At 44.5% G+C, this 123,469-nt stretch overlaps 6 protein-coding genes across 7 annotated transcripts; 2 read left to right on the top strand and 4 right to left on the bottom strand.

Annotated features, from left to right (window-relative positions):
* Positions 1-5,158: 5,158 nt before the first annotated feature.
* On the bottom strand, positions 5,159-9,617 carry LOC104039986 (kelch-like protein 23). Its single transcript, XM_009509361.2, has 3 exons — positions 7,105-9,617; positions 5,983-6,394; positions 5,159-5,767 (listed from the first exon to the last, which is right to left on the bottom strand). Exons 1-3 carry the CDS (start codon positions 8,024-8,026, stop codon positions 5,455-5,457), a joined length of 1,647 nt encoding a protein of 548 aa, XP_009507656.2. The 5' UTR covers positions 8,027-9,617; the 3' UTR covers positions 5,159-5,454.
* Positions 9,618-9,757: 140 nt separating this feature from the next.
* LOC104040553 (U6 snRNA-associated Sm-like protein LSm7) lies at positions 9,758-14,057 on the bottom strand. Its single transcript, XM_064469740.1, has 4 exons — positions 13,952-14,057; positions 13,573-13,663; positions 12,010-12,081; positions 9,758-10,829 (listed from the first exon to the last, which is right to left on the bottom strand). The coding sequence occupies exons 1-4, from the start codon at positions 13,994-13,996 to the stop codon at positions 10,687-10,689; spliced, it is 351 nt and encodes a 116-aa protein (XP_064325810.1). The 5' UTR covers positions 13,997-14,057; the 3' UTR covers positions 9,758-10,686.
* Positions 14,058-14,071: 14 nt separating this feature from the next.
* Positions 14,072-40,964, top strand: SPPL2B (signal peptide peptidase like 2B). Of its 2 annotated transcripts, none has more exons than XM_064469738.1 (15): positions 14,072-14,210; positions 24,044-24,163; positions 26,479-26,661; positions 27,345-27,434; positions 27,777-27,916; positions 28,596-28,738; positions 29,585-29,681; positions 29,838-29,954; positions 31,379-31,460; positions 32,246-32,320; positions 32,457-32,519; positions 33,753-33,852; positions 34,797-34,874; positions 37,221-37,381; positions 38,299-40,964. In XM_064469738.1, the coding sequence occupies exons 1-15, from the start codon at positions 14,154-14,156 to the stop codon at positions 38,584-38,586; spliced, it is 1,794 nt and encodes a 597-aa protein (XP_064325808.1). In that variant the 5' UTR covers positions 14,072-14,153; the 3' UTR covers positions 38,587-40,964. The 2 variants fall into 2 exon arrangements, with proteins under 2 accessions (XP_064325808.1, XP_064325809.1); XM_064469739.1 differs by having other exon boundaries at positions 37,221-37,449; positions 38,299-38,434.
* An 11,078-nt stretch (positions 40,965-52,042) lies between these two features.
* Positions 52,043-75,636, top strand: TMPRSS9 (transmembrane serine protease 9). Its single transcript, XM_064469601.1, has 20 exons — positions 52,043-52,215; positions 60,710-60,861; positions 61,753-61,880; positions 62,331-62,398; positions 62,805-62,980; positions 64,135-64,176; positions 64,518-64,631; positions 65,180-65,351; positions 65,643-65,917; positions 66,094-66,230; positions 67,613-67,925; positions 68,758-68,929; positions 70,418-70,689; positions 71,413-71,549; positions 72,120-72,480; positions 72,582-72,698; positions 73,331-73,502; positions 73,828-74,093; positions 74,565-74,701; positions 75,194-75,636. Exons 2-20 carry the CDS (start codon positions 60,738-60,740, stop codon positions 75,353-75,355), a joined length of 3,345 nt encoding a protein of 1,114 aa, XP_064325671.1. The 5' UTR covers positions 52,043-52,215; positions 60,710-60,737; the 3' UTR covers positions 75,356-75,636.
* A 2,010-nt stretch (positions 75,637-77,646) lies between these two features.
* On the bottom strand, positions 77,647-78,330 carry LOC104043865 (mitochondrial import inner membrane translocase subunit Tim13). The gene is made up of 3 exons (XM_064469233.1): positions 78,115-78,330; positions 77,959-78,027; positions 77,647-77,880 (listed from the first exon to the last, which is right to left on the bottom strand). The coding sequence occupies exons 1-3, from the start codon at positions 78,250-78,252 to the stop codon at positions 77,782-77,784; spliced, it is 306 nt and encodes a 101-aa protein (XP_064325303.1). The 5' UTR covers positions 78,253-78,330; the 3' UTR covers positions 77,647-77,781.
* Positions 78,331-79,496: 1,166 nt separating this feature from the next.
* LOC135316433 (lamin-B2) lies at positions 79,497-118,492 on the bottom strand. Its single transcript, XM_064469817.1, has 12 exons — positions 118,206-118,492; positions 106,748-106,884; positions 95,503-95,659; positions 94,851-94,976; positions 92,218-92,388; positions 90,179-90,304; positions 89,743-89,963; positions 88,888-89,176; positions 88,269-88,376; positions 87,302-87,421; positions 85,796-85,897; positions 79,497-84,559 (listed from the first exon to the last, which is right to left on the bottom strand). The coding sequence occupies exons 1-12, from the start codon at positions 118,404-118,406 to the stop codon at positions 84,518-84,520; spliced, it is 1,800 nt and encodes a 599-aa protein (XP_064325887.1). The 5' UTR covers positions 118,407-118,492; the 3' UTR covers positions 79,497-84,517.
* Positions 118,493-123,469: the final 4,977 nt, after the last annotated feature.

Consider the following 123,469-nt stretch of genomic DNA (forward strand, 5'->3'; position numbering starts at 1 on the left):
GGTCCATCAGCAGCAAGAAGCCGATGTCTAGGAAGGAAAGAGCAGAGCAAATACACAGCATATCCAACATTTCTCAGCTTCCAGTACATCTTAGATTTCATGTCCTTGCCAAACTGCACAGGAGGACACATACTAGCGTTTGTTATTTCCCTCCTGCACTGAGCTGCTCTGTTCTGTCTGCTGTCCATTTCCACACCAGTGCTTTCCTCCTCTCTGTCCCCATCACTGATGATACAGAGTTTCCATGACCTCTGCAAAAAATAATGCCCTCCCCAGCTGCTCAGCCGTACCTTCAATCCTCCACTAACTTCAACTAACAACAAAAAAAAAGTCATTTATAATCTTTTTATTTAAGGGCCACTGGCCACGTCTCCTTATGGTTTTTTTGCCCATTGCACTTCTCCAGACTTATTTTAGGAGAAATGCTGCCAGTTCTTGCTTCTTCTGGGAAGCACTGCAGGTTTCCAATAACCAACCTCTCTGCATAGACTATCGCATTGTTGGTGATTTAAATACAGACTTTCTGCAGGTCCTCTGGGACCTGCTTTGCGAGAGCTGGGCAGAGCATGATGCCTGATGGTGCAGTCCTGGCACAGCTCAGCTCTGCCCTGGGGACACGTGAGCAAAGTAGCTGCCCAGAAAGACATTTGACCGTTTTAAGTGTGAACGCATCTGGTCTGCTTTAGTCTCCCTCTCTCTTTCCCACAGCACATACTGTTACTTTGTGACGAAATATCGTTGTTCCTCATAATCTGCCTGATACACACTTTCCTGGTGATTCTGCAGTTGTTACACATTTTCTGGTCCCATCTAATCATCCAGATGAACTTCGGTGTCATCCTCTGTGGTGCGGTATGAAAAAATCCTTGTCTCCTCTGTGCCACCACTACTCATGAGAGACCCTGAGATCTGGGGTGATTCCTGGGTGCCTGCAGGGCAGGGGTGGGAGAGATGGGACTGTCCTACAAACAGCCCAACAGCTTCTTAAGTTGCATGTTGGGAGTCGTGCGGATACCTTTTCTCACAGAGCTCAGAGCAGCAGCTCACCTGTAGTTCACAGCTGTGTCCTAGTGACACGGGAGCCATCCACAGTCCTTTCTCATCGCTGCCTAACAGTTCCTCGGTATGTGGTTTGGGAGAATGTGAGCCTGTTGGTACCTCCAAAGTGGAGTAAGGAAGGAGCAGTCAGGTGAGCCTGGTAGATAGCACCCTGTGTATTTGCAGTTCGAAGATTTGGGTGCATTCCACAGGCTTCTGCTGCATGCCAGAGTTTGTACAGGTATCATTGGAAGAAACCTTGCTGTCAGAGACGCCAGTTCTGAAGCCTGCCCTGCTAACGTAAGCAGATGGCATCTTGGTAGCCCCTGAGTAGGTTTGTGAAGGCTTTGAGGATCTGTGGCCAGAAAACAACCCATCAGTGTGGGTGTTATGCCTTCAGCTTACCTTGAACTGCCCCTTTGTTGAAGCTGAATTATGAGAAAAAAAAATTTCTGGAGGAAATGATGGAGTATACTCCCATCAGGTTTGTAGATGACTGCAAAATGAGACTAGTCAATACACTCACTGGACAAATATGTGTTGACTTTCGGAGCTTCACAAGTAATAAACTGCACAGGAAAGTATGCAGAATAACTCTATGCAGAATAAATATAAGTTATTTTCAGAAGGTCATATTACAAGAACATTATTAGGGTGACAAAAAAAGAAAAGCATTCAAAAGTTTGGTGAAATGATAACAAAGTCAACCTCTGGCAGTTTAAATCAACCTCCTAACGCAGGGACAATTGCAACACCAGCTTTAAGGACATGATCATGTTAACACACCGGTGTTCTGAACAAAGACAGGCCTAGTCCCCTCTAATACATACCATGATACAGGCTTTGCAGCTCATTTAAATTGACTTTCTTTCCTACAGAAAAGACAAGACGCCCGAAGCAACACCAAGGAAGGTGACAAGAGCAAAGCAGAGGATCTGGCAATGAACAAAGAGTAACGCCATTCTCACTACAAAACCCCAGAACCTGACGAGACCCTTAGAAGCAGGCAGGTTGGATAGGACCTGGGGGAGAGGCCAGGCAGGCTCACAGATGGCTTCACAGCAGTCTGCCTGAGGCATCATCCGATGGCTAGAGAGAAGTGAATTTCATCATAGCATTTCCTGGCAGTTAAGTCACTTTAGATGTTTTCTTCAATTCTCCTGTTGGGACCATTCTCTTACTACCACTCTGTGACCACTTATGCAGGAAAAAAGTCTACCAGCCATAGTCTCACTGTAAACCGGAGAACAGGGGTTCAACGAGCTGCTGAAGTTATGACACCCAACTGTGGTTATCTCAAAACCTTCCCAAAGGTTCATGAGATAATAAATTACAACTGCTGAAGATTTAACTGACTTGCAATTTCAGAAGATACTAGGAGTCATTGCCAGCCACCTCATGAAAGGACTTGCAGATGAAAGACACTAGCTTAAGTGAGAAATAAGTTTCTAGTTGTATGGTATAAAATGGTCAGGCTTTGGGGAAGGATAAACCATTTCTGCAAATAAGGCCTCGCCAACTGCTACAAGCTGTGTTTGCTGTATGACTTATACAAACAAGCTCATGTGTCTAAAAGATTTTGCTAACTGAATATCTACTCAGGGAGATGGCCCCTAAATCTGAAAGCAACTGAAACTCTTCCAAATGCACTTTTCTGCCAGAAATTACAATTTAGTCTAAATGGAAACTTTCCATAGGGGTGTATTCATTCTGTTGAGGTTTCATTTTCAAAATTGGAAAATAAGAGTGTTAAAATACTAACATTTTAATGGAGTAGTTTAAGGGTTGGATGGCTTTTCACTTTGTAATATATTGTATATGATGTCACTTTCAGAATTTATAGTAGAACATAAAATTTAAAGTGAATATAAAAATTAATTACATCTAAACCAAAGAGTCTGTTTTACCTAGATTTTGCATGATGCAGAAGTTTTTTTGAATATCAGATCTTATGGCAGTAGGAAAATCTTCTTAGAAACCTGCTGGAGGTCTGACATCACTGCTAACTCAAAGGCTCAGAAAATGCAGAGGACAGCTAAATCTACATGTGTACATATATGTCCATTAACAATACACAGAAACCTGTGAACACTGTCTTTAAAACATGTTTTCTACTCAGGCTTTAAGTACACTTCCAAAGGGTCTGACATGTTACACAAATGCTAGCAGAAACTCTTTCTGAGAAATGCAGAGGTGGAAAGTGAAGGACGGTGTAACTAAAACGCACTGCTGTGAAGAACCATGCTCCATCTCCCACATCTGACCCATGCAAGGCAAAATACAGTCAGGGAAGTTGAGCGAGAGAAAGGCAGAAGGAACCGAGCCAGCATTCCCTTGAAGGGTTTTGACATTCAGATCTGCAGGAAGCAGTGCTGAAAGGCAGCCAGCACCTATCGCTCCAGGACACTGGTCTTGACAAGGATGCCATCTAGCCCAACCAGCTGTACTTTGCGGGGAGTGCAAGACCCTTCGTTAGGGTACCTGGTGTAAAGCTTTGCCCAGAAATTACTTCACCCAGTCCATCAAGAATGATGCTTTCTTTTAAAGACCCAAATGATACACAAGAATCTCATCTTTTAAAGGATTTATACAGCCTCCAGGGCACAAGAGTACAACTCACCATTGGACTCAAAAGAATAGGCCTGGCCTTTCATTGCTGCCAGCCTCATCATGGGGGAAGCACCAACTCTGCTCTCAGATCATGGAGCTGGCAATGCCGCAGGCTGCCTGGAAGCTGATAGGTAGACTGGAGCCAAGGAATGAAACCCAGCCTGGATTGAGAGGGCTGCACATTTGCTGGCCTGAATAGAGTAGCTCCTGCCATCCTGACAAGGTTCTCACAGAGGTTTTAACGAACACCTCTCAGTTTTTAATGCCTCTCCCATTCTCCAGAGATAGAATCATAGAATCATTAAGGTTGGAAAAGAACTCTTGAATCATCAAGTTCAACTGTACACCCAACACTACCATGTCTCCTAAACCATGCCCTGAAGTGCCATGTCTACACGTCTTTTAAATACCTCCAGGGATGGCAACTCTACCATCTCTCTGGGCAGCCTGTGCCAGTGCCCGACCAGTCTTGCAGTGAAAAATTTTTTCTTAATATCCAATCTAAACCTCCCCCAACACAGCTTGAGGCCATTTCTTCTCATCCTATCACTAGTAACTTGGGAGAAGAGACCAAATGATGATGATGATGATAATCATTCAGCTCAGGTACTCTCTTAAGTACATTTTCCTTGCTATGTTGCTGCATCACATCAAAGAACAGACTCTGCTAACGCAGATGGCAGTAACGCTTGTAGAGCAACCTCCCAGGTCAGTGCTGTTGCACTCTCCCCTCCTCGTTCAGTCAAGCAGACTCACGCAGCAGCCATTCTCTCAGCTGCTCCACCCCTGGGACGCCTGAGCGCCCTTGAAGATCTATTTCCTACTGCTGCACTAAGGCCATAGTCCTGCCCATCAAGACCTCTTCCTGCCCAGGGAGGTAGTTGAGTCTCCATTCCTGGAGGTATTTACAAGAAGGGTAGACATGGCGCTTGAGGATATGGTTTAGTGGTGGACTTAGCAGTGATAGGTTAGCAGTTGGACTCAATGATCTTAAGGGTCTTCTCCAACCTTAACGATTCTGATTCTATATGCAGTCTTTAATTAAGGCCATGTGCAGGTCCCTGCTCTTTGCACCCTCATTTCAGTGCTCTGGGATGGGGATTTTTATTCTGGGTCTGTATAGCAACAAAGCCAAAGGGGATTAAGGAAACTGAAGCAAGTTAAGTGCCCCAGTTTGCAAATGGTTATCATCACAAACCTCAATGCATATGTCCAGAATAGCCTTCCTCCTTTGGTGGTGCCCTCCAGCCTGTAATAAAGGTAATTTTAGCCATAAATACATAACCCGGGAAACTTGCTTATTTCAAGCTAAAATGATACTGGGTATGGCTTGACTGCAGTGGTGGTCTGGGGTTTTCTTTGCTCTGTCCTACAGCCCTAAGAGCTTGCACCTCCTGCTGAAGATTCTCTTGACAGACATTTGTTATTTTACTCCTACAATATTTTCTAACATTGATGCAACGACTTTCCAGTCTCTCCTAGCTGTTCAAAGGACAGAGAGCCTCAGAGGTTAAAGATCAGAGCATCCCTTTATTCAGCATCAACCCTGAGGAGTTTATGTACCATCACAACGCTGTTTCCAATAATGACCTGCAACCTTTGCATAGACACAGAAGTTTCACTGGCTTTTGCTTCTAGTTCATTTGCCAGGTAGAAAAAAAAAACCAAAACAAACCAGAAGTTACCAAGGAACAGATCTATTTTCAAAATTAAAAAATTTCACAGACCAAAATTGATGCAATCTAACTCCCATTAGCTGTAAAGTGCATGACTTTTTCTTTTTGGTTATACTGGATCTAGCATTGCTTACGCCCATGTATCAAATCTTCGCACAGAGACACAGCCATGAATAGGAAGGGGGCAAGGGAGTTTGTTATCTATGACCTGGCACATATCAATGTAGGGATCAAAGAGAACTACAACAGGAAGGGCACTGTTCCCCTTCCTCTGTCCAAGGAGATAAATTCGTCCATTCACAGTGCTGCATCCCATGAAGAACTTCTGGGTCAAGCATTCCTCATCCACCTGGGTCCATTCATCTGTCTCCACATCAAATCGAAAAGCTCCCCCTCCTATGGTGTACAGAGCACCATTCAGTGATGTGATGCAGAGGTCATACCTGGGAGGGAAGAAAGCCTTGATCAGAATCAAGAGAAAGATCTAGCCCCTGAAATATTCAGCACAACTTTGGTCTTGATACCAAGAGTTTAAACAAAGAGTCAGAAGTGTTGGTGGGACAGGACTTCTGGATTTCTCCAGTCCAGCCTCTTCTGGGAGCAGGACCAACACTAGAACCATTCTTCTCTTGCCAGGTCCCAGAAGATTATTTCTTACCTTGGAAGCGGGGAGAATGAGATGACATCCCAGCTGTCTGTCTCCGTGTTCAGCCTTTGCACTCCATCATATACATGTCCATTTTCATCCAGGCCACAGACCACATAGATCCTAGTTCCCACACTGACTGCATCTCCTCTCTCCACAGGTTGAGCCATAGGACTCATGCTTTCCCACTCTGACTCCATCAAAGCCATGCGCTCCACTGCTGGGATTATCCCCTCATCTGTGCTCCCTCCAAGTACGTACAGGTAGAGCCCTGCTCCTACTGCACAATGGCTGTTGCGGGACTTCTTCATGGCAGGCCCTTCCAGCCAGCTATTGTCCAAGCAATTGTAGATAAGCACCCAATCCACACTATACCACACAAACTCATCCCGGAAATATCCTCCCGTCACAAAAAGGAAGCTCCCTAGAAAGACAGCAGAGAAAAGTATCAGTAATAAAAATGCTGAAAATTGTCCCTGAGAACTACGGTTCTCAGGTACCGATGAGGTGCAAGATGAGCAGAGAATATTACTGCTCTTTGTATCCATTTGCAATATCTGACTCCTCATCTGCACAGATCTGGGCCTACAGGGTGCAGTAAGTCCTTCCAAGCCTGCTCCCACTCTTGAACAGCATCATTGGGTGGAAAGAACCTTTGGGGATCTCATGTCCGAACTCCCACTTGAAATGGGACTATCACCAACACTTAATAAGGGAAGCCAGGGCATGGAGCTGTCTTGAAAGTCTCCCAGTATGAAGATTTCACAACATCCATGGGTAAGTTTAACTTAACAGCAACTATAAATCAGAAGTCACCATCTGTTACCATGAAAGAGAGGTCAAAAAAAATACGCTGCTTCAAGAGAAGTCATTAGACTCACTCCAGATAAAGCTGATGCACAGAGTTCAATCGTTTCTGCTATATGAAAAGAAGTATTCAGCCTTGCCTAACATCCTCACAGGACTGAGGAAAACAAAACATTCTTTGATCAAATATGAACACAAATATGAATGAATTTTTAGCAACACTGAACAATACAGTTTTACAGCAGAAGCAGCTGAACTCCCTGCATTTGGGTCTTCAAGCCTCAACTTCTGTTTGCATTTGCTCAGTCCCACTTCTCTGTAAGTTACCTACTGCTGCCACTGCGTATTGGGTGAGGTTCCTGCGCTGCAGTGGAGAACAAGCCTGCCAGGTCCCTGTTTTAGGTTGAAAGAGAAATAATTCTTGCTGTTCTTTGTCGTGCTTTCCTCCCAGGACATACAGGGTGTCATAGCTCCGACCTGTGCAAGGACACAGTTCTGTATTTTGCCAGCTGGGTGGAGGACAGCTGTCTAACTTCTTTATTAATCTGGAAAAAGTATCTGTCTCTCCAGGGCGCTTGCTGCGTTTCACCAAGATATCAAGGAAGGACAAACTCAGAAACGTGACCCTGACTTCGCCCACCAAATCCAGGAAGTCGTCTTCCCTCGTTGCTGGGTCCTCCATTATCCACCTCATAATACTGTCAAAAACCACATCTTCTCGCAAAACGAAGAGGTCATCGCTTTTTAGGAGTTGCATCAGCACTTCTTTGGGTAGTGCCTTAAATTCTTCCTGGCACATCACATCCCCCCAGTGAGTGAGAGCCACATTCATAGCAGACACATACAGCTCTATAAAGGCAAACTGCTGCGAGTAGGTCATCAGGCCCAGGCAGTTGGAAACATGCAGCTCTCTCTCCAGAAATTTCTCACACAACAGTTTCACCCTATCAAACTGAAAAAAGTCAGCTGTTTCCAGCAAGCTGGTCACATTTTCTTGACCTATAAGCACCTGGGCTGTGCGAGTGAACTCAAGTAGCGCCTGAAAAGGTGCTGCATCAATCCCTCTGATCACTATGTGGTGTTCAGAGCTCTCTCTTGCCCCCCCAAAAAACATGGCTTCAAAATAACGACTGTGTACTGAAAGTACCCTACGGCTGACCTGAAAGAGTCTCTCTCCAACCTCAAGAACTGTGTCTGCAACCATTTCTGTGTGAGGTCCCAGCTCCTCTGGTTCTTGTGCAGGCTCCATGCTTGCTGACTGCCAGGCAGTTAAAATTAACTCAGCCCTTGTGCAGCCTTTACTAATGAGGTCTCTGGAAACACTATCCCCCTAGCTAGGATAAACACAAGATAAGTCAATCTTGTCCTAAAAATAGAATATGTTTTCTACTCTCCTTCTTTGCTCTTCAGTCTTTCCTGTTGCTTTCAGAACAGCAATAGCAGGAGAGCTGTATAAAAAAAAAAAAAAAAGGCAGATTTAATTGGCATCTACCTTAGCCAGGTAAGACCACAGCAAATCAGGGGAGCTGTTAGCCAGGCAAAGAGCCTGGACTACAAGGAGGAAAGAGGAGAAACAAGCAAATCCTTCCTAAGCACTGATTAAATATCAAGAAGTTGTAGAAGAACGTTCAACCCATTACGATACTTTTCACTTCTACAAATCAAAAACATAGGAAAGCCTGAGACTTCCTGGGAAAACCCACCAATTTCCCCAAAGCCACATCCTTCATCAGCACAAGTTTAATGTGAAATTCCAGATTTCTTGCAGTATTTAGTGTATATTTAACTTTATGCTTTAATAAGAGATGGGAGGAAGAAATGAGGCCCCATTCAAACCCGGACAGCTGTCACATATTCAGTGATCCTCAATCTCAATGCACAAAATAAATTCAGTCATAGTACAAGCAACAGCTCACTGATTCCACACAGTGAATTTTTCCAAAGTGCTTAGACCAAGCTGTTAAGTGGAGAGACTTGCATAGTGACCTTGAACTAGTGCCCCTTATCCCAAAGGGTCCGTCCCAGCAAGACTCAGTCCCATTTCTCAGGGTTCAGCAAGCAAATAGTGCTATCTGGACCAAGAACACCTTTCTGTCTCCTGGAGGTTCCCTCCTGCATTTCTGGAAGAGCTTTTGCAAAACTGCTGTCACAAATGGTGCTATGAAGAGTCATGTTTAGGAATGAATTCAGCAGAAAAGCATATACGCATTTAAAATTCAGCTACCATTTTCAAATTCTTATTTTCAGGTGCTTGACTCCCAAATATAACCCAGAAGTCTGCGGTGCAGAAAAGGACAGCCATGTATCTTGCAATGAAGATTGAGAAACCTATTAACTTAGCAGGAAATGCTGGAAACATGACCCTCTCCAGGGTTTATGCTCTTGACACATGACTTCAGACAGATGTCTCTCTACCCTCTGCATGTAGAGCCTGAAATCCACTCAAGAGAGCTTCAACAGGTCTGTTTCTGATGCTACACTCAGAAAACAAGAGGGTGCAGTGCATTATTGGAATCAACAACCAGCAATCTCCCACCTAAGGGACAGTTCAAAACTTTACTCAGGCTGATGGCAAGCAAATTCTGCTCCAAATCCTCTAAATAAGGTGTCTTTTGAATTGTGCAATTGCACGAAGAACAAGTTTTGTAGTGTTGCAAAAAAATTATGTTGGATGGTGCGTGACTCTACAGACAGCTCTGTGCAGCACTCACAGAATGAACCCCCAGGTTAAAATCCAGAAGCACACAATTTACACACAGCTTCTGATCTGGTCCCTCCTGATTTTGCCATGCTTCCACACCTCCTGAATACATTTCATTTAGAAGCAAATAAATCCCAGTTCAGTGCATCTGACTTTTCCAGGAGGCTGTGAAACTAGGGACCAGTTGTCTTGCGTGGCATATTGCCTGCATAAACTTGAGTTCTCTGTGGAGAACTCAATGTCAGCTGTAGAGCACTTTTTCAGACTAAAAACCAGACATTTAGGAACACATTAGTTTGTATTTATTCACCCAAAACTCCTCAAATCTTGCTGTTTCTGCAGTATAAAAGAAATAAAGATGTTTACTTACAAATAAAGTTATTACAAGCAGAACACAAGTGGATAACTACAATATAAAAATACGCAGTATTTCCGGACACTGCCTAAAACTGAACATTAGGGCTTAAATATTCTTCCCCTAAAATTCCAAGTGTTGAATAGGTATTTCTGTAAGGTTCACATCTCTCAGCCAAGAATCATCCTAGAAGTCAGTCCAGTCCTTCTGTAGAAGTGTGGGAGCCTTCTGATACAAAGACCACAGCCCACAAGATCTGGAATGAGGGCTAGAAACGATCTTAGCTACACAGCTTGTACAGGTGATGACAAGGTACAATACAAAGAAGGTAGTTTTTCTGCATGCGCTGGTGCAAGCAGGCAAAGAGAGACTGAACTCAACAGCAGGAAGACTACAACACAATGCTTCCCAGCTGAATACGACATCTAAGAGGAAGAAAAACATGTTTCTAATATCTTTAGGCTTTAGAGTAAATACATTTTTCATGTATTTAAAAAAATGTAAATAATATAACCAATATTCAGGGCATTCTTTACTAATTTTATGTGGTCCTTTCAAAACTCAGAAGATCAAGAGGATCCAGACAATTCCATTACAGTATCTCCTGTCATCTCTAAACAATGTAGTTACACATTTATTTGAGGCGGAGGGGAAATCAGAACTTACTTCTTACACACCATGCCCCATTCTCTCATCATTTATGGAAAGCCACAAAAGTAAAAGTTGACTGTTCTTTCACAGTAACAAATAGACATTTAAACTCCTCCCCCAAAACAGGAAGCTTCTCACACAATGATAGTTTTCTCCAATGATTTGCACCCTTGAAGTCTTCAGACACAATCCAAAGAAAGCACTAGCCATCTTGCTGCTGAATGAATGGGTTTGGAATAGCTTCCATTCCATCCTGTGGACAAATAAGAACCACAGAAGTCCCTCTGCAGACCACAAGTCCCAGCTGACGCGTGTCTTCTGTTAATTTGTATTGATCATCTGGATCTGAAAGCAGAGATCCACATTTACAATGGCAACATAAGGAAAAGAAACCAATTTCCATCAACCTCAAAAGGCACAGACATAGGGTTATTTTTCCAGGCATCTCTACATTCTTTTACTGAACACATGGACTGTAAAAGTGAATCAGAAGCAATATCTGACTTAGTCAAAACATTACTGATTTACTAATTTTCAAAGTAGCACATGCCACAGTGAGCAATAAAGAACTCCGCTTTGTATGCAAAGCAGAGCACGTATCTTTTAAAGAATTCAAAGGCCCTTTCATTCATCTAACCAAAAGCATATATACAAGTGATTTTAAAAAGTTCCTGATCCCATTTCAAATGCCACTACAGACAAACATTTTGGGATCAATACAAATCAGAAAAAGACCCTGACTTCAGAATGCACTAAGCACAGAATGCACTGGTCCATTCCCAGACCAAGCCAAACAAGGCTGTGGATGGGGACAGACAATAAAAACACTTAACAGCCAATTCCACCCTTCTCGAGAAAGATGTCAATATATTCAATAACAGTGCGCTACACTCGCTTTTTAAAACTCCCTTGTAAGAGCAAAATTAGAGCTTCAGGTGCTTCCTTGTAAGCAGGCAAGAGAACAGTCTTCAAAAACACTGTCCTATCATACAATAAATTTTGTTTCAGAGAGGAGAAATGGAAATAGGAATATTTATCCTTGGATGGGGAAAAGAAACGAATAATAAGAAAAAACCCTACAACTCTATTAGCTCTAAGAAGCTACAGAAGGCTTTAGTTCCACAGAAATGCAAAGATTGCATTTACAGTAGAGTTTAAGACAGCAAGTTACTACTTCTTGCTGAGATGCTTTTCCTGCTTTGAGCAAACTGCAACTCTCCAGCAGTACAAACAAAGGCAAAGACAACTGCCTTAACCTGAAGGGAGACACACTATTCAAGCTTCAGAGAAAAACAGCACCAAATGAGTTACAGAGGAGTTCCAGGAAGGTTGAATGTTCTACCAGCAGGGAATGTGCTTGATCTAGCTTCTGTTACCGCTCTCTTTACAACTTAGTTAATCACGAACATGTCTCAGTTCAGATATCGACCTGGACTTTCTGGCTATTCACTCACAGAGCTGTGAGATTCTGCTAAGAAAATTATTCAGGGTCGAGGGGAGCTTACACAGATAGCATATTGCTTACCTCGCATATATTCAATGGTACCATCAAGCACAAGGTTCAGAAGAGGGTCAAATCCTTTCAAGACACCACTTGCTATTGAAGATAACACATAAAACAATGATTAGAGACCAAAACAAGGTATACAGCAATACAAGACTGCATCGAGGACACAGTCAGTTGTCCAGCTCTGTTCCCTCCGTCCAGCAAGGCTATCAAGCAAATGAGACCAGAGGTATTACACAGTGCCCTCTTCATCGAAGTGCAAATGCACAAGAACCCAGTTTGTGTTGTGCCAACTGAAATGTACAGGTTTTCAACCAGTTCCTCAAAATGCTCTTCAAGACACTAACATTTTTGTTTTCAGCCAATTTCAGGGGCATTTTAACAATATTTCAGCATAACAAATCAGTACAAGTCACACCACCACCAAAAAAAACCCCAAACTCCAAAATCCCCACAACCCCAAAACCAAGTAAATACCATTAGTGAAGGGGTATGGCAAAACAATGAGGCAAGACTGTAATATTTTGAAGTGTTTTCCTTCAGAAAACCCATGTTCCAGGTGTCGTCCTGGAACAAAATCTCTTTAGCATAAGCACTGCCTTCACAGGAATGCACCGCAGACAGACAAACACTTTGTCATAAACCACAATGCGATTCCATGAGACAGGTAGCAAAAGAGACAGCAAGACTACACAGAATGATGTCCCAGTTTGAAAAATACTTGTTTGATTACCAGTGTTACTATAATTGCTAACAGCCCAAATCATAGAAGAGACTCTTACAATCTAGATGTTATAGGAAGATCATAAAGGAACTCGGCATGAACTTTTTTGAGAAGAGACTCTAGACCAATAGATTCAATGGAAATATCAACTGCCCCAAAACTACTAAAACCAACAAAACAAAAACCCGCAAAAAAAACCACCCAGATTTATCAGTAAAGAGTCCAAGTAACTTCCAAAAGCTAGTAAGCATCAGCCCCAGCGGAATTTTTAAAAGCAAACGGAGTTTGCTTCAGCAAAAGCTGCCGTGGGCCTCCCGCACAGCAAGCTGTTAGCTCTCAGACAAACAGGCGGCCTGCAGGTGGCACCATCAGCTGCATGGGGACGGAGAGCCGTAGATAACGACAAGGCAGCAAGGGGGGAAAACAAGGACACAAGAGCCTCGAAAGTGATTAAAAGACAGGGGGAAATATATTGAAACAATCTGTGAGCTCCAGGCACATTTAGCACGTTAAGGGACGGCAGGTGTATTGACCGTAACACCCATAAACGTTTCTCTGCTGCTTCAAGTGCACGCTTACAATGGGGGAAAAAAAGCCAAAAGAAACAACACAGGTGAAGACAACTAATGAAAGAAGATAAAAGAAAGGTGCTTGGGTGAAACAAAGATGAAGTTGCGGCCAGGGAATTAACGGAGAAGTTAAAGATGTAAGCTTCACACCGGTAACAGCAAAGAGTAACAAATAAAAGCAGCCGCTGCTCGTCGTCCTTCCCTGACGGAAAGCAACGGGACCGCACAGGAGACGAACGCCGCGAGGAAAAGCGCCAGAGGGCAACGCCTGCCCCGGCCCGGGCTCACCTTCCCGCCCTCCCTGGAACTTCACTCGGATTGTTTTGTCGATGTACTTGGAGAGGTCCAAAATACTCTCCTTCTTCTTCTTCTCCCTATCCTAAAGGAGAGGAGCAAAGGCCGCTTGAGTTAAAGCGAACCCTCCCTCACCCCGCCCTTCCCCCCGACTGCAGGCACACGCCAGAACGCTTCTTTCTATAACGCGGTCGGTAACCGGGCTGCGGAAACCGCCCCGAGGCAGAGCTTGGCGGGACGGGGCACGGCACCCGCCGCCATAAAGCCCCCCGGGGCCGGGCGGGGCCGGGCCCGCCGCGATCGGTGGGAGCTGGCGCGGGCCCCGATCGCTCCCTCACGCGGGGCCGGGGCCCGCCGACAGCCTGCTCCTCACCGCCATCTTGCCCGCGCCGCCGCCACCTCCACCAACGCTCGCCATTTCATTCGCCACTACCAGAAGTGACGTTGTGCCTTGAGGAAACCCATAAGCGGTTCTTGAGCGCTGAAGGCGGGACTTCCGGGGCGGGCTGCCTGGGTTACCCGGTACGGAAGGGCCCGGTCGGAAACAAAGCGGGCGGCGGCGCGGTGGGGCAGGGATGGCGGCGCAGCGGGCTCGGCTCCGCGTCTGGCTGCTTCTCCACCTGCTACAGCAGGTGAGCGGCCGCGCCGGCCCTGGGAGCTCCTTGGGCCCCGCGCCCCGTGAGGGGAGCCCTGTGGGGATGGGGGGCAGCAGCCGGGCAGGGAGCGGCCACGGGCAAGCTGGGCGCCGGGCCGGTGCTGACCCTCGGGCCCTGGAGGGGCCTGCGGTGCTGGTATGGCCTTCGCGTGGTCGGGCGATGGTTCTCGGCCTGAGAGTCGCCTTTCCTGGCTAGTGATGGCTGAGGGAGAGTCTGGGCTTCCCGGCAGCAGAGGGGCGGGGGGGGGGGGGGGGGGGAGCCTTGTGCCCCTGGCCCCCAGGGGCGGGAGGGAGGGAGGGAGTGGAGGGGTGTCCTGCGCCCCCCCCCCCCCCCCCCGGGGCGGGAGAAGAGAGGTGTCCCGTGCCCTCCCTTCCGGGGAGGGAGGGAGGGAAGGTGGGTCCCGGGGCGGGAGGAGGGAGACGGGGCGGGCGGAGGGTCCCGCGGCCCCCCGGAGCGGGAGGGGGCCGCCCGCAAGGTGCCGGTGACCAGGTTGCGGCCCGATTTTGCTGGAGGGAAGAAGACAGCACCATTGGTACCCCAGGCTGCGCCCTCCACGATTTAGCAGTGTTTATAGATACGTATATTTGGGGTGGGTTTTTTTGTTCTTCCTTCCGTGGTTAACAGCATATTGATCATAGTTCTGAAAACATGGGGTCCCTGTTGGGCCAGCAGACTTCTCCAGGTGGCCCTTGGGGAAGGGCGCGCGGGCCAGCGGTTGGGCTTGGGGCTGGGATGCTCGCAGCAGGGGCGGCTCTCAGGTTTGCGGCCATCCTGACTGACAAACTCACGCTGAGAAAGCAGCCAGCAGAAGAGAAAGGGGATTTCTGCTAAACCTGACACCATAGCCTGTGTCGAGTCTTGCATTCTCATTACCTACAATCCTAATAAGTTTTGTGTGATAAACTTTTAAGGATGTGACAAACCGAGTGTGTAATCCTGGAACAGGAGAGAACGGATTTTTAGCTATTTCATTGCATGGTATGTAGCCTTTGCGTTTGAAGTTTAGGTGTTTTGTGTTCTGAAAATGTTCAAGTGTCATTTAAAGTTACTGTTAGGTCATTTGGCGGGTAGTATGTCTTATTTTTGGTGTAACATCTCAACATAAATCTCATTTTTCCCCCTCTTCCATACCTGCCTCCTTGCCAGTGATCTTTAGTTGCAGAATGGACTGGTTGCCCGTTAACTTCTTTTTATTTATTTATTTATGCATCATCCCTTTTATTATTTTCCTCCATCATCATTTCCTGCATCATCCCTTCCTCATTCGCCACGTGCCCTTGTACATTTTGTCATCTCTATTAATGTGTCAACTGGACTGGTAGCATAGGCCCCACAAATTAGTAAGATATTAGTAAGAATGGGTCAGGGATTGGCATGGAGTCAGTTTGATCCATCAGTTTGGAAAAGGTGAGCACATCACGGGGTGGAAGGACAGCAGGTGAGATAGTCCACTGGTAGATGCTTGGAGATCTTGGCTTCAGCTCCATTCATTGCAGCATACTTCCTTTCTATAAGCATGTCATTTAGTATGTTTGTGCAGTGCAATAGTGTTAACATGCTTGAGCAAGCTTTGAAGAGTCAGGCCAGAGTGCCAAAACAGTCCTGCCGCAGCAGCAAAAAGCTGATTTACTGTATGCTGCTAATACTTTTCTGTTAGCCAAGCTGGCTCATTTAAAATTTGTTTGAATACCTTGTATTTTGCAATCTTGTACTTGCACTTGTCGTTATGGTTGTAGGGAGTACACCATCCTCAGCTTGAGGCAGAAAGTAGCCTGGTGCTACCATGATACTACCAGTGTCTGATGGATGGCGTTGTTCTGGGGGGCAAAGCTGGCAACTCTCAAAATAAGCTGTTGTGTGCATTTGCTGTGCACCAGCTGTACTCATGACCAATGGCTTACTCTTGTCTTAGTGCTGTTGGGCATGTTTGGAATGGATCTTTGTCCCCACCTTGAGATAGGATAATAGGATTTTTTTATCCCTGGGGCAGGTAGTGTCCATATTTGCTTCTAAACTCTGATTTACACAGGGAGAAGGAACAGCTTGGCTAGGGAAGCATGGCACGCTCAAATCCGGGTCCTCATCTGGGAGCACCTGGAGAGGAGTGTGATCTTAGTGATCCAACTACAATCTGCACTTAGGACTTGCTTTGATACCCAAGTCCTCACTCTTCGTTTAACTTCCCTCTCACTCTAACCATTCCTTCATGGTGTCGCTCCCTCTCTGTTGTCCTGTAACAACAGCAAATATACATGAACCTTTGACTAATGGAGAATACAGTAATACAGTCTGCAGTGAGCGTGTTGGATCTGGCTGGTATTCACTGTACTAGCTTTCAGCAGAATATTGAATTGAGGTGATGGTTTCTGTATTTAAAATCAGAGCAGTCTCGGATGTAGGTCCAAAGAGTTGAAAAGACTGTCTGAAATTCTGGATTAAGATGGTGATTGAAAATTTAGTCTCATGGAATTGTTTCATTGTGAATATGAAACTGTCTCCACTGTACAGTGCTTGTTGAAGAAGTTTTCTTTGTGTGCATATATGCTCTCTGCTGTTGATGGTCTCCGAATGGATCAGTGAAGTTCATGGGAAAGAATGCACCCCAGCTCTTGGGAGCCCTGGTGTGCGTCTTGCGTGATGTGTACTGTTAGAGTAGGCATAGCTTGTTCATTCCTCCTTCGGGGAGTGCAGCTCCTAGTGTCTGTTAAATCTCACTGAGATTCAGGTGACCAAATCAGCTGATAGAGCTTATGAAAGTGGAGAAAGTCTATGGGACGTCCCGGTAAGTCTGGGGACAGAGGCAGGGAGTAACAAACAAGAATAGCTGCTAGGTTGGCTCAGTTGCTCACACTGCAGTTTGCTGATATCTGGGTGAGCTGTATTCCTCCTCTCCCTTCTTCCGTTACTTAACTTGCAAGCCCCAGTACTTGTCACCAACATGACAAAAAAAAAAAAAGCTGAACCAAAAAAAAAAAAACGGGAGTATTCTGCTCTTCTAATGCATTAAATAAACCGTGGAAGGATCTGATGAGGTTCAGAGCAAACAAGCGTGCTCTTTAATGCCACAAACAATTAGATTGGCACATCCATTAAGTTGTTAAGTTGTGCCCTCAAACTTTGCACTTCTGTTGTGTGAAAACCTTTTCTTGTTTGCGGCTTTATATAAAACTCTCTGTGTTAATCATACAACAATCTTCATAAAGCTATGATTCTAGCAAATTTCCAGCTTTGCAGAGGTCTTGCTTGTGACATGTTGTTGAGTATGGGTGCCTGGTTGATAGCAATGTTTAAATACAGATACTCTCTCCTTTTTCATATAGGGAAAATAGATAATTCCCTGCTTAACTGGGAGAAGTTGCTATTTGAGGCTAGGAAGCCCATTCCTATTGAAGCTTGTTGTAGTGCTTTCTAAATCATATGTACTGCAAGAAGTATCATAAAACACCTTATTGTCACAACAGGTCATGCTTTTTCCGTCAGTGTTTAAAAAAGGCTGGGCTTGATATCCAAACACTTGGAAAAGAGCCCTTGGGCGTTGTAAGAACAGTGTATAGGATCTGCACAGGAGATTACATTTTCTCATGGGTTAATCTAGGATATGGAGTCATCCCTAGGAACTAAGAACCAGCACAAATGTTGCCACCATCCCAGTGCATCAGCTGCACTGCTTTGAACTTAATTTTGATGTCTGATACCTAGTGACATAAATAAAAACAAAACTGGAAGCATCAAAGCCTTATAGTACTGAAACAAGAAACTCTGATGCCTGTGGCTCTGCTTAGGTGGGAGGATAAGAACAAACTTGTAGTGGCTGTTAGCATCAAAGCATAGTTCTGAAGTCTGTTAAGTGGTAATTGCTTTGTAAAAATGTCTGTTAATCCACATTCTTCATGGACTCCAGTCTCCATGGACTTTCTAAACCTCTGTACACCTTCTTCTGCTTTTAGCCCTGCTCATGTTCCCTTTAATTCCTCTCATCCATGACTTTTACTTGGCTTTTGGCACACAAAGCCACATAGCTTCTGAAATGTTTTGAGGATTTCATATTAGGAACTTTTTACTCCCTCAATATTTCTTTAAAGAACATCAATTAAGTTGTTCAGAAAGCATAATTGTGTATTACTGCCTCCAGTGTGCCGTTTGGGGACTATTACTGAGTTCCAGTAATGGTTATCTAAATGGAAATGTAGCCACACACCCTATACTTATTCTCTTGTTTTAAAGATACATAGTTTATATCTTATAAATGTAAAACTTTTAACTGTACAGGTTCATTGTTTCTCAGATGCATAAAGCTGTTCAGTTACAGGTAGCTAGCTCCTGCAAAACTGCCTGAGGCTTTTGGAGGCAGTTGTACATATAATATTCAAAACTGAGCTACTCAATGGGTTTTTTAAGCCTGGTCAGATTGTGTAACAATAATCAGGAAACACTTTTGTTCTGGTCTTGTGTCTGTGTCTGTGTTTGGGTGTCTGTGGTTTGTTACTCTTGAAAGTAAAATTCAAGATAATAATAATGGATTATTTTTCAATACTTCTTCCTTTTGTTGAAAGGGTTTTTTGTGCTGTGGTTAGATAGCTCAGATACGAGTTAAAGGGTCCACCATGGCAAATAGTTGGAGGGGGTTTTTTGCTAAACACATATTTTCCTCTCTGCATATGCACAATAATGTCTGCCTTCCTCCACAAATAGCTGTATCATGTAAATTTGCACTTTGCTCAAGTGGACTTAATCTGGTCTGAAATAAACAGTGTAACCTGCCACGCCTGGCACACTTCAGGAAGACTGTAATAGTTTTTAGATTGCTTAAGGAACAGCAATGTTATAAAAAAAGGAAAAAAAGTTGCCACATGAATTACTGAAGACCAGTTATACACAAAAGAGCTAAATATAAAAACCTCCACCTCCTGTGTATTTTTAGGGTGGTGTTTCTTTACTGCTTTGCTGACATCTTGCAGTAGAATGGCATCACTTATCCTTGAGGGAGTGTGGAGATCGGTTATTTTTAAAGGATGATTCTTTGAAGTGTTCCAAAAAAGATCTTTCTACCCTGAGTGTCTCCTAGGCATGCAGGGTAACTTATGTGTAGTGGAGTTTGAAGTAAAGAGGGAGAAATGAGAATGTTGGATTTTTTTTAATGGATTTTTGAACAAACGTGTCAAGATGCATCTTTGCTGCTGCCTCCAGTCATCTTTAGCATCTTGTCTGTCAGTTGCTACCTGGAGAAACAAACATGGAAAACGTATTTGTAAGAGTGTAACTGTATAATTGTCAAATCACTATTCTGTTCAGCTTATGAATGTTAAACTAGATGTTGACAGATTTGCTTGTCACAACTTTCTGCCTAATTCAGTAGCAGCAATGGTTAGAGAGATTACGTTGTGTTTCTCCCCCAGAACAAGGTTTCATCAGTTCTGGTAGGCACAAAGTAACTTACTTGGGGAAAACAACATCTGAGCAATAGCACAACTAACCACGTCTTCAGTCAGTGACTTCAGTTTGAGTGCTGGGTGGGAGAAAGAAACAAGGAAGAATGAGAAGGGCGGAGTTGGGTCTGTGGGTAGAGGACAGTAGCACATGAAGGGGGATGATAGAAAGATAAGATGGTTAGATGCGGGGGTTGGTTTGTTTTGGGGTGGTTTTGGAGTTGGTTTTTTTTCTGAACCGCTGCTGGTGGTGGAGGTGAACTGATGGTCTCTGCTCATCCTGTGTCCTGGGGTCACTAATGCATGGGCAGCATTCCACCAGAAACAAAATGTGTGACTAGTTAAGGTGAAAGCCAGGTGAGTTATTGTGTTTGTTTCTGATTTTTTAAACAAATGTCAAAGTCCTAAGTGCTAGTAAGGATTAAAATGCGAATAAAATGGAGAAACTTCCCCTTAAAATAGGAAGCAAATGTTCTTGGAACACAGGAATGGCCATAGGAGGAATCTAGTTATATTAACGTTTGGTATTCCTAAGCGCTGGATTCCCAAATCACTGGGCTAAAATAGTATTTTGAGAATGCTACTTTAATATGTGGTCAATTTTTTTTCTATCTAAAAGCTCATATGAAGTTAAGTAGAGATGTAACTTTCATTTGCTCTCAGCATCATACTTCTACAGTCTATTACCAGACAGCACTACTTAAACAGTGAAATTGCTCTGTAAGAGGACTGTGAGGCTCTGAAGCAGTAATGAAAGATCAGAAAGACTCTTCAAAAAGATACATTGGTCTGGATATGTATAATTGAATTTAGAAACAAAAACCACCCTCAAAAGTTAGTTTTTGTCCTGTTTTTCTGAGCATTTCTTTTGTATCTGAACATGTTTATCTCAAGCCTTTAAAGCTTCCTGCAGCAATGGTGCAATGGTCAGATCTTAATCTGAAATTGAATTATCATAGAATGTCCTGAGTGTGAAGGGACCAACAAAGGTCATTGAGTCCAACTCCTGTCCTTGCAGAGGTCAACCGAATTACATGGTGGTGTTCAAACCCGACCAGATGGGTCACAGAATGCGCATGAGCAGGCTTGGTACCAAGGAGCTGATGTTCAGTATTATGCATGAAGGAAAGACTTCTTAAACTTACACTTTTGCAATTAGTGGAGATGGTGCCTGACCAACACCCAAGACAGTGCTTCCAACCCCATTGTTGCTGCCCTGAAGAGCATAGACGTGTCCCATAGAACTTCATGGTTCACGTTAAAACTAAATTGTGCACGCCTTCTCGTTCCAGCAAGGAAAAAGCCCTGTTGTTAGAGTGAAGCAACATGAGGTACCTATTTGCCACTTAGAAATGGGAAGAAGAAGGAAGGAGGGTTTGCATCAGAGCGCTTAGACTGCAAGAACATTTACAGGAGACCGCGTGATATACTTTGTGTTTCTTCAACGATTTCTGAGGGAGGGGTGAATTATGGTTATTTTCATTTGGTAAATATGAAGTCACCCCTAATTAAAGTTAAATAAAACCACTGCTAGTGGTAGGGAAGCTGCACGTACTTTCACGGTTGCTTTGTCTTCCTGATTTCTGGTTGCCTGGATAAATACTTGCTAGGATTTGGCATATAAGCAGACAACTCCACAAAAACATTTATTTTTGCAGGTTCTATATACGGTCTTGTAAGCATTTTTGGTCTGGCTTTTTGGATGGAAGATGAGGAATATATCCGGAATTCACAAATTTTGTCGCTATAGGCAGGGAAGGAAAGGAGGGCAGGAAATATTTAAAAGAACAGAGCTCATCGTGAAGAATAAGATGACTGGCAAATAACTCTTTAATAAGGAAGTATTTGCTATAGCGGGGGGGGGGGGGGGGGATTAAATTTAAGTCATTCTTGTCATGGCCAGTCACCCTCTGTAGCCCCTAGGTCTTTGCATTTTGCTGGAAATGACTTGGTACAATCTGACATAATCAAAATAATGAGGAAATTACTATGTTCACTATATTATTCTGCAGGAATGGAAAGCTGAAAATATTTGTGTTAAAAGAAGCACTTTTTGTGTTTAGAATGCTTAGCTGAATAAACAGACTATGTAGAGTGTATCACAATTGAGAAGATGCTCTAAACTGGTGTATTTGCTGCATGTTACTATGTTTACACTTATCTGCAGCCCTTGTTCTCTTTCTCCAAATTCCTATAGGATCTGGGTTCTGTTATTCCAGTTTCCTGGAGTTCTTCAGGAGAACTGTGACGTTTCCATGATTAAGCCAACAAGGGTTATTCTGGCTACCATGGGCTGCTCCCAGTGCGGAGGCAGCTGCAGTAAAGGCTGATGTAACTCCAACCTGAAGTCAGGCTGCGTATCAGCTGGAAATAACTTAAAATCATAGAATGTCCTGAGCTGGAAGGGGCCCTCAGGGACCATCAAGTCCAACTCCTGTCCCTGCACAGGACACCCCAAATTCACACCGTGTCTCTGAGGGCCTTGGCCAAGTGTTTCTGGAACACTGCCAGGCTGGTGCCGTGATGCCTCCCTGGGGAGCCTGTGCCAGGGCTCCACCACCCTCGGGGGGAAGGACCTTTCCCTAATGCCCAGCCTAACCCTCCCCTGGCACATCTCCCTGCCATTCCCTCGGGTCCTGGCGTTGGTCACCAGAGAGCAGAGACCAGCGCCTGCCCCTCCTCCTCCCCTTGTGAGGAAGCTGTAGACCGCAATAAGGTCTTAGACCACAAGCATGCGTTGGTTAGGTAAAGACTTGGGCTTCGCGCAGAGTCATGGTGGTTTTTGGCAGGTTGGGGTATAGGGGTCGGATGGGGTGGTTTTGTTAGGTTTATAACCTTTTGAAGCTTTGAGGAATTAGTTTTAAGAGAGCTATGAGTGAAGAATGGTAGGCCAGGATTTTATGTTTGAAACCCAGTTTGTGGCTAAATGTGCATGAGGGACGCACACAGGTTTGAGTGTAGTGTTTCTAGTTCTTCAGCTCAGGACTGCAGCCTGGGCCATACTTGGGTGTAGGGTTCAGGTGGTCCTTCCACTGCAGTGCAGCTCTGTTCTGGAGGCTGATCATCAACCTAAAGGTGGACAAGGCTCATGAGTCATTATTCAAGTTAAGAGATTTTACCCATAAACAGCTGGAGCGAAGCTGTCGTTCTGCCTCTGTGACCTTGTTGTAGGTCAACCCTGGTAGGCAGCTAAGTACCTCACAGCTGCTCGCTCACTTGCCCTCCCACCCCCAGTGAGATGTGGAAGAAGAAAGGAAGAGTAAAAGCCAGAAAACTTGTGGGTTGGGATAAAAATTCTTTAATAAGCAAAGGAGAAGTAGAAGAAGAAAGAAAACAAGTGATTCAAAGGCCATCGCTCTTTGCATCCCACAGGTAGACCAATGCCCAGCCAGATCCTGAGCAAAAGATGACTAACCTCCTTAAAAACCCTCTCTTTTCATTTTTCATTGCTGAGTATGGCATTATATGGCCTGGAGTAACTCTTTGTTTAGTCATCTGCCTGGTTGTGTCCCCTCCCAACCTCTTGTGCAACCCCAAATCTAGTCACTGGGGGGGACAGTGAGAAACAGAATGCCTTGACACTGTGCAAATGCTGTTCAGGAACAGCTAAAACATTAGTTCGTTATCAGCATTGTTTTGGTCACAAATGTAAAACACAGCACCATACTAGCCACTATGAAGAAAATTAACTTCATCCCTGCCAGATCCAGCATCTTCACTACTTGTAGCAAATATTAGTGGAGTTCTGACAGCAGTGACTGCTGGTCACTGAAGCAGTGAGAAGCGTATGCAGTATGTAGCCTTGAGTATGCCACCTTGGACATAAAGAGAGAGCTGATGATGCTGTGGGGGTCTTGTCAGACCTACAGCAAAGGTGTCCACATTGGAGCAATGTGAACCTGAAATTGATTGTTACTTCAGGCTGTAGTTTCAGGAGTGGGTAGGGCCCAGGCCTCTTAATCTAGGTTTCTTTTCTGTTCTGCAGTAGTCCAGCTTCTTTGTATTGCTCTGGTTGTATGCGCCATTCTGGCTGTGGTGTTTGGGGTTGGTTGTGGTGGGGTTGGTTTTTTTGGAGGTTTTTGGTTAGTGTTTTGTCTTTTTTTTTTAAAACACATTCGGTACATTCAGTGAGGTTTCGTTTGATTTTTTTGACCAGTTGCCGTGTAGGAGGGAATCTGCCTAATGTATCTGAGTATTTGTTTGCAGTATAATGGAAATAAGAACAAATTCTGCTGTACTCCCTGCACAGGTACTAAAACTTTGTAGAATCTTTTGTTTTTCTTTAAAACACAAAGCAGGATAGTCAAAAGCAAGTTATGCCCATCATTGTGCTATTTCATGTGACCCAAAATTCTTGTAGTGAAATTTTTATTATGTTTCCAGGTGTATTGCGAGTATGGGATGGTACATGTACTTTCAGAGAAGGGGAGCAGCAAAGGAAAAGACTACTGTATCCTCTTCAACTCTCAGTGGGCCCATTTGCCACACGATCTGGGTAAAGCTGTAAGTACCTAGCCAAGCCATGAAAACAGAATGTATTAAAAAATGCCTTTGTTACAGGGAAGCTTCTTATTTCTAACCTGGATTAGTAGAATTTGGAGCAACTGCTTTGTTTGCTCTACTTTAAAAAAATTTTTTTTACCTGTTAACATCACCCTAGGCAGTGCTATGGTGGCAGCATTATTCTCCACACTGTGTGCAGAGGTAACAACTATTTCTAGTTCCAAAAAAAAATCTTCCTTTTGCACAATATGATCAATTAAATTAAAATGGCCCTTACCTGTGGTTGGAAAGGAGTTTTTGTATATCAGTGTGATACAAAAAATACCGCATAGCCTTGCTAGTATACTGGACCGTGACCTTTAGTGCTTTCTCAGTGGTTCATAATTCTGTCAAATGTAAGAATAAGTAGTCACAAATTGTGTCAAGCTTCTGCTGCATTATCCAAAGCTGATCCAGAGCTGACAATTGAGTCAATTCTTCACTCTCTTCCATAAGAAAAAATTACTGTCACTGGATGATGAAATCAGCAAATGCACTTTGAATGAGCTACTAATTGGGGAAGATGTAGAATAGTTGACTGATACTCAGTTCATCTTATTTATTGAATTCCTTATTCTGCACAGCACTCAACTGGTAGATTTATTAATGTTCCTTATCAATGCATAATCAACTCTTAATTACCTGTGGTGGGTTTATTGCAACTGCAGATTACTGCCTAGATACATAGATGCTGCAGCTTCCTTTGCCTTGTGTAGACCCAGCTCATAGACTCTTGCACTTGACCTGGCTCTGTGTAACGAAGTCAGTGGAAGTATGCACTGTATTGCTTTGCTTCAACAGCAGAAGTGGGAATGCAGAAGTGCATGAAGCTGGTTTGAGAGCCTTAGGGTGGTCTCATTCTGCTGGATCTAGGCAGACCTCCCATGGAGTCTCTAGCATTCTAGACTCTAGGATTTGAGAGCTGGGGATGGTACTGTAGACATCTTGTTTCAACCAGTCTCATGAAAAGTCACTGGAGACATATTTCAGTAGCTCTGCAGGAGCTAATGCAGTCCAGAGTAGCTTGCACTGAACTGAAACTGAAGCACTCAACAGGTTCTGACCTGCCTTCCACAGAGCACTTGGGTTGCCTGTGCTATATCCCTTGCCTATCCCTGTTTCCTTCCTCAGCTCTCCCTCTGCCTTTCCCTTCCTTCACATTCTGCCTCCTTCTCCTTCCCTCCAGTACTCCAGCAGTACAGTTTATTAACTGAGGCGATACAGTGCACCATGAGCTCACTCTGCATTTGTCTTGTCCTCTGGTAGAGCTGATACGCATTCCCAAAGCCTGGACAACCAGGAAGCATGTGTAGAGACATTTTACTGTCTCTAAAGTAGGAGCCAGGTTGGAGGCAGCAGTTTTCTGAATAAGCTCGGAGCTACTAACAGCTTGACCCTTACCTTTCCCTATTTGGTATTTGGTATTGTATCATGTGCCTGTGGATTTAAACTTTACCATGACACTTCTGACACCTAACAGCTCAACTCCTAGCAAGAGCAGGCCTGTGACAGGCTTCTGTTAGTACGGCTCACACCAAGAATCAGTTATTTCATAGATAATTGCTTTTTTCAGGTGACTTGCAAATACAACTGGGTTCTTTTTCAGGTTTTGCAAGGAACAATTTGTGCCAGTGTTATTTCCAAAATCTTTAAGTGTGTTTGGGCTGTTTCTGTATAAAGACACCAGAGTAGATGTCTTTGCGTCTGACAAGGGCCAAAAGTAAGGAATTGGGGCAGGCCTGCAATATATCTGAATCACAAGCAGTGAGAGAAGCAGTTCAGAAATCCGTATCCAGGTGCTTAGGATCCAAAATCCCAGCTGACTGTATTTGATTGGTTTCAAAATGGAAGTTTATTTTTGTTGCCTGTTTTTGTACTTCACCCCAGCCTGGTTTGTGTTTCTAGCTGTTCATGCCCTACATCATCTCACCCTGCCGCTCTGTGCCACGCTAGCAATTATAACAATTTGCTGTAATCCTGTGTCCTGGATGCATGCATCAGAACAGCAACAGCACTGAAGAAAACAAGTGCAAGTGCTGGTCATAACCCAACTTTAATTATCAGCAGAATCCTCTACAGTAAGGTGAAGCAAGGCAGGACCCTATGTAATAGAGAGGGCAGCACTGTTTCAGCTTTCAGGTTTCTCTGAGAATACTCTATCACTCCATTACTTTAAAGTTCTAAATTACCCTTTAGAAAGTCTGTGGTTTCTGCTGTTGGCTTCTTTTGCAATATTATTTTACATATATGTATTTAATTAACTTATTTATTTTCAGTCACTCTTACAACTGCAGGATCAGACAGCATCTGTTTTGTGTTCCCCTTCTGATGTACCCGATGGGGGATTTAATAATCAAATCCCCATGGTGATGCGAGGGAATTGCACCTTCTATGAGAAAGTGAGGCTTGCTCAGATAAATGGAGCTCGTGGGCTGCTCATTGTTAGCAGAGAGAGATTGGTAAGGCTCTTTCTATCTTTTTGTATTGCTGAGACTCCTGATGTTAGATATTGTCTTGTTTTCAGTGCTCAATGTTGGTATTTGATGCTCCTCTTTAAAATAAATAATATATGCATAAACACACGTATCTGTATGTACATTGCATAGCTATGTGTGGAAATGATACAGCTGTCGGAAGGATTAATGAAACAAGAGCAGGTAGTCATTTAAGTAGGAAGAGTGCTGCATAGATCCCATGTAACGTTCAAGTCAAGGGCTCAGAGTTACCCTTATGAGATACTGGAATCAAAGAAAGAGTTTGGTTCCTTGATTCATACTACTACCTTCAATGAGATCTAGAGCACAGTGAATCTGGTGCTTTAGATTCGGCTGCAGCATCACCAGTGGGTGTTTTGTAAAATTAGTAGTTTTGAATACTGTAGTCAATACCAGAGGCACACATCGGTCATAAAACCATGGCCCTGATGTGCAAAAGATACGGCTTGAAGTTTAGTTGCTACATTTTTCTGTTAGTCTTTAATGACCTATGTTTTACTGGAAACAGAGTTTTTGCTGTCATTACGTTCCTTTCTAGAATATTTTCCAAATTAACAGAAACAGAACTTGCAACTTTAACCTTTTTGAAGTAGTAGAAGTATTTGCAGAAATTAATATATTCTTACCTGGTCTGAACTGTCTTTCAGGTTCCTCCTGGGGGTAACAGAAGTCAATATGAAGAAATTGATATTCCTGTGGCTCTGCTCAGTTATGCTGATATGTTGGATATTGGCAAGGTAGACTTGATACTAAATGCTCTGTTTCATGTTATCTCATTTAAATGAGTCATTGCTCAACAGTATTTGAAGTCCATCTTAGGAGTTTTGAATCTGTAGAGAGTTGTACTCATGAAGATTGCATTATTATGTTTTGAAAAAAAAAAAGCCATTCTCTTGGGTGGTTATTTCTCCTCTTGAGAATAAAATCAAAATTGAGCCTGGTGTGGGCAATAAATATCACTAATAGTAGAGCCAACAGATTGCTCCTAAATATTTATAATAAAGCTTCATTCTGGGGTTGCTTAGTGAAAGCTAAATAACTCTTTGGAAGTCCTTCATAACTTGTACTTACCTCCCCAGAGTTTTGGCAGCTCAGTGAAGGGGGCGATGTATGCACCAAATGAGCCTGTGCTAGACTATAACATGGTGATTATATTTGTCATGGCTGTGGGGACCGTTGCAATTGGAGGCTACTGGGCAGGAAGCAGAGATGTGAAAAAGTGAGTAACTGGAATGTAGTACATCAGTTTTGTGGTATTTTTCACAGAAAAAAAAATACATGTTATTTCTTTAAAGATCACCTGGTAGCTCTGCTAATGAGCTTTGGTGACTGTCTATATAACCAGAATGGGAAAATGCTGTTGTGACATTTGAAGGACCCTGAGTCTTGTGTCAGCTTTGTCACTGTATGAAATTATTAGAGTATTAGAGCATGTAAGAGTATTTTAGTATTCTGCCTTGTCAAAAAGCCCAACTTTGAAAAGCTCAGAAGGAAAATTGGGTAGTAATAGGCTTCCTGTTTGGGCTTTTGGAAAAATTCACCATAAAAATCTTTTGTAAAAAAATTTCTAACACTTAATTTATATACACACCTGACTTCAGGATCTCTGAAGTCAGCAAATTATTCTGGGGTAGTTTTCAGGATTCTGAGTTGTTAGTGAATGAAAAATAGTACTCTTGGTAAATTAATGCAGCAATTACTGTTCTATGCATTGTGTTATATCTGATGTTCATACATCTATATAAAATGTGGAGTTCCACTGACTTGAGGGGAAGTCAACAAGGCATTGGTGTCTTGTCATGTTTTCCAACCTCTTGTAATTTCTGCTGAAGATTCAGTGCCCTTTTATATTTTGTCAGAGAAGGAATGGACTGATGATAGCCATGTTACTCTTTCAGGCGGTACATGAAGCACAAACGTGATGACGGGGCAGAGAAACATGATGATGAAACAGTTGATGTGACTCCAATAATGATCTGTGTATTTGTAGTCATGTGCTGCTCGATGCTGGTCCTCCTTTATTTCTTCTATGACCACTTAGGTACTCTTGAAGTTGTATTTGTATCTATATGTCTTCAATATGACAAGGCTGCCATCATTTAAAGATCATTTTTACGGTGAAAATAATTATGAAAAGCTGTCTTACATGTTTCTTCATCCCAATATGATTTAAAACCCTCTAAGAAAATCCACTGAGTAGATTTCTATACCTGCTTTTAGTGAGGTTGCATTAGGTGATCACAGAGCTTCTTTCAAATGTTAAAGCTTATTAAGTAGACACAGGCTCTACCTTTTATTTTTGTCAAAGGTATTCTTAAACCTATACTTGTCTTTCTATTGATGCTCAATTTGAAGTTGAGTTATGGGATCCAGGATCAATTTTTTAATCTTTATAAAGATAAGTTTCTACTGATGATTATCAAAGTGATTGACAAAAGAACGTGTGAGCCTAATGCACTGGAACTTCCATCCTCCTATTTCTGAGGAGTTATGAAAGATGTATCCCATCTGTATTAATTCATTTTGCTACTGAGGGATTTTAAGAGTTCCCTCATAACCCTCACATATACTCATACTGAGAAGATAAACACTTCACCATAAATTGCCTTTTAGGCTTATGATTTAATGACTATTAGCACAGAGCTTTTGATTTGTTGAAGTAGCTATTGCATAAAGTACATCTGAGTAAAATGAGCTAGAATTAGATGTCTAAAGAGCTTAAATCTAATGAACAATCATTTGAAGTCTCTGAATTTAACTTTCGCTGGTGAAGTGTAAGCCTTATTTCTCATTCAGGCTTTTTGATTCTGTTCTGTATTCAGTTGGGATATGAACAAAAGCATCTCTTACCTTACCCTACTTGGACTTACTACTTTTTCTTTCTCAGTCTACGTTATCATAGGAATATTCTGCCTGGCTGCCTCAATTGGTCTTTACAGTTGTCTGTCTCCCTTTGTAAGAAGATTCCCTTTGGGAAAGTGTAGGTATGTGGCAACTTCTAAATTTTTAATAGGCAAAATTAATTTTTCATAATGTTGGGTAGGTGTGGGATTTACAAGGTGGTTTCGTACCTCAAAATGTTTATAAAGGAGGAGGGTAACTGCATAGACAACTGTAGTTTTGGTGTGTTTCATTTTCAGAATCCCAGACAACAACTTGCCTTATTTTCACAAGCGTCCACAGGTCCGGATGTTGCTATTGGCGGTATTTTGTATCTCTGTCAGCGTAGTCTGGGGAGTCTTCAGAAATGAAGATCAGTAAGTGTATATTTTTGTTTCTGTGCTAGAAATCGTAATATGCTTTATGGTATAAGTAACTGACATCTGTAGAAGCCTAAACTTATCCAGAATTTAGGAGTGACAGAAAAGAAACTACAGGCTTGGGGGGAAATTCTTAGTTGTTCCTTATGCACTTCATCTTTGTCTTGTTGGTTTAAGTTAAAGAAAACTGTCTCTTATTAAGGTTGAATTTCTCCGAGTCCCAGTCCATATTCTGAACTCTTTGGCTTTTCAGAAGTGGTATGGAAAGTTGGACACAAGTTGTCTAACATTTCTTCAGGTGATGGTCTGCCTGTGCATTTACTCAGAGAGAATAAGACCTGTGAACCTTGTCAGATGTTTAGTTTCTTTCAGCTGTCTGGTATTGCTGTGGTACCTAATTATAGCACGTTCTTCTTATCACTTTTGTTGGATTTTTTTTTTTACCCTTTACCTCACTCCCAGATGCTCCCATTTCTCCATATATACATGATGTGTTCATCTTCTTGGTCCCGCTGTCAGGGATTCTGTGTTAGAACTGAAACACTGGCTTGTGTTTCTGCTGATGGTACCAAAGATGTCTTGCTTGTGCCTTGAATGCCTGTTACGGCCTTTGGGGGGTCCATTTTCTATGTTAAGGCTGTGGATCGTTCACTGGCAGAATTCATAAACGCAGGAAGGACCAACTCTGAAACACCTTTTAGAGAAGTAAGTGTCAGACTGAGGAGTACAGAAGTACCATGGAGCTATTCCAACCTCAGATATTTAAGACTAGGAAATGCATTTTTCTGCCACAAAGCTGGAGTGGGCCTTGAGTGTCCCCCTGCACAAAGCTTCATCAGCAAGTGCTCAGGAATTGATCATAGCAGCATAATCTCTCATCTGCATCTAGACCTTAGCGATTGTAGGGAAACCTTAAGTGTTCTGTATCTCAAATCCTACTTCTGTTTGATCCTAGAAATTGAGAGTAGAGCAAAGAGCCTGGTACTTCTATACCTAACTTGCAGAACACAATCAAAAACAACCCCAGCTCTAGACTTCCCCCAGCACACACAAACACAGGCCAAAGGACCCCAGCACTTCCCATATTGGTACCCACTGACCTTGTTCAGCCAGTTTTCAATCTACTTCACTGTCTGCTCATGCAGCCTGTACATCAGTTTCTCTATGAGGCTCTTATGGGAGATTCTCAGTGGAGAGCCTTACTGAAGTCTAGGTAGACAATATCCCCACTGCTCTTCCCTCATCTACTAAACCAGTCATTTCATTGTAGAAGATTCCTATTTGTGAATCCGTGCTGACAATACTGATTTCAAGCAAGTACTTCTAATAAAGTTTTCTGTCCCAAGCAGGTCCTTAGTGAGGACAAGGCTTGGTCTGACTTTCCTACTGTTTCCTGCAAAAATGTTACTCTCTTTCTTTAGGTGGGCCTGGGTTCTGCAAGATGCTTTAGGAATTGCTTTCTGTCTTTACATGTTGAAAACAATTCGCCTGCCCACATTTAAGGTATGAAAGTTAAACAGATGTAAAAAAAGGATGTATGCCTGCATATAGTTGAACAGAGGAGCCGCTTAATGGAGTACTTCGGCTTGGAAATGCACTTCCATTCATATGTAGCTTGGAAAAGAGTGATGTCATGAGTATGATGTAGACCAGTAAGTGATATGTGGTTGTTACGCATGGTTTTTGGTAACTTAAAGTTCCGTAGACTGTTGAATACTAGTAAATCACACACTGCACACTCACCTGTGGAGGTTTGGTTTTTTGATGGTTTGTTTTTTATTTTCAAATTTGACACAAAATTGATGCATCATTTTGATGTTTTTTCACATCTTCCAGGAGTTATTCTGTACCCTAAGATAAAACTCAGTATTAGTCATTTAGTTTCTCCTTAGGCAGCTCTTCAAGCTCTGTTTCAAGTTACCTTCACCTATAAATTTGTTTCCCTGTACAGATTGCCCAAAGTAATGTCAGTACTGTTTCAAGGTATGCCTAGCATCCTCCAGAGAAAGTGCAGACCTTCTTAATATTTCCTAACAAATTGAAACAGCGCCATATCCAGATTTTACAGGATAAAGAACTTTAGGGACTAACATGTAATTTTGTGTATAAGAATTACTTTCTTTTATATGGTGCATGTGAGACCCAATTCCTCCATCTAAAATATTTAGGAATTGAGAAAAATACATGGGTGGCTTGGTTTAGTCCTTGAGTAGTCTTAAGTTGCTAATTATTGATTCTTTGCTGTTTACTAATGCATAGTATGTCAAGTATCTTGTCTCTTCTTTCAGGGTTGCACCTTGCTCCTCCTGGTTCTTTTTGTGTATGATGTATTCTTCGTATTTATTACGCCTTTTCTAACAAAGGTAAGTAGAGTACTTCTCTAGTGCCTGCTGCTCACAGAGCAAAGTGTAATGACCTGTTTCTCTGCATGTTCCTAAATGATCCCAGACCTGTTGAGTGAAGTGCTGATTTACGTTTTTCCCCTTTTTTTCTCCTTAGACTGGGGAGAGTATAATGGTGGAGGTGGCTGCAGGCCCATCTGATTCTGCCACTCATGAAAAGGTACTCTATATAGTCTGAAAATATGGTGCTAACTTCCAGCTATTACAAGTTCAACTTCTCTAAAATTTGAACACCACAAAGCTGAAACGGAGATGCCAGCCTGAAAAGAATTTGATGTGGAAATAAGCACTCCTGAGCTCTCGGGAGATCTACACCAAACACAGAGGGCAAAGCAGGCTTAGTGGTTCATCACAATAATTTTGGTCTTACTTTATCTTGCTTTAAAAGGGTTTCAGTATAGGGAAGCTGGCTAGCTCAGCTTCACAAAAAAACTTGTGATCACATTTGTAAATATAACTTACTGCTAATGAAGCACATCCATTTTTACCTAGAGATAAAGCTTACACCATCAGTCTGTCTCTTCCTCCTCCTCCCTGTTTTGATAATTTATTTATGAAAAGCTGAGGCTGTAGGCAAAGGAGAGAAATAAAAATTGGGGACAGAAGGGAAGCAGGAGTTCAGTGGTTCAGTACTGTTTGACAGTGGCCAGCTGTGTGCGCAGAGCTGTACAGCATGGTGCGTCTGACTCGGGGAGGAAAGTATGCGAGATGTAGGAGATAGGGAGATACAGCATTGCAAAAGAAAAAAGAAATTAATCTGTAGGAAAAACTGGTTTTGTTAATTTAAGGATGTTGGGTCTCTTTTCAGCAATGAATGTAATACTGTCACATGGGAAAATATAGTAAGGAAAACAGCTGTAAGAAAATAAAGTTTCTTTAATGCACTGTATTAAAGAGAATTATATGTTTGCGATGTACCTTGCTGTATTCTGCCTCAATACTGCAAATTATGTAATGAATAGGAACATTTTAGGGGAAAAAAAAGTCTTGAAAGTGGTTTGCAAAATCACTTTTTAAAATTATTCAAGCCTTTACTCTTCTTTGACACTTTTATTGCAACCAGTAGAATGAAATATAAATGGTTACTTCTTATGCATGTGGCAGCTTACATGAATTTTTTTATGCTCCTGCAGTAAGAGCAGAGTTGATGGGCTACTGCATGTAAGGACTTTGAAATATAGAGTGTTTTGAGATGTCTGTCATGTGGAGTTGTCTTGGTCGTTTGCCTTTAGAAAGTATTTCATCACTCCTATCTTAAATACATTTGTTAGTTGTCAGTACTATTAACAAAAGATTTTCAACTGAAGGATCTCTACTATAAAAGAGGATAAGTTTGCTATGGCATCAGTATGAAAACAGTTTTTCATAAGGCATATGTGTTTCTCGTTCCAAGCTCCCAATGGTCCTGAAGGTTCCGCGACTGAACTCCTCACCATTGGCTCTGTGTGACAGGCCTTTTTCTCTCCTAGGATTTGGAGACATTTTAGTTCCAGGTACTTCTTGTTTAGCATGTTAAGAATTTTACTTGTTGCACTGTCATATTAGTTTATTCCTCTTGTACTTCCACTTCAAGTGGGAGGTTTGATTTGACTTCTAGAAACCCAATAAATTTCTAAGTATATCTTCTATGTTCTCTTTTCCTGCACTATTTGCTTTTTGCATAAGAAATTAAGTGCACATTAATATTATGGTTCAGTTTCACATGCAGTGATGTCAAGAAATGTGAAGAAGTCTCAAGAGGTGATTTAGCAACTGTTTTATAGTATAAAACGTCTTTAATAGTGTGGTGATAGAGGAAATTATTTGTCCATTTGCACATGATTTGAGTGCACCACGTACCTGACCACTCAAAACTTAATGATTTTGGTAGTCACACACCATTCAGTGCTTCTACCACACACCTTCTCTCAAATTTTACTTTGGATAATGTGTAGAAGTTCACTGCAGGCAAAAACAAGTATGTATCTTCTGGCTTTCAGGTTTCTTCTGAGAAATCATTTGTTTATTTTCTTATATTTGGGGAAATATGAACTGTCATCCCCGTCTGTGTCCTCTCCCCCCAGCCTATAATAGGTACTGTCACTAACCATAAATTTCTACTGTCTTTACTAGGAGCTGGAAGGAGTGCATTTGTTGTGAACACTGTATTTTTAGAACTGTATATTAGGGATGGGATGATGTTTTGTATCCAGGATGTGTGTATTTATAGATATTAATTCTATTAGAGTGCTTCTGTTGGTCTGGGCTTGGGTTATAACTCTTTGTAAGCTGGGCAGCCTCCTAAATGAGGGGTCATAGTACTTAAACACCAGGGTGCCCAAGTAAGTGTTGAGGGAGGTGGGGGAATCTTAAAAATTTCTGGATAATTTGATGGTTTTGCATATCTCAATGCATGAATGGCTTGAAGGCATGTTGTAATTTTTCTTTCCGTTCCTAGGCTTACTGGTAGCCTATTGCCACAGATTTGATATTCAGGTGCAGTCATCCAGAGTCTATTTTGTAGCCTGCACAATAGGTATGTATCACAGTGACACTTAAGCACAATACCTGCAGGAGTTGCTCCCTTTAAAAGCATACCATTGATGTCATATTACATAGTTTGGGTTTTTCATTCTTCCTTTTATTGTTAAACAGAAATATTTTAGCCAAGTACTTTGGAGGCTAGACCTTCCAGCACCAAGTTACCTGAAGTCATTTTCCTGAGCTGTTTTATCTGCTGTATATAAGGGGGCTTCTTGTTACCATGCTTTGTCTCACTATAACCCTTACATCTACTCTGTCTTTATACATGCTTAGCTACTCATTCTAGTTTCTTGATTCATGAATCTTTGAGTTTATCGCATTTGAGAATTCAGATTCAGGGGTATCTTCCTTTGCCATTGTTCTTAATATTTTGTGTTGTAAAAATCCATGATCTGTGATGCAACAAATCATACTATGGTGGCTGTAACACTTCAAAATTAGTTTTCTTCTTCAGTTTGTAGAATTCAGAGTTACATGCTGTGGACTTAAAGACGACTGATGAATAGGATCTTACAGATTTCTGTTGGCTTTATTACAAAGTATTTATGCTAGCAAGGACTCAGGATCCTTACAGTTAATGTAATGAAAAATTTTCATGAAAAACTACTTTAGAAATAATTTTGAAAAAATAGCTAGGTTCTTGGACACTTAAAGCAGGGTTAGAGAGATGCTTTTGTTTCAATGTCCCAAATCTTAAATAATTTCCTCTCATATATATGTAAATGAAACTCTTGTCTTACCTGGTACTTTCAAAGCACGTTTACAGAAATTGCTAAGAAAATGTTGTATCAATGAAGAGACAGCAGCGTAGCATTGCAGCAGTGAAAACTAACCACATCAGGGCTGAGTTAGCAAGATTGAGCCAGCAATGAGAGAAGTGATTATTCCCCTCAATTTGGCTGTTCAGACTGAGTCTGGAGTACTGTGTCTAGCTTGGGGATCCCTGGTACAAGAGAGACATTGACAGGCTGGAGTAAATCCAGTGAAGCCATGTAGGTGGCTGGAGCACATGATTTTAAAAGAAGAGGAGGCGAAGAGGAGCTTCTGTTGCTGTCCACAGCCACCTAATGTGAGGATGCAGAGAAGATACAGACAGACTTTCCTTACAGGTGGGCAGGGATAAGATATGAAGCAGTGGCCTTAAGTCACAAGAAGAAATATTTTGACTAGATATAAGGAACTCTCACTAATAACATAATGTGTCCTGCAAAAAAAAAAAGTTTGAAGAACTGTAAAAATGTAATGAGTATTCTAATTATAGAATTATTTAGGTTGGAAAAGACCCTTATGATCAAGTCCATCTGTAAACCTAGTGCTGCCAAGTCCACCACTAAACCATACCCCTAAGCCCCACATCTTTTAAATACTTCCAGGGATGGTGACTCACGCACTGCCCTGGGCAGCCTGTGCCAGTGCTTGACAACCCTTTTGGTGAAGACATTTCCCTCACACCCAACCTAAACCTCCCCTGGAACAGCCTGAGGCCGTTCCCTCTCATCCTGTCACTGGTGACCTGGGACCAGAGACCGACCCCCCCCTCACTCCAGCCCCTCTCGGGCAGCTGCAGAGAGCGAGAAGGGCTCCCCTCAGCCCCCCCTTCTCCAGGCTAAACCCCCCCAGCCCCCTCAGCCGCCCCCCAGCACACTTGTGCTCCAGACCCTGCCCCAGCCCCGCTGCCCTTCTCTGGACACGCTCCAGCCCCTCAGTGTCTTTCTCCTTCTAGTTCCTGAATAAAAATCATTTGGATTTAGCTTCTTTGTTCTGAAAATTTAATTGAAAATAATTACAATATGAGGTCCTAGCTGCTTCTATTCTACTTAATCTTTGCAGAATATATGCAGAAATGAAATAGGAAGTAATAACAAATGATAATATACAGCTGGCTTTTTTTAGTGGTGTTGCAGGATAGTAAGAAACAGCCAAAGCCGAGTCAAACAAAAAGCATGTGTTATAATGGTCAAAATAATTGTCTGTATCTGTTGAATTCATAAATACAATATGAGGCACAATATTTTATTTGTTTATTTTGCCTTTCTTGAACTGCTTAAGGTAACGATTTAATTGCACAGTACGGACTAGGCCTATCACAGTACTTTCACAACATGTTATTATCAATAGAAAGACTGTAGTATCTCTGTTAAGTAAAGCACTCTTCCGAGTTTACATTGTGTATATAAAGCTTGTGTCTAAAGAGGCCTTTAAAAAATTCTGGAGATGTTGTTTTGCATATTACTTGAAAAAAGTTCCTGTTAGAATGCTCATCTAGCTAATTATTTCGTTGTTCCTGAGCAGAGCTATTTCTGAATAACTGGTTTTTGCTGCTTTTGTTTCCTTCCAGCGTATGGCATAGGCCTTCTTGTGACCTTTGTGGCCTTGGCACTGATGCAGATGGGCCAGCCCGCTCTCCTCTACTTGGTGCCCTGCACTCTTCTCACAAGCTTTGCTGTGGCTCTTTGGCGAAAGGAGCTTGCAATGTTCTGGACGGGCAGCGGCTTTGCGGTGAATACCAGTTTGATATGAGTGTCTTCAAGAAATACTAATATTATAAAAACCTAACTAGAATTAAAGTTGAGTAAAATATTGCAGTATTATCAAACAAAACCAAAGATTTTTGTTTTGCTTAAGTGTTTGCTTTTTTACATACTTTTTGCCTCAGTAAGGTTTTCTTTTTTTAATATTTATGGCCACTTAAACTGACTAGTGAAAAGTAAAGTAGACCTTGTCTATCTGTCTTGATTCTGCCATAATTTTACTGGTTTGGTCTCTGTTGGAAGTATCATATTATTATTAATGGAATGTTTTATAATGTCTAGTTCACTATAGTAAGTTATAACTTTGTTTCATTGTGGTACAAGTGAAATGAATTTGATTCCAAAAGGAATAATTTCTATCATGATGCATGATTATAGTTTTCGAGTAATTACTTGCAGGGCAAATCTCTCAAGATAGAGGTTCCCTCCAGTGAGTTTTGCTTTGTTATCCTACTAGTTGTGATAACCATCACAACTTTCCTCCAGAAAATTGGATCTAGTTGTTGGAAAAATATTTGAGATCATTTGAATTGTGATGGAAAAGTTGCCAGTTGTTGTACACTGATGGTAAAGGTGGGCAAACCCAGAGAATGATGAAATGCCAAGGTGCTGCTTGCCTGTTCCTGCGTAATCAGCAGAGCGCATCTGAAACCAGCAAGGAGTGACCAGGCAGAAAGCAATTAAACACATTTCTGGAAGAAAAATCCCCTTGTGTACTATAAAATGCAAAGACAGGATAACAGTGTATGGCATGTGTCTACTACTGGAGAGTGATAATGGAGATGATGGACCTTTAATCTTCATCTTGTATGACCATCACTCCTGGTAACTGGACACAGCAATTCCTGCTTTCCATCATTCTGACCTGTGATCTTCTATTTACAGAAAGACCTACCTCAGCCTCCCTTGGTGATAGCTCCTGTCAACTGCCCTGAGCTTCCCAAAGATAGCAATGTACCAGCCTCTCAACAAGACCCAGAGCAAATGACAAGTCCTACCCTCCACGTGAAGGAGCTGCATGGCCCCACCTCAGCTGCCAAGGAGCTAGCTGATACCGACACAAAGACGGACCAGTCAGAAGTTTCTCTTGCGCAGAGTGAGGAGCCAGCTGGTCAGAATAAGGACAACCTTGAAAGCAAATGCCTAAATGCAGAGCAAAAACAGCTGGAATAAACGATGTGATAAGAACTCCTTATTTTCCCTCACAAACATATCCATATAAAACCAGTGTGTATTTAGGACTGGTTTAGTAGCGTTTGCGTTCACTGAGGAACCTCACTGGGAGTCTGATCATCAAATCCAACAACGAATGTTCTGGCTCCAGCTTCGGTACAGCTACACACTTCAAACATCTTTCTGAAATATGGTGCTCTACAAGGGTTCTGATGTACGGATTTCAATGATCATTTTATTAGTGAATGCCTCTGACCATTCCATTTTCATTATACCGGGGTAGTATTAAGAGTCTTTATTTACACAGTACTCTGTGCTTGTGTGGCTGTTTTGCTGCTTTAGCATAGTGTAGGTTAACATGGAGGAAAAGCATTGAACCAGTCTGCTACAATGCTTAGTTGAGAGAAACATGATAGTTTTTTAGCACTTTCTCTGTTGTTACCTTTTACTTCACTTTTCCCTGCTTGTCAAAGCCATTGATGCAAGGGAGTGCTTTAGTATAAACTGACATTCAGGAAACACAGGGAATGGTTAAATTACCAGCCTCTGAAAGGATTTATACTACCACGGTGCATTAAATGCATCTCTTAACTTTTTTTTGTCTTTGTTTTTACTTCCAGGTACCTGGGTTGGATACTAGTCTAGTTTAAAAGGCAGGATGAAAGGAGCTGCAGGAAGTTTTCTAAGCACTCGTATGAACTCTAGGGGCTGTCTCTGAAAATAAACAGTGTTTGTCACGGAACACTGTCTGGAAGCAAAAGCATATTAAGAATGTTTAATGTTTTAGAATAAAATACAAGCCAAATAGGTAAGGAAATAGGTAGTAGCATTATTCTGAGCTTGATAGACAGTATTTTCATTGGGAAAATGTGAAAGGAAAGGAGTAAAAGTTCATATGTTTGGGGTTTTGAGCTTCTGCTTGTTATTTGCTTAAGGAATATAATCACGATTTCTAATTCTAAAGAAAATAATCTGGTGTTTTCATTCCCAAGGGAGTGCATATGGTGCTATAGTCAGATGTGATTTAAAGCTACTTGCTGCTCAGTAACTAATCAACTGCCTCAGTCATGTTTTGTCTTTGTCCCAAGAGTACCCAAAGTTTGGCCTGTCGGGTTCTGGAATGAGGCTGTGATCTAGCGTATTTTCCACCCCTTGCTACATGACATTGTGAAGGACTAAATTTGTGAATTTAAAACTTCTTGGGGTGCATCTGGTCTTACTCTATGTCCTTGAAATTGTGTGTTTTCCCTGTATTACATGACTGAATCTTTTCTGCGTCAACTTTAGTACACATAGAGGGATGATGTGATTTGCATATTACTTATTCCATCTAAGAACATTTGGCTTTATCAAAGGTGTCTGTTCAACACTTAAATTGCAATCCCAGGAAGTCTCAAAGGCTTCACATTGCGACTGAAATAGGAAATGGAAGTGTTCTAGGATCCTAGAATATGATTCCAGATTACCTGGAAGAAATGCTCTTCAGGGTGTTTGAGAGCCCAAAACTTAACTTACAAAAGTATCATCATAGTGACACAATCGGACATAGTGACATAGTGGCACAATGCTTTTAAATTAAGTCTCCAGCTGGCATGCTGAGTTGGATTCTGAAGGGCTCTCTTTTATTGTCTGTTAAATTTCAGCCATTGTCTTTCTGGCAATGTCTTCCAAAAATTTGCCCTGCACTTTTTGTATGACAACTTCTGTTCTTACCTGTTTCACACTGGGTGGCTGGTCTTCCTCCAGAATGTGAAAGGCTTTCTGTAAAACCACACTATGGATTCAGAGTTTTACCAGCTTCTGCTTAAAGCCTCAAGACCTGTCTGATAAATTGATTTAATGGTGAGTTTCTTGAAAGGCTTCCTGAATCCAAAGGCCTGCATTTAATTTACAAATCACCCGAATGGAAGACAGTAGTGCTAGAGAGATCTCTTTTTCAGTTTCCTCTGTAATGGACTGTGTTACTTTTGCCAGCAGTAATCCAAACCAATTATTGCTAATAAAAGGCAACAGACATTTTACAGAAAACTTTAGCCAGCTGGATTATGCCTTAATTTAAGCCATTGTATAAGTATGTATATTAAATTAAGAAAACAATCTTGTGTTTAAATAACAAACTTGACAAATAGGAAGAAAACAGGTTTCGAGACTGACTCAAAGTTCTGTGGTTTTTTGCCTTGATTGTCTTTCAGTCATAATGTTATTTGGAATAGCTTTTTATATACTTAAAAGCCAGTACCTTTCTGATGATGAAGCATTAAGTTTTATCACCTACTTGAAAGTGTATTTTTAACATTTGTTCTCATATGTTGTGGGTTAGGAAACAGTTCATTTCTCAAAATGTTTATAACTCAATTAAAATGGAAGAATTCATAACACTTGTAGGCATTTAACAGTTGCTTTGTTCACATTGCATTCTGGAGAGGTCTGCCTGGAGCATGTGCCTCGCCTTATGTTTCTGGGGGTTTTCCATCTGGTTTTAAGTGTGGGGGTTTTTGGTTTTGTTTTTATATTTTCTAAACTACAGAGATCAATGCAGGAGGAAAAAACCAATAACTACTCAATGCAATATCTCCAGTTAAAGTATGTAAACTGGCAATGATACGTACTTTGACTATTCCAGTACTGTACAAATGGGATGACCCTGGTGCACCAGTTTGGCGGCGACTGTTCAGACCCTGATCCTGGGCAGTTCAATCACTTCCATCAAAAATCAAGACTGTGCTTTTTTGTTTTTTAAAAAACCTCCCTGACCCAGCTTAGTGTAAAACTTAATGTTGTATAGGAAAACCTGAAGATATATTTAGTATGTCTGACTCAGATTTTATCTGGTGATTGCAGACATACATTCCACACCAAACTTGGGTTAAAATGCTCGAAGTAATGAAAGTAATGTTAAAAGTAATGCTGAGGTTTCTTGTTTACATCTTTCACATACTAAGCCTTTAGCTAACTATCTAAAAATTCAACAATATGGATTCTAGTTCTGAAAACTGGTTCAGGGGAAGCACTTGTTTTAGTAAAAAAAAAAAAGAATTCCCCAACAACCAACCCCATTAAAAAACCCATTGAAAATAATAATTAAAGAAAAAAAACCAACCCAAATAAGTGCTTGGTTCACAGTAGTGAGGATCAGATTTCTTCCTGGGTCTGGAATTACTAAATCTCCGTGTGTTGGACCAAGTGTTTGTTTTTGACAGTGTCCTCTGAAAGGGTTGCACAAACGCAGCTGAAGGTAGAATGCAGCCTGAGAGACTTTCCAAAGGGTGACGGGTGAGGGAGAAGTATCCCAAACTCTTTTAATTTGGAGGATTTTTTTTTCTTGTCACAAATGAAGAACATTTAAATATATAAAAAAGAAATGGAAAAAAATACATTCTGTTTTTACCAGTGGCAGTAAAAGAGCACATCCACATATGTAAGAATTATGCTTGTGGAAATATTTAATGTTTTCCCTGAACTTGGACCAATGCCAGAAGACACAAAATCTGCAGCCCAGCATAGAAAATATGCAAACATTAGGTTTGTAACATTTCTAATGGAAAGCTTCATTTAGAAAACTGTTGGTTTCAATTTTTTTTTTTCCTCCTTTTATATTAACCCTACCAAATTTCTTGAACTTTTGACACAATGTCTCGATCTCAGATAATCAGGCAAGCTTTTCCTTCAGATGCTGCTTTTCTTACAGTAGCCTTCAGTATGTCTTGTTAACAATGCCTTGCAAGGCTTGATTGCATTTTTCAGGCATGCACCTGTGTTTCAGATCTGGTTTTTGTGTCCCCGATACGTTGCTCAGACTGAGAACACAGTGTGACTGTAATGGTAGTGCCTGTAGGCTTCCAAGCGTACTGGGAAACAGCACTCACTGTGGAGCCAGAAAAAAACTAGCTAGTAAATAGTACTGAAATAATATAATTTTGAGCTTTAAGTATGTGGCTGCATTGATTAATGAACTCATATGCCACTGGGGAGATGCTGTGTATTTACCTGCAGCTCTTACTTTGTTCTCTGGTATCTGATGGGCAACAGAATGCTTAGAGAATTTAAAGGTAGCTTCCTGCTTAACCACAACACATCCTCCTATAGGTTCTTGCTCTGAAAGCTCTTTCAAAACACAGTACTTGGGTCCACATACACACTCGGTGTCTCTTGGATATCTCGCCCTGCAGTTTGTTGAACTTTTTCTGGCTAGACAATTTAAAAAAAAAAAAACTACATTGGGTGTTTAGTAATAGCGTTGCCTTGAGGTGAATGCTTACGTGCAGCTATTTTAGCACAGGATCCTGCAGTTTTGTTCTTGTCTGTCTTCTTTTTAGCCCCATGGTTGGGTAGTGCATATATTTCTGGTTTCTTACACTACACTGGCTGTTTAGGATATAAAGCCCTGTAATATTTCTTTTTAATGACAGCTTTTTGATTATCAATTAACAAAACAGTTTCGTATATGCTTTCATCATTTGGCATGTTATTTGTAGTACGTTAACGGGTAAATAAGCTGGCTAAGCAGCAATGTGCAGCTAGTGTTTGAAATCTAGACATACCAGCAGATCCAAATATTTGTCCAAAGCCTTTTTCCATGACAAAAATAATCTCTGATATTTTTTTAAAAAAATCTGTAAGGGCTGCATCTTCAGGAAAAGGAGGACATTAGTATTAGTCCAGAAGAGAACAGGAACTATGATCAGAGGTCCAGAAAACGTCAGTAACAAGGAAAGATTAATCTTCAGGTATTTTATGTAGAGTGTGGTTTCCCAGCTGGCTGGCAGGACATGAAGCACAGAGTCACAGGAACAAGCTCTTTGGCTTTTCGGGTTAGGCTCTGTGCCAGTGCTTCTACGCAGGATGGAAAGGGAAATGATGAGAAAAAAGTGACGGTGGCTCAGAAAGCATGAGCAGAGAGTGGAAAATAATGGCAGTGGAAGAGTTTACTCCAGGTGGGTCCAAAACTACTATTCCAAAGAAAAGACCTAAAGACCTGTACAATGAACATCTGAAAGTCTGAAATGTGACTGCAGATTGGAAAAACAAATTTTTTTCTTTTTCAAGTAGGGATGGCATTAGAGTTAATAGACTTAAATTACAGTGAAGGAATTTTGGGGCTGGTGGTAGAAAAACCTCTAAGAATGGGAAGCACATGTAAACCTCTGTGGGGTAGGGCTATTGCAAATGCAAGCTATTGCTGAGCTCATCGTGTTCTGACAGTAAAGAATTGAACCACATAGGCAAGGGACACTTGCGTTAAGGGCCGGCAAAGAAGCCCAACCTTTCTGGGAAGAGCCCAGTCCAGACACGATGGCCCAGCACCGTGTCCAGACGGCTCTTGAAGGTGTCCGACGTGGCCAAGTCACACGAACTTTGTCACATAGCAGTCAGTGCTGGAATGGAGTTTCACGAGCGTTGTGACTGACAGTTCAGATCTTGTATTACAAAGGCTCTCTTGGTTTTGTTTTGCTAATTTAAAGATTATAAACCCTGTGGAAAGAAACCACATCCAGGCACGTGTTAAATAGATGCAGTGTTCCTTCTACTGAGGTAAAATTTTTGAAAAATGTTTAATTTGTTGAATTTTGTTTAATGTTTCTCACATCCTGGAATGTTTTTGGAATAAGACAGCTTTGTGTGCTAACAGAAGCTTCCTTTGGCACTGGCACAAGAGAATTGTATCTTCGCTGATCCTCTGTATCTTCTGCTTTTATCATTTATGTGCTCTTCTGTGAGCGGTTCACCTTTGCCTTTTGCCCTTCCAGATTTTTAGGTAAATATTCAACTTATGTGGAGTAAAGATGAGGTTTTGCCATCTGTAGATTAGTGATAGATGATAAATAATGTGCTTAAATTGGTTTTTCTGGAGTTCGGAACTAGTATCTTGTGCACAGAGTCATCTGTAATTCAGGAAGTAGTAGAGGACTTTGTGTGATGTAGTGATTCTGTTTTGGTTCTGTTTTCCCAGCAGATGTTGGGGATGTTACAGCTCTTGGTCCTGTTGTTGATCTGCTGGTCGCCCAGGGTTGCAAGTGCCCGTGCTTCCGGGATAATTTGAAGCCACCTTTCTTAGGTGAAGGCAGCATCACAGTTTATCGAGTCTCTCACAGTATTTGCCTGCACATTAGCATGCAAGTTGAGCTCTAGATGGCAAACTTCGTTCTTTGAGATTATCTGTAGGCTAGGAATTTCTGTTTGGGAGCTGCTCACTGCTGGCACACACACACTGAATGTTGTGAGCTTTCTTTGGGTGTTTAATGGAAACATTGGTTAGCTGGAAATATGCAGAGACAGAGACGTGGTCTCAAAGTAAACAAGCTCATCATTGTATCCCCTGAAAATAACAGTGACTTGAGCTGGTCAGGTGCCCTGTAGCACCAGCTAAACACCACCTGATAGTCCAGTACTGCTGAAAGGTTCCCAGCGCTGAGAGTGTGATGCTCTTCATGAACAGCAGAGCCCTGTTCAGACCATGCCGTGAGTCCAGCGGTGCTTCCAGGAGACCAGCCCTTCAGTGTTGGGCTGGTCACAAGAGCCGCAGCTGATACTGTTTCCAATACAATGACCTTTTCCTTAAGCCAGAAGTTTGTAAAGGACGGAATAGCTCTTTTCATCTTAAAGGTGTAGCTGTAGTCAGGAAAATGCTATAAACCTGCTGCTTCTCCATTGTGGATCCAAGCTTTAAATAGCTGGGAGGGTCGGAAGCTGGTCAGGTCTGGGAGGAGCACAATCCTTGACATGCCTTTTCCACAGCAAGAAAGCAGTCTGACTGAAGTTGTTCACATTGAACAAAAACTGCAAAAAAGTGTTTCAGATTTAGTTTAACGAAGAAACCAGTCATGCAGTTCAGTCCAGCTTGGGTCAGAATTTTTTCACAGCTGACAGTGGAGACCTCAAAAAAAAAAAAAGAGCATGTCACAGCTGTTTGCCTTCAGCTCATGTTTTGTCGCTTGTCCTCTCCAACAACCTTTTGACTCTCAAACTGTCATAGACACAGCAGAGGCTCTGGGGGGAGCAAAAAGAAACCTCAGTTTCGTAGTGCACTCCTATGCTCTCTGAAGAGCGTGCAACTGGGAATCTGTCACTGTAGCCCAGCTTGATGCCTGGGTCGCGCGTTGTATTCATCATGGGGCAGGTGTCACATTTTAACACTGAAAATTAATCTTTTTGATCCTAGAAGTCGCTGACAGTAAGTATGAGCCCTGGTACTTTCAGCATGGCAACATACAGAAGCAAAACCTAACTGTTTAAAGAAAAATAGCAATTTAAGGCCCGACCATGGATAGTCTGCTCCTTTTTAACCATGTTCCTTCAGTTTCTCCATTCAGCCCAGTGCTGGAGGAACTGGGGCTCTAGCAACATCCTGGCAACGTGCAAGTCCTGTTTGAACGATGCCAGTGTTACTTTACTGAAACTGGATTAGCGGTGCCCTGTATGTGGATCAGATGGGAGGCTGGAGGGAGAAGTTTAGAGGATTTATGAGATCATTTGCTTAATGCTAGTTTCTCAGATGCTTGATAGTAGTTGCTTTTAGTGAGGAAGTTTATTCTTGGGAGGTAAGACAGATAAGTAGAACAGTTTTAAATGTCTGATGTCTTTGTGGAAGGACTTTGTAATAACGTTCAAGTAATGGTGCATAGGCCAGTGTTATGAAGAGTGCGAACTCTAAAGGTTGTTCGTTTTAGCATTTGCGAATGCATACGTTTAACTCTGGATATGTTCGCACAAGGAATGAACTTTAAGCTCACTTCATACAGTGCTGAAGGAAAGATTTTCTTGTGATCCAAAACCTATGGTATATTTGTGCTATTTGAAGATCTTCTATGCAGTTTGGCCCCTTAATTAAAAAAAGAAAACCAACGCACCCAACAACAACGGCGAAGAGAGTTGGCCGGTGTAGGAAGACTGGTGTGAAAACTCAGTTCAAGTATTTTTCCTGCACGGGGCTACTGATGCCACACAAACCAAAGCTGTGGAAATGAAGTGCAGGTGGGATGTAACAACTGAGGGATTTGGTTCTTTGTAAGGGTGTAGTCAGTCGCCAACAGCTGTGTCAGGGATGCTGATAAAATGAATACTGATCTCCGATTCCTTTATTTTCATCTTGCATCTCCTTTCCCTTGTCCGTTAATCAGCTGGTCACATACACTGTGTGTATTAGTTTCATAGTTTTAGTTCACTGAATTGCTCAATTGCAGACCCCCTTGTGTGAGGAGGGTAACTCCTTTTGCACAGGCTGTAGAAGGTGTATGTGCTAGGTGATGACTTACAAGATTGGTGCATGGTATCTACAAAGATGGAAAAATCAGTATTTTGTGGCTTTTAACAATGATAGAAGTATCATATCTATAGTACAAGTAAGATTATTTTTAGTTGTTATTGTTTGCAAGTAATAACAAAGAACTGAACATGTCACCCTACTAATATCTCCCTATGCTGACAGTAGGATAGAGCCAATGCAAAGACCAAGAGAAAAAGCAATGTCACTTCCAAGTAGTAGAAGATGGCTTTGTTAGACATTCCTGGTTTTTTCCAAAACTGTAGGTCTTACTGTAATACATGCATCAGATTTTCAGTTCAGTCTGGGTGGGTTCTTTCCGCCCTATGTCTGTAGAGCTCCTCACGGGTTTGATATCAGCCCTCCCTCTGACAGAATTACAGCCTTGTAGCCAATTGCACAGCATTGCATAATATATATATTTTTATATATGTAAACACATTGTAATACATAGCATTTCCAGTGACCAAATGTAGATTTGCTTTTTTCCTTAGATGAAGTAACGTGGGGAAAAACCCTATTTTGAAATTAACAGTAGGAGGAGCAGACTCTTAGGACAAGAGATGAGAAATATCCCAAGGGTTTCTGCAGACTGGATTTTCCATGGAGTAATTAAGCCTATTTCAAGCATACATAGATATGGTCAAAGAAAAGCTTGAAAATTATCAGTCTGCAAATTGCAGTGAAATTGCAGTGGTTTGGGGTGTTTTTCCCTTCTGTTTTGCTTTAAAAAAAACACTGGAATCTACTTTCCTTTAGCCTGTTTTGGTTTAAAACTGTAAAACTTTTCTAAAACTGTAAAATAAAGATACTTAATTTTGGAACTGAATTTTGCTCTTTTGTTGTACCACCTTTATATTTTAAATCCAGTCGTTTACTATTTTTTTTTGTTTGCACCAGGATGTGATAAAATGTCTTTTGTTATCTCGAAGATCCCTGCATGCAGCTTCCATCTTGAGCTGGATTCCACACAGAATTCTTAAAACTTGCCTATGGCCTCTTCAAGTTTTCTGTTAATGGGCAAGACTCGCTACCAGAAAGTGCTTCACATCCCCAAGTCGACTGTTTTCCCTGCTTTTATAACTCTGGTGTGATCATACTGATACAATCTGTTTTGACTAATCTGTTGCGTGTTGTAGTGCCATTGCTTGGGAAGGAAGGGGGCTACTAGCAGTCCTGCTTTTTAAAAACAGAGTAAATTGGCACTGAATTTTAAGGCAAATCATGGATCTATCTGAGACCGGTACAAACTGCAAACAGGTACACTTCCACTCTGTTTTTGTGCCCACGATTTTCAGTAAGCCCCGCATTTTACATTTAGATATGCAATACAGCTGGGAAGACAAAAATTGAGAAATTTCTTGTGTTACCTGGCTTAAAAAAAACCCAAAAGTTGCAGCAGGACAATCTTTCTGTTTGGGCTGTTGCTGGGGAATCAAGAGACAGCTACTGCCATTCAGACAAAGAGGGTTCAAAACCAGAAAGACTGGTTTTGTGTTAAATAAAGGGTACTAAATGTTAAGATACAGTCTGGCCACAAAGCTCATCCTAAGGTGTGCTAAACCTCATTCTATATTAGTTGAAACAGTAACTAGTGTTCTAGATTTAAACGTACACCGGTATACTAGAACAAAATTAGCATAATGAACAAGTTGTATGACTGTTATATTACTATATCTGTTGCATAGACACAGAGCGTTTGAGTCAAACAAAAACGCACAACAAAAAACCACCTGAACCTAAATTCCTGGTCTTGGCATGGAGTAATTCTCTACTGGGGTATTAAATCATTTGGACAGGAGATGTCTTCATCTGGGTCAGGTGAGCCCCTAACCTGCTGTTCTGCTGGATTCTTACAGCAGAACTGGCCCATCGTTCTACCACCCACACCAGGTGTGTGTGATCTACCACTATGGACTGCCTTAATTGCGTTCAAAGCATCTGTTAACTATCTTACATACTCGCGAAAGCTCTCTCCTACAGGACCGTTTGTGCATCTGCAGGAGCAGTTTGTGTTGAGTCTTTCCAAGCATCTTATCTATGTACGTACGTGCTCGGTTTTGTGGCACGAGCCCCCTCGGGGGTCTCTGGAAGGAAGGGCTGCATTCCCCACCCAGGATGCCTCGTTGAAGCCCTGGAATTGGTCTGTGCGCAGGTGCTGCCTGAAGGTGGTCTTCAGGGCATGCTGAAATTCCCACCCGGAGAGGTCCTGCACCAAGTGCTCAAATACTTTCTTGTGAAGATCCCCAGTCAATTGCCTAGTTTCCATCACTTCATTGTCTCACCTGTGTGGAAGATGAAGTGGGGAGTTCCTGGGGCTTGATGGCTCGGCTGCTCTGGCTGTGCACACACAGGGACACCCTCGACCCCCAGCTACGACACAACTGGAAGCCACACCTGAGTTTCGCACTCACAGCTCACTTGTAACAAGTTCCGTTGCTCTTGCCACAGAGCCCAAATCATTATGATATTTTGTTTTAGTTTAGAAGGGACTGAAGATTGCATATCATACATAGCAAGTAAGAGAGGGCTTTTCTCTCACCATGATGAAGAGCTGCAGCCCAGGCCTCCAGCAGTCACGGGCCCGGCGCTGTCATGTAGTAGGAGGTAGAAGTTGCTTCAACAGAAAAATACTGATGATGTGTGAAAATACAAAGCTCTGACTTCTTCAGCCCTTAGTTATTACTCTGACTTATCACTGTCGCCTGAGCCATAGGCAGCAGCTCTTCAAAGCTGGCAAAAAGACCCACAGTTCCTGCTACAGCGATTAGGGTGATAGTCCTATTTCAAGTGAGAAGTTGGTTTAGAGGCCTCCAGAACTCCTAATCCAAAGCACATTTATTTTGTACCTTGCCTAGGATGGAGCTTAGCAAAGGGCACAAAGCTGTGGCTGCTACAGAACTGTTCAGTGGCTGCCGTACACCGACAGCAATTCAATGGATGTTCAAATAACTGTCAAGAAGGTAAAAAATCACTCATTATTTCTATAACATTTCTGTGGAAAAAAAAAAAAAGGGAAAAAAAGGGGGAAAAAAAAAAGGAAAAAGCTATATAACCATCAGTTTTCTATATTTATACAAATCACTATTGCAGAAGTGAATTTTATGGAAAAAAGTGTTTTTCTCCTCAAATTTCCTTGTGAAATTATGTATGAGTATTATTTCTTGTATTGTTCCTACATTCTCTTATCTTTGGATTGGTTTATCACTCTGAAATCAAGATTTTAAAAGAAATTAAATCAGCAGATACTTTGTTGTTCCCTTCAGGTCTAAGAAACGTCTCTTCCCAGGGCGGAAAAAGAATATGAAAAAAGGAACTCTGCACTGAAAATGTGCCTTGGGGGTGTGGCTGCAGAGCATGTGATGCCTGTCCTTGATGTATCAGGATGGGGTTCTGATGATAAGATAAGAATTCATTAAGGAATTAATAAATTAAGAAATTTCTCATCAGTTGCCATAAGCTGTTATTTTCTGGTCCCCATTCCATTTCTCAGTTGTATCACAGGAAGAGAACCAGGAGATGCAAACATTTAACCTCATGTTCATTTTTCCATGCCCTCAGTAAAAAAGTTTTCCCAGGAAGCAGAACAAAATAAATGGTCTTTGAAATCCCTTCATGTAAAGCCCTCCTTGCCATGTATTTTGCACCTAGAAATTTTTGTGGCCATTGAAATAGTTGCACACCCAGGGCAAAGCGTTTCCCAGCGCTCCGATGTGTCGCGTAGCCAACCAGCTAAACACTGATAAAGGCATTTAAATCGACCTGGAGCATCCCAGTGTTTCCGTGATTGTTCTTTTGGAGTATTTTATTGCTTTAGTGCAGCGTTTATGTTACCTGTACGCTGTGACAGTGTGTGCAGCAAACCTGCGATGAGCAGAGTGGCCCCCACTGCCCCTGTTGCGACTGTTTGGTCGCCAGTGATCACCTTCATAGCGATTGTCTGCTCGCTTAACTTTTACATGTTTGCTCCCAGCCCCTTTAGCGTGCAAAGGCTGCTACTGCTGCTCCTCCTGTCCAACCTATTCTACCATTAATGCATATGCTAGATATTGCTGGTTTCTTCTCTTATTGCAGCCATATCTCCCCTCTTCCCCTTATTCCTCTGGGGTTTGGTCAAGCAGTTTTGTCTTCTCCGGTCCCACAAAGATATGTGCAGGTTCTTCTTTAGCCGCTGAACTTCCAGGAGGATGCCAGTCTCCTGCTCAGCTCTTTCACGGGGATGGACGGATGGTACACGCAGTAAGGACAGGAGCTGCTTGTGGCACTCACTGGTTCACTTACAGCCAAATGCGCTTATATTCAGAGTGCTATTTTTTTCCTGGTTCATCGAACCTGCAGGAGGAATTTTAACCAGCCGAGTCTTCATTATTGGCGCTCAGAAGGAAGAGTAAAACCTTCTGTGTTTCTGTGGTTGCTGCTTGGTCTGGAGAGATCCCTGGGACAGCAGGTGTTAGGAGTGGAAGAATAGGCTTTTATCAAATCCAGCTTCAGAGAAGTCTCTGTGATCATTTTATAATTTAAAAATCTTATATTCTTTCCTTGCTTTGCTCTTTAAACACACTTACTGCTGAAGTTTGCCGGTGATGTTGAAGCTGCTTAGGCTCAGAAGTGGCAATTGATGGTTTTTTTTTTTTCCCCCTTTATCTTTTCAAGGTGGCAAAAGGGTCGTTTGTGGGCTCAAATGCCACCTTCAGCACAAGGAGCCCTGCCCAGTTTTGGCCTGTGCTGTAGGTATGTGTGATGTTAGACAATCCTGCCAGTCCCTGGGCAGCAGTTAGGATGTTTTCCTCGCACCAAGATTGTTATGATGATAGAGCATGGACTGTGAGGGCCGTGGATGGCTGACTGAGGAAATGAGTGGCTTTTTGCAAAAGTGCTCCCCTTTACTGTTTTCTGTGTGCCTGGGACGGTGCTTGATAACCCATCGCCCACAGGGTTACACTGTGGGGCTGACAAGTTCTGGTGAACGGGGTGAATTCAGCGCTGCTGGCATGAATCACCAGCGCTTCAGGCAGCAATTTTGCTTTCCGTCCTGCTGGTGGAACTTTGCTGAAGTGGATGGGAGCCGCACAGTGACCGCAGCACCCGTGCCACGGGCTGGGGAGAGGCAGGAGCTGGGGTGTCTCCCCTCCACTTTCCAACGCGGCAGCTGGGAGGGGGGAAGGTGCTTAAACCCAACGGCCGGTGAAGGAACAAACCAGGTGAATCCTTTCTGCGTCTCAGCCTGTGCCTTTAAGCTCCCTCCGCAACCTCCTCTGTCCTCCCCCCTCCCCTCCGGCTCCCCGGGTGGGGGCCCACGGGCGACACCTGCTCCCCGGGGAGAGGCTGCTGGGGAAACCACCGGGGTGGCGACGGGGAAAGCAGAGCAGGTGAGTTCCTGCTCCTTCTTAACAGTCCTTTCTATTTCTTTCAAGGTGTCAGGCTCTCTTGGCTGGGGGGGCGGGTGGGGGGAACCTGCACCTTGATGACTGGACGCACCCCTGGGTGCTTCTTGCCCCTGTGGTTTCTGAATTTATTGCCTGTTTGGGGAAACATCTAACCTTTTATTTAAAGTCATAGATGCAAATAGCTTCAGTGCTTCGTTTTTAGTCACTTATGGATAAATAATTCTCCTTACGTGACCCTGGAGTGCTTTTTAGTGTTTGTCGGTTCCGTGGAGCTCCCAAATGACAGGGGGGTCAGGTTGGGAGCGCTTTGCACAAATGAGGTGATGCTGGAGGGGATTTGTTCTGCTCATCGGACCAGAGGAGCCAACACTGGCCACAGAGATGGGCTCCCCACTGTCCGCTGTGCCCCGCGGGCTGGATTTCTGTTGGCCATTTCATCTTCTGTCGGCGCACCGGCGGGTCTTCAGCTACCCCAAATATGTGGTCGCGTGGGTGAGCCTTGGTGGAATGTGATCTCTGGACCCTCTTATCTGCAAGGTCTGATTAGGGAGGAGTGCCTTAGTTTCTTTAACACTCTGGAAACCAAATGCAGAGAATGGTCTACAGTATTTAAAAGCTGTAATGAATTATGAAATATTCTAGAAAGAAAGTTCATGGCGCTTCATGGGAAATAAACAGTGCAGCGTTTTACTGCTTATTTATATATTTATAAATATATAAACAATATATTTCGATTTTATAATTTAATAATAAAGATAGTAAATATTATATAATACTTCTATTTGTATATACTAATGTATAACCTATACTTTATATAATACTAATGTTTACATTTTAATACTCATTAATAATGCAGTAAGCAGACCTAAATGCTAAAATAAGCACCATTATCTTTACACAAAATATGCTAGTGGCAGAGCCGTGGCTGTGAGCAGTTTTGACCTTGGCATGCGACAAACCTTGCAGCAACCTCAATGTGCTTGGAACAGGACCATCACTGGAGCTAAGCTAAGTGTTTGTGCAGCTGGGTGGTGTTTTGCTCCCACGGTTGAAGGAAAGGGCTTGGGCGTGCTGTCACGCTGCTTTGCGCCCATTTGCGTGCCAGCCGTGAGGCTGCCCTGCAGAGCCCAGGCACATCCCCTGTATCCTGCTCCAGGGAGGGCCCCGTGGGGGAAGGTGCCACGCGAGGCAGCCAGGCCAGTGCGGGATTTGAGCCCTCGGCGTGTGCCAGCGCCCCACGGCCTGGCCTTGGGGATGGTCTCCTCGGGCAGGACGGGCTGAGCGAAGCTGTACACGGTCCCACAGCCTCAGCGCTCGAGTTTAGCAGATGGCACCATCCCGTGTGGATGTGTGTGGAGTTTCATTGTGCAGCCTCTGAATTCAGTGACAAAAATCCCATTGACACAGACGCTGCAAGTTCCCTGCTTGACCGATATCTTTCATCACTGCCTGGTTTCTTTAGGTGAATTCTTCCTTTGAGGGCGCATGCATTGCAGATGACTGCTTTCAGGGCAGTATGGGGGGTTTTGTGCCCGTGAACATTAATGCCTACCCATCACACTGTAGTAAGGGCTGAAGCTAGGTACGAAAAACTGTAATTCACATATTGCTTCTAATGTATGTAAGCTGGTAAGAAAGAATAACGTGTGATTATATGCAAAATGAAGACAGCCCCTGCTCCTCCAAGAACCTCTGGTCCCAATATGTCCACCAACTTCATCCGGAACAAGATTTCTCCCACAGCCTTTGTACTGGGCCAGACACAGCGTCCATGGGAGAAGGGTGGTTGTCACTAAAGGAAATGTCATGAGTTAATGATGTGAGGGGTTTTTTTGGCCATTCATGAGGTGAAAAGTATCAAATTATATAGTGCTCCTATTGTGAGAAGTAACTGGACAAAAATGGCACTTCTTTGCTCACTGGATACTCCCCATGTGTATTCAGTATTTACTATCTGCACCGAGTTGTCAAGCCAGCACAGTCGGGGGGAGGAGGGCAGCCTCTATTTTACTGTGTGAGCCACAGCTAAAAGTTTAAAAAGTAATTGCAGGTACAAGTCTGCCTGGTACTCTGTCACCAACGGGAGAGCTCGAGGCTGAGTGTCTCCAAGGTGGAAATGATGTTAGAGTCTTTGTTACTGGTGATAATATGAGCAATGGGGAGCTCAGCCCATCTGTCATGTTCTAGCTGAGACTGCAGAGCTGGCAGGCAGGGAAAGGATCTTCTTACCTGTAAATTGAGAGACATCTGAAGTCCATGAGGGACAATAAACAAGGCCCGCACAGTGTCATTGGGCTTGCTGAGAGCAGGGCTTCAGCGGAACCAGATGCACCTCCCAGAGCAGTGCGGCAGGTGAGCAGGCATTCGGGATTGCTGCTAAACTGAATGGCAGGGACTGGTAACACCCAGAGCGGGTTTGTTCACTTGCAGGCTGCTCGTGGGCTGCAGGCTGGCAGTGCTGGGGCTCTTTGCTCGCTTACCTCAATAGAAAAGAGGCATCCTCAGCCCAGGGGCTGCAGCCTCTTGGGTGACTCTCTCCTCCTGCTTGGAAGTAGGGTATAGCCTTTCAAGTGCAGCATAACCCCATTAAATGTTAACCTATAGAGGTGGGGGATGTGCACAGCTCTACATGTCCAGTTACAGAAGTTGGAGATGGGTTTAAACAAAAGGATTAAAGAAATACAGTGTTAGGAGGTTCAAGGAACCAGTCTGGTGGCAGGAGGTGCTCGTGCTACATGAAACAAAAAGGTTGTGTCAGCCAAACCTGGCTTCATAATGTTTGCTAATCAGCAACCTGCTGGCAATTTGTCTTTGCTTGTGAAGGTACCCTCTGCTCCAGCTGCTGTGATGCTGAGCAGCGCTGGCGTTTCTTTGTGTTCTACCAGCCGGCTGCTGTTTCTGCATGGGCTTTTTTCATGGCATATCATCATCTCATCAGAAGGTTTCAGGGAAGACATATGGGCTCACCAGGAAGCAACAGTTTTATTCTAACACTCCCTTCCATCTCTGGAGCCCCACTTGTGGTGCAGCCCTGGGGTGCCCCCAAGCCATAAGGGGCAATGGCACATGGTTCTTGGCCTCTCCAGACCAACACATCCTTGCAGTATACCACCACCCAGCGCATACCTCTGGTTACAAATCCACTCCCCTAGGAAAATATTCTACCTTCTGTCAGTAGCTGCTGCCACAAATTGCTGAGCCCCGTTTGCATGCAATTAAATTCCCAACTGTAAGGAAAAAAAGGCTTGACCACATTTTAATGGAGAATTATTTGGGTTTCGCTGTTCTCACCACCAGGATCTGTCAGCAGACCTATTTGCACACCCACATCTCATAATCTCCTGGTCATGCTTCTGCTTGCATTTACCATGAGTGACCATCTTCCTTATTCTGCTCAAGCTCATGGTTTAGTGGCACAGATGTGGTTTGTTGCTTTGGCACCTGTGATTTTGAATGGTGAATCCACCAAGTGAGGCATGTTGGAGTCTAATTTTTCATTCTGGGCTTTTCTTCTGGAGAAGGGGGATTCTGCTCCTGCTGTATTCCTCCTTGTGGAGGAATACTTGGGCCCCAGGTCTTATCTCAGTGATAAAATCATTAGTCCTTTGCTCACCTTTGACCAAATGCTCATTGCTTCCTCAGACTGCAGGTGGCTTTGCTGCTGATCCTGTTGTTTGCCTCAAGCAAGTCGCATATTTTTCATACCAACGCCATCATTTCACAAAGGCTCTGTCTGCCTGAGGACTTACAGGCATGACCTCAGACCATGAGACGGTTTTACAACCTTTGTGTCAGAAGGCTCAGCAGACCCAGTACTGCTGTGCTGAGAGCCAGTAACGGTACCGACTTAATGTGGGATAAAGGAAACGTTTTATTAACATTTGGTTATCCAGATGGTTGCAGCATATCGGCTGCCCTTTATAATGGTAGCATTAGAGAAAACCATCCAAACACATTAGAATATAGAAACGCAGCACAAAGACCCCCGAGCAGCCTGGACTCTGCCATCAGGGGACATCAGGGTTTTCTCACATTGTCTGTAAATGAAGCTGACTTTTGAAGACACCAGTACCACTGTTTCTCCTCTGTGTTTCTTTCCCTGTTTCTTTCCTCTGGTCAACAGAGTCTTGGCTCGTGTCCTCATGGTGTAGGGCTGCTGTCAGGGGCTGGCAGACCAGGAACACAAACAGGAGAAGAGCAGGAGGGAGCCTGGGGCAAAGCAGTGTGAAATAATAGGGAAGTGAACATTCCTGTTCTGAAGGGGGAGATACTAAGCATGAAGAGCTGGAGAGTGCAGGGAAGGTGGAGGGAAAGGCCTCAGGAGGTGAAAACATGAAGGGAAAGACAGAGCAGAGGCAATGGAAGGGAAATACTGAGTAGTGGAAGACAAGAGGCTGGGGAATGGGGAGGTAAATGAAGAAAAAGGCAAGCCCTTTTGGTGGGTAGCCATCAACACAGTGCTGGGAGGTCATCGTCACTCTTCAGCCTCAGGAGCTGTCACATTTTGCAAGAAGCCAGATCCTACCTAAAAACAGGAACCACCACAACTTGTGCTGAGCAATTTGTGCTCTGGGCCAGTCCCATAGGTGTGCATGCCACGGGGCTCACGAGGCTGAAACAGAGACCCCTGCCATGCGGAGGCTGTGATCTGTGCCCAGGGCATGGACAGGCACGCAGGATCCCCCTCCTGCGGCCCTGCCTTGTCCCCTCATTGCTCCTGCACATCACGTGCCCCCGATGCACTGCGCAAGTGCATGCGTGTGCTCACACACACACGTGCTACTTTCTTGTCGTCCTTGATGAGAAGAGCAGGTGTTAGTGACAGTTTGGTTAATTAGAAGAGATATTACAGAGAAATGGATATTGTACCATTCCACTTTATATTTTGAAATTTCCCTGTCTGAACCACTTGAGAAATAAAACACATCTTCCAGGGAAATCCTATGGAATGACTCAAGGCTGCCCTGGAGCAAAGTCCAGACTCCCGTGGAGAAAACAAACCCTGAGTTGCCAAGAAGAGCAGAGGTGGTGGCTATCTCCCAGGAATCTCGGCAGATCCTTAGGGACAGCCAGAGATGGTTATTTTCACAGGACAGCCCTTGTTGACTTTGTGGCACACCTTACATGCCTTCTCTGCAAAGTGGAGCGGTGACAAGAAACCCTGCTAAGACAGGACTGGAAGGACTCTCTTAGATCACCAAGTTCCCCTTCCCCTGCTATCAGGGGCCTCATATTTTATAACCACTCACAATTTATAATATGACAATAAACATAAATGTGCTTTTTCTTCTCAACTTTCCTACTGGAAATTTGTGCTCCTCTGACAATTAATACTCTCCTAATTTCTGCTGCCACCAAAAAAATTTACTTTTTGCTCATCTGATTTTATCTTTCAATGTATATAGCTCCTTGCTGCTTATCTCCGTTATATATTTATAGATGGTCCTTATCTTCTGTCACTAAAAAAAAAATAAATTCCAATCTCTATTATGCTCTTGCAAGATGGGCTTTCCATTTACATGTCTTTTTACCTCTTTAATTATTTTTTTAACTCACACCAAAAGAAAATAAACTTTCCTTATGTTAAAAGGGAGAGCAAAGAAGACACGTTTTGATCGTTTTGGGAAGTAGAAGGCTTCTCTATCTCTAAATACTATATTTTTTCCAGTTAAAATGCCGGTGCAATCAATAATACGAACTTCTTTCTAGGGTCCCAAGTATCTTTTGTTGTAGTACAACTTTTTATATGCAGCCAAGATTAGTTCAGTCTAACTCATATTGTCAAAACAACACCCAGCCATAGCCAATTTTGTCTGTGATGATAATTTTTTTCCTCAGTTGCGATTGTCCCACCGTTGAAGTCCCTTGGCAGTAAGACCACAGTTGCACTGGTCAGCATATCTGGGCTAGATTTTTGAGCTGCCACATTCAGTGTATTGCAAAAGAGCCAGTGACTCCAAAACTATTGAAAGAGCGGTGGAGGGATCTCTCATCTGTATGTATTTAGGTCACAGGGACCACTGGAAAAAAGCTTCCTACCTGGCTCCTCTTAGCCAGAGCTGAATTGTCAAATGGATATATTGTTAGCAAAACACAGGGGCCCGAAGTGCCTATCTCCACCAGGCTCAGTTACAGCTGAAAAAGAATATTCGGAGGCCTTTTAGAAAAAAACAGGCATCTTGGACAGGTTTTCCCTTCCTCTCCCCTTTCTCTCTGTCTGTTGCCTCACAAAGAAGAGCCCTTTTAAAATCTCTTATCTAGGCGCTTCGGTTTAAAGAGCTGCTGATGCCTCTTGGAAAACATTGAAAAGCTCTTCTGAAACTGCCCTGGTGCTCCCTGCGTCCTGGGTCCCTTTCTTCCCTCTTTCCCTTTCACTGCTAGGTGCATTTGCATTAGAAAAAGCTGTTCCTCCACACCTTCCCTGCTTGCTGAAGTCACAGCCTGATTTATAGCGTTAATAAAAGGCTGCTGTTCAGCCCAGCCACTCACAGCATCTTCTGAACCGGTTGGAAGTGGCCGCTGCAGAAGCGGAGATGTCCCTCGGCAGGACAGAATTTGGGACTGAGGAAGGAAAAGCTGAGTGGGGTTTACATTCTTGAAGCTATCGATATCTAGGCAGAGTAAGTTTGAGAGATGAATTTGCTTTGCCAAGACTCTTCTGGTGTGACCAGATTCTGAAGTTTCCCAGAAGCTAGAGGTTGAGTCCTCAAAAAACTCACTCTGAAGCTAAGGAGCTTTGGACCTTTGGCCAAGAAGGCTGGACTTCTTTGTATTTCAACTCTGACCAACCAAATTGTCCTAGATAGACTTCTGTGTGCCAGTCTGAAGGGAAGGGTTGCATGTCTTCTTCCTACCTGTGAGGGAGGAATATTAATCCAGTAATTTAATACATTTTAGCGCTGGGGAAATCAGTGCCCTTTCTTGTCTCATGGCTTAAATTAGGCTGATTGAATGACTGTGGATAAAGCAGGATATCCCAGTCTGTTTCATTCCTACCGATATCCAGCTGTCGATAACATGCAAAAGGCAGCCAACCACGGGCTGGCCTGTACTAGCAAGACTGAAGAGAGAAAAACAAGATAAATGCCCTAATTTTGGCACTTTTGACACCACATTTGGAGTACTGTATCCTGTCTGAGCATCTTCCGTGCATGAAAAGCACTGACATACTGGAACAAGTCTAGTACAGGCCACAGAGTTGATCTCACAAGGAACGAAAGATCCCATGAAGGGGCTTTGGTTCCTGTGCAGGATGTTGGTACCACTTGAAGGAAAATACTGGAAGCACCAGTGCCAGTACTGACCACAGGGAAGGAGAAACTGCTCATCAGGATAGGAGCGTAGCTGTAATAAAGCACGTATTAATAGCTCTGCATTACTAAGGACTGGGGGCTCTCTGCTAAACACTGTGGTGAGTTTTGTCATCCACTGAATTTAATGACTGTGATTTTGTATTTCCTTCACAATTCTTGCAAAAATATGGAATAGCATTGGGCTATATATGAAATCTCACCCTGGAACCTGCCTCATAAACAACTACAGGGTGAGGTTTATTACTTACCCAGTTTTAAGTCACATAACATATACCATGGTGATATAAGTAGCCTAGTGGCAGGATTTCAGTAGCCAGGTCAGAATGGTCCAGCAGAAGCAGCCAAGGATTCTTGAGGTTTTCCATACCGATTTGCTTTGGTGCAGTCACCAGCCAGAGTCCCAGGCAGGTCTCTCTCTGTAGCTTGCTATTCAGACTGCAGAGTTTCATATCTAAGGATGTGCCTGCTGTCTAGTCCTGGTATTTGTGGGCCTATAAGATTACTCTGGCATGTTGTACTTTCCACCTCTAACTGTTCCCCTTGCTACTGCAGCTCCATGACTCCTGAGCAGCACCAAAGCATCTGCTGGTAACACTGGTTGGTTTTAGGCTCTTTATTAGGGGTGATGCCTGAGGCAGAAAGAGCAAGCCAAGCTGCCAAGCCCAGTCCATTCTCACCCCTTGCTAAGAGCTGGTGTACCAGTTCATCATAGGCAGCAGGACCTTGAAACCCTGCTGCTAAATCGAGCCTGGGGGACTGCCTGCTGGAGAGCAGGTACCATGTGCTGTTCCGGTTGGACCCCAAGGCAGGGCCCGTGATGCTGGGACACTGGTTCAGCACTCACCCAGAGCTTGTGTCACCAAAAGCGCCTGTGCAGAGCATGGAGATGGAGGCATCACGCCCAGTGGTGGCCTCCTAGGAAGAAAGGGAAGGGAAACCAGGCAGGGAGGGGCCACCATGGTTGACATGTTTGGGTCCTACAACCTGGATGTTATAGTAAAATCTCCTGACTGCATCCTGAGGCACATTCAGGGGACACAGTGTGTGTCCATCCTTTCACTTCGTGTGATAATGCACTGGTTGGAGCTCCTGGGGTAACCATAGCTGGCATGTCACATTTTATCCCAGTCTTGTCCTTTTGTTTCTCTTCTTTTTAATCACAGAGGCCATCTGTAGAGCTGCTCAGAAAGCATGGACCAAATGAAGCCAGTGCTAGCCACCCAGAGAAGGGGCCTGAGGGCCAGCTGCTGGAAAGTAACCATTGCTGCTGCCGTGGTGGGCAGCATGACAGCCCTCTGCCTGGGGATCCTGCTAGGTGAGTGTGCAGCCGGGTGTGTTCTTTCAGTGTATCTGCTCCAAAAAAGAAATGGTCTGCACAGCTCACAGTCCTCACAGCAAAAAAATCCTCAAAAGCCACCTGCCGAGGGCGAAATGTGGTCAACTCACCCCACAAACACACAGAGGCTGCAACAGCTGTAGTCAACTCACATTCTGAATAGCTAACTTTAAAGCACTTTATCTTCAGTGTTGCACAATACATATGCTCTATTAATCTCCTCTAATCTTGCCCTGCAACTCCCAAATTTCCTGTCATCGTTCCTCCCTGCCCCAGCCATCTCATATCACAACCTCTTGCAGCCACTGACTATTGCCTGTTTTACTGTCCCACTCCAGAACATGACCACCATCTGCTTGCCTCTCCCACCTCCCTCCTGCTGCCTCAGGTGCCCCATGGCCAGGTGCCACCTCAGGCCAGCAGCAAGACCCCCACCTGACATGACAGACAGATCCCACCAGCACAGCTCTACCTTAGGGTATCACTTTCTAAGCCGGCTTTGGTACCCAGCATGCCTTTCCTAGCCTGTTACTGCAAGAATAGGGCCAATCTGGGTTTCCACTGCCAGATTGCACTTACTTATCTGTTCATGAACTTTTGTCTCAGGCTTGACAAAAATTCACCGTTTTCAAGTTCAGATTAGTTAACTGCAAATTTCTCCTCTTGCATATGTGCAGGATAGCCCAGCACAGCCATGGGGCACCTCCAAGGCAGCATGGGGCCGTCAGGGACAGTCAAGCTCCTCAAACCAGGGGTCTAAAGAACATGATGAGACCCATGTTGCAAAGCAGACAGCGAGGAAAGCTGGGTCCAGCCTTGGCCCCAAACCTCCATGTGTCCTTTTTGCTTCTGACACCTTCCCTCTCGCAGCCTGTCGTTCCACGGGAGAGACCAGCTTTGAGCACACAGTGGAGCTGAGAGGAATCACATTCAACAGCAGCTTACAGACGGAGAACTCAGACTACTACAGGGTGCTGACGCCTGCTCTTGAGAAGCTGGTGAGTTGAGCTGGGCTTGCCACAAGAAGACTCGGGAAAGACAGGGCCCAGCTCGACTGTCCTCATTCAGTAGAATCTGGATGCCAAGGGCAGGAGGAAACCAGGGACTTCTTAAACATCAGGGTACACTGCAGGGCTGAGCTGGCCTTTGAGGGGCCCCATCAGGGACCTAAGAGACATTTGTGGAGTGGGAAATGTCGGCTCAGGTCTGTTCCTTGCAAAAGAGAGGTGGAAGGAGGGCATAAAGAAGGGATGTGCTGCCTCATGCCCAGAGCCAGGGTGGGAAAAGGATTACACATGAGCGGGGCACAGGGGCTCCTGCTGCCTGCAGAGGCAACAGAAGCTACTGAAGCTAGATCCAGCTCCCTGCAAAATCCCAGGCATCATCTAGTTCCATCTGTTGGGGTCTCCTGCCCAGTAAGTGTGTGACCATCGTTCTTTGCTTTGCAGTTTCTGTCCAGTTTCCAGGACTCCCAGCTGGACTGGAGCTGCACCAGTTGCACCATCCTGGGCTACAGGTGAGTGTGGGCAGCTCATGTTTCAGGGTATTTTGACAAGCTCCACCAAGAAGGTGAGCTCACACCTGTGTTCTTGGTCAAACCTAGTACACAGAGAAACTGGTTTTTTGGCCAAGGCTGGATTTTCTTCTCGGATCACACCAATGTTCTGGATTCTTTAATTTGGAAATGCAGCTATAAAGGCAGAGGAAAATGGCTTTGTTCAACCAAAGCCAAACTTTGGGCCAAAGAAAAAAATGCAAATGGCCTTTTCAACCCAGAGCACATCTCCAGGGAAACTTGCACCTTAAATTATTAAGAATTAGTTTTGTTTCCCTCGAGATCCTGGTAGGCAGCCAGCATAAGAGCCCATCCCCTGTACTACCCGTGGAGCCAATGCACCCATTAATTCTCTGCCTTCCAACAGGAATGGAAACTCGAGCGTGATTGTCCGTTTCCGCCTCCGCTTCGCCCCCCGGGATTCCCAGCCCCTGAGCTCCACCATGGAGGAGGAAGCTCTCAGGCATGGGCTGGTGGCTGCCCTGCACGAGCAGGGGCTCTCCCTGGCTGCCTATGGGACTATATCCTCAGCTTCTCTTACAGGTATGCTCCTCTCACAACTGCTGGGCAACCAGAGCGATATGCCCTGCGCTGGTGCGGCTACACCAAAGGTCACACTAGCAAAACCACAGACTGTGTCTCAGATAGCCAGACTGCTGCAGGGCTTTAGCTTTGGATGTCCAGGCAAGGCTTCACGCCCAGCAGCAATGATAGAAATGGAGGTGCTGCCAGGCACCCAAGCAAACCAACAGAAGATGCTCTGCCTGGCTCCCAGGTGCTGCCAGCTTCACAAAACAGCAGCAGAAACATGGCTAGCTCTTGCCGGCTGCTGAACAGATGTTCGTGAGGAGTCTCCAGGTCCCCCTCCAACACTTATGCCTGCCCTGCAAGAGCAGCTTTGGGGGCCTGGAGCAACAACAGAGCCTAAAGCATAATTTGCAGTTTCTTTGGCTTTTCTTGCAACACCTGGAACCAGCCTGAAGAACATGAGGTCAAGCCTCAGGAGGTTAACTGCTGGGTTGTCTGTACCTACAAATGTGCAGCAGCCCTTAGGCAGTCCTCAGGGTTGCAGCAATAATTCCTGCTTAGATAGATATTTCTCATATTTGAATTATTCTCTGAAGCCACCTGACTGGAAGTTCTCCTTTCCTTCAGTGACTGTGGAGTTGCATTTGACCATAGGACTCCAGGTCCGGTGGATTTTAAAAAAATACGTGCCTGGAAAACATGAAGGTGTGGGCTCCTCTGCAGCTCCCTCTGCACTCCCTGCAATGATGGGCAGGGTCCCTGGATCTTTGGGAGCCTTATGCAGCCCAAATGGAGGGGTGCACAGACACCCCTTGGCTTTAGGCAACAGCCCTGCATAGCCTCAGCCTTGGAGCCTGTTCCTGGGAGGCAGCTCCCTGCCACAGCTCTTGGGGGTTTCTCCCTGCACCTGGGATCACCCCAACAGCTTGCAGGGCTGCAGATGCTGCTCCTCCGCTGCGCTCTGCCTGCGGTGGAGCAAACCGAGGAAGGGCCCCGGGGAGGGAACTGGGCCAGGAGCTCACCGCTGGCCATGGCGCAGGGAACGCGACTGCCAGGCAGGAGGAAAAGATGAAGCAAAGCCTCTGCCGGTGGCCCGGGAGCAGCACAGTCCATGTGAGCACGCAGCTGGGATGCCCTCACTAATCCTCATTGCTTCCACTTCACCGCAGGTCCCAGCAAGGCTTCTCCCCACAGACCTGGACTGAAATCAGGTAAGAGCCAGGCAGCAGGAAAAGCCACCTGCCCCAGCTCCCTTGGCTGCGCTCTGCAGCCTGACCTGTAGCCTCCTGCTCACCAGTGGCCTGACTGGAGATACGAGAGGCATCTGTGCTCCATCTTGTTCATAACCTGGTGGTCCAGGGCTCTGCACGCCTTTCCCCCGCCAGCTCAACAAGAGCTGCAGCTCTGCTCCCGGCTCCATCCTGCAGGGACACTGGCACTGCCAGGGAGCAGAGTGACAAGGACACCACGGTGGTTGCCCCTGGGGAAGCCAGGGGACACTTGCTAGGAGGGCTGCAGAAGACACGAGTGACTCAACCCTTGCTGTCCCCAGGGAGCTGCCCTGGAGACACGTTCACTTGCCTCAACACCCAGTGCGTGTGGAAAGAGAATCCGGAATGCGATGGCCGAAAAGACTGCGCTGATGCCTCTGATGAAAGGGGCTGTGGTGAGTCTCCCCCAGCAGGTCTCCTGGACGTGGGGGACAGGCCACAACCCACCGCTGCAGACCTTGACAGCTGTAACACCACTGGGCTTCTGGGCACTGAAGAGAGCCAAGGACAGGGACAACTTGTCAGGCCAGTAGTAGATGTCTGCATCAGGATGAGGGGAATTGTACCCTAGAAACACCTTGGGCCCACCACCAACTGTGGTGGGCTGGCATGCTGGGCAGGCACCACACACCCATGAGCTGCTGGGAGCAGATCATGAGGCAATGGCTGAGCTTGCAAAACTAGCCAAGATATTTCTTCCCGGAATTTCTTGCTTTAGAAGCGTTTCAGGGAGGATGCTGTGACGGGCCAGTGCTTTACAGTGGTCTTTTCTAAGCCTGTAGGTTCAAGTCTGCCCTGTGACACTTCTGGCAAGGTCCTGCTGTTGAGCATGTGCTGGGAGCACACACAAAGCTGAAGCACCCTTTCCCAGTTGCCCTTGAGAGCACTTTGCTGGGGTGCAGCTGGCAGGATCCTGCTGCACTGGCTCTCCCTTCCCTTTCAGACTGTGGGAGCCGCCCTGCCATGCAGACTGCCACCAGGATAGTTGGCGGCTCAGCGGCATCCAGAGGGGAGTTCCCATGGCAAGTCAGCCTGCGAGAGAACAATGAGCACTTCTGCGGTGCTGCAATCCTCACGGAGAAGTGGCTGGTGTCTGCTGCTCACTGCTTTACTGAGTAAGCTCTAGCTGTTCTAGTTTGCCCCTCCCGCCACCCCCCCCCCCCCCCCCCCCCCCCCCCCCCCCCATTTCCAAACGCTGCCATATCTTCTGGCACAAGCTCCTGCTGTACCACACTGTCCCATCGCACTTGGTTTCCTTCCCCTACCAGAGTAACCCGCAGGGAGCTCCTGGCCCAGAGCGGAGGGCAGGATGGGCAGGGGGCAGCACCACCCGCACCAAGCGGCTCTGGTTTGCAGGGCGATGCTGCGGCTGCAGGCTCACACAGTGCTGGCTGTCTCTCTGCCAGGTTTCAGGATCCAGCCATGTGGGCAGCTTACACAGGGACCACCTCCCTCAGAGGTTCAGACAGCGGTGCAGTCAAAATGGGCATCACACGGATCATCCTGCACCCCTCCTACAACACCGACACGGCTGACTATGACGTGGCTGTGCTGGAGCTGAAGACACCTGTGACCTTCACGAAGTACATCCAGCCCGTGTGCCTGCCAGATGCTGGGCATCACTTCCCCACCAGCAAGAAGTGCCTTATCTCCGGCTGGGGTTACCTCAAGGAGGATTTCTGTAAGCAAAGCATGGCAGGCAGCAGAGGAGGCATGTTGGGGTGTGAGTGGTGCAGGAGGCACCAGGGAAGGGACCTCAGGCCATGCTCTGGCCAGCCGCGATGGGCTGTAACATGGGGTGCTGGTCCTGTGCAAGGCTCCCTGCGGTGAGCTCACAGTCACATCTTTTTCATTTAGTGGTGAAACCCGAGTTTCTGCAGAAAGCAACAGTGGAGCTGCTGGACCAGACACTGTGCTCCAGCCTCTACAACCATGTCCTCACAGACAGGATGCTGTGTGCTGGCTATCTGGAAGGGAAAATCGACTCCTGCCAGGTAAGCTTTGCCCAGGGAAGCCAGCACACCTCCCCCACATGAGTGTTTTCCCTCCCAGTGTGCACCAAGCAGCACTTCAGGAAGCAGGATCTGACACCATGGCCACAGTTCCTCCCCCATGGTTCAAGGTCACGCCTTGAACCCAAGCATAGATCAGGGACGTGCAGAAGACATAAATGAGGATATCATCTCTAGTGCTTAGAGCAGGGCAGTGCTGTTTAAGGGGCTCTTTTGGCTGTTTACCTACTTCCTGAGCTGTAATCAGGGTTGGCGCTACCAATATCTGGCAGGTCCTCAGATCAAAATCCACATGGCAAAGGGCAGCAGTGGAAACTAAAACACACACAACAGGTTTTGGGGAACAACTTGGTGTTTTCCTTAGTTAGCCTTTATCCAGCCTGGAATTGCAAGTGGTCAGCTGGAGAAAAATCCTGCCTTTCACGATGCGTGGGGAGAGGCAGACTGTGTTGTGAGAGGACTGTGATTTCCATGGCTGTGGCTGTGGTTTGGCAGAGCCCTTCATACCTGCAGCCACCAGCTGAGCAAAACTGCACTTCTCTGGTGGTAGTGCTTCATGTTTCTGCACTAAATGCAGCACAAATATTGGAGAAAGGGCCAAGAAGGAAGATCTGAGGTTGGATGGTGAATGTGACCCATCCAGTTATTCATTAGTCACCTAGAGCAATCCAACCCCCAGAAGGCACTACCAGCTTCATAAACACCCCATGTCCTGTATCACTGACACTCGTATGGCCCCACAGTACCAAAGAATTGACCAGGAAACCATAGGCCAAATCAAGAAAACATCATGCAAAGCTTAGCATGGTCTCCCTGGGTTGTGTATCACGCAATAAACACCCAGCACCTGCCTGTTTAGGGGCTGCTGGGCTTAACCTCTATTGGAGCAGGCTGCCCACGGAGGTGGGTAAGTCTCTATCCCTGGAGGTATTTAAAAGAAGGGTAGATGTGGTGCTTGAGGATATGGTTTAGTGGTGGCCTTGGCAGTGACAGGTTAGTGGCTGGACTCGATGGTCTTAAGGGTATTTTCCAACCTTAATGATTCTATGATTCTATAGCAGCGACAAATGATTAAACCAGTACAAACGCTTATCCAAGATTTCATGGAGGATGTCCTGGTGCTTTTCTGGCATATCAAGGACACAAGACTACTGCTTACTAGCAGGACAGTGTGCCTGCACAGAGGAGCACCCAAAGGCCATCACAAGAGATGCTTCCCTCATCACTAGGCTGGAGCAAATAAGCAGAGGTGATCTGGGATACACAAGGACAGAGAGACACAGTCCAGCAGAGGTATGCTGAGTGTGGCCAGGGCAAGCTGGGAGCATCCCCAGGGAGAGCCCAACATCTTGCTTCTCTTGCAGGGTGATTCTGGTGGGCCCCTGGTTTGCGAAGAACCGTCTGGCAAGTTTTTCCTGGCAGGAATCGTGAGTTGGGGAATTGGATGTGCTGAAGCGAGGCGGCCTGGGGTTTATACACGTGTTACCAAACTCAGAGACTGGATCTTGGATGCTATTTCTGCCTTCCCCACCTCCATAGCCCATACTGTCCCTCCAATACACACCAGTACTAATAGTAATGTGGTCAGCTCTGAGGAGCTCACCACCACCGGAGCAATCCCCACCACTTCACCAGCCCCAGCTGACAGCAAGCCAGTGACTGCATCGAGACCACAAGGTACGAGCACCCACAGGGTGGGTGTACCTTGGCAGGAAGAATGGCTGGTACAGGCCCAAACGTCAAGTTCGTTCTTCCGCTGAGCTGTAATGACCTTCACACAACCCTTGCCTAAGTACTAAGGGCCAAGGCACAAGTGACACTACCTGGCTGCCCCAGCTCAGCCCAGAGCAGCCTGGTGAAGTCACTCAGTACCTGCCCACACATTTCATGGGCTTCTTTGCTTGTGCGTCTGAATGTGTAATTCTGTCTGCTCTCTGTCCTTGGTTTACTCCAGCAGGCCAAGAACAGGGTGCTAAGACAGAGCAGTGTCTGACACTCTTTAACCTGTTGACCAGTCACCTTTGCCACTTAGGGATCTCCCAGCAGTTCAAAGTTCATGCCTGCAACCTCACAGTGGCCATGCATCATCTCCCTGAAGGGAAGGAGAGCAGGTGTCTGTAGGATGACCTGTCAGCTCCAAGGACCCCTCCCAGCAGCTCTGTACCCTACAGATTTAGAGTAATTTTCTAAATTAAGGATTAACTTTTTATCTGGAATGGCGAGGCTAAGAGGCACAGGGCTGCTGGTTACTCTGCCTTGAAGAAAGGCACAGGATTAAGGACTTGCCAAGAGCAAGATGCAGAACAGCAGTTAGGGTGAAAGCCCATGTATGGTTGGGCACAGCCCCCATCAGGGACCGCCACGATCAGCAGGCAGGGCTTAGGCAGATTCCTCACACTTCAGCCCTCAGCTGTCCCTACTCAGACCTACTGGTTAGAGAGGGCAGAAGTCTCTCCTCACTTGTCTTCTGCTAGGAGTACTCAAAAGTCATCCTTTGTCTTTTGTTCAGAGTGTGGAGGACGACCTGGGTTCTCTAAACCCAGCAAGATCGTGGGAGGAACAGATGCTTCCAGAGGAGAGATCCCCTGGCAAGTCAGCCTAAGAGAAGACTCGAGGCATTTCTGTGGAGCCACCATAATTGGGGACCGCTGGCTGCTCTCGGCAGCTCACTGCTTCAATGAGTAAGAGTCCATCCCTGCTGGCACTGTGGTTCCAGCTCACCTGCCCACTGGCACACAGCGGTGCAGCGCTGTGCAGCTGTGCAGCCAAACCCTCAGCTGTGGCACCGAAGTCACTGGGGAAAAACAAGAACCTACATTGCACATTCATTTTAGTTATAGCTAGAGATTCATAGTAAAAGGGATTTTGTGGGGAGGCTGGGATGAGGCAGGGAAAGGTTGAAGTAGCCTGGGCAGGGAGCAACGACAACACATCTAACAGAGGTGAAAAAGGACAGGTACCACATAAGTTACTTCAAGAAATTTAACTTTAAAAATTGGCTGTAATATAGGAAATAGACACACGTGGCCAGCTGTGGTCAGTTCAGTCCTGCATAGTTCTGTTAAACAGCAAGAGCCCAAGCCCAGGTTTATAAATAATCTAGATAAAGGAAGGAGTAGCAAGAGCATAATAGTTGTCAAGAATAAAAAGTCCTGATAGCAGAAAAGGTGGGGGACTAATTATGAAGAGTTTCAGGATAACCTTATGTATTAAATAGCTGGGCAATAAGGCAGCAAGTGAAAGGTAGGCAAGTGTGAATTGAGGCATGCAGCAAAAAAGCAGTGCTATCTGCCTGCAGATGGTGATGGGTCTCCATCAGCTTTTAGCATTCAGAAAAAGAGGTCAGAAATTCTGTGGATATTGCCATCAGAACAGCAGTTCTGTGGGCAGTCACAATTAAAGAGCAAGTGAATGCTAGTAATTATTAGAGAAACAACTGAGATTACCAGTATGTTGCTGGTAATCCACAGCACACTGACTCCTCAAACATTGCATGATGTGCTAGAGGAACTTATCGTAAAAAGGCTAACAAGACACAAGCAAGACACAGGGATGAGCTGGGTATGGAACAGCATCTGTAACAAGCACAACAAAATAGATCAGACTAGACCTGGGAAAAGAGACAACTGGTTGGGAGGGGAGTGTGTGATGGGGACTATACATTCACGAAGGGTGCAGACAAAGTGTTCAGGGAATGCCTTCTTACTGTTTTTCTAAGATATCAAATAACCACCAAGAGCGGATGGAAAACAAGCAAAAGGAAGCAGTTCTTCCTAATTGCCATTAAACTGAATGTTAAAAATTCACATGGGGTTAAAAAAAAAAAAGAACACAATACTAGAAAAATCCAAATAAAACACAAAACATCCATCAAGACCTACTGAACAGAGATACCATCTGTCTGCCAGGACAGTCCTGAAATCACAGATTTCTGGAGGTAAGGAGAGAATTACTGCATGCTTCCCTGCTCTTCAGGAGACCTCCAGCATGTGCCACTGCTGGAAACAGTTCTTTGGGTCTGACTGAGCTGCTCTTCCGTGTGCTGGGCTCTGATTTGGTAAAGCAAGGTTTCAAACCCTGCTCGTTTAAAGTTGTTTGCAATTTAAATACCAGAAATCATGCTAGGCATATGTGTATAAGTGTGCAAGTTTAGGATTATGTATTTGCAGGACAAATCCAGAAGAGATTGAAGCCTACATGGGAACAACATCACTAAATGGAACAGATGAGAACGCAGTGAAAGTCAATGTAACAAGGGTGATCCAGCATCCACTCTTCAACACTATTTTTCTGGACTTCGATGTGGCTGTACTTGAGCTGGCAACATCTCTTGTCTTCAACAAGTACATCCAGCCCATCTGCCTCCCACTTGCTGTGCAGAAGTTTCCCGTTGGCAAGAAATGCATAATTTCTGGGTGGGGTAACCTCCAAGAAGGGAACGGTAAGCAGTGATGCATTTGCAGTTGAACTGCTCTGGAGCAGTGACAGAGCAGCAAAGCCTGTGCCACTGTGACCCAGACAGTCCTGGGAGCGTTCAGGATGGGGGACAGTAACAGGGACAGTCAGGAACTGACAGAAACACAAAAATAAGTGAGAATAAGAGCACGCAGAGCACTGCTTTAAACCACGGTTATTTAGGAGCCACCAGCAAACAAGAAAATGGAGGGAGCAGCTTGGCAGCAACCAGGAGAAACCTGCTGGGCTCCCCTCAGTGGTTGTCCCATGCCGAGCAAGGGTGGGGCACTGCCTCAGTGGCTGCTGTCGCTCTGGCAGGACAGTACGTCAGCCTCAGCAACCACACTCAGTTGCAAGGGTGTCCCAAGCAATTAGAAAAAGCAACGATCCCATTGTAGGGAGAAGGCCTGAGGGTGGCATTTGTGCTGCCAAAGAAGCCCCCATGTCCCTCTAACAGTTGACCAGGAGCCCACAGGCTGTCAAGACAACAGAAACTTGCTGCAAGTGTGCAGCATCCTCTGCACAGGTATGAAACCGCACCCTGGGGTAAGCCAGGAGCTTCAGGGCTGCTGAGAGAGTAGCTCATGTAGGGCTCAACTCCTATGTGGGATTAGAGCCTGTTTTCCCGAAATATGTGTTGGGTCAGTCTAAAAGAGATTAGCTCCCACTTTCCTCTGCTGCACTCGCTAATCCTGTGGTCTTCTTGCAGTCGCCAAGCCTGAGATCCTGCAGAAAGCCTCTGTGGGCATCATAGACCAGAAGACCTGCAACTTTCTGTACAACTTCTCCCTCACTGACCAAATGATCTGTGCTGGCTTCCTGGAGGGGAAAACAGACTCATGCCAGGTACGAGTCTGGGATTTCTCTGCTTCTCTGGGGATTGTTCCAGAAAGTTGAGCTAACTCATAGCCTCAGCACATCTTTGGGAAATATTTACTGAGCTGCTGCGGCCAGGCTATAATCCACATGTACCTTAGCTCAAAAAACCCAGCCCACTGCCTTGGAGCTTTAGGAAAGTAAATAAGCCTCCATCAAGTTGAGCATGACTTAAACCAACATCCCACTGCTCTGTCTGGCCAGACCAGAGTCCTGGATGAAGCAGGCCTCCTCCTGCAGCAGCAAGACAGTGGCAGTTGCTGGTGGCTGTCCTTCACTTGGGGAAAGGTGCTGTCAGGAGCTATTACATGACAAATGCCACTTGTATCTGTGCAGCCAGGTTGAGCCATTGACCCTAGTTTCAGCCTCTGCATACTCATGTCTTGCACACACGCTACATGGCAGCAGACAGCCCGGTGAGGCTGGAGAAAGAAGAGTTTGGGGCTAGCTAAGTCCTCCCAGTGTTGCTGAGGGGCAGCTCCATGTAGACCTGTCTTGGGGAGATTGGGCTGAGCAGCCATTGCATTCCTTCTTCCTCAGGGAGATTCAGGCGGACCCTTGGCCTGTGAGGTGACCCCAGGAGTGTTTTATCTGGCTGGCATCGTGAGCTGGGGAATTGGTTGTGCCCAGGCTATGAAACCAGGCGTGTACTCCAGAATTACCAAACTCAAAGACTGGATCCTGGATACCATCTCACAGTTGCCCAGTCCTGGCATAGGCACCCCTTCCAGTTCAGCCAGCACTAGAACTCCTACTGTAGCCATCCTCACCCACCAGCCCAGCACAACAGCCACAAGTCCAATCAACAGAACCACCCTCGGGATGGAAATGACAACAGCCATGAAAGAAACCTCCAGAGCTCTGAAAACCACTGAGTCTGCCAAGCCCACCCAAACCCCAGGTAAAACTGATGACAGATTCATTGGCGTGTTGGTAGGAGACCTCCAGCCGCAGCGCAGAGGGTACTGGGTACTGAGCAGGCCATGGGTTATTGCCTTCTAGTGGTGCCTTGTACCAGCCTCACCTTCAAGTGTTCCAGCAAGGTCTGTATTGGAAAAGAAAATCCCGAATGTGATGGCATTGTTGACTGCAGCAACGGCTTTGATGAGCGCAACTGTGGTGAGTACAGCTTTGCAGCCTGCTCCTGCTGCCCAGCTTTATGCTATATTACCCAGACTCCCCAGTGCAACCCACCAACTTTACATGGGCTGTCTTGGGCCCTACGTTGTACACTGCGCCAGCACCTTGTGGTCCAGGTCCTACTTGGTCTGCTAGAACCTATAAAGCTGGATGATCAGGGTCCAAATTTTCTGCCAGGGAATGTGGCCTCTTCTCCTACGCTATAGACATTAGAACCCATTTCCCAGCACACAGGCCTTCTGGCCAGTCAGTCTGCTAGTACAAGCTGGCAAGATGGCTCTGCACAACGTGGCACCCCAGAAGATGTCTTGTCATCCTCGGGACTGCTCCTTGGGCTGTACAGTCCTTGCTGTGTGACAGCTCAGCCAGTTCATCCAAACATCCCCTCCTCATGTACCACATCCCTGGAAGGTGTGATCTGTGATAACAAGTTCCCAAACCATAGCATGTTTGCCAAGCCTTGCCTCAGATGGTGAATGGAACTCATCGCATCCTACCACTCTTGTATGTCTCCCCGGAAGGCTGCCCCATGGCCCGGGCTATGGAAGGAGGGAAGATATCCTTTTCTCTTATGGCTACTTAAAACCACAGTGCCTCTTCTTCTGTTCCAGACTGTGGCTTAACAACTGCCCTGGCCTTCAGCAAGATTGTGGGTGGCAGCACTGCGGCTCGAGGAGAATGGCCCTGGCAAGTCAGTCTCTGGCTTCGGCGGAAGGAACACAAGTGCGGGGCTGTCCTCATTGCTGACCGGTGGCTGCTCTCTGCAGCTCACTGCTTTGATATGTAAGTCTGAGATGGGCTAGCAAAGCCAGCCAGCTCTTGGCCTCACTCCCGTCAGCCCACCTGCCCTTCCCCTTCCTCACAGTCCAGCACTGTGGCTGGGATGCTGCGCCCCACTGGAAGCGCACACTCCCTACTACAGGCACATGCCTGCACGTAAGCAAAGAGGAGTGAGTGGAGCAAAGCCTGCGTATGTCCACAGTGTGACGGGGACAGGGGCCCTGGCCTCACAAGGTGTGGCCATAGCACATCCCAGCCCCACAGGTGGAAGAACAGCCCTCCTTGTGAGGTCGTGCTCGTAACAGCCAGGTTTGCTGTCTTTCTGCAGTTACAGTGATCCCAAAATGTGGGTGGCCTTTCTAGGAACACCCTTCCTGAGTGGCATCGATGGCAAAATGGAGAAAATATTCCGTATCTACAAGCACCCTTTTTACAATGTCTACAGCCTGGACTACGATGTGGCCCTGCTAGAGCTGACCACGCCTGTCAAGTTCAGCAGCACCATCAAACCTATATGTCTGCCAGACAATTCACACATCTTTCATGAAGGAGCCAGATGCTTCATCACAGGCTGGGGCTCCACAAAGGAAGGAGGTATGGCTGAGCGGGCTCCCTCAGATCCGTGCTGGCCAAGCTAAGCGCCACCTACCCTGCAAGCCCAGCCATCTACGATTCCCGTTCCACTGTCCATGCCAGGCCAGGCCCTGCAGGGGATACCAGCCTGGGCAAGGCCCGGTGCCACCACAATCTCCTCCCCAGCTGCCATGCCCTGCACTCTGTCTGGTTACACCTCTGCCCTCTTGCAGCCTCCCCAAGCTTTCCACATGCAGCCACTGTGCTCCCCATCCCTGCAGCAGCTGTTCCAGCTGTGCTCCTGCAGTACAAGCTGATACCATTTCTTGCTCCTCCCCAACAGAGCAAGTACAGGAGCCATGCCCAATTCACTTTCCCAGTGCCGATCTTTCCCTTTGTCAAGAAAACAAGGCCACAGAGACTCCACTCCTACACATACTGTAGCTTATCACATGCTCTGCGCCGAGGTAACAGCGATGCTTGTCTCCTCAGGTGTCATGTCAAAGCATCTGCAAAAAGCAGCAGTGAACATGATTGGAGACCAGGCCTGCAAAAAGTTCTACCCTGTGCAGATCAGCAGCAGGATGGTGTGTGCCGGTTTCCCACAGGGCACTGTCGACAGTTGTTCAGTGAGTGCGAGAGCAGCGAATGCTGCAGCTGGGACAGAGCAAGCTTGTGCAAAGTCCCTGGGCTGTATTCTCTCAGGAGGGCCTTGCCCTGCCTCCCCTAACTGAGCTGTCTGTCCATCCACCTCCACGGGCTGTTGCCATTATCCAAGTCCATCCTGCATACACCTCATTCTGCTTGCCCCACCAACCTGTGACAGGTCAGGGAAACGTGCAGAGAGATAATGCCAAGTAAGAGACCACAGGGCTACCATGGAGCCCGTTTCAAGACCCCTTTGTGCCTCCAAACATGCTCTTGCATGTTCTAGAACCCCAACCTCAGCTTGTCCATGCAAGCGTATCACTGAACAGTCCTCCAGCTTAGAAGCAGGCTCCTGGGGAGGTGGGGAATGTCTGTCCTAGACAAAAAAGGACATTTCACAGCTGGGGGTAGGGGGGTGGGGGGGCTGGGCTGCCTGTTTGGCTTGATACAGGATCCTTTTTCTCTCTCTGCAGGGCGATGCAGGAGGGCCCCTGGCATGTAAAGAACCCTCAGGGAAGTGGTTTCTCGCAGGAATCACAAGCTGGGGCTATGGCTGTGCCAGGCCATACTTCCCTGGTGTCTACACCAAAGTCACAGCTGTCCAGGGCTGGATTGCACAGAACCTCAAGCTCTGAAGCTGCACATTTTGCCAGTCAGGGAAGGCGATGAATGAAAGGAGTAATTGCCAGGGGATGTACTAACCCCTCAGCTATTGTACATTTTTCTTGATGCTGTGAAGGGGTGAAGATTGCCTGCAGCAATTAAGCAAATGCCGGTGTCGTGTGACCCACTGCAGTTGTGACACCAGGGCATTTGATAACTGCTTTGCATAGAAAGGTACAATTCTAGACATCTTCTATAAATAAATGAGGCCTGTGCCATCTTACGACCTGGCCAAACATCCTACGCATTAAAATGTGGCCTTTCTAGTTGGAGGGGTGCCTGACATATCTGCTGGAGATTCGCGTAGTTTGGCTGACCTCTGCCTATGAGCTGTCAGCCCAAAGCCAAGTCAAGAGACAAGTGACCTTCGTCCCAGCCCAGTTATGCCCTTGCAGAAGCCCCAGACCTCACTGCCTTGATGGAGCTGTTACGTTGTGCGCTGGCTTTGGAAAGGGGAAGCTACTGTTGCCACTCAACGCTTGGTACTAGTAAGCTTGGTGATGATCCCCAGGCTCGCCATTTGATCACAAGAGAAGGTAGGACTAAAACACTGGGACTTAAGACTTCACAGGCCCTCATCTCTATTAGAGAATCAGGACAGGCTTCTCACACACACACGCCCACTCCCAGCTCCCTTTGCGTAAGGGAACAGGTGGCTAAATTGACAAAACTAAGGCATAGCCAGACAGACCACTGTTCTGGTTAAGGTAAGTGGGAAAAATTCAAAGTGCTGAGACAGTGGCCCAAGGATACAACTCCTTCAGGTGGAAGTCAGGTCCCACTAGCCCAGGCTAGAACAAAGGCACGCAGACACCGTTGTTCACAAGAAAAATCTGCTGCAGCAGCCAAGTCTTAGGCAGATGTAGATATTGCCTCAGAGATTCAACCACCAAAACTGAACAGCAGCTAGTACCCCAAACCCCTTCCTAGTCTTTGGCACTTAGGCTCTGTATTTGGGTACAGCAAGAGGTTTCTTCTTTCCCTACCACAGCTGGCAGTGGGACCCACCCCTTTCCCAGCACTAGCAAGGTGAGAGACCCAGCTTCCAGGCATGCCTCAGCTTAAGTTGGGCTCAGATCCCTGGCTGGAACACTTGTGAGATGCACCCATCAGTGAAATGGCACTGCTGCACAGCCACTACCACAATGTTCATACAGCCATAAAGAAAAGTAAAAAAGGTCCCTAAGCAAACATGGCTGGAAAACACTTTTTTTTTTTTTTCAAGTAGTTATTCTGCCCAATCTGGATGGGAAACTCCAGTTCAGTTTCAGTTAGTCCAAATATCTTGTTATCTCCTAAAAGTGTGAGAACACTTTAGTCCCTTCATAGAAGCCACCACACTGGAAGATGAAATGAAATCTGCTTCTCCCCCTTCCCTTTCAATGTCCTAGCAGCTAAGGAGATGACATCCTTCCAGTCTCTCTCCCTGTCCCAGCAAACAGCGAAATCTTTTATAAAATACAGAAGAGCTTCAAAAGAAGGGATTTCAAAAATCTCACTACGGGGGCATGGGCACTTTTAGTCTCCAACATTCACCTCTTCCAGCTGCTGTCACACTGCTGCCTACACAGTATAAACTGACCTTTCCAGGAGAGGTGTGTAAGCTGAGAACAATACAGAGCTCAGCCCCAAAGCAGCCCAAGCCCTCTGTTGCAGAAGTCCTCAAAAAAATGATGCCTAAAAGGTAGGCTCCAAAATGGAACATCTGTGCCAGAGCCAAACCAGAAGTTACAGAATATCACAGCCACACAACACATTTTATTCTATAAACAAATCAACCTAAGTACTTCCCAACCCTTTTCATCCCCAGCTTTACTTCTACAACTATTAGCGAGGCTGTGCTGCAAACCTAGTAAGAGCACCCCTGCCCTGCAACACACTGCTTGAGCCGAGTCAAAGCCTACAAGCCCAAAAGCAAGCCCCACATACAGCTATACAAATACCAAGGGAAGAAAGAGCCGAGTGTGGCATGTGGAGCATCTTACGGCAGCTTTTCCACTGATGAAAAGGGCCTGGGTCCGTGCTTGCTTCCTCAACAAGTGCACTGTGTTGCTAGCTTGGCCCCCTTTTGCAAAGAAGCCTTCTTACCTCTTGCAGCCCTTTCAGCAGGGAATTTATCAGCCTGCCAGTATCAACAGCAACTGCCCTGGCCAGTCTGGACCACTGGGAAGGGCACGAGGCAAACCAAGCAGCTCACCGTGGCTCTCAAGGCTGGAAAATTCGCTTGCTCCTGAGGCTGGTGATAATAAAAGCCAACAGATGCAAAAGATTCAGCGAGGATTTATTGCTCTGCCATGGCAGGGGCTGGAAAGGCAGCAGGATTTCGGCCCCGACCACCTGGACTGGCCGCTCGTCCCTTCCCCGCATGGTCCCTCCCGGCTCCAGGAGCCGGGGCGCTTCACATGTTGGCTCTCTCCCGCTGCAGCCGCGAGTTGTAGGCTCGGGAAACCGTGTTCCAGGCGTCCATGTAGCGGTCCATGCACATGGCGATGCACTTCTGCGGGACAGAGAGCCCTCAGCGGCCGCCCCGGGGCGGGCGGCCCGCGGGTCCCCGCATCTCCCCGACCGCGCTCACCTGCTCCGAGTTGTCCAGCGCGCCGCCGGGCTTCCCGATGCACTTCCGAAAGCACTTGTCCGTCATGCGCTGCGGAGAGAGGCCGTGAGAGCGGCGGGGCCGGGACCCACCGGGCCAGCCCCCGCCCACCCACCTCCCCCCGCGGCCCCTCCTGACCTGCAAGAGCTCCTGGGCGTTTGCCACGGCGATCTGCACCTTCACCTGCTCCATGATGAGCCCCGGGTCCAGCTTCCCCCCACCGCCACCCCCGGAGCCGAAGTCGGAGCCGAAGTCGGAGCCGAAACCGCTCTCCATGCCGCAAAGTCACCGCGGGCTGCAGCCCCCACGCTGCCGGTGAAATGGCGGCCGGCCGGGACTACGGCTCCCGGCGTGCACGGCGTGCGGGGCGGCCCCGCACGGCCCCTCCCAGTGCGCCGCGCTCCCCTCGGCCGTGGGCGGCCCCGGCCGGGGCTCAGCGCTCCGCTCGGACGCGGCCAGCGGCGGGCCGGGGGCCGCGCCTCAGCGCAGGCGGGGCGGGGCGGGGCCAGCGCCTGAGGCGGGAGGGGGGCGCCGGGCTGGGGCGCGTGTCCGCGCGCCGGGGCGGGCGGCGGTGGCGGTGGCCCGGAGGAGGCGCGCCGCTGCGTGCTGGGGCGGGGAGCGCGCCTGCAGCGCTGGCAGTGCTGCGGCCGGGGAACGGGGGGAGCCGGCGGGCCGGTATCCGGCGGCGCGGCTGCGGGTGGCTGGGCCTCGGCCGGGGCTGCCCGCCAGACCTGCACGCTTCCTCGGGTTGGACACGTTTCAGTACCAGGTTTTAAGCGCAGCCCCACACACACTGAGGCAAGGGGAGGGGATTTAAACCTGCCGTACCACAGGGAAAAATGGCCTACAACTACATCCTAGCACAAAATACAAGCATTTTTATCCAGGCTCCCTACAGAGAGCAAGACCATGCTGAATTTTCTCTGGAATTACTTTCTCCTGTCCTTTGCAGCTATGATGATGGTTCCATCTGCCTTGGATGACTCAGGTAAGAGGCTCACACCCTTAAAGCCTGCATTAATTCCACAATGGTATATCATCCATTAAGTTAGAATGTAAGAAGGCTGTGGGAGTCGGTAGAAGCAAAAATGGGAGACAACGCTATGGAGCTTTTCTCAGGAGTAGATGTGATGTGCGGAAGAGAGCACTGCCAGGGCTCGGTATCTGCTCTTGTCCCCTCAAGTCGGGTCAAGGGGCCCAAATGGAAAGCCAGCGGGCTGGCGAGAAAGGAAGGGAAGTTTATCTGCTCCAGCTGCTCAAGTTCTTCCCTCTGCTTTTGCTGGGAGCGGTGCTGATGATCAGCGAGGACAGCACTTTCCAGGAGCACTGTGTCTGCGTACAGCTTAAATGAAAGCACTCGTCTGTTTCTGGAGCACAGCACACAGTGCAGCCGGTCCCCTTCAGGAGCACGGGGAGCTCACTGTCCCCTACACCTCTACACACAGGAAAGTCCCTTGGGACGAATCATCTCACACAGCCCATGTGGCCTCCGTGCTGGTTAAACAAAAGGAGGAGACAAATAAAATGCAAAACATTTATTTGAGTGTGTTGTACAAAAAGTTTCCAGTCATAAAATGTATATTACAAATCATTGAAAAAGACAAGACATTTGGCATGCATATTCTAAGAAGAAAAAAAAACCCACTTTGAAATGATAAAGTCTAGATCATCATGTAGTTTTCATTAAGTCGCATGTGAACATTTTCGTCATTTTGTATTTCAAATTGCAACCCTTTTCACAATTCCGTATTTTAAAAACTTGAACCTTCCAAAAACTCGTCTGCAGCAGCTGACCAATGGTGGTCAGTCACACTGGCCAGTGACCTAGAATCAGAGCTATCAAAATAAAGATTGCGTTTAAGAAAAAAACATTTAAAAAATCACAATTCAAGTCACGAGGCATCACTGTTATGAAAATGGAGTTCAACTGAGAAGGTACTGTTGTGCCCAAATGGAAAGCATTTTGCCTTAAACTTGGTTAAAACAGCTTATTGCTAATTTTAGTGTAATGATGATCTGGGTAGCTGGAATACACAATAACATCTACCTTATCAACACGGAATCGTCACTTCATTAAAAGCTAACTAGAAAATTTGGACATTCAATAAAACACATTTTATTTTCCTGAATTCCAAGTCAATTCACTGCTTGTGCTATCCTGAATGGAGTCTTTCAATATCAAGCATCCTGTTCACTCTCTAGACCTTAGCATTTCAAGAAAGGCATTATGTTTACAAATAATAATTGCATGTAAATATGGTCTTGTATAAAAAAAAAAAACTTTTAAATTATTTTAAACTGGTTTAAAGCTAAGCATATTTAAGGGCAAATAAAAATTCTGTTTCCCAGGCCATTTTAAGTGAGAAAATAAACTCTCCAAGATAATTTGTTGTGCCATTCAGCTAAAAACAATGCTTTGAAAAATGCAATCACTATCTCACCTTCCACTCACTGGTTTACAACAAGGCTTTGTTTCCTGCTCAAACAGGGTTTGGACCCAACAGTGGCAATAAAATCCAGTATCAAATACGGATAATGCCTTTGTTTAAAGATAAGACTTTCTAAAGAAGATACGGAAAGAAGAGAGAGAGAATGGCTTAACAGTGAGGAAGTGAGAGAAGTGGCTACAAGAGATATAAAACAGCATGCATGTTTTCATACAGCATCAAAATCTCTCTGATGCACACAAAACAAACAGATACTCAAATGTTCTGGGGTGTAGCGAGGATTTCTATCAGCCTCTGCTAACTCACCCCATTCAGGATTTACTTACAGGGCATTTATACAGGAGAAGCATTAAAAAAGAAAAAAGGGTATATAAAAACAGTAGGATCCCTGAACTGAACATGAGGTGTCCCGTTGCTCAAGGATAAACACGCACGTTAAGTGCTCTCCTTTCACAGTACGGTCTGCTCCGCGCTGCAATACAATTTTCACAACTAATGCAAGCTGCAAACAAGCTCATCTGGCTTTTACATTACAGGTCACGGGAAGCAGATCTTTATTTTCTTCCTGAGACTTCTGGTTCCTGATACAAACACAGATTGTGCCAGCCAGCTCCCACCTGATGGCAAAATGGTGCTGAAGACGAGTGATCGATGCATCAGTGTAAACTATATTTTTTGTCAGGGCAAATCTAGAGTCCTGAACTAGCCTAACTGCACACACTGGGAAATAAAGCTGTGCAGCAACAAAGGAATCAATACCCACTCTATTACCTGGAATAAGTCACTGCAACACAACAGCTAAAGGAACAAGTACAGAATCAAGGGAGGAAGAAGCAGCATGAAACGTCAGAGGCTCTCTGTAACCATACCTCACTCCGCAGGATGCTGCGGTACTGACGGTTCTGCAGATGGATGGACTTGTTCTGATACAAGCAGTTCCACATGGCATGAACTTAGGAGTAGGAAGTATGTGTTTATCGTATTTTATATGATATTCTGTTATGATCTACACAGTGAAAAGATTGGCTTAGTTTGTTTCCTGACAAATCAAATCTATTTCTCCTTCAGGCTCTACACCTAATACCAGACACTGGAGTGGAAGTGCTGACTACCCTCCAACTTCTTCAAGAGTGTCTCACATACAGGATCAAATGGGAAAAGAGGGCAAGGGGACACTGGATTTTATTTCTACAAAAAAGCTTTAATTATCCTGAAAATTACAAAATAAAAATCCCTTAAAGACAGGAAAAAAGGAAACAGTGCTTTTTGGTTTGGTAAAGCCAAAAAAGGTCCCAGTATGGAGCACCAACCGTAAAGCGACAGTGCTATTATAATGTGGCTCAGCATCAAAAGCAAGACGAAAGGATAGTGTCCAGGGAAGACGCATGCACAAAAAAGAAAGTAAATGGAATACAGTAGTTTTTCTCTGTCTTGTAATTTACAGCTAGGAATTATTTGTCATATTTTTAGTAGCCTTTTAGAAAGCACTGTGGTGACAGAATCACCCGCAGTTAGACTGCTGGCATTCAGCTTTTCCCAGTGTCATTCCCTGTGTTACATGAAGAGCTGGATACACCCAAATGTGTTACTGAAGAATAAAATAGACCCTTTCCAAAGTTAAAGGACACAGTTCCAAATCTAAGGACAAATTCCACAGACTGTTACTGAGGGCACAGTGCTCGTCACGAAAGATCTGCAAGCACCAGTCCTTAAGGCTACAAGAAGACACATTGCTCATACAGTAGCTGGTAAGAAAACTATGGCTCAGGTAGCAAGAGGATTTTCCTTGTTCAAGCTGCCTTTCCTAGCCCATTCTTTAAAGGAAAAAAAATTCACAGAAAAAATGCAAATGGACTACATGCTTACTGCTTTAGTATTCAAGATCACAGAACAATCTTAAAGAAGAATAAGCAACCTAAAACTGGCCAATGTAAAAAAAAAAAACCAAACAATAAATACAGTTCTTTAGGGAAAAAAAGCAAAAAAAAAAAAAAAAAAGCCTTCACACATTATATAAGTATTTTATAGAAGCTGTGGGTCAGAAAGGGAAATGCTGTCCAGTGGTTGGAAGGTGCATTGCAAAAATACTTTTACATTGATTGCATTCATTTGCAGAACAACAAATTTAGAAAAGGTAATTAGTAACAGTATGTCTGAGAAACAAAATTTCACTAGATACATTTTACAGAGAGATAGACATGATTTACTACATATTTAACCTTCTACTCAAGCAGAGTGGGAAAATCGCATTAGAAAAATGGCCAAGTACATCAGTGAAGTTATCCCATCAACCCAAACAGCCAAGTCTTCATAATTTTTTTCCGTCATGAATCTTCTGATAATGGATTAAAACATATTCTAAATATCTATTCATTTAACTTCAGTAATTCAGTCATCCCACTCAAATAGAGAAAAGTAGCATCTTTTCTTTATTTTTATATGGCAGAACAAATCCATAAGCTTAAAAAAAACCTTTTTGCTCCCACCCTGCTTGCATTACAAAGCCATCAGTCAAAGCCACTAAACTGACTTCCTAGGTTATATCTGTCAGTCACAATAGTTCAGAGAACATAATGTCCAAAAGCCACCGAAAACATCCAAACCTTGTAGCTTGTTTGATGAGCCTAAACTATTTGAATGACAAGATCAGACTTCAAGAGTGCAGGTAAATACAGGATTCTATGCTGGCATCAAATGGTATCCAAATTTTGTATCCAAGCTAATAACTAGTGGAAAGCACATTTGGCTTGTACAGTAGCCAATACATTCTTCCAAGCAGACAAGTGTTTCTCCTAGTGCTTGAAGGAGCACCACTATGTGAATATTCACCCTCGTGGGAGTCAGTTACCTCCACAGAAATGCAGCACAAGAAACCTTAAGCTAAAGGGACAGTGTCAGATCTAAAATGAAATAAAAATCACCTGCTGCTCATACAAAGCATTTTCTATAAAAAGCATTATTCTCCCTCCACTCACTGTTAGACTTTGAGCGTTTGAACGCTGCAAAGCAGTGCTTATGTCCTAAACAACAGCAGTTTCTTTTAACTTTTAAAAAAATCTGTACTATTTTGCAAATACTGCTCCTTAAGATATCTGACAATGCCCCTTTGAATATAAGAGAAGTATGAACAAGTTGAATCTCGCTGTGATTTAAAAAGTCAACATTTACACAGGATAACCTTTAAAATCCCCAATATTTATCACTGCCAGAAGTAAAAATATTTTAAACATCTAAAATCTCATTCTGTTTAATGCTGAACATGTAAAAAGCATTAAATCATGATGCATAACAATCTGTAATGTACATCACAACTCACGTCCATGATTTAACACAGTTTCATTTGTGATGATGTCAAAATCCCTTGGAAAAAAAAATCAACCAGTTAACACTGGTTTTGACATTTCCATACCTTACGATGGCATATATAGTCAGTAAGCTGAACCCGTCATTCTCCATTTTCTGAAGTAATGATATGGAGCTAAGGTGTTGACAGACTCAGACATTTTTACCACTGTCAAACCCTGGAGCAGGACAATGGCTGAAATGCAGCTTCCCTCAGTCGCTTCCATTGATGGAGCAGTGTTTTTAATGAACTCAGGGGTCTAATTTTCCTAAGCTGGGCACTGCTGAGGATACCAGGCAAGATACCACCAGTTCCTGTAGTAGGGAGGAAACTACTGTGGATTTCTCCCATGGCCCTGCAGATCAACATGCCTTCTTAATTCTTAATGGTTATAGATGCAATTCTAGATTTACCATACACTCAAGGAGTCTCATCCCGTTTTAGCTAAAAATTTCTTTTCTGCTGCAGGTTTGTACATAAGACTTAAACTCTTTATAGGGAAAAATGTTGTATTCCAATATAGTGTTTCAACGAAGAGGGAAAAATAAAGAAATCTATTAAAAATTCTAGCAGTTTTGCTCAGTAAAGGGTTTTTTGGAGTTTTTTATAAAAATGTACCAAGGAGTAAACTTCAAAGAAATCAGATGATGCATATAAAAATAGTTTTCAGTGGCTCTGGAGGGGAAAAAATAGCAAAAATAAAAGGAAATAAATGAGAAAAATTAGCAAATAATAGTTTCTTTTTCTTTCTTCACATCAGTGAGCATCCTCTAGAGGTTGTTCTGGGATCCCCCTAAAATAAGACAGAAAGAGTTGAGCTCAGTTCTCACCGCATTTTCATATTGGAAGCCTAAACTCTGGTTATCAACTCAGTTGTTAAAAGCATTTTTTTGTAGTTTAGTTACATTCAGGGAACACCCCAGCTGTAGAGGAAGGGTGGCACGTGGCATGTATCACAGTCTACTGCCAGGATTAAGGCACTGCTGCTCTGGTTGTAGCTTTCTACGATGGGCTGATTGGTTAATCTCCGTACTTCCAGCACTGATACGGATGACAAAATCATTATGTCATTACATTTAAAACAGGAATTTTCTTCGTTTATTTCAAATGATGCTTCCGCTTAAGAGAGAGCTATGCTGCATAGCTGCTTCTTAGGGTAAAAACCCCAAAGTTTCTGTTTCAGTTGCTTTATACTACAAATACACTGCTCAGTCTCCTGGAGACCAAAAAAGCTTTCAGAACTCAACTTCAAACCTGCCCAGAATAAATTCTTTGTGAAAAGAGCTACTAACGGCCACCGATCAGGAGAACAAATTGCTTGAGTTTGAAATAAGTTTACAATATTTTCTGATATCAGCTGTATGAAGTATCTTTCTCCTCCTATTGTCAGCCAACTGCTGACAGTAACTGACCAGCATCAGTTATTTCACAGTACTTAACTAAGGGTTATGAAAACATACAGGTGATATTATTATGAAAAACCAAGATAATTTCACGTGTAGCAGGTATATACTACCAATAAGCTGAAGCTTGCAGCAACAGAAGCACTCCCCCTTTCCCGGTTTTTAGTGGTTTATATTTCCCAGTGGCTATGCATACAGCAAGGAAGCCACTGACTCTGTTTTATAGAGAAGAGAATACTGGAATGGGAGGAACACTGACTGCTCCAACTAATCTTATGAACCCTAAAAATAGTCTATGTCATTGCAGTGCTGTAAATCTGTGATCTGTCGCATACTTCTGTAGATACCCTGCCATCCTACGTGACATTAGCCACAGCTTGAGCTGTACCACAACTGATTCAAGCAGCAATTCCTGGAAGAATCAGTCCCATTATACGCTCTCTGTGCATCATAGCAATGCTGCAGGGTTGCAAGCCATTCTGAGATCATCCTCTGCAAGCATCCATTGGAAAAATGGACCAGGAAGCTCAGAGCTGGCAAAAGTTGAAGGGACGCTCCCTAAATCTTATGCCTGATTAACCCAACTGACGAGGCACAAGTTAAACATCTGATCTGCATCTTATTACCTGTTGGTTGAAAAGGTCTTCCTCTCCAAACTCTGCTTCATCCTCTTCCTCTTCATTCTCCCGCACGACTACTGATTTAGTAACGCTTCTCACTGCAACTTCCTACACGAAATGACAGATAAGGAGATGGCCTGTAGTCTATGTCTCTCTCAAGTTTTTGCTATACCATCCATATAATACCCCTATTAAGTCTTGGAGGGTTTAAAGCAATTTTCCCTTGTTAGCTACGCAAGCAAATACTGGTAATATCCTGCAAACAACAACATCCCCATTTCTATTCACTAAAAGGCATGGTAATGTAATTTAGCTTCAGGAATTTTCTCTCATTACCCAGGGATTTGAGAGGAAGCAGCCACGTTTCAGGTCGTTGTTACTCAATTTTGTACAAGCTCATAGCGGACCCAGCTAGCAGCTGAGATATGCTGTAATGTGAGAAACAATCTCAGTATGATTACACAGCATTAAGAATATTCCTGATTTCTACTAAGTAGTCTATATCCGTTGCATATATCAATCATCAGGACAGCCTTCCAAACCAGGCACTAAAAAGAATTCTAAAACCCCAGGAAGCTTCCCTTATTAGTAGATTATTTTTGACACTTCTTAGCTGTAAGAAATTGTTCTGTAGACTTGGACCCTTGAAATCATAGGTGCAAATTTCTACTTACAAGGTTTCCCTAAACCTACACTGCTAAGCAGGGATACTAAAGGTAACCACAGTGGCAACAGACATGGATTTGAAAATTTTTCAGATACTAGTTTAACCACTTCTATTTAAACACAAAGTCAGCTAGCTTTCTATCTGTACACTTGACTCTCCCTCCTGCCTTGTCCTGTGCTGCTGTTCTTGCACAAAGTGCTTTCACAGAACTGCCAGCAAGAAAGGCAGCATGAAAACTGATACAACTGTAGTCTGTTTCACTTTCCTATTTCCATCAGAGCACTGGGATAATGACACATACATGAATAACAGCCAAAGCATCCTCCCTTGCAGGAATCTTCTGCAAGGATGGTTTTAAAGAAATCAGTTGTGGACATATGTAGGACAATGCAGAATACACAGGAACCTGTGCCAAATGAGAACTTCTGATACACTTCCAGCATTGAAAGGCCAGCTATCTTCCTACACTAGTATTTACACTGTGCCCCAGAATATTGTATGTACTATATAAAGTCACTTTGAATTGTCAGCAGTACTTATTTTCTTTGTCCCTTCTGAAAATAAATACTCAAATTCCAAACAAATTCTCTACTAACACGGTGTTTTTCTAGAACAGGACAAATAAGTCTATGGATGTAACCAGGATGATGGTCACAGTTTTCCAGAACTTCCCAAAACTCTCAGAGATACCTACAGATATTATTTCCGTGTTATAACTGTCTTGTTTTAGATGATGTTTGGGGAGATCTTAAAAATTATGATTATGTCATCATTGCCGCCTCCCCCCAAATTAAAGCGTTTGGGAGGTAACCCAGCCACAGCTTTTTTCTACAGACACAGCCTACCTCTCCTTCAGAGTTTACGAGGTATGTGCGGATATTTCCTCCAGTGCCCCAGCTGCCTTGATTCTTCCACACGAGAACAGAAGGCGGGCTATGAGCTACACCTGCATCTGCACCCCAAATCTAATGAGAAAGACATTCTGTAATTAGCAATTTATACACATTTTTAAATATACAGAACCCACTAATTCTCCTACCTCTCTCTATATACCAGTTTTGTTTCTGAATTCCAATGAGTTTTACCCTGCTTTTACCTACACCAATACTTGTATTATTCTCAGTCTACAACAAGAAGTAACACTAGCCATAAAAAACCCCAAGAGATAAAAAAACCACTTATCTAATATTGCAGTCATCAATTCTTTTCTGAATATACAAATTTCTCCTACCACTGTCTCAATGACTATGCTGTATGGAGCCAAGACGTAAAATGCAGCTTGTAGTGCATCAATTTGATCTTTTGTATGTATCTGAGCAACAGATACTTAAGTAGAAATAGCTGGAACTGATTAAAAGAAAGCCATTTTTTTCTTGTGAAAGAACATCTATTGCAGACTGAAAGCAAAATACAAAATCACAGAAAAGCAGTTGTTCTACTACAGTTAAGGCTGAGAACATCTACTCTTAAACTTAACTAAAGTCTACTAGACTGAGTGAATGCTCTGAAATGTTCCTATTTCATTAAGAGGCTGACCAGGATTAGTGTTCCAAACCTGGGCAACGGTGCTTGAAAACAAACAGCCCTTGACCCACTCCCCAAAACACCTTCTTCGTCAGCCTCCTCTGTGCCCGAAATGGTCTTAAATACTGAAGTGCTAATAAAGAAATTCAGTTTCTGTGCTGCATTTTTGTAAGTGAGATCCATGAAAGCAAAAGTCATACACCAAATCAGGCCGTACCAAATTCAGATTTACAACTGCCACAGCATCAACAAAAGAATATGTTGGTAACAACTCTAAGTATAACTTACTGTTACGGTCTGCCCAGCTCTGAGGACATACTTAGGAGTAAATTTGTAAGCAATTTCTTCTCCATCTCCAATTTGTCTTTTCAGTCTCCAGTTACCCAAAGACTGATCCTAACAGAGAGAGTCATAATGTTATTGAGGGTGAGCAAAACAGAGCAAACATGCATCTGAGATTTCTCTAGGTCTCTTTGTTACTAAAATAATGTGAATACAAGTTTATTTACATGGTTGTTAAACATCTGCATTCTGACTTGGAAGTATTTTTCTATACCCACCAATAGTCTAAAGTGTAACTCCCATAAGGTCATTCAGCAAAATTTAAAAAGACGCATTTCACACAAAAAAGTTCTGCTAAAGCCAAGCAAGGCTATTTACACGAGCAAGGTACCAGCACACATGTTCAGACATTTGGGACACAAACTGTGTTTTCTTCCTGCAGCAAACATTACACTCATGCCAGCACATTGTAATGCTCAACTTTCAAATGCCCCTATTAATTACTGCACCTTGAGATGTTGCTCCTGCTCTCTGAGTGACTCCACCTCCTTGTGCTACAAAAAGCTAGGTAATGTTTCAATTTAGCTCATCCTTCTAGTTTTCTAGGAGTTCTGCTGACACTCACCTTCTCCGAGTTGTTCTTCAGCTGAACGTATTTGCCCTCCAGGTCTATCTCTTCTATGCTGATACTTCCTGTAGCTGAAGCTTGCTGGGACATTTGGAAGCTACTGCTACTGCTGCCACTAATACTTCCGGTGCCAATTCCACTTGTTCCGCTGCCTGAAAGCTCCTCTGCTTCAATACGTTTTCTCTTGCCTCGGGAAGAGCGAACAAGCGAAGTGCTGCTGCTGCTGCTGCTGGAGGTAGCCCGAGAGACTGTAACACGGGAGGAGGGGCTTGGCGAGAGCTTCAACCTTAACAAAACGAAGCAAGCATTTTAATGAACTCATCCAGGGAACTACACAAAAAGCAATAACGCTACAATATACCCAGTAACCAGACTGTAATATGGCCCAAGGCTGAAAGCAGCCTCACTGTCTGTGTCAGGATGAGAAGTGGGAAGGCTATCCATCCCTGAGAAACTTTCCAGTAGTACGATTATGTGATCTGGAAAGCAATGCTAATGAGAGCAACACAGATCACTTAACCCTGCCTTCCAGTGTATCTACTACTTAACACACTATTCTAGGGCCACATAATTTAAAAACAGGAAAACACAGAAGTATAAGCACTCAAAATAAAAGCACAGAATGATACATTCCACTGTACTGAGACCATTATAAAAACCCAAAATAAAATAAAGACAGTGTTCAGACGAGAACACTTTCAAGTGTTCCATGCAACACGTTATTGTGTGATGCGGTATGACTTCAGTGAAATAAAATCTGGGCTTTCCTGCTGAAATGGTAAAAAAAAAAATTATAAGAAATGAAAATAACACCTGCCAGTCCTAAGAAAAGAATGTGGAATCTGTACGTACCTTTCCTCTTCTCCTTCCAGGAGTTTTCGGTAAGCACTGATCTCCATGTCCAGTGCTAACTTAACATCAAGCAGTTCCTGGTACTCTGTAAGCTGCTGCTGCATCTGGTCCCGCATTTCTGTCATTTCCCTCTCCTTTGCATCTAGCATCTTCCTAAACTTTTCCCGCTCTCCAGCCATCATTTCCTCCAATTCATGAATGCGATCCTCTGCTGCGCTAGCCTAGGTAGACAGCACAACGGAAAACCCAGTTGGCATCTATGTGGGTACAGTCACCAAGTTAAAAATACATCTCTCCCCAAATGAAAATAACAAACGTTTGTCTCTGTAAAATTCAGAAGATATGAAGGGACATAAAAGTTAATATATCCAAACAATACAGTGCTCTGTAATAGAGATCACAGAATCACAGATGAAAGCAAATTTAGTCCCTTTACCTGTTTCTGAAGCCCCGAAAGCTGGTAGCTGAGAGCTTCTATTCTCATGCGAGCCTCCTTCAACTCCTCTCGAGCTGCACCAGCAGCTTTATCATTTTGGTCAGAGGACAGTTTGGCATTCTCCAGCTAGAAGGCAAGGTTTATACAAGTCGTTTGCATTGAGTTATAGATACCCTGCAAATATCCTTTTGGTAAAAAAGTTAATACTATGAACCATTACTAATCCATGTAGCTACTCAATATTATTATAAACGTTGTGTGGATAATTTCCATTAGACATAAACCATTGACCAAATCTGAGACTAAAATTGGATCCAGCTGCACCTAGGTTCTAAAATGAGTTTAGAAAGCAAGGGGAGCCACTCTGAAGCTCATCCCTCAATGGGAGGGTTCTCCTTACTCTTTGCATCTCCGGTCTCTGTGAATTATTCTAACTCTATTTTCCTTTGTATGTTCCCTCCATGCAGTAGTAAGGTGAACCTTGCCATCAAAACTATTGAACCTTGTCAAAACACTGTTAGACTTTGTTTAAGTCCATTGAACTTACTGACTTATGTCAAATTATTATTTTACCTCAATAAAACATATTGCTGCTTCTGTCTTTTGAGTGAGGTGCATTCCACTCATCCAAGACAACAGGAAAATAAAATTCTTAAAAATACATGCACTCTTTTGGTTTAAGAAGCATTCTCCTGGATTAAATTACTTGTATGTTCACATTTCCCTTCTACTCTGTTCTGGTGAGACCCCACCTGGAGCACTGTGTCCAGCATCACCTGGAGTCCTCAGCACAGGACAGACATGGACCTGTTGGAGTGGGTGCAGAGCAGGGCCACAAAAATGATCACAGGGATGGAACACCTCTCCTGTGAAGAAAGGCTGAAAGAGCTGGGGTTGTTCAGCCTGGAGAAAAGAATGATCTGAGGAGACCCTGCTGTGGCCTTTCAGGACTTAAAGGGGGCTTAGAGGGAAAATGGGACAGCCTTTTTAGTAGGGCCTGTTGTAATAGGACAAGGGGTGATGGTTTTAAACTAAAAGAGGGGAGATTCAGACTAGATATAAGGAAGAAAATTTTACAGTGAACGTGGTAAGACACTAGCCCAGGTTGCCCAGAGAGGTGGTTGATGCCCCATCCCAGGGCAGGCTGGACAGGGCTCTGAGCAACCTGATCAAGTTGAAGATGTCCCTGCTGGCTGCAGGGGGCTGGACTAGATGGCCTCTAAAGGTCCCCTTCAACCCAAACCATTCTATGATTCTATGATTTCCAATTTATATACCATGGTTTTCATCACCAAAGCTGGTCAAAAAAGGTCCAATACCTTGCCTGAATTTTCCCTACCACCAATGAAACCACAGCTGCATCTAGTAATTTTCCAGTCCAGAACTAACTTAGGTCACTGAAATGTGATAAGGCTTACACACATTTAAAGGAGCAGCAGGGCTAGTAAGAACATTGCAAAAGCCACAGTAAGAGTAAAGTGACAATACAACCTTAGACACAGAGCCCCTCTCAGTGTGTCCATATCATTTTGCAAGCTCACTGTGTCCACGTAAAAGCCCATACTGAAATGCAGTCATTCCCCAAGCTCTCCAACCCATCCCTCCAGGCAGTCAGCTTCTTAGAGCCAATGTACTGCACCTACTGCAAGTCTCCTCCACCACCTCCATTTTGAAGGGAAAACGATCTAATGACGTCAAGAAAAAAAAAACTTACAGCAGAAGGCATTCTCTAATCACTATCGTGGGACATCCACTATTCCCACTGTCTCCTCTGCAGTGTCCAGCACTTCCACATATTTTCTCACAAACTGGCCTTTCTTGGCTAAAGCTATTCCTACCTATTACCTCTGGCTATAATAGTTATAACCTTCCTAGAAATGCATCCGTGCATAAGCACCAGAGGCGGCACTGGAACACTGGGACAAAGCTTCCTCATATTATAATTACTTGTCTCCTTAAAGACAGTTGGGCTGATGGAGATAGTTTTCTCTCACCAACTGGGCCTCCTGTCAGACAGCGCCGTAGTCAGCAGTAGTTACCTTAGCCTGATAGGTCTGCTCAAGTTCCATTTTGTACAGTCTGACTTGTTCATCATGTTGATTTCGCAGATCCTCCAGGGCCTGACTCATTTTGGATTCATACTCCTGTTGGCGACTAGTGTCCACCTCGACCAAACGATGTTCATGTCGTTTTCTCGTTTCCCTTATTTCCTACACACACAAGAGAAAAGAATGGGGACAAATTCCCACAGGAGGGTAAACAGTACAGCAATTACATTCAGACAACAATTAACTATTTCATTACTAATTATTTAGTATATAGGAGCTTCAGTACTAAAGGCATTTAAGCCTAAGAATTGCTGCATGTACTAAGAGATTCCAGTACCGCTCTCATTTGCAGGATATAATTCTTAAAAGTGATCAGACTTAAAAACAGGTTTATAAATATCCATTTACAGTTTAAGTAAGGAGCTGTTTTATGCTACAAAAGTCAAAATGGGGGGATGGGATGGACAGGACGGACAAGAAGAAAACATGAATTTTTACACAGCGAAGAGGTTCCATGTGCTGCACTACAAACCCTTTCCTTCTCAATATACATGCCTAGTTTACAATAGCAGTCTACAAGGAGTCAGGTAAAAATGAACACCTTCTGTGACCACTATATATATATTGAAAAAATAATTATAGAGAAAAACTGCATCTTCAAACTTCGCTTGTAAGCATATGCAGATCTCTCTTTTTCTATATACTGGATGACCTCTACTCATTGATTTTGGTTACATTAGCAATAAAGCAGTAACCCAAGCAACCCTAAAGACATAAATATAATATTTTCTGATCAGAGTTTGTACTAAGAAATTTCATTTTTTTAGAGAAGTACGAATTCTCTGTGCCTAGAACACTAGTGCCAAACTAGTGAGATAAGACTTACTAATGTTGAGCTCTGCAGAGACCTAGCCAGGCCTGAATGCATGGAATCAGAAAGAAAGCTTCTCCCTTCAGGGTAGGTGGTTCCTTCAGGGAGTGGTTCTGAGCACTGGGAGGAGGCCTGAAGGGAGCAGCAGGTCCATGAGGAGGAACACCAGGCAAGTGAAGCAAGGCTCACTTTGCACACCAAAACTGGAGTCATAGCAGGCTAACACAAATTCCGAGCGACTTTACCAGTTGTTTCGCAGAAATGTTCTTCCATCTAAAACCAGACTTTTGGAAACATGCCCTTCTGCTGACAGAAATGTGCCCTGATGTGATCTGGAAGCTTTCCCTTCTCCCTAGTGAATTTTTACACCAAGAAACTAGCAAGCAGCAGTCTCAGCAACTGTAGGCAATGACCCCTTGGAAGGCCACAAAAATACCAGAGGCTTTCCAAGTATCAGGTGAAGGACTGAGCTGATGCAGCAGTTCAACACCACTAGCACAAGCAGGCTTCACTTGCCACACTCTCACTCATGATGTTCTATGTCTAATGGAGCTTTGGACCCTTCACTGAACCAAATGAATTCACTAACCTAAAAGAAACCAATTCCTTTTTTTCTTCATGTGTTGAATTGGTCCATACAAGGATCAAGGAGCTCCAGGATGGCTAAAGGCACACCCCCACTTCAGCACAGCAAGCTTTAAGATTAGCTTCTGCTGTCTCATTTAGCTTCACCTTTAGTCAGTAGTAACACAATTCTCCTCAGGAAGCAAAGTTATTTTAAGGCCCTACAACCAAGCAAGGGTCTGTCATTGCAGCAATCCAACTACTCCAGGGCGTGGATGTGAGACAATGGTCAGTAGTACTCACGGTGATCTACCTGGTTGGTTTCTTTGCCCTGCTCCATGTCCTGTCCTCCACACACAGCCCTGCCCCATCCCTTAGTCCAGTCTGGGCACTCACTTGATTCCATGGTAAGACATAACTCAGCCGCTAACGGGCAAAAATTAACCAAAAAACCCTAGAGTGTTTTAGTAGTTAATCAGACTGAAATGGTTTGGTGCATGGTAAGCCAAACATCACAACTAGCGGAGGTGAGACGAAGGGCAGAAGCACGTAGCGATTGCTCAGCAGCCACTAATTGATTAAGCTTGCAGTAGAACCAGAGTTGGTTTTCACAAGATGGAATAAACTGACATAAAACTTTGCACATGGTAGAAAGAGAAGGTCATGCTTCCCTTTCCCAATCCCCACCTGTGCATTCCCACTATTTATTTTATAAAATCTCTGGTCCTCACTAGGACTGCTATGAGCCAACTCAACTCACTAAACAGGCAGAAAACTACCCCTGCCAAAAGCAGGGTAATTTCATACTGTTCTCATCCATGAAAACAGGTTATAGTCAGGTCCAACAACCACTAGAGTTGTGCAAAGTGGTGCAAGTAAGGAGCAAGGACCATGCAACCACATCCAGAGAGAGGGAACAAGCCTCTCCCTTTCCCACAGCAGTCAGCTGCTATAGCTCACCTAATGTCACATAGAACAATACCATTGTCCTTTGGCTCTCATGACAGCTCTGCCACTGATTTACCATGTAACTCTTGCAAAACCTTCAACTATTTTATTACTCAACCCATTTATAGCAAGGATAATACCAATTTTCCCTACCTGAACTAGTTAGTAATTGCTTATAGTCAGTTGAATAAAAGCTACATAAACTTCAGAGACTATGATGAGATTACTAGGTTGATAATACCTCCTCAAACACATTCTTCCTGAAATCCAGATCCTCTTGCAAACTCTGGCACCGGTTCTCCAGGTCCACACGCATGAGCGTCTCTTTCTCCAACTGCTTCTTAGCCACAGCATGACCATCTTCAGCCTAGTTAAGAATTTTAAAAATAAAAATTTAATTTTGTCTGGATCCCTATTTTCCATCCCCATAATCCCTTTATGGTCTTCATTTTCCATCTTTGGACCAATTATCCACAACAACAAAACTCATGTCAGCCACTGATTTTAAAAAAAGAAAAAAAAAAGAGTGCGTGTGTGCCTGCTTATGAATATTTAAAACAAGCTTTCATGTTTGTATAGCAGTTATTTAAAACATAGGATTATTTCAATACAGTATGGCAATGGAGCCGAGGATTATTAATTCCTCAAGCACAATAAATTGCATGCTCTTAAGCTTTTGACTAGCAAAATTTCTAAAACACCATGTCACTTTGGTTGTCTTATAGAGATTTCTTACACTTTTGTTTTCTATCCAAGAGCGGCAGGCAAAGATTCAACAATAAGCAAGCTGGATCAACAATGTTCAGACTATAAACTAATTGCAAAGAAAACTAATAAATTGTACAATACACAGCCTCTCCTGTGCTAAAGCAAGGAAGCATTCACTGCCATACCTTAGCCAGCTGGGCGCGCAGATCAGCCACCTCTGCTTCCAGACTGCGTTTCTCATTCAGGACAGTATTGAGTTCTGCCTCGCTTCTGTGGAACAGCACTTCAAGATCCTTAATGCGACCCTGAGCCACAGACAAATCTGCATCTTTCTTCTTGTAGCTGAAAAAAACAAAAGTTAATTATATTTATAGGTGGGTGCACACACATCTTGAGCATGTCTTTGTTACAACTACAGCTATTTTGTTATTATACACATTTTATTAGGATTAGTGTGCCACTAGGTGGCTCCTAGAGTAACCTACAAATGTAGCTAATAAAAGTAATCATAAACACCTCTTAAAACTCACAGCTTGTACCAATGTGTTGTAAATGCATTGCCTAATAAAGAACATATGTCATGGGCAGGCAAGGGAAAACAAGAGGGCAGCTCTGACAGCTAAGAAACAACAACAAAGCTGCTTTACACACAAGGTGTGTAAAGAGCAGTTTTCCACCTCACTGCTGCACAGCACATTTAATTGCTGACATCTATCACATTGGACTATGACCCCTGAGAAGCAGAGCACATGCGTCTCCCAAAGAGGCCTATGAGCATCCCCAGTGTTTTGTACTTGATGTGGCCAAGAGCATTCTCTAAGATATAAAGTAATCCACTAGGGAAGTGTGGCCACTTCTCAGGAATAAACCAATATTTCTTCAGCAGCTTTCGTTATGAGCAAAGCAGCCCTGCTCACTTTAAATATGATTATTTGAGCTGTTATATCCAACTCTCAGAAATCTTCAAGGTCATCTTCCTCCTGCCCACCAAGTATTTGTCTACCTTTTCCTCTAACATACTGACTTTCTGCATCTTCTTTAGGTGTGTGTTGTTATTAAAAACTGTTTTGTTATGTGAAGTAATCCTTCCTTGCTGCAGTTTAAGCTTGCTATTCTGCTCTCACACCACTAAGAACACAAGGAATGACTTTTTGACTTTTTCTCTTAAACCATCTTAGAATTCATTTTTCTCCTTCCCTTTCCTCAAACTTCTCTTCTATAGATCTGTAGTTTTCACTTTGAAGAGGAATCCTACTACCTATAGGCTTTAAAAAGTTCTGTATTTGGTCGGTAACTCCAAACGTGGAAGAAACATTATGTTTGAAAAGGAAAGAAAAGGTGAAAAATCAATGCTTTACATTATACAAACCTTGCTTCCCAGCCGAAATCCTGAGTCTTGGTTCCCAAACTCTGATCACTTGTACTGTCCTCTTGAATTTCTAATTTGCCCATAACTCCAACAAAATGCAATACCCAGAATTATTTTACAAAAATCCTGCTTTATGAGGTATTGGTGTGCCTACAGACAGTATTTCTTTACGTTCGACAGCATGATGTGCATGTTCTCCTAACTACAGGATGAAATGACACATTTATTTTGTGATACTCTCTAGCTACAAGACTCATGTGTTCCCTCTGTATTCCTTGGCGTAGATCTCCGATTTTGTTTTCATTTAACTGTAACTAGTTGTCCTTAATCATTGGTGCAATCTGTCACTGTGAATCCTGTTCTGCAACATATGTGCAGTGTCTTCAGGCTCAGCAGCTTGCAGGAAACATATAGACTTCTACTTAGAAGACAGTTATTTAGCAGCAACCAGAAAGTCTTCAAAATAGACTCCCCAGACTCATGTCCTTACACCACATGTGTCACAGAGTAAAACAAGCCACCGTGCATGTGTCACAGACAATCAGATCTGGAAACCTCCTGTCTGTGCAGTACCTAAAAGGCAAATGCCACTTCACACCAAGTATGAACAGCAGTGTACGCTTACACAGCCCATAGCTTCCTCCCAGCTGCAGAAGCCAGGCAGCATGCCAGTATTCCCAGGGAGACAGAAATGAACAGAGGTGTTCAATGCACAGCTTGACAAAGCACCATAAAGAATTCCTGACAGTGATAAGTGACTTCTGCTCCTTCATGAACACTGACACTGGAAGACAACACCAAGCTGCTTTCATTCACATTTTTATTTGCATTTATAATTTCAGCCTGGTTTATTGCCGTCATGCAAAAAATTGACAGAAGGCTTTACAAAGGTGCAACCTGATTTGGGGGTCTCTGAGATGCCTGGAAGCTACAAAGGGCAGTTGATGTGTCTGTTGAGATGAACCAGTGTTCTTTGAAGGACACCCTCTAGACCTCTTTTTTCCAGAAAGCAGCCACATTTGCCCAAAGGAAATATTTCAGTGACCATGCGGGGTAGCAGGCAGAATCTGCAGCAAGACTGTCACACAACTCAGAGTTGGGAGCTTGCAGCTCAAGCAAGACCACTGCTAAAAGGAGTGGAGGCCTACATATATCTACCTCCAAGCTTTGCTTGACTTACAGACCTGTGACACCGGTAAAGATACGAACAGGCACTTCCTGAACATCAGGACCGGAGACTTTCCTTAACAGGCCGAAGTCACCTCTGCTATGAGTGAATGGACCCTGCTCACTACACCAGGTCTGGTTCAGGACGCTCGTGGGAGGGTGCTGTTCTACCAAAGCAAGTGTTGTGCACCTCGTTAGTAAATTAACTATTCCCATCTATACCTCCTCCATTCTTCCCCTCCCTCCCTCAATCAGTCAAGTTTTGTCAAACAGCTAAAGGTACACACAAAAAACGCTGGAAGCTGTTACATAGCGTATAGAAAAGAACCGTACTTGCTTCAGAATTATATCAGAATGTCTGGGTTTTTACAATATTTTAATCCTAGATTAAAAATACATCCCCACTCCTGACACAAACATCTTTAAGCTAAAAAGTTAAGCTGTTCCTTATACCATATATACATTGTTAGAACATCCTAAAGATCTTTTACTTTTTATAAAGTCAAACTATCCAACTGCTTTATGAACCTAGTTATGAACTTGGCTCAATACAAAAAATTCTAAATTCATGAGTTGTGTTCAAGGTACTAATGTACATACATGTATGTATTGTACATGTTGAAGATACACAGAATCATAGAATGGCTTGGGTTAGAAGGGACCTAGTGCCATCTAGTGCCACCCCACAGCCATGGGCAGGGACATCTTCCACTAGGTCAGGTTGCTCAAAGCCTCATCCACGCTGGCTATGAACACTTCCATGGAGGTGGCATCCAAAGCTTCTCTGCACAACCTCTTCCAGTTTCTCCCCACCCACCAGGTAAAAAATTTCTTCCTAATACCTAAATTAAAAGAGGGTAGATTTAGTTTAAAACCATTACCCCTCATCCTATCACTACACTCCCTGATAAAGAGTCCCTTATCTTTCCTGTAGGCCCCCTTTAAGTACTGGAAGGCCATTGTAAGATCTTCCTGGAGCCTTCACTTCTCCAGGCTGAACAACCCCAGCTCTCTCAGTCCATCCTCATACAGGAGGTGCACTCCAGCCCCGGATCATCTTCGTGGCCCTCCTCTGGACCTGCTTCAACAGGTCCATGTCTTTCTCATACTGGGGGCCCCAGAGCTGAGCACAGCACTCCAGGTGGAGTCTCACCAGAACAGAGTAAAGGGGGAGAATCACCTCCCTCAACCTGCTGGTCACACTTCTTTTGATGCAGCCCAAGATACGGTTGGCTTTCTGGACTGCTAGCGCACATTGCTGGGTCATGGTCTGTTTTCCATCAACCAACACTCCCAAGTCCTCCTCCACAGGGCTGCTCTCCATCCACTCATTGCCCAGCCCATACCCATGTTTGGGATTACCCCAACCCAGGTGCAGGACCTTGCACTTGGCCTTGAACTCCATGAGGCTCACAAAGGCCCACCTCTCAAGCCCGTCAAGGTCCCTCGGGATGGCATCCCTTCCCTCAAGAGCATCAACCACACCACATAGGTTTTGGTTGGGTGGTTTTTCACATTAGGAAAAAAAAAACACCAAAGGTGCCTTGCCCTCACAGCAAGTCTCATGTTCAATTTCTTTTCAGGATGTTTCTTTCTTATTTTATTTACAGCTTCTACTTTTGTTGCAAGATGCCAATAACAAACTTACGATTCTATCTACTATTCATTGCAAAACAATTGTCCCCAGCAGTGTGAAGGCCCCTACCTCAAAGTGTCTTTTGTTTCTGAATTTACATTTGAAACCTGATCCTTGATTGTAACTTGACTGCTGATCAAAGAACATGGTAAAGGACAATGACAAGTATGTGTATTGTGAATAACACAAAAAAACTCCACCCCCCACCTCCCCCAAACACCTACAACACAAATATAATTTAAAAGCACAAGCAGTTTTATGACAACAATGAAGGCAATAATTAGAAAATTAAGATATTTCCAAGAAGATCTCCCTCACAGGAAACACTTAAGTTTAGTTAAGATTTAGATGCTTCAACTGGGATATCTGCAATATCCTCATGGTACTGGCAGGTATGGCTTTTTGTCATACGTGTGGGAGGTTCGTACCATAGGACAGGATAACTGACAATGGCTACAGTGCAAGAGACATTGATGTTCAGACACCTGAATCCCACTTGAATAATGGGATATATGATTTCCTGACATTACATTTGCACACTGAACTGAAATGTGTACGGATGCTAGTATCTTAAGCAACAGCTCCCCCCATCTTCTGCAGATGAATCAATAATTTGGAACCAAATCTAGTTTCACTCTTTAAAAAAGCTCCCTCTAAAGAAATTACAGTTTAACATTACTTAAACTAGACTTGAAGGAGTAGATGGATAATATCAGGCTTTCCCATGACGAGCTGTGGGACAACATGCCAAGGTTAGAGGGACAGAGTACCAGCAAGGATACCAGCAAGAGCCCTCAGCCTGTTGCTCTGAGACATGCTGGGTATACTGGAGCACACTGGAAGTCTTACGGAAATGAGCCAGGGGCTCCTGAGGTAATAGGAGCCAACAGGGCAACACCAGTGAAATACCACAAAGAAATTTGGACTTGATGATCTTAGAGGTCTTTTCCAACTTTAATGATTCTATGAATTAAGGTGTGTTCCTCTAAGAAGGTCACATGGCCAACAGCCCATCTAAAGTGCACCAATGCACATGGCATGGGCAACAAAAAAGCTATGACTAGTTGCTGTTACTGAAACTTGGTGGGAATGAATCCCATGACTGGAGTGCAACTATCGATGGCTACAGGCTGTTCAGACAGGACAGGCAAGGAAGGAGGGGTGGATAGGTTGCCCTCTACATCAAGAAATTGATAGATTGTGAAGAGCTGTCTCTGAAGAATAGCCACAAGCAGGTTGAAAGCAGGTAAGAATAAGAGACTGAGGCAAGCAACACAGGCAACCTTGTGTTCGGTGTTTACTACAGGCCCCTGATCAAGGGGAGCCTATTGACAAATCCTTCTTAATCCAGCTACAGGAGGCATCGTGCTCACAGGCCCTCATTCTTCTGGGGGACTTCAACCACCCAACATCTGCTGGAAAAGTAGCACAGTGAGCTGCAGGCAATCCAGGAGCCTGCTGGAGTACATTGAGGAAAACTTCTTATGGCAGGTAACAGGCAGCCCTACCAGAGGGGATGCGATGGCAGGATCTGATGGTCACCAACACAAGTGAGCTAATATGTGTCATCAAGATTGCAGGCAGCCTGGGCTGCAGTGATCACGCACTGGTGGAGTTCACAGTCCTGAGGGATAGGGGTTAGGTGAAGAGTAGAGTCAGGACCCTGAACTTTTGGAAATAAAAATTCCAGCTGTTCAAGGAGTTAGTCAATAGGACCCCCTGGAAAACTGCCCCTGGGGACAAGGGAGCAGAAAAGAGCTGCAGATCTTTAAGGATGCTATCCATAGAGCACAAGAGCTCTCTTACACCTGGTGAGGTGTAAGAAATCAGGAAAGGAAGACAGGACACCAGTATGGCTGAGTTGACACTTGCTGGCCAAACTAAATGCTGGCCAAACTAAATGCAGTGGAAGCAGGGACAAGTGCTGGGAAAGAGTAGAAGGACACTGCCCAGTTGTGTAGGGATGGGGTCAGGAAGGCCATGGCGCAGCTGCAGCCGAACTTGGCAAGGGATGCAAATAATAATAAGGTATGTCAGCCAGAAAAGGAGGGTCAAATAAAAGCATACCCCCACTGATGAACACGACTGGCAAACTGGTAACAGCAGATGAAGAGGAGGCTGAGGTACTCAACAGCTTTTTGCTTCAGTCTTCACTGGCAACCACTCTTCCCATACTTCTCGAGAGGATGGACCACAAGACAGGGACTGAGAGAGCAAAGTCCCTCCCACTCTAAAAGATCAGGTTGGTGACCACCTGAAGAACCTGGATACCTAAGTCTATGCAACCCCACGAGATGCATCCCAGAGTCCTGAGGGAGTTGGCTGATGTTATTGCCAAGTCACTCTCTGTGATATTTGAAAAGTCATGGCAGTCAGGTGAAGTCCCCGGTCACTGCAAAAAGGGGAACATTGCACCCATTTTTAAATAAGGTAGAAAGGAGGACCCAGGGAACTACTGTCCTGTCAGCCTCACCTCTGTGCCTGGCAAGATCACAGAACAGATCCTCCTAGAAGCCATGCTAAGGCACATGGAGGACAGGGAGGTGACTCAAGACAGCCAGCATGGCTTCACCAAGGGCAAGTCCTGCCTGACCAACCTATTAGCCTTTTATGATGGAGTGACTACATCAGTGGACATGGGAAGAGCTACGGATGTCATCTATCTGGACTTCTCTAACGCCTTTGACACAGTTCCCCACAGCATCCTTCTCTCTAAATTAGAGAGATATGGATTTGATGGATGAACTATTTGGTGGATGAACAATTGGTTGGATGATCACATGCAGAGGACAGTGGTCAACAGTTCAATATCCAGATGTAAATCAGGGACAAGTGGTGTCCCTCAGGGGTCTGTACTGGGACCAGTACTATTTAATATCTTCATCAATGACATAGTGGGATCAAGTGCATCCTCAGCAAATTTGCAGAGGACACCAAGCTGAGTGGTGTGGTTGACATACCTAAGGGACAGGACGTCATCCAGAGAGGTGTGGACAGGCTTGAGAAGTGGGCACGTGTGAACCTCATGAAGTTCAACACAGCCAAGTGCAAGGTCCTGCACCTGGGTCTGGCACCCTGCTGTCAATCAATACAGGCTGGGGGATGAAGGAGCTGAGAACAGCTCTGTGGCAAAGGACTAGGGGGTGTTGGTTGACGAAAAACAGAACATGACACGGCAATGTGCAATAGCAGCCCAGAAAGCCAACTGTATCCTGGGCTGCATCAAAAGAAGCGACCAGCAGGTCAAGGGAGGTGATTCTCCCCTCTACTCCACTCTGGTGAGACCCCACCTGGAGCACTGTGTCCAGCATCACCTGGAGTCCTCAGCACAGGACAGACATGGACCTGTTGGAGTGGATCCAGAGCAGGGCCACAAAAATGATCACAGGGATGGAACACCTCTCCTGTGAAGAATGGCTGAGAGAGCTAGGGTTGTTCAGCCTGGAGAAGAGAAGGCTCGAGGAGACCCTGTTGAGGCCTTTCAGGACTTAAAGGAGGCATTGCCAGCAGAGATAAGAAGTCATCATCCCACTCTACTCAGCACTTGTCAGGCCACACCTGGAGTACGTTGTACAGTTATGGTTCCCTCTATACAAAAAGGATGTGGACAGGCTGGAAGGGGTCCAGAGAAGGGCCACCAGGATGATCAGAGGACTGGGAAGCTGCCATATGAGGACAGGCTGGGAGAGCTGGGTTTGTTCAGCCTTGGGAAAAGGAGGCTCAGAGGGGATCTCCTCACCATGTACCAGTACTTAAGGGGTAGCTACAAAGAAGATGGAGGCTCCCTTTTTACAATGAGTCAGATGGAGAGGACAAAGGAGAATGGACCCAAGTTGCTCTTGGGGAGATTCTGATTGGACATGAGAGGGAAATTTTTCACTGTGAGGACAGTCACCACTGGAATAATCTCCCCAGGGAAGTGGTTGACTTGGCCACGTTGGACACCTTTAAGAGTCGTCTGGACAGGGTGCTGGGCCATCTTGTTTAGACTCTGCTCTTCCCAAAAAGGTTGGACTAGATGGCTATCAGTGGCTTCTAACAGAGATTACCAGGCTAGATGGATCTTTGGTCCAATCCAATCTGCTCTAGAAAATGCCTCGGGATGCTTCTTGTAGACTTACTAGGCAAGATGATGTCCAGTTATCTCTAGCACTAGAAAACGCAGAAAACGTTAGAACGTCAGTAACATGTTAAGTAAAAGAAATCTGAAATAACCAGAACATGTGCCAGGGCGTCCAAACCCCACGAGCTGAATTCGCACTCACACAGAATACTGGGGTAGTATCATTTGTCAGTATCTGAACAAGTTGCAGAAAGACATAGGCTTAAATGCTTGCTCTGAAGTCCAGTGCACTGATACCTTGGTTCTCTCCTAGACCACAGGCCCTGTCACAAATCCCTGTGTACCCACTGAGGGTCTTCCTACAGGCTGGTCAGATGCTCCCCAAATCCACTGGGGCTGTGCAGGCAGATAGCCTCAGGAGCAAACTAAGAGCAGGGCTCCTTTAGACACAAACTAGGCCTGACATCAGCACACCCTGTTGCCTCCCTGGAACATCCTCAGTGCTTTCAGGAAAGGGATTTCCACACTCACCAACCCAGACTTTAGGAGAAAGAGAGAAAAGGGAAGTCAGCTCTTGCAACAGCAGGATGGCTATATTTGGATCCTATAGCTAGAAAAGCCCTGCAAGCCTGTAGCTCGGCAACTAAAATTCAAGTCAGTCTGACATTGAGGAAACACTTCCCTCATATAATTTCAAGCCAATGTTTTCTCTACTCTGCCTGCTCCAACTATCCCTCTTCTTCTCCCTCTCTCACATGGGGGACCAGAGGAGAGATGTCCCAAGACAGAAGCCTATTATCTCCTGTCCCAACAACCCAACCTATTCCAAGCGAACAATGAAGTGAGAGTGTCTGGGATCCTTCCTGGCCAGACTGTGCTGGCATCCTTAAGCCTCTCCTCTGTCATGAGCTTGAAAGAGAGATCGAGGTAGTCATTGTGAACATAAAATTACACACTAATGTACTCTTCCACTACACACAGTTCTCAAAGCACTGACGCAAGCTTGGCCTGTGCAAAGCACCATCTGACTGTCAGCATGGGCAGGAAGGACTTCAGTCAAGAGCTAGGTGTCAAGTAGACACTGTGCAAACCAGGCAAACAGACTTTTAAAAGCTGTGTTTGCAAGAATCACATTTAAAATCTGGCCATGTCACAAGCATAACTCTCCACATGGCCCACGCTAGGCACCCTAAGAACACTCCCAAGTACATTACAAGTGTCTTAAGGGACTGGAAGCAATCTGGTAGAGAAACTTTCAAGCCAAAGAGAAGTTCAATTCTGTTCTTACAGTCCACAGGAGTAGAGAGAAAACCAGGTATATTTTCCTTATATTTAGTCTATCTCAGAAAACAAAAACAAATTTGAAATTTGTCTGGCAGAATTAACAGTCACTGAAGTGACTGGTAAGGGGCAACTCAGCTGTCCAAACAAAGGGCAAGGGAGATGATGACCCAAGGGAAAATACCATCTCTATCACTTTTAAGTGCACAACATTCCATATCAGTGTATCTGTAAAGTCTCTTAGCGCTATCAAAAAGCCAAAAGAACTGTAATCAATCAGCACTGATTCTCATTAGCTGCCAAGTGAAGATACTTTGGACAAGGATACCTTTATCAAAATACAGAAATAAGCACCTTGCAGAAAAGGAGAGATGAGCCAAATTCCTAGTTACCACTGCTGCTCTCTTTTGGAGCTTGCTTTAAAAGCCAAGCAAGCAGAGTATTTGCTATCACCAACACGAGAGAGAGAACCTTGATGGTCATGTAACACCAACTGCCACGCAAAATATATTATCTGAAATAAATGCTGAGAGCACTGGCCTAAGCCTTTTAAGAGGGAAACCAGTCCCAACAGGAGCATCACAGTAGGGCTGGGCAGTATTAATCTCACTTAACTTTAGGGGTTTACATCCGACCTGGTTACCAGAGGGTTTTCTTATGGTTAAGAAAGGCCTAGTTAACTGAGTCCATACACTTTAGTGCACAGGCTTGTCTGAACACAGGCAGGCATATCATCTGGCATGAAATGTGCACAGAGTTCAATAGGCTTTACAGTGACTTACGCAGAGATGCTTACTCTATAGCTATTTTGTATTTGGACAGTTATTTTAGGGGCAAAGTCCACAGAAAAACCCCAATGGCTGACTTTAACAAGAAGGCCCAACACAGAAAAGAAGATCCAGGGATACAGCGAAGTTTACAGCAAAAACAAGAAATACTTCATCATAAATCAACTAGCTAGTCAGAAGAAACACAGGGGAGGGAAACGCTTCATTTCTTTTATAACCACTGAGATGCAAATGAAGGGAGACGGGAGACTTACAGTAGGCCTGTTCTGGCACTGTTGGATTAAAAGCAATTTTATGGCCAACATTTGTATACAGGTGATGTACATACGGACAATTCAGGAGAAATCTCTCCCAAATCTTATCTACTAAAATAGGTACCAAAATTCAACCAGAAGCAAAAAATAATTTTCCCACCACATATACTAATTTTAAAATGAAGTTTCAACTGCTAAACAGTTTTTTATTACAAAAACTCCCTAGTGGGAATAGAAATAATGGATTATGCTTGGCTTTAGCAGCCAGTTATGCCAGTTCTTTTTGATGCAGACCGAACAGCAGCTTTTAAAAAGGTAGTCGGTACGAGGCCTTTTCCAGCACACTTACATTGTAGCTTCATGTGTTTCAAGGCAACACTGCTTCCATATTCCCAAATTGCTCAGGGACACCGTTCTCCTTTGCCCTAATTTCTGCCATCAGCCAATAGAGTGACCCAGGCAATAAAACTGACAATGTTTAAATATTAGCCTTCTTTGGATGGGTTGATTTTAATCTAGATCAGTTGCTCAACCCAGTTTACCAAGCAGCTGCACATGTGCATGCTCACAAAAGGAGAGGTACAATAGGGCAGAAGCAGGCGCAACCAGTTTCAGCCTCTAATGTTGGAATTGTTCAAATCACAGTATATTAATCTTATATCTACCAATACATTTCAGTATATATACTGGTTGGACTATCTGCTCTGATTAGCTGTACCAACAGCCTAAGGAACTTCCCTCTGACAAGCCTGGATCTTCTCACTGATCTGGAATGCTTCCAAAAGGCATTTTAAGAAGCATCAACAGTATCATTCTCACTGCAAATATTGCCCATTTTAATAAAAAAAAGTATTATGCAGGGCTTTCCTTACCTTTTATTGAACTCCTCAAGTTCCGCTCTCAGTTTCCCGATTTCAATCTGTAGTCTTGCCCTCTCTCTGGCTGTTTCATCCAGAACTCTTCGAGCATCAGCCAGTTCAGACTCATAGAGACTCTTGATTCCACTCACCTAAGGGGAAAAGAAGTATTCAGATGTAAGAACACCCCAAAGACTAACTATCAAAGAATTGAAACACAGCACCAGGTTTCACAAAGCTTTCTTTGAAAAAAGGGTACATGACACAATTTCTGTAGAATGTTCTTAAACTACTTCAAACTTTTGCAATTAATATGCACCTACAATTAGATGTCATCTAGTCACAAAGACAAGATTTCATTTTTATTCCCAGTGGGACACAACAAAACAAACTATGTTAGAAGTGTGCAAGCCTTCCAAAGAGGTAAATTGAAGCAGACCAGTACACCCTACAATCAAATCTTATCTTCTTATTTGCTCTCATTTCCAATACTGATGCTTTAGGAGATTTTTTTAAACAGTAGTATCACTTAAAGGTAAGTGATACCACTTAAAGGTGGTAGACTTGTTGAATACAGGTCCAAGGCCCAATTTGACTCTGCTGCTCTTGCACTATAAAGCTAAAAAGAATTTGAAACTAGATGAACTACAGAAATGTGAACTGTTCAGAGATGAGCTTCCACTCCTGTTCTCTACCTCAGATAAGGACCTACAGACTTCTCCCTGTCCCAACTCAATATATCACATAATCAGCTATTCAGACTGCAGCAAGGCACCCCAAAGTCTTCCACACCTTTATTTTTTTTAGAATGCAAGATTATTTGTAAGGTATAAAAGACAGCTAAAATGTCAAGACCATATAAGATTCAGAAACAGGTTTTGAACAGAAGCAAAAATTCAGGAACAGAGCAATCAGGGAGTGAGAAGAGCCAAAAGCAGAATGTACCAACTTTAGGAAAAGAAATTTCATAACAAAGCATAAAATGTAGAAACAAGAAAGCAAACTGTGCTATTCCTAGGAGTGCCTATTTCAACATCAGAGCGGCACCAAAGACAGACTCAACCATCTAGTCTTCAAATAGACTGATTAAACGCAGTCAGGATATAATTAAGATCCTGATAGGCTATATTCTCATAAAACTTCTGAAATTAACTAAAATATGACAGTATAAGGGCTGAGAAGCCTTAGTTACCATGCATACCAAATATGCATGCATACCAGAAATGAGTTGGCTGTCTATCCATCTGTGCTATCTTACTTTTCTTTAAGGAATTAGTTGTTTCAAGCTTTATTCAACTTAAGTTTTCTTTTAGGGTCTGTTTGTTGTTTGTTTTTTTCCTTCTCCATAGCGACAGCCACAGGTTGTTTAGGGCACAAGCCAATACAACTCTGTATCATCAGTTACAAAACTTAGGAAGTTCTACAAAGCAATGTACCATGACTATGCTAAACTCATTCATACCACACTCTACAACACCAAGAAGAAATTGGAGATTTTAAGGCTGTAAAGCCTTTCATTATGGATGACCCTTGAGTAAAAATACAGTATTTGCAAATTGCAATACAAAATAGAATCGCCCAAAGGCTAAGGACTGATTCTGCACCATCAGGTACTGTATCTACAATGCTCCTTCTCTAATGGCGGCCCTTCTTTAGACCATCAACCCTGAAATGTGCCAAAATCCTTGCCCTAGGACATCTACCGGGAACTTGGGGCTGTATTGGCTTAGGTTCAGAGACACACATTAAATCACAGTGCAGGATGCAAGGACAAATCCCTTCCAGTACTCCAGGGCATAAACTGGAATTGCATGCTGAGGTACAAAGGAAGAATGCCTTTCCCCCTAGGTTTTTGTGAATACTGTCACAAAGATGTATTGCTGTGTGATACTTACAGTAGATTATTTACACTTTTGAGGCATTACCGACAATACAGAGCTTAACAACACCGAAACAACAATGGTCTCAACAGAGACTGAACACTTAATGCAATTGCTGTGTAGAGAGAATAGGGCTAGATGGAGTCAAAAACTGCGTGATGAAAGCAGTTTCAGAACCTGTTGGTAAAAAGAGAACCAGAGACTACTTCTTAATTAGAAAGGTCTGATTCATTCACAGCATAACCGGTTGTGGTAGCTGAGTACGTGTTTTTTCTCCTGCAGCATGTTAACCTCTTCTCTGCTCCTATTCCAGTAACAAACATGAGAAGGAAACACACAGGTCCAATTCACAGTCCAAAGTAAGTGTTAGTCAAAAAGCCACTATCACTAGAATTTTAAGCTAATGCACTGAGCAGACAGAAATAACTGAGACATAAGGACACATTAAAGGTTCCAGCACAGGGAGGCAGCAGACAGCTGGAAGCAGCAACACCTTCAATCACTGCAAAAAACACCCCAAAAACCTAAACCCACACACCACACCCAAAAACCCAAACCCTCCCCAGAACAAAAGGATGCAAAAAGATTATGGATTCATGACAACATTGATAAAAGTTTTAAATGATCAAACTGAACTGGAGGACAGTTCAAGATGGCCTTTCTAGATCATAAAAAGTAGCACCTTTTTTATTTTCAGCACCAGTCAAGCTGAGAAGAGAGAACCAAACACAGCAGCAGGCCCAAAGGAAAGTAAGTAGTGCCATCTTAGCTGAACTAGCCTGGTATTATGTCCTTGACTAAACTTCTAGCCCAACACATTTATTTACCGAAAGCACCTTCTATGCCAGCACTGAAAGAAATTCTGTATTTCTGTTCCCTGAAATTGTCACTCCTCAAACTCTGTTCTGGTGGAAGAAACTTAAGAGTCTGACTCTGAAAATCTACAGATAAGTATGATCCCCAAAGTGCCTCTTTTTAGTGTACACCTATGATTTTGCTTTGTTTTGACTCTGCAGACACTCTTCTGCCCACTCCCTTTTTTAAACCACTTTACATTTGCTAATCAGTTTGGTCTCTAGTACAGTGACACTTCCAGACATTCTTAAAAAGGTGCTGTTAAACCAAAGCACAACCTCCTAGACAAGCCTCACATGCCCCTTCTGGACACCCACACACAAAAAAATAAAAGTCAACAGGAACAGCAGCAAGCATCCACAGCAACAAGAGAGGAATTTGAATAAATGCACCTGACAACTGTAAAGCCCATTCCTGGTTCTTTGGCTCATCACACTTCTGAGCAGAGTGCCACCAGACAGTGTGTACCTGTCCTTGAACACTTCCAAAGAATACTGGATGCAAGAGATAAGATGGAAGACATGGTCAGACAGGTTTTGCCATCTTCTATCCATGGAATCTATCAATTCAAATTCCTCCCTTCATTTGTTGTTCCTCATCATTTTGTTTGGGTTACCACAACTGATTGTCTCCTGCTCCCCACATCTGAGAAAGACACAAACTCATTCTTGAAGCCAATGCCAATCCTTCCAGTGTAAGCCAGTAAGAGCAGCAGCTGGTAGCAAATGCTGACGGAGAAAGTACAGAGAATGAGTCAAACAAACTGATTCTTCACTTAAACTCCCAGCTTCTAAAAACTGAAAAAAAAAAAAATCTGAGCCAAAAATTGATTCCAGGCACCAAAAACCAGCAGTCACCAAATACTGTTAATTTGTCTAACCCTTTTGTAAATCTGTTTAGCTTTTGGTTTCCACAACATCAGAGAGCATCATACAAGCACAACTAGTGGATTAAGACCTACTGCTTGATAATTTCATTTCATGCCTTTAGATCTAGTGTTGTAAGAAATGCTGAATATTTTCTTCCTAGACAGAGCTCTCTGTTTGGACTTGTGACTTAGAGACCTTAGCTATCTTATCTCTTTTCCAGATTTGCTCCTGGTCACAAATTATTCTGCCATTCTGCTCATCTTTGTCACCTTTTACTTACATACTTTTCCCAGGCTCTAGATTTTTTAAAATAGGTTAAGAGAAATTCAAGCAGCATCCAGAATACAGAAACAACATTGATTTACACAGTAATTACTGATGACCAGCTGCAAAGGAAAACAGGGACATTATAGGAAATCAGAGAGACAGAAATGCAGTAATTCTAACGGGTTTCAATTAGCCCAAATTGTGGTCCAGGAGGTGATATTTTCATACGCTAGCAGCGAGTGCCATGGCATGGCTAATCCAGAAAGCCACAAGAGAGAACGCAACTCTTCACCTGGTTCTCCGCAGCACATAGGAGAAGATTTGCCAAGATATTGTCAAGAATATCAGTTGATTTGGTTTTAGTATCCTTTCAGAAGCAAGAGAAGGCCAAAAAAAAAAAAATCAACGACTGTTGCAATTGTTTCAGCATGGCAACGGGGGAATACTGAGGTATTTGTTAAAACAAGTAAAAAAAGTTAAGAATAAAATCTTTCTAGAAAGCAAGATATTGTATAAAGACACCATCGTAAACTAAAAAGATCATATATACAAAATATTTTAAGATGACCAAAATGAGGATATGAGACATAGTAAAGCATTGTTCAAAAGGCTGAGGTCATGCACAGACAAGAAAAATAAATTGATCATGACTTCTGTTAATCACAACACAGCATGCAAGCCAAAAAACAGAGTTTGAAGAACAACTCATAAATGGTGTAGAAAGTAATTACTCTTGCTCTGCTCATGAAAAAGGCATAAGGCATACATGAGAGTCTATGGCCACAAGCTGAACGGTTTATGTAGAAGAACCACCTAAAAAACACAGTGAAAACATACCTTTTGGTTTGTTTTGTTGTGTTTGGGGTTTTTTTTTTTTGTTTCGTTGTTGTTGTTTTGGGTTTTGGTTTGTTTATATTGTTTTACACTAACAGTTGCACTAGAGGAATCTTAAGCATCAGTTGAATAGCATTGCATAGACAAGATCAACAAGCAGTAACAAGCCATCACATTTAGAAAGTATGAACAGCTTTCTAAAGCCCACTTTTGAACTAAATCAGTATGTTATTTAAGCTCCCATTTAGAGTCCACTTTGTACTAGAGAATTAGAAGATGGCTCATGCCATACTATTTTCTAAAATAGGAACTACCTGCCACTAAACTCTGAAGTCCATGGCAGTACAGCAGACATTAACCTGAAGAACAGAATTACAGGGCCCACGAGTAGGAGTCATAGCGAGGAAGAATCAACCTGACCTGTGCAAAATAAAAGTTTCACAACCTACTGGACTTGCTCAGTCAACCAGGGAGGAGGTATTCAAGACAATTCTGCTAAACACAAACAAGAAGTAGTGGATACTTGTATAAGCACAACGAAGTGGAGGAAACAGAGTCACACGGTGTGGCTTTTTTAAAGGGAAGCAGCAGACAAGGGAACAAGCACATGAACAAGGGTTTGAAAAGTCAACATGCATTCAGAAAGGGGAGATTGAGCTAAGTCAGTCTGCCTGGACTCCCAAAAGGCTTGAACAACATCCCCCAAAGGGTGCTACAGAGGCCACGCAGAGTCCAAGCAGGCATGGAGAAGAAAAAAAGACGCAGAGCCATCACCTGAACTGAGTTCACTGGAACTGAGGTGAGGTTAATTGGACTGTAGTTCCCTGGATCTTCCTTCTTGACCCTCCTGAAGACAGGCATGACATTAGCTTTCTTCTGATCTTCAGGAACCTCTCCTAATCATCGTGATCTTTCAAAGATAACTGAGAGTAGCCTCACAATTACGTCAGCCAGTTCCCTTAGCACTCATGGGTGCAACACATCAGTCCCATGGACTTATGTCCAGTTTGTTTAGATGTTCCCTATCCTGATCCTCCTCTACCAAGAGGAAGTCTTCCTTGCACACCAGGCTTTCCCTCTGGTCCCAGGGGCCTGGGATTCATGAAGGCTGGTCTAACCACAAGAAAGCATTGAGCACATCAGCTTTCCTGAGTTCAGTCAGGACCTCCTTGCTCATTATTACAAGTTTCCTGCCACCTTTGCTCCATTTCCTGATCGTTGGGATGGACCAGTCTTGGGCTTGGAAGAAGTTATCCTTGAATATCAATGCAGCTCTCATGGACCCCTTTTCTGCCCAGTGCTGTAACCCATGGGATTCTTCCAAGCAGAACCCTGAAAAGGCTGAAGTCTACTCTCCTGATATTCAGGGTTGTGGCCCTGCTTGTATGTATGTATCAGACATACCACAATGTCACCCATCTTGGTCTGCCCACTAATCCTGACCAACAAGCTCTCAGCTAGCTCATAATCTGTCCTCAGGCAGAGCTGCAGGCATTCCCACTGCTCTCTCACATAAAGGGCAACTCCCCCTCCTCACCTTCCTGAAAAGCCTCTATCCATCTGTCATAGCACTCTAGACACGAGAGCTATCTCTCCTCCCAATGAGGTCATAGTTCTGTAACTGCCCACGGACTTTTCATTCCCCCATTTGTTCCCCATGCTGCACACATTAGTGTTGCAGGCCCTTCAGAGAGGCACCCAAGCGTGATGATTCCCCAGAAAGGGCAGGAGAGGTTCCCCACAAGGCTGTTCTGTAGGCATTCCTTCTTTACCTCCTTGGGGTGTTTCCATTTCATCCTTTTTCTGTTGCTTTCTCTTCTGTTCCCATAATCCCAGGCCTTTTGCTTGCTTACCCCATGCACTACTTCCTCACCTGATCTGTCTCAAGAGGAATCTCTCCCTCCACCATCGTTCCCAGTTTAAATTTCTTAGCAGGTTGACCAGCTCTGGTGTCAAAGATACATTTGCCCTACTTAGTCAGGTGGATCCTGTCTCTTTGAAGCAGTTGCCGATCCTCCCCAGATGACAGGTTAAGCCAGCAAATGGGTCCCTCTACTCTGAAAATGTAGCCCCCTCCCCCCATCTGAAGGTGATGGAAGAAATAAAGCTAAAACCTCAAAACGGAGCTCATCAGGAATCAGAAGACAGGCTGCAGCCTGGTCCATGTCAATGTGCAGCAAGTCTAACCCTTCCTGCACAGAGGCCAAGTTGAACACCCTATGAATTGCACTATGAATGTGGTTTCATTTTTTCCCTCTTTTGCTGGCAGAAGAACCTGCAAGTTTGTAATTGGGCAACACAGGGGACAAGAACTAGAGCACATGGAGAACAAGAAAACAGAGATGTTTCCATAGCACAGTCTGGAAGGCAGGACTGCTGGTTGCTCTTTAACCTACCAACTTGTGCTGGGAACACTCAAAGCTCGCTGTGCAGTGGTTCAAGGATAGATGAATGTAGACCCCCTGATAGCAATCACTTGAGCGACACTGCAAGACGTCACTTGATGGAGACACAGGGAACATGCCAAGAAGGCAAGACGCATGCTCCATCCAACCACTAGGACAAATTAGGCAATGAAACATTAATCTCAATGTGCATTAATGTGCAAAACATAAGTGTACTCCCACCAAGTGTGGTTCAATATGTTCTTATGTACCCAGTTATGGGTTAACAAAGGACTGCCAGTCAGCTATGGCTCAGAATTACCAAGAATATCAGTCAAGTTCTCAAGAACAACAAAGATGCATGTTGCGTATCACCACCATCACCTCCCAGATGCTATCTGCAGTGCCAGAAGACCATTTAACCCCATGTCCTGGATGCTACAACTCTTGAGGGAGACCAGGTGAGACCACTGTGAATGTTCTGATGGCTGTGACATACAAGACTGCAGCCACCTGTAATCACACCCACTAAGCTAGGAAGACATAGGTGAAGAGGGAACCCACTGCAGATACTGCTTTTGTCATAAGGGCAATTGCTGTTAGCAGCTGAGGCTCTCAGGGATCTTCTCTCTCTTTCTCCCTACTTCTCCTTTCTGTGGGAGAGAACAGCAGGGTGTTCTCAGAACAGTGTAATAACCCCTCTCATGCACATCATGAGAGGGGCTGCAGCCAGAGAGCACCGCAGCAGAGGGCAGGGAGTTAGTAGAAAGGGAATTGAGGAGAGCTCTAGAACTCTTTTCCTCTTAGCCCTTCCAGTACTCCCCTTCCCAGCCTCACAAATTAGGTTACTGTAACAGTGACCCCAACACAGGGAGAACAGCATTAGTCATATACTAGGGAGGTAGAAAAACAAGGGGAAGAGCTAAATTTCTCTTCTGTCACAAGCTAAGCTACACAAGGGGATTCATGCAAGAGAGCAAACAGAAAAAGAATGAGGACAATTATAGGTTCCCGCAGCTACAAAGGCAAAATATTTTTTTGTATATAGTAAGCCCACAGACAACATTTCTCTAGAGGCCTATACTGCATACAAGTAAAGACAGAACAGCATTGGACAGAGTTAGGAAAAGCAGGGAAAAAGGGCTATCATTAGTAGAGGGCTAGAGATGAATCTCAACTTCCGCAAAGTTCCTTTTTCTACTGTTAAGAGATGGCAGCCCTGTGTTCCTCAAAAAGAGCAACAGGAGTTATTTTGTTCCAACGCCATGATGCAGCCGTCTGTAAAACTGAGGAGATTGCCCAAAGAGGCTACTTTCTTCCATCTTCTGCAGAGTGGTGATTAAAGCAACAAGGGAAAAGAACATCCTGATGAGCTGACAATTAAAGCGCCTCTAGCAGAGCAGTGACTATGGTCCTTACTTAAACAGCATTAGCAGAACTTCTCTCATCTAGAAGATATTCCCCTAAACCTGAGCTCTGACAACAAGACAAGAAATGCCAACCCTTTGGTCCCATGCACACAGGGGTGGGGGAAGGGATGTTATTAATGATCTCACCCCAGAGCTTTCTCAGACATGGTCACTGTGGGACACTGGAGTGGCAAGCAATGGACAAACATCTCATGATACCATGCTCTTGGCCGCTCCTTGTCATAGCAATCCTCAGCCTCCCATTTGCCTTGGATTATGAGCCTATCACCTGGTCTCAAGGCAAAAGTCTCCGGTGTTAATGTAGAGCCCACTGGCGAGCAGTCAATTCTTGCTTGCCATCCCACAACGTGCATCATTCCATCTACCACAGTGGCAGATGATATTCCCTGCCACTATCAGAGATAAGCCAAAAATATTAGAATACTTAGCTAAAAAAAAAAAAAAAAAAAAAATCAGTCTTGACTTTACACACAGTTGAGGACAGCCACGGGAAATTTTCATCTTGAACACCCTGGAAAAATAAAATAGTCTATTTTGAGTAGGTAGAGCTAATATAAGGATATAATGATATACCCAGAACAGTATGCCAATATCACTGGGCTATGGTGAACTGTGTTTCTACGCAGAAAGAGTTGCTTTGGGGATTGTTTCGTTTTTTGAGGGGTTTGGAGGGTTTATTTTTAATCAGGCTGAGCCTAATCATTTTTTGAACACAAATTCTAACAATTTAACAAGAAAACTGAATTGTCAGCAGAAAATTTGGTTTACTAGATTGATCCTGAAAGTGAAAGGACAGGATTCTCCCATTCCGGCAAACCCAGATTCTGACAGCCATCTGAAGTTTTACTGTTCCCACAGTCCTAAACTACTGTGGACTACTCTGCATCAAAGCAGTAAGACTATAAAGTCTCCTCTTCTGGACATATGTAAAGAAGAAATACACTGTTCTGAAGGGATGGGAGAAGCATTGAACAAACATGGTCCAGAGACCAGCTAAAGTATCTTAAATTGTCTCTGATGTGTCAAAGAAGAGCTTGAGGAATTCTGACAAAGTTTGTTAGAGTATGTTTAAGAATTACGAGGTTTTTTTGAAGTCTGGAGGAAAAGTGAGGGAAAGCTCAAGGACAAAGTAAGCAAAGTATTTGTATCAAAATCCTCAAGTTTATTTTCTGATTATTCAGAATACCAGAAGTATTTTTCCAGAACTGAAACACACAGAACTGCTATTAGGAGTTGGTTTACGTTCATATTAAAAAACATATAATTATATCATACCTGTTTTCTGCTTCTCCTGTGCTTACTCATATGTGTACTGTCAACAGAATTCTGTTCTGCCTCCTACATGTGAAACGCATACTCCCTCTAGCCGCCAGCAATCTACAACTCAGAACCATACTGAACCAGACATGGTTACTTTGTTTATAGCATGATTCTACACAGGACAAGTGATGTAGGCATGTTTCACATTTAGAAATATCTAGTTATTCTGAAAACATGGAAGTTATAATATATCATTACATGGTACAAAGGGACTTTAAAGGTACTTCAATCCTGGGTGTACACTAACTGCAGGTAGGCCAACCACTCCCAAAACAAGACACTACCATATCTGGTCTGCTTAAACTAAACTAATTCAAACCCTCCTCCCACCATCCCTAGCATCATCAAACCAGACCCTTAAAGGGGAATAAAAAAAAAACACACACAAAACCAAGCCTACACAGTGGCACAGAAATCGATTGCATCACACAAGTTACAGTAAAGGCTGTTACCCTCAGGCCTTCCACACAAATTTAACTTCATCTCAGAGGTGGGACACCTCATCTTGCAGACTGCCTCCAAGAGATGGAGTAGAGAGGGTTTGGGCTGGTATAGGATGGGTGGGACTGTCGCCAGCTGTGTCACTGGCTACATCCTTCCTCCATAAGGGAAGGAGAGTCCTGGGGGAAAGCAGATACAACAGAAAAAGGAAAAGCAAAACGTGGCTTAGGAAAAAGCATCAGCCAGTTTTGCCTCCAAGACCACAGGAAGCAGATCTGAGTAGTTCATGCTACAAGGATTTGATTCCTGGCATTTGTAGAGACTAGGAAAGATTTTTTTCCGGTGAGAAGCGAAGTTAGTCGAAACCTTTTCAAATTTTTCATCTCATCGCATCAGCCGTCAGGATAGGGGCAGGAAAGTAACGTTCAGGTTGCTACAATTCAGAGGACGCAAGTGCTCAGCATGGGATCCAGTACACCAAGAAGGCTCAGCATGCACGAGGAACAAGACTACAGCCTACAGCAAAGAACCAGCCCACAGCGGCTGAGACCTACACGAAGACCAAGAGGCCCCCGAGAAGGGTATTCTGTGCCGCAGGCCCCCCGGGGCCGAAACACGCCGGGGAGCGTGCGACTGCGCCCGCCACGCGACCGCCCCGCCGCCCGGAGCCGCTTCCCGGCCCGCTCCCGCCACCGGGGCCCTTCCAGGTATCCGATTTTTCACTCGGTGACGATCCCGGCCTGAGCCACCTTGAACGTGTCACCAACAGCCCACCACCGCGGCCAGAGAGCCCCATACAGCCCCGCGAGGGGCCACGCAGGCAGGCGCTGGATCTCCACAGCCCCCCTCCACCCCGCACGAAGCTCCGCCCGGCCCCCGCAGCTCTCGCCCTCAGCCCCCTGCCCAACTGCCGGGCACGGCCAGAACCCACCGCCCCGGGGCGACCTCCGCCCCGAGGCTGGAGCTAGGCGGGAACGGCGCGGCGGGCCGCGCATGGCGCCGCCGAGCCCGGGGCCGCCACAGTGCGCCCCACGCCGGGCGGAGGCGCTGCGCGGGAACAGCTCGGCCGAGCCCCTGGGCCGCGGACCCCCTCCTCGGGACGGAGCGGGGGAAACGCCTCCCACGGGCCGCCGCCGCTCGCCCGCCCGCACCGGAGACCCGGGCGAGGACCAGCAAGCCGCCCCGGGCCGTACCTCACGGGTAGTGACCTCCTCCTTCTCGGAGATCTTCAGCAGCAAACGGTCATTCTCCAGCTCCAGCGCGCGCACACGGTCGATATAAACGGCCAGGCGGTCATTGAGCTGCCGCAGCTCCTCCTTCTCCTGCATGCGGGAGATGCGAGTCGGCGACAGCGGGGTCCCGCCGGGGGTGCCGCGGCTCGGGGTGCCTGACATGGCGCTCAGTTCGCGGGCAGGCGGGCAGCGGGCTCATTCAATCCAACCGCACCGGGGGAGGAGGGAGCGATAAGATGGCGGACATCGCCTCCCCTGCCGCAGCGCCGCCTGGGAAATGAAGTCTCGGCGCCAAGATGACCGCGCCGCAGGGCGCGCTGGGAGGCGCAGTCCCGACCGACCGCCATTTTGTGGGCTACCCGACGCCTGGCGGGCCCGAGTCTGCTCCTCATCCAAAAGCGTAGCTTGTGCCGCGTCTTAAAATACAAAATTAGGCTGTTGCAAGAGTCAGTAAAGAGCAGGAAGCCGATCCTGAAGGAAATTTTGGGTTTTTTTAATAAAACTTAGAGGGACCAGAGCTACCCACCAGGATTGTTCCTCACACACTCCTCACCTGTCAGCAACGGCTCCCAGTCCCGCTGGCAGCTGGAGCCACCACTCAGGTGTTGGTAGGTGTGGGTTCCCCCGCGGGTCCCAGCCCACAGCATGTCTGCCACCCTGCCAGAGTGCAAGGCTGGCCGTAAGCCCTAGCCTCACCAAACTCACCCGACCCACCGGCCTCCCTGGTCTCACCAAACCTACCCGAATCACCAACCGCCACCGCACCCCAGCAGGGGCACGCTGACTAGGAGGGATGCCATGGTGGTCACAGTTTTATGGAAACCTGTGTAGTATTTCTCTTACAGGATATGTTTTTACATTAGTTATCTACAACATTGTTATATAACCCTGGTTTGAGCTGCACATGAATTTGCCATGCTTTGTTGTTAGCACTGAAGTTTTATAGGCCGGGGACCTGCTGTTTGCTTAAACTGAGGGTAGAGAGTCTCAGAAAAAATGCCAATCGGCCATTTCCATGAGTGAATTTTTAGGAGTGCTGTTTTGTAGATTTTAGAAATTGCTGAGAAGTTTTTCTGAGAGGTTGCAATGCCTCCCTATCTCCAATCAGGCTATTCAAGAAGGAAGCTATCCTGAAATCATTTTCCAGTCCCAGGGATGCAGCCAAATTTTGTACAAACTAAAATCCACTGGGAAGTTTTCCCTTCCTAAAGATTTGGAGTATTATTTTTCCCAAAACATATTTTTACTAAGTATACCCCAACTTCTATCAATTCTTGTGCATTAACTGGTATAAACTGGATTACCATTCCCATGAGCTAATTCCTCATGTCTCAAAACTCTGCAGGCTGAAAAGCCCTTACTGCTGTTCTGCCTTTTGGCTACCAGGGAAGGCTGAGAAAGGGGAGATTTTCTGCCTGAGAAGTAGAAAAAACAGATTTAAAGTTTGTCATCTATATACATGGAGAGCAAAGAAAAAAAGCAGCATGAGCATAATGCAAAAATGTGCTGTGAATGAGAGGGAGGACAGCTCTAGATAGAGAAACAGGAAAGAGAATATACTGCACACGAAATAGGAAAAGAAACTTAGGGAGCCAGATGGGTTTACCCTCAAAATAGAAGCTAGATTATCCTCATGTTAGAGAATCTGGGATCCTAATATCAAGTATACCTCAAACTGGAAAACCTCAGCATAAATCCAGGAATCCTGGACACTCAGTACCCTTGTCAGCCACTAGCTCTAAGTCCCTCTTGCAATCACTCTGTATCCTTAGCTGCTAAGCCATGTAAATAGTAGGGTTTCACCTGAACACATTTGTTTAAAAATATACATCCAATATGAAAAGAGTTGTCCTGGCTTCCTCTGTAGACAACAGTGCCCGTTCCACCTGGCTTGGGCATCATCTCTGCTAGAACAGCACTGACGGCTCCCTCATCTCTGTCTCCTATAGGGAGCTGAGGGCACGGATTTCCACACCAAGCCCGTGAAGCAGGGGTATCAGTGGGTTACTTGGAGGGAGTTGATGAATGACAGCTAAAATAAGAATAAGCCTATAGGTCACTACACATGCCCTTTCTGTAGTCATTTATACCACCTCCCTGTTGAAGGTCACTGTTATCAGATGTTTGTCAGTGAGAACTGATAATATGATATATGACTCAGTGTGAAACTTAGCTTTCTGACTGAATTCAAGTTGGTTTTGATGTGAATTTAGCTGGGACCGGCAGCAGAAAGAAAAGACTACAAATCCCAGAGTGCTGTGTCCTCTGCTCAGCAGGGAGGTCAGATCCTGCCCCATCTGCCGGCTCAGGGCACAGAGCCAGACCAAGGACAGCCCAAGAGCCCGCGCAGCCGCCTCCTTCCTCATTGTTTTTATCCGCGTCTCTGGATTTGAAGTACAGTGCGTTTTTTGAATTTTGGCGCCTGTCTGCAAACTGTAAACCAACTGCTCCTAGATCAGCTCCATCCCCCAGCCCCGTGCCTCCTCCCAGAGCTGTCTCTCTGCAATCTGTATCGTTGCAAACATCGCTGCCTTCCCCCAAGGAAAGCAAAAACGTGTGTGACCATCAAGCCATGCACTTAGAATGAACTTTTTCTCTCTCAACATGCAGTTTCCAACACCAGCAAATTTGTGGAAGACCAGTTATGAACTTTGTTTATTTTAAGCCAGAAAAAAATATTTTAGGCATGCTGAAAGCCTCTGTATAAGCATTTTTTGGGTTAGCTCATTTCTTCTCTTGTGATTTGACATGATACTCTGCCCATCTGTCATAATTTGGGAATTCTTTTAAATCTTTTGCCTAGCTTTGATTGATAATGTAACCCAGATGTAAACCCCCTTTGCTCATAAAGTTTAGCTAAATTCCCCCATTATTTTGTCTGTCAGATTTTTTAGAAAATGGCTCAGAAACTTTGAATGTTTCAAAAGTATGATTCTCTTTTTCCCTTCTAATGTTGCCAGTTGTTTTCATAGTGCTGATATCAACTGTGTTGCAGTAAAATCTCTTTTTCTGAATACACTTCCTGGAATATGCTTCAAGAATAATACCTAATATTTTCTACATTTTTTTAGAAGGTCTCTAGCAGTAATGAGAAAACTTGCACACTTTCATCCTTGGCACTGGTTAACTGAACATGTAAGTTCACTTTTCCTACCTCTGCTAAAAAGAAAATAGTTTGGGGGTGGGATGGGGAGGGGAGGAGCAAAAGGTGAGAGCCCACTAGACAACTGTGTTCTACAGGGGGTACAATGCATGTTTTAGTCGTGGAATTAGCATCTGTTCAAACACCAGTCCTCTTGGATTACACTGATGATATAGGTTAGTATTGAACCAGAGTCAGTTTTGTCATTCATCTCAATATTTAGCACTTAGTTTTTCATTAAGAACCTTGACAGTTCAGTGCTACCCAAAATAATTTTATAATAAACCTCCTCTCTGCTTTCAGAAGGTAGAATTGATTTGTTAGCCCAGGACACAGTCATTTAGTATTTAAAAAAGAGACAACTAGGGATGTTCTGGCCTTATCTGACTGGGGTGGCAGAGGGCCATGGTGATCCCTCAGGCTGTGTTCCCTGGGTTTTTCAGACTGGGAACCTCTTTGGAGCACACCAAGGCTCCTGCCTCACCCACTCCCCCAGGTCTGCACTTTGTGGAAAGCAGAGCACAGGAGAAGGCTGGTGCATGTACAGATTTCACCCTGACACAAAGTCAGGAACTTGGAAGTGCCCTGGGCTCAGTGTCAGAGCTCTACCTCAAAGGCACTTGCGATGTATCTGACTGTCTGGGGAGGATAAGAATAAATTTTTGAGATGTCAGATCTAACACAGACAGCAGTGATAGGCTCTGCCTAGCATTGGAGTGCTTCTCCCATCAGATAAATTAAGAGATTGCTCTACAGTATGTAATAAAGGCAAAAGAAAATCTCACGTATCCTTTGATGCAGAGCATCTTCTCAGTTGTTGACCAGTTCCCTGTACTGTTGGGTATAACGAGTTTTCTGATGCTGTCTGGGATTTCATAATGACTCTGACATTTTCACAGACCTGGGGACGCAGGATTTCAACTGCTATTTCTAACTTCAACTCTTACGTTTCTCAGCAGCTGCTGCCATGCCCTCTCCTTTCTCATTCTATACTTTATTTTTTGTATGTCTTTAATTATTTCTGTCTTTTCTGTAGATGCCTAACTTCCCCTCTGCCTTGTGTTCCTTATCTCACTCTGAACACCCTGTCAATGTTTAATCAATTGTCTCAGATATTTTCATTAATTTCAGGAAGGGGCAAGGATTGAACATATAGCACAGAACATCTTCCTATCAGTCCAAATTCAGTTCAGCTCAGGATTAGTGCTTTAAAAGTTCCTAGCAATGACTGCAAGTCTGGAAGAAGCACTCATACCTCACCACAGGTTTCTGCTCCAGAATTTCAGCTTTCATTGATTAAAATTCTGCTTTCAGCAGCGTCAGGACAGAAAGCACCAAAGCAAGTAGAGAAAATTAATATTATGCCACGTGTCATCGTGGAGATCTTTCTCATCTGATATGAGAAAGTTTGCTAAGAGACATGTAAAAAAGAGCAGAAAGGAGCACAGAGCATGGTTGTGGGATTAAAGCGAACAGGCAGCAGGCTGTACGTAGAACAAGGATTTTTTTCAAGACAAGATACCATGCTGTAACATGTAAAGGGCATATTTATTTCTAATTCCAGGCATATCATGTTTGCCTGGAGCCTAGAACAATAATATTCTTCTGCTACAGCATTTACCTCCTTACTGAGGCAGAACTCAACCTGTATCACAGTGAGGGGAGCGTTAACCAAGCCTGGGGAGGAGAATTCAGGTCTGTGCTTGGGATTGTTCACTCCTTTGTGGCAGGAAGGCGAGTGACTTTTGTTGTCAGGAGGGCCCAGACAGCCCTTTAGATTCTTGTACTGGAACCAGAGCCTGGGCTCATGTGACCAGAAAGAAATGAGTTTCATTTTAAAAACCCTCTCATATTTTCCCCCCATCTCAACAGAGAAGTGGCAAAGGAAGAAGCGGGGAGGGGGGGGGTCAGTGCTCAGGGCTCCTCAAAATTCCACTTTGTCACTTTTCCACACAGTGATTTGCTTATAATACCCCATGCTAAAAAGAGCCACGTCTGTAACACAAAGGGCAAGGGAGAGGCTTTCTGCAGTACAGCCCATTCACAGCCTTTAAGAGGCAAAGGAAGTGTTGTAGTGTAGCAT

Source organism: Phalacrocorax carbo, chromosome 19 (genome assembly GCF_963921805.1).
Source record: "Phalacrocorax carbo chromosome 19, bPhaCar2.1, whole genome shotgun sequence".
Classification (NCBI taxonomy): Eukaryota; Metazoa; Chordata; class Aves; order Suliformes; family Phalacrocoracidae; genus Phalacrocorax; species Phalacrocorax carbo.

What these genes read in the sequence shown, in the direction of transcription:
- LOC104039986 (XM_009509361.2), bottom strand. Translation starts at nt 8,026, where the DNA reads ATGGAGCCTGCACAAGAACCAGAGGAGCTGGGACCTCACACAGAAATG. An exon ending in ATACGCAGTGGCAGCAGTAG is followed by an intron (nt 6,395 to 7,104) that starts GTAACTTACAGA and finishes CTGTCTTTCTAG; the next exon opens with GGAGCTTCCTTTTTGTGACG. An exon ending in TCATTCTCCCCGCTTCCAAG is followed by an intron (nt 5,768 to 5,982) that starts GTAAGAAATAAT and finishes CTTCCCTCCCAG; the next exon opens with GTATGACCTCTGCATCACAT.
- LOC104040553 (XM_064469740.1), bottom strand. Translation starts at nt 13,996, where the DNA reads ATGGCGAGCGTTGGTGGAGGTGGCGGCGGCGCGGGCAAGATGGCG. An exon ending in GCGGCGCGGGCAAGATGGCG is followed by an intron (nt 13,664 to 13,951) that starts GTGAGGAGCAGG and finishes CCTCTCCTTTAG; the next exon opens with GATAGGGAGAAGAAGAAGAA. An exon ending in TACCATTGAATATATGCGAG is followed by an intron (nt 10,830 to 12,009) that starts GTAAGCAATATG and finishes CTCTGCTTTCAG; the next exon opens with ATCCAGATGATCAATACAAA.
- SPPL2B (XM_064469738.1), top strand. Translation starts at nt 14,154, where the DNA reads ATGGCGGCGCAGCGGGCTCGGCTCCGCGTCTGGCTGCTTCTCCACCTG. An exon ending in ATATGTTGGATATTGGCAAG is followed by an intron (nt 27,435 to 27,776) that starts GTAGACTTGATA and finishes TTACCTCCCCAG; the next exon opens with AGTTTTGGCAGCTCAGTGAA. An exon ending in ATTCTGCCACTCATGAAAAG is followed by an intron (nt 32,520 to 33,752) that starts GTACTCTATATA and finishes TCTCGTTCCAAG; the next exon opens with CTCCCAATGGTCCTGAAGGT.
- TMPRSS9 (XM_064469601.1), top strand. Translation starts at nt 60,738, where the DNA reads ATGGACCAAATGAAGCCAGTGCTAGCCACCCAGAGAAGGGGCCTGAGG. An exon ending in GCAGCTCACTGCTTCAATGA is followed by an intron (nt 68,930 to 70,417) that starts GTAAGAGTCCAT and finishes ATGTATTTGCAG; the next exon opens with GACAAATCCAGAAGAGATTG. An exon ending in GGGCTCCACAAAGGAAGGAG is followed by an intron (nt 74,094 to 74,564) that starts GTATGGCTGAGC and finishes TTGTCTCCTCAG; the next exon opens with GTGTCATGTCAAAGCATCTG.
- LOC104043865 (XM_064469233.1), bottom strand. Translation starts at nt 78,252, where the DNA reads ATGGAGAGCGGTTTCGGCTCCGACTTCGGCTCCGACTTCGGCTCCGGG. An exon ending in ACGCCCAGGAGCTCTTGCAG is followed by an intron (nt 78,028 to 78,114) that starts GTCAGGAGGGGC and finishes CTCTCTCCGCAG; the next exon opens with CGCATGACGGACAAGTGCTT. An exon ending in CGCTGGACAACTCGGAGCAG is followed by an intron (nt 77,881 to 77,958) that starts GTGAGCGCGGTC and finishes TCTGTCCCGCAG; the next exon opens with AAGTGCATCGCCATGTGCAT.
- LOC135316433 (XM_064469817.1), bottom strand. Translation starts at nt 118,406, where the DNA reads ATGTCAGGCACCCCGAGCCGCGGCACCCCCGGCGGGACCCCGCTGTCG. An exon ending in TTTCGGGGCTTCAGAAACAG is followed by an intron (nt 89,964 to 90,178) that starts GTAAAGGGACTA and finishes CTGTCTACCTAG; the next exon opens with GCTAGCGCAGCAGAGGATCG. An exon ending in TGAAGAACAACTCGGAGAAG is followed by an intron (nt 88,377 to 88,887) that starts GTGAGTGTCAGC and finishes TCTCTCTGTTAG; the next exon opens with GATCAGTCTTTGGGTAACTG.